The sequence below is a fragment of the Crinia signifera genome, chromosome 3, assembly GCF_055691185.1.
Source record: "Crinia signifera chromosome 3, ASM5569118v1, whole genome shotgun sequence".
Classification (NCBI taxonomy): Eukaryota; Metazoa; Chordata; class Amphibia; order Anura; family Myobatrachidae; genus Crinia; species Crinia signifera.
This window is the reverse complement of record NC_139219.1, coordinates 279,013,609-279,115,101: the sequence shown is the minus strand read 5'-3', so window position 1 is coordinate 279,115,101 and position 101,493 is coordinate 279,013,609. Positions and strand designations below refer to the sequence as shown.

General features: G+C 44.3%; 3 protein-coding genes across 9 annotated transcripts; 1 reads left to right on the top strand and 2 right to left on the bottom strand.

The window, feature by feature from the left end:
* Window positions 1-14,159: 14,159 nt before the first annotated feature.
* Window positions 14,160-48,553, bottom strand: SEPTIN2 (septin 2). Of its 3 annotated transcripts, none has more exons than XM_083178194.1 (13): window positions 48,534-48,553; window positions 35,457-35,485; window positions 34,020-34,134; window positions 26,531-26,617; window positions 25,676-25,799; window positions 23,849-23,983; window positions 22,730-22,847; window positions 20,651-20,752; window positions 20,071-20,216; window positions 18,980-19,066; window positions 18,588-18,645; window positions 18,401-18,480; window positions 14,160-18,309 (listed from the first exon to the last, which is right to left on the bottom strand). In XM_083178194.1, the coding sequence occupies exons 1-12, from the start codon at window positions 48,538-48,540 to the stop codon at window positions 18,403-18,405; spliced, it is 1,086 nt and encodes a 361-aa protein (XP_083034320.1). In that variant the 5' UTR covers window positions 48,541-48,553; the 3' UTR covers window positions 14,160-18,309; window positions 18,401-18,402. The 3 variants fall into 3 exon arrangements, with proteins under 3 accessions (XP_083034320.1, XP_083034321.1, XP_083034322.1); XM_083178195.1 differs by lacking the exon at window positions 48,534-48,553 and adding an exon at window positions 47,672-47,692; XM_083178196.1 differs by lacking the exon at window positions 48,534-48,553 and adding an exon at window positions 46,070-46,188.
* LOC146064557 (uncharacterized) lies at window positions 46,387-81,397 on the top strand. 5 transcript variants are annotated; one of them, XM_083178199.1, is made up of 4 exons: window positions 46,387-46,634; window positions 58,041-58,092; window positions 61,874-61,973; window positions 63,855-64,081. In XM_083178199.1, the coding sequence occupies exons 1-4, from the start codon at window positions 46,627-46,629 to the stop codon at window positions 63,947-63,949; spliced, it is 255 nt and encodes an 84-aa protein (XP_083034325.1). In that variant the 5' UTR covers window positions 46,387-46,626; the 3' UTR covers window positions 63,950-64,081. The 5 variants fall into 5 exon arrangements, 2 of the variants coding, with proteins under 2 accessions (XP_083034325.1, XP_083034324.1); XM_083178198.1 differs by lacking the exon at window positions 46,387-46,634 and adding an exon at window positions 47,609-47,861; XR_014471825.1 differs by lacking the exons at window positions 46,387-46,634; window positions 61,874-61,973; window positions 63,855-64,081 and adding exons at window positions 47,609-47,861; window positions 80,612-81,397.
* Window positions 74,804-90,023, bottom strand: LOC146064556 (EF-hand domain-containing protein D2-like). Its single transcript, XM_083178197.1, has 4 exons — window positions 89,561-90,023; window positions 80,806-80,953; window positions 78,251-78,385; window positions 74,804-76,230 (listed from the first exon to the last, which is right to left on the bottom strand). Exons 1-4 carry the CDS (start codon window positions 89,857-89,859, stop codon window positions 76,099-76,101), a joined length of 714 nt encoding a protein of 237 aa, XP_083034323.1. The 5' UTR covers window positions 89,860-90,023; the 3' UTR covers window positions 74,804-76,098.
* Between the last annotated feature and the right edge of the window lie 11,470 nt (window positions 90,024-101,493).

Genomic DNA, 101,493 nt, shown 5'->3' with positions numbered 1-101,493 from the left:
AAATATATGGATAAACAGAAGTGAATCCTGCCCCTCACCACAAAACTGGTTCTAAGGATGACGTATAGGCACAACCTATTTAAAAAAAAAAAATCTGACATTTTTGGTAACAAACTTTGCACCTGGGGTGCCGTGAAAAATATTTTGATACTCTAAGGTGCCGCGATTCAAAAAAGTTTGGAAAGCCCTGCCCTAGTAATCTATATGCTCCTATTGTGGTAAGGTTATGTATTACATTCCTTGTTCGTTCGTTTTATTCACCATACTTTTAACTCATAGAAAAACATTGCGTTAAAAGTATAATTACGCAACTAAGGATCTGTACATGCTCTATAACTGCGGCTGCCAATACTGGTGAGCCACCGAGGTTATGGCTTTGGCAAATGCATACACACAGCAATATATGGGGGGGGATTGCAGAACAGTCTTTGTTAACAATCCTTTGTCTGTACATGCAGAGGGAGTCATTAACAATGCACAGCAGTGCTCAGAGTCTATCGCTGGAGACATACACATTAGGCTATAATGAGCAATATCCCTTATTATATATCAGTGTGTACGGCGCTGTAGTAGGGTCTATTATTGGCAGATTTTTTGTTACTGATCTTTAGCAACTTAAAAAATATTTAAGTACCTGGAGATCTTAAGAGGACAGAATGACATGGGAGAACTCATGATTACAGTTCCCACTAAACAGTTGCAGAACAAGATCACATGGCTACCAAAAAGTCTGTCAGTATGTCTTTGCCAAGTGAAAGTAAGAAATCATTATCAACACCATGTCCCTGGAAGTTACAAGGAGCAGAATCATCAGTGTCTACTGTAGTGTGGAACTTGAATTATTTATTTGCGCACTTGCAATGTTGTCAGGCAGTTACTAGTTAGGCTATCGCCACTAAACTGCTCCTAACATTCTATTTGGTGAATGGTGCTGACCATTCACCAATCAGCATAGGCTAGTTCCAAACGATGAGTCCACTGAGTGCAACAGCATCCCACAGTAGCCAATCATATTCTCTGGTGTGCTAGGCAACAACATGGTGGCGCAGTAGTAGTAATTCAGGGGTCTATTTACTAAGCTTTGAAAAGGACTAAAGTATCAGCCAGACCTACACAAAAAAGATTATATAAAAAAAAAAAAAAAAAAAAAGTGTGAGTGCGCCGGGTGGGGGGCAGCAAAGACATGGAATGTGTTAAAGAGAGTAGTTCAACACGTCAGGATGGGCAAGTTCCGTTAATTTAATAAGGTACAGGAGAGAAGGCGTCTCTCCTGTATGAGACTTACTATACATATGAAGAAATTATACATTCATGTTGAATTTAGGGTCCTGAAATTATTTCCCTTTATAAAGAAGCTTACACTTAATTTTAGCACAACTTTGAATAAATGTTGTGGAAGGGCCACAAATGCCAATTTATGGTCCCAAACATCTCTTCTTAGCAGGAGGGTCTGAAAACCTCAATCTATTTACGCAAATGAAGATAGCCAGTAATCTCTAATACGTTCGCAGATATACCTGGTTGCGATTTGCCAGTTGTCACCCTAAACGCTGCCCAGGGTACTCACACATTGCATAGATCATATTTCATTCAAAACAGAAGTTTATAATTGGCAAGGCACCCACCTCTTATTGTTATAAACGTAGTTGGGTGGATGTAGATTGTGTATTAATCTTCAGAGCGATTTCTCCAGTTCTTTAACCCCTTCATGACAGAGCCAGTTTGTGCCTTCATGACAGAGCCCTTTTTTTCAAATCTGACATGTCTCACTTAAGTGGGGATAACTTTTTTTTGCTTTTACTTATCCCAGTGATTTTGAGATTGTTTTCTCGTGACACATTGTACTTCAAGTTAGTGGTAAATTTTGGTCGATACAGTCTGTGTTTTTTTGTGAAAAATACCAAAATATCGTGAAAAATGGAAAATTTAGCAATATGCAAAATGTCACATTTTCTGCTTGTGAGACAAATAATCATACCACTCAAAATAGTTAATAACTAACAAAGACCATATGTCTACTTTATGTTGCAATCATTATTTCAACCTCCTTTTCATTTTTTTGGACACTAGGAGGCTTCAAATATGACTAGCAAATTCTCAAATTTTCAAGAAAATTTCAAACACTGATTTTTTTAGGGTCCAGTTCAGTTCTGATGTGACTTTGAGGGACTTGTATGTGAGACACCCCCATAAATGATGCCATTTCAAAAACTGCACCCCTCACAGTATTCAAAACAGCATTTTGGAAGTTTGTTAACCCTTTAGGTGTTTCACAGGAATTAAAACAAAGTGTAGGTGAAATTTCAAAATTTCTTTTTTTTTGCAGAGTTTCAATTTTAATACATTTTTCTAACGAATACAGTAGATTTTACTAGAGAAATGTGACTAAAAATTGATTCCCCCAATTCTTTTGTTTTCAAAAATATCCTATATGTGGCCCTAGTGTGCACGTTGACCAAACCACAGGCTTCATAATAGAAGGAGCACCTACTTGATTTTGGAGCCTCCTTTTTATGAGATTTTTTTTTTAGGCACCATGTAGGTTTCTAGGCACCATAAGTGCTAAAAGTTAGGAACCTCCCCCACAAGTCACCCCATTTTGCAATCTACACCCCTCAGGGAATTCATCTAGGGGTATAGTGTACATTTCAAACCCCCAGGGGTTTCACCAATTTTGGTACAACTGGGATGTGAAAATGGAAAATTACATTTTTTTACACAAACATGCAGTTCTGGCTCAAAATTTTTCATTTTCACAAGGAATGAAGGAGACAAAGCACCCCAAATCTGTGCCCCAATTTCTCCCGAGTACGGCAATGCCTCACATGTGACCAAAAAATACCAGTTGGGTGCATGGCAGGACTCAGAAGGGAAGGAGTGATTTTTGGATTTGGCAGCACAGATTTTGGTGGAATGAATGGTGGGTGCCATGTTGCATTAGCAAGACTCCCAAAGCACCAATACAGTGGAACCCCCCCACAAGTCACCCCATTTTGCAAAGTACACCCCTCAGGGAATTCATCTAGGGGTATAGTGTACATTTCAAACCCCCAGGGGTTTCACCAATTTTGGTACAACTGGGCTGTGAAAATGAAAAATTACATTTTTTTACACAAAAATGTACTTCTGGCTCAAAATTTTTCATTTTCACAAGGAATGAAGGAGACAAAGCACCCCAAAATCTGTGCCCCCATTTCTCCAGAGTACGGCAATGCCTCACATGTGACCAAAAAATACCAGTTGGGTGCATGGCAGGACTCAGAAGGGAAGGAGTGATTTTTGGATTTTGCAGCACAGATTTTGGTGGAATGAATGGTGGGTGCTATGTTGCACCAATACAGTGGAACCCCCCCACAAGTCACCCCATTTTGCAAAGTACACCCCTCAGGGAATTCATCTAGGGGTATAGTGTACATTTCAAACCCCCAGGGGTTTCACCAATTTTGATACAACTGGGCAGTAAAAATGAAAAATTACATTTTTTTACACAAAAATGCAGTTTTGGCTCAAAATTTTGGTACTTATGTAGTAACTGGGCTGCCGATTTTTTGATTGTATGCCTTAAGTTAAGGCATACAATCAGATGCGATGCGATGCGATATCGCATCGCATCGCATCCGATATCGCATCCGATATCGGATGCGATGACCCGATTTTTCCATAGGAATCAATGTTAAAATGATTCCTATGGAAAAATGGGTCCTTTTCATACCCCTACTATCCAAGTGGGCATGGAGTTGGATATAAACCTGTGGCGAGCGTAGCGAGCCACCGAGCCCGAAGCGTGGCGAGCGAAGCGAGCCCCGCGAGGGGACGGTATTCGTCCCCTCGCGGGGCTCGCTTCGCTCGCCACGCTTCGGGCTCGGTGGCTCGCTACGCTCGCCACAGGTTTATATCCAACTCCATGCCCACTTGGATAGTAGGGGTATGAAAAGGACCCATTTTTCCCATTGAATTCCATGTTAAAATGGACTCAGTCCATTTTAACATTGATTCCTATGGAAAAATCGGGTCATCGCATCGCATCGCATCGCATCGAATCGCATGGTCGCATGCGATGCGATGCGATCTCCCGATCCGACCCGATTTAGAAATCGGCAGCCCAGTTACTACATAAGTACCAAAATTTTTCATTTTCACAAGGAATGAAGGAGACAAAGCACCCCAAAATCTGTGCCCCAATTTCTCCCGAGTACGGCAATGCCTCACATGTGACCAAAAAATACCAGTTGGGCGCATGGCAGGACTCAGAAGGGAAGGAGTGATTTTTGGATTTGGCAGCACAGATTTTGGTGGAATGAATGGTGGGTGCCATGTTGCATTAGCAAGACTCCCAAAGCACCAATACAGTGGAACCCCCCCACAAGTCACCCCATTTTGCAAAGTACACCCCTCAGGGAATTCATCTAGGGGTATAGTGTACATTTCAAACCCCCAGGGGTTTCACCAATTTTGATACAACTGGGCAGTGAAAATGAAAAATTACATTTTTTTACACAAAAATGCAGTTCTGGCTCAAAATTTTTCATTTTCACAAGGAATGAAGGAGACAAAGCACCCCAAAATCTATGCCCCAATTTCTCCCGAGTACGGCAATGCCTCACATGTGACCAAAAAATACCAGTTGGGTGCATGGCAGGACTCAGAAGGGAAGGAGTGATTTTTGGATTTGGCAGCACAGATTTTGGTGGAATGAATGGTGGGTGCCATGTTGCATTAGCAAGACTCCCAAAGCACCAATACAGTGGAACCCCCCCACAAGTCACCCCATTTTGCAAAGTACACCCCTCAGGGAATTCATCTAGGGGTATAGTGTACATTTCAAACCCCCAGGGGTTTCACCAATTTTGGTACAACTGGGCTGTGAAAATGAAAAATTACATTTTTTTACACAAAAATGTACTTTCTGGCTCAAAATTTTTCATTTTCACAAGGAATGAAGGAGACAAAGCACCCCAAAATCTGTGCCCCCATTTCTCCAGAGTACGGCAATGCCTCACATGTGACCAAAAAATACCAGTTGGGTGCATGGCAGGACTCAGAAGGGAAGGAGTGATTTTTGGATTTTGCAGCACAGATTTTGGTGGAATGAATGGTGGGTGCTATGTTGCACCAATACAGTGGAACCCCCCCACAAGTCACCCCATTTTGCAAAGTACACCCCTCAGGGAATTCATCTAGGGGTATAGTGTACATTTCAAACCCCCAGGGGTTTCACCAATTTTGATACAACTGGGCAGTAAAAATGAAAAATTACATTTTTTTACACAAAAATGCAGTTTTGGCTCAAAATTTTTCATTTTCACAAGGAATGAAGGAGACAAAGCACCCCAAAATCTGTGCCCCAATTTCTCCCGAGTACGGCAATGCCTCACATGTGACCAAAAAATACCAGTTGGGCGCATGGCAGGACTCAGAAGGGAAGGAGTGATTTTTGGATTTGGCAGCACAGATTTTGGTGGAATGAATGGTGGGTGCCATGTTGCATTAGCAAGACTCCCAAAGCACCAATACAGTGGAACCCCCCCACAAGTCACCCCATTTTGCAAAGTACACCCCTCAGGGAATTCATCTAGGGGTATAGTGTACATTTCAAACCCCCAGGGGTTTCACCAATTTTGATACAACTGGGCAGTGAAAATGAAAAATTACATTTTTTTACACAAAAATGCAGTTCTGGCTCAAAATTTTTCATTTTCACAAGGAATGAAGGAGACAAAGCACCCCAAAATCTATGCCCCAATTTCTCCCGAGTACGGCAATGCCTCACATGTGACCAAAAAATACCAGTTGGGTGCATGGCAGGACTCAGAAGGGAAGGAGTGATTTTTGGATTTGGCAGCACAGATTTTGGTGGAATGAATGGTGGGTGCCATGTTGCATTAGCAAGACTCCCAAAGCACCAATACAGTGGAACCCCCTCACAAGTCACCCCATTTTGCAAAGTACACCCCTCAGGGAATTCATCTAGGGGTATAGTGTACATTTCAAACCCCCAGGGGTTTCACCAATTTTGGTACAACTGGGCTGTGAAAATGAAAAATTACATTTTTTTACACAAAAATGTACTTTCTGGCTCAAAATTTTTCATTTTCACAAGGAATGAAGGAGACAAGACACCCCAAAATCTGTGCCCCCATTTCTCCAGAGTACGGCAATGCCTCACATGTGACCAAAAAATACCAGTTGGGTGCATGGCAGGACTCAGAAGGGAAGGAGTGATTTTTGGATTTTGCAGCACAGATTTTGGTGGAATGAATGGTGGGTGCCATGTTGCATTAGCAAGACTCCCAAAGCACCAATACAGTGGAACCCCCCCACAAGTCACCCCATTTTGCAAAGTACACCCCTCAGGGAATTCATCTAGGGGTATAGTGTACATTTCAAACCCCCAGGGGTTTCACCAATTTTGGTACAACTGGGCTGTGAAAATGAAAAATTACATTTTTTTTACACAAAAATGTACTTCTGGCTCAAAATTTTTCATTTTCACAAGGAATGAAGGAGACAAAGCACCCAAAAATCTGTGCCCCCATTTCTCCAGAGTACGGCAATGCCTCACATGTGACCAAAAAATACCAGTTGGGTGCATGGCAGGACTTAGAAGGGAAGGAGTGATTTTTGGATTTTGGAGCACAGATTTTGGTGGAATGAATGGTGGGTGCTATGTTGCATTACCAATACAGTGGAACCCCCCCACAAGTGACCCCATTTTGCAAACTACACCCCTCAGGGAATTCATCTAGGGGTATAGTGTACATTTCAAACCCCCAGGGGTTTCACCAATTTTGGTACAACTGGGCTGTGAAAATGAAAAATTAAATTTTTTTACACAAAAATGTACTTCTGGCTCAAAATTTTTCATTTTCACAAGGAATGAAGGAGACAAAGCACCCCAAAATCTGTGCCCCCATTTCTCCAGAGTACGGCAATGCCTCACATGTGACCAAAAAATACCAGTTGGGTGCATGGCAGGACTCAGAAGGGAAGGAGTGATTTTTGGATTTTGCAGCACAGATTTTGGTGGAATGAATGGTGGGTGCTATGTTGCACCAATACAGTGGAACCCCCCCACAAGTCACCCCATTTTGCAAAGTACACCCCTCAGGGAATTCATCTAGGGGTATAGTGTACATTTCAAACCCCCAGGGGTTTCACCAATTTTGATACAACTGGGCAGTAAAAATGAAAAATTACATTTTTTTACACAAAAATGCAGTTTTGGCTCAAAATTTTTCATTTTCACAAGGAATGAAGGAGACAAAGCACCCCAAAATCTGTGCCCCAATTTCTCCCGAGTACGGCAATGCCTCACATGTGACCAAAAAATACCAGTTGGGCGCATGGCAGGACTCAGAAGGGAAGGAGTGATTTTTGGATTTGGCAGCACAGATTTTGGTGGAATGAATGGTGGGTGCCATGTTGCATTAGCAAGACTCCCAAAGCACCAATACAGTGGAACCCCCCCACAAGTCACCCCATTTTGCAAAGTACACCCCTCAGGGAATTCATCTAGGGGTATAGTGTACATTTCAAACCCCCAGGGGTTTCACCAATTTTGATACAACTGGGCAGTGAAAATGAAAAATTACATTTTTTTACACAAAAATGCAGTTCTGGCTCAAAATTTTTCATTTTCACAAGGAATGAAGGAGACAAAGCACCCCAAAATCTATGCCCCAATTTCTCCCGAGTACGGCAATGCCTCACATGTGACCAAAAAATACCAGTTGGGTGCATGGCAGGACTCAGAAGGGAAGGAGTGATTTTTGGATTTGGCAGCACAGATTTTGGTGGAATGAATGGTGGGTGCCATGTTGCATTAGCAAGACTCCCAAAGCACCAATACAGTGGAACCCCCTCACAAGTCACCCCATTTTGCAAAGTACACCCCTCAGGGAATTCATCTAGGGGTATAGTGTACATTTCAAACCCCCAGGGGTTTCACCAATTTTGGTACAACTGGGCTGTGAAAATGAAAAATTACATTTTTTTACACAAAAATGTACTTTCTGGCTCAAAATTTTTCATTTTCACAAGGAATGAAGGAGACAAGACACCCCAAAATCTGTGCCCCCATTTCTCCAGAGTACGGCAATGCCTCACATGTGACCAAAAAATACCAGTTGGGTGCATGGCAGGACTCAGAAGGGAAGGAGTGATTTTTGGATTTTGCAGCACAGATTTTGGTGGAATGAATGGTGGGTGCCATGTTGCATTAGCAAGACTCCCAAAGCACCAATACAGTGGAACCCCCCCACAAGTCACCCCATTTTGCAAAGTACACCCCTCAGGGAATTCATCTAGGGGTATAGTGTACATTTCAAACCCCCAGGGGTTTCACCAATTTTGGTACAACTGGGCTGTGAAAATGAAAAATTACATTTTTTTTACACAAAAATGTACTTCTGGCTCAAAATTTTTCATTTTCACAAGGAATGAAGGAGACAAAGCACCCAAAAATCTGTGCCCCCATTTCTCCAGAGTACGGCAATGCCTCACATGTGACCAAAAAATACCAGTTGGGTGCATGGCAGGACTTAGAAGGGAAGGAGTGATTTTTGGATTTTGGAGCACAGATTTTGGTGGAATGAATGGTGGGTGCTATGTTGCATTACCAATACAGTGGAACCCCCCCACAAGTGACCCCATTTTGCAAACTACACCCCTCAGGGAATTCATCTAGGGGTATAGTGTACATTTCAAACCCCCAGGGGTTTCACCAATTTTGGTACAACTGGGCTGTGAAAATGAAAAATTAAATTTTTTTACACAAAAATGTACTTCTGGCTCAAAATTTTTCATTTTCACAAGGAATGAAGGAGACAAAGCACCCCAAAATCTGTGCCCCCATTTCTCCAGAGTACGGCAATGCCTCACATGTGACCAAAAAATACCAGTTGGGTGCATGGCAGGACTTAGAAGGGAAGGAGTGATTTTTGGATTTTGGAGCACAGATTTTGGTGGAATGAATGGTGGGTGCTATGTTGCATTACCAATACAGTGGAACCCCCCCACAAGTGACCCCATTTTGCAAACTACACCCCTCAGGGAATTCATCTAGGGGTATAGTGTACATTTCAAACCCCCAGGGGTTTCACCAATTTTGGTACAACTGGGCTGTGAAAATGAAAAATTACATTTTTTTACACAAAAATGTACTTCTGGCTCAAAATTTTTCATTTTCACAAGGAATGAAGGAGACAAAGCACCCCAAAATCTGTGCCCCCATTTCTCCAGAGTACGGCAATGCCTCACATGTGACCAAAAAATACCAGTTGGGTGCATGGCAGGACTCAGAAGGGAAGGAGTGATTTTTGGATTTTGCAGCTCAGATTCTGGTGGAATGAATGGTGGGTGCTATGTGGCATTAGCAAGACCCCCGAAGCACGGTGAAATGATGAACCTAATAATCCATAGATGTGTGGTATATTTTGAAACACTCCTTTATACATAGGCCGGGTTTGTCGGGGCAAGTTTCACAGTGGAAAATAGTTTCCTTTCTTATTCCCTTTTTATAGCAAACTTTGCACCTTTTTTGTGTCCTGCCCTTTCTTGCAGTGGAGGGGATTTCGTTGGGAAAATGCTGCCCTGGTACAATACGGGGGCCAGTACTAGAAGTACTGGGGCCCTCTGCCTGCTGGTTCCCAAATATTAGGCCCTTTATGACTTCCTCTTGAAAGTGCATAAATGTCCCCCTCTGGCCGGTAGAACGGAATAGCACGTAAGCGTTATACAGTGCCATCTGGATGATATACACGGCCAGCTTCTTGTACCAGATATTTGTTTTCCGCAGGGCACTGTACGGCTTCAGTACCTGATCTGAAAGATCCACTCCGCCCATGTACTTATTGTAATCTAGGATACAATTTGGTTTTGAGGTGTGGGTACTGGTACCTCGTACAGGGATGGAGGTGGTACTGTCTCCATGAATTGTTGTCAGTATAAGGACATCCCTCTTGTCCTTATATTTGACCAACAACATATTTTCGGTGCATATTCCCCTGCTTTCACCCCTTCTTAGTACTTGGGCAATGTGCGTTTTGGGGAGGCCTCTTTGGTTCTTGCGCACAGTACCGCAAGCTGCTGTACCTCTTGAACCAAGGGCCTTAAACAGGGGGATGCTGGTGTAAAAGTTATCCACATAGAGGTGATAACCCTTATCCAGGAAGGGGTGCATTAAATCCCAGACAAATTTTCCACTAACACCTACGAGGGAGGGGGGGCATTCTGGCGGTTCAATTCTTGAATCCTTCCCTTCATATACCCTAAACTTGTGGGTGTACCCTGTGGTGCTTTCACACAGCTTATACATTTTTATGCCATACCTTGCCCTCTTACTGGGAAGGTACTGGCGGAATTTAACCCTTCCTTTAAAATGTATAAGGGACTCGTCGATGCTAATACATTTATCAGGGATGTATAGCTCTGCAAATTTGGCACTGAAATGATCAATGACCGGCCTGACTTTGAATAGCCTGTCAAAGGTGGGATCATCTCTGGGTGGGCACTGTGCATTATCGGTGTAATGTATAAATTTATGGATTGCCTCAAAACGAGTCCGAGTCATGGCCATACGGTAAAATGGGGTGCTGTACAGAACATCTGTACTCCAATATTGCCTAATTTGTGGCTTTTTTACTATGCCCATATGAAACACCAGACCCCAAAACGTCATCATCTCTACTGCATCTACAGGGGTCCACCTAGCAAATGATGACGTGGGGTTTTGAGCAATAAACTGCTGGGCATATAAATTAGTTTGGTCCACCATTAAATTTATAAAATCATCAGAGAAAAATAATTTGAAAAAGTCAATTTCTCTGAGACCTGTGGAATCAAATTGGATTCCTGGCATGGCCAAAAACTCAGGAACCTGGGGCTCAAAATTGTCTGGTGGTGGGGTCCATACGAGATCAATTATTGGGGGGGGGGGTCTCAGCTGCTCTACGGGGGCGTCTTTGAGGGGGTCCCTCATCACCAGAGGAGGAAGAGGAGCTTAAGACGAATCCTTCAAATTCCCCGCTTGCCTCACTGGCTGTGTCAGAGTCAGAGGCAAGCATGGCATATGCCTCCTCCACTGAATACATTCTTCTGGATGACTGGGATGACATTTGGGATGACATTTGGGATGCCATTTTTATTTTTGTGTTACTGGTAGTGAAATGTTTCAACACGTGTATAGTGTAGGGGGGGGGGTACAAACTTTATTTCAACCCGGGGGGTATGTAGTGTGTAGTGTGTATGTAGTGCAGAAAAAAAAAATACTTTATACAAAAAAAAAAAAAAAATTGAAGGGGTTAAAAAAAAATAAAAAATTGAAGGGGTTTAAAAAAAAAAAAAAAAGGTCCTGCGCCAAAAATTGAGCACAGATGTTGGTCAGTAACGTCCGTCACTGAACAGCGCTCAAAGGCAACAGGAATTTGATCAAAAAAAAAATAAAAAATAGATCAACCCTGTGCCGAAAAAGCTGATCAGTGATGTACGTCACTGATCAGCGCACAGTGGCCACAGGACACCCACAAAATCACAGTGTGTGTAAAAAAAAAATTAAAAAAAGACCCCACAGCACCCACAAAAAAAAAAAAGGTGATCAGTGATGCGACACTGATTACCAGTGAGGGGCAGCAGGTGCACAACCTTTGGTGCAACTGACAGTGCAACTGGCAGCAACTGACAGGTATATATATATAAAAAAAAAAAACCTCTGCACCCCCAAAAAGTTGCTGATCACCTCAGATATAGTGATCAGCACAAAAGGCGGGGGCAGCAGACACAAAATTTAGCACTCTCTATAACTCTGTCACTATCTCTCTCTATCTCTCTATCTCTCACTATCTATCACTTTATGACACTGCAGCAGCAGCACTGACAGTTATATATATGAAAAATAACCCCTGCACCCCCAAAAAGTTGCTGGGGGTGCACAAAAGGGGGGCAGCAGACACAAAATATAGCAGTCTCTATCACTCTCTGTCACTATCTCTCTCTATCTCTCACTATCTATCACTCTATGACACTGCAGCAGCACTGACAGGTATATTATATATATATATATATATATATATATATATAAAAAAAAACCTGCGCCCCCAAAAAGTTGCTGATCAGTTAATTTATACTGATCAGCACAAAAGGGGGGGCAGCAGTCAGTTATATAAAAAATATATAGCACAATCTGTCACTATCTCTCTATCTCTCTCTCTCTATCTATAACTCTATTACACTGCAGCAGCACAAAATATAGCACTCTCAGTCACTAGGCCTCTCTATCTCTCTCTCTCTATCTCTCTCTCTCTAACTCGATGACACTGCAGCAGCACAACACAGCACAACACAGCACAGGATGAAGCAAGATCCCAAGCAGTGATCAGGTAAGTATTGAGCAAGGTTCTGGTCAGTATATGGCGGCAGCTGGGCACGGTGACCGCACTGCACGCTATTCCAGACCGGAATGGCGTCTGCAGTGTAGTCACCGTTAGTTTAAACCCCCCTCCATGGCTGTGATTGGTCCGTCGGTCCGACGAACCAATCACGGCCTTTGGGGGCGGGCGGGGTGACACCAGTGTCACCCTTACACCCCGCGGTGATTGGTGCTGTACTTTACAGCACCAATCACCTCCGATCCCGTGTCACCGGCGAACGTTATTCGCCGGTGACACAGAAAACGCTGTGAATGGCTGTTCACACTGAACAGCCAATCACAGCGATCGCCGACGGGGGGGCGGCATCGCAGCCCCCCCTGGGCATGCAGGGACATGTCTGCTGTCAGGGACAGCAGACATCGTCCCTCTGTCACTGCGTCTCTAGACGCAGTGACAGTTTGAAGTCATGACGTATATATACGTCATGTGTCGGGAAGTACTTCCCGGCCATGACGTATATATACGTCAAATGTCGTGAAGGGGTTAAAGATAAAATTTCAGTTTTAAAAAACGAGAGGGTTTTTTACGTGTGTATTCTAAAGACATGGGTAAATTATCGAATAGTAACCTTAAATTACTTCTTATATTAGCGGCAGCCACTAAGAAGACAATATTGTCACAATGGGTATTTCCTGACTATCCCACGGTCTTTAGTACATCCCAGAAATACCTTTTTATTTTCTATGAATTGGCCGAAGCCTCAATATGTAAAAAGAGAAAAGATCTGAAAATTTTCTTGACATCTGGCTTCCATACATACAAACCTTGTCTACAGTCATGAAAGAGGCAATAATAAACCGCTTCTGTGATACCTCTTGGTTGGATATTGGTGTAAATCACAGGGGACCCCCATTTTGATACCATTCCCATTGTATATAGGTGAAGTTTGTACAGATATTTTAGTGACTTTGTTTACAGACATTACTGAGCTCTCCATTTTTATAGTCTGCTGGAAAATATACATTAGTGAATTTTTTGTTACTTCAAAGGTCACTTTACACGTATGTATTTTTGATATGTACAGTTGTGCTTATAAGTTTACATAACATGCACACAAGGGTGTGCTAGGGTATCAGGCCAAAATCTCCAGGGTATGTAAACTTTTGATCACGGTCATTTGGGTAGTTTCTGTTATCATTATGATTTTAATAGAGTAAAACACAGTTGTTTGACAATAAATTGCTTCACCCAACCACTAACCATAAGTGAAAGAAAAGTTTGTAAGTTATCAGTTATTTTCGCTGACAAATGGCCAAAAAAATCACAAATTCTGCTAGAGTATGTAAACTTAGGAGCTTAACTGTATATACAGGTTGAGTATCCCTTATCCAAAATGCTTGGGGGACCATAAGCATTTTGGATAACTGTATTCTGTATTTTGGAAGAATTTTTATATTTCAATGGGGTATTTTGCATTTAAGTTGTAAAAGCACATGAAATTCACAAACAGATTGTATTTTTGTGTGAAACAAGGTCTCAAAACATTTTCTTGTACAAGTTTAGTGACAGTTATATATCATATACTCAGTAGTGCAAGTTACAGATGTCCCCAGTTGGTTTTTAGCAAAAAAGAAATAAGTACATTTTAGAGACTGGCTTTCAGAATAAATTTGGTCAACGGATATTTGGATAAGGGATATTCAACCTGAAATGTATTCTGTTGTCCCTTTGCAATGTGAATAGGTTTGATGGCTTTGTTTTATCTGGTCAATAAATTTAGGAGACACAAAAGTATTATAGAAGAGTTTATGCCAGATATATTTATTTAAAAACAAAATGAAAAAGTCAGAATAGAAAAACAGACACCCTTGTATAACATCATAAAAGGGTCAGCAGTTACATGCAGAATACAATCAAGGCTGGATAGTACATCTCCTCCGATACATGGCAGTAATTTATACAATAACGTAGCTAAATAGATATAGAATGGAGAACACATTAAAGCTGGATACAGGACACCTGGTTTAAATTTCCCAAGATGCAGTAAAATTCTGTGTTGTCTTGCAAGGCACTTTACATTTGAAGATCATCATAAAAAAAAAAATACACTTATTTAATGATGGAATCAGAAGACCGGTTATAACCCAATTATGAAACCAGAATAAGTCACAAGAAAGAATTCTGATTTCTCTTTAGGCCACCAAATGGTTACAACCCTTAACAGTTGCGGAAATCGTTTTTTCCATTGCAAGTATTCTGCTTTATGGCGATTCCCAGCACACACATAGGATATGGCAAAATCATTTGTTTTATAAATAGAACAGTTTTTGGCAGTCGAATGGACAGAAATCAAGGAATGGCCGTCTGGATATATAATGAAACCGCAACTTTCTTCATTGTGTGTTCACAAAAGCATGAACATTGGAAAGTGAGCAGGTAAACTGTATATTGCTTACAGTCGTGGTACTACAAATTTCAGCATAAACTAACTATCAGAAGAAACACGCGATTAGAATAGCGGCCATGGGACACAACATTTTCCTGACTCTTTCTAGAAGTAGCGGCCATAAGTAGTGGGGGTAGATATAGGGTTCCAACAGTCGGGATCTGGACAGTCATTAGCCCGACTGGCCGGACTCCGACAGCATGGCGAGCGCAACAAAGCCCCTTGCGGACTCGCTGCGCTCGCCACTCTGTGGGCACGGTGGCTCGCTACGCTCACCACCTACTCTATTCTCCCTCTGTGGGGGTTGTGGACCCCCACAAGGGAGAATAGCCGGTGGCCGTCGTGAACCCGTCTGTCAGTGTTTTAACAGTCGGGATCCCGACGTCGGGTAAAGGACTGTCGGGATCCTGTCCAGCACCCAAGCAGTGGCATCAGTAAAGAAGACTTCTTGACCTCAAAATTATTTGTGTGAATGATTGGGTGGAATGTAACGTTAGAGGAGTATGGTGGAAAAGCGGGCTACTGGTCTAACTAGAATGTTTTTTTTTAAAGGGGCAAAAGGTATTGTTTTGCCTTGTAAATGATAGCCCATTAAAAAAAAAAAAAAAGGTCCGAGTTCGGTAGACATCCAGCACTGCAGTCATATTCAGGCGGCATTACACTACATCCAGAAATGGAGTAACAGCAGTTAGGAGAAATCAACTCCTTGTCAATGATTATTCTACACACGGTCCTTCCTGACTAACTTCACTAGTAATCGATGACCTGAACTATCATTTCAAGACCACTTAAAATATACATGTATAGGGGTTGAGAGCTTCACAGAGCTAAAAACAATTGAGGGAAAAAGGTTTCCTACATAGAGCAGACTCTTTTTAGGGAGATGTACTATTTTGCATGTACTGATGAATGGTATTGAATGGATACATTGTCTGCAATAAACATGTATGGTCTCTAATCATTTGCGTTTCTGACAAGATATCCGGTTGATAAATCTACAGTGACTAGATAAGTCAATAGGTGGACACCAAAAGATTGACACAAAAAAATTGACATGATTTTTGTCTTCATTATTTTTTTGGTCTGACTTTCTCATGCTTTCGGAGCTGATCGGGCACCAGGCCGAAGAATGTCGAGCAAAGTGAGCCATACGAGGCTACACAAGACATTAATTGGTCCACATGCAAAGGTGATTAAATAAATAAAAAAAGTGTGACTTTGCTAAAGTCAACCTTTTTGTGTCTATCTAGACACTGTAGATCTTTTAATCTGGAACCAGAAAACAAGTCACACTAGAAAAAAAAAAAAATTATCAGATTTTTTCAGTATAAATCAGAATTGATCTGTTCTAAAAAGACAGTAAATGAATTCATAGATAGCAAGAAACCATTAGAACTTCACATATAGCATGAGCCCTCCCTTAAGGCAAAAAGACATTCTGAAAAAAGGAGTAACATTGTTATTCCAGCACGTGCGTAGTCAAGAGGCAAATCAAGTACACTTCCGGAAATATGTTCTATATAACAAAATACATACCTACCTAATATGATCACACAAAAATAACCTAAACTTTGGAGGAAAACCCCAGAAACCTTAAAACCGGATACAAAATTGAAAATATATATATAAAAAAAAAAAAAAAAAATCTAATTGTAACAGTGGAGCCCAAACTCCAGAGGCTAATTGCAGCGGAGTTTGGATAACGCAAGTTTAGGAAACATTGTAGCTGGGACTCTGGTAATACTATGAAGTCTGTAACCAGTATAGTAGCTGAAGTACCAGTGCAAGCATTAACCACATTAATCATTGAAATATGTATGTAACATGAGTGCATAGAACACTCCCAGACTACGGGTGAGTTAAGGGTCCAAAGCACAGGGCAGGTGATTTCAGTATATACCCGCACCAGCAGTGTAGCACTGGAAACCTCTCGTAGAACCACAGGTGGAAGACACTCCAAAATAAAGTGGCGGCTGTTTAAAAGACACCAGTGCAGCAAACATCACTTTGAGCCTCCATAAGCGAATTGGTACCCGGTTGACTGATTTACAATGTCTAGACGGACCATGTTGTGGTCGACCACGTTAGATGCCTAAAGATAGTCTACCACATCTAGATTGACAGTTACGGAAGCTAGATAGCCGTGTTAGAGCGACGAGAGTGTGGTTGACACAAGTTATTCCACTTTTTTTGGTGCGGAAGGTCACAGGTCGACTTGGTTCATTACTTTATTATCTCACTGTACATCAACTCTGATAACAGTGGCTCGAGCTCAGCGAGGCACCATGCCCAAAGTATAGCGAGCGCACATCTACAGTGTCCACTGTGACATTCAGCACCAAAAAAACGTGAAAAAGGATAGTCGACAATAAGACTGGCGATCTAAACCGCTTCGATCCACTATACCATAACCAACTTGAATTAGAGGTAGAGTCTTATTGTTAAATCTTAGGTTTAGGGAAGTTGCCCTTAAATGCTAAGAGCCATATGTAACAGTCTACAGAATGAAGTGTATTTTACAATACTGCGAGAGACCTTACAGTATGGATTCTGGGATTGAAGCTTTCGGAATACATGTAGGAAGGTTATATAGTGTTGATGGATTCCCAGACATGTCAGTGCTGAGTATGAAGTGTCAGCTTGGTTCTGAAATAAGTCTTCAATAATTAACACTATATGATGTCACATTTTATCAAGGATGCTTTACAGTCTAAAACCCATGCGTTGAATATCTTTAATATGTAACATTTCTGGACTAGTTCATTAAAAAAAAAAAAAAAAAGTTATAGTGGTACTTTCCTGAAGGACTTGAATGATTTTTAAGGCCCATTAGTTTACAAAAATGTTGTACAAACATTACAGGTTTTATAAAAGACAAAGCAACTGTAAAATATACAATTCACAGGGAAAATATTAAGTGTTAGTGGGGCCTGAGATCATATTTGAAGACAAATGGAATAATCCATCCAGTAACATTAATCGTAGCCCAGGTTCTCTACCGTCACTGCTGGGTGCACCGGGCAGGTCAGAGACAATGACAGATGTCCAGAAGTCAGAGTGCAATTCTTCCTTCTTCTCCCGATTTCTTATTGGGTGTCACAGAATGTTTCCGGTTCTAAATACTAAGTGACTAAATGTATCAAACTTCACCGGAGATGTCAAGTGAGTGATAAGTAAGGATAAAATCTATGAATTAAAAAGGTAAATAGGAGTATGCAAACCTAGTGCAGTGAACGGTGTACAAAGGCTTATAGTGAACGCTTATGTGACGGCCAATGAGCAATTGATGTAACAGACTATACTTTGTAAAAAGCCTTTTTATGTACAAGTTATAAAATAGATGTGCCACTACTCAAAATATATTGACCCCCCCCCATTCCCAAAAATATAAAAATGAAAAAAAAAAAACATAACCATGTGTAAAGCTGGTCAGTATGTATACTGCACGATAGGTCACTGCAGAGAACACAGCTCCTGCTTTGCACCGTGATCAGGAACCTGGGAGGAAGGATATATGACGTTACAGGAGTACTGTAGGAGGGTGAGAGAGGGGGGGGGATAGAGGGAGAGATAAGGGATGCAGCCTTACCACTACACGTCACCTTCTCCGTGTCTCTGGATCTGCATCTGCGCCTGCATTCTTGTAATCATCTCCTGCATGCGTCGAAGCTGTAAAGCAGGAGGAGAACAGTCAGGGACTATATTGCGGCTGGCTCCATGAGTATCAGAGGCTGCAAGGTAACACTTAGCTATAGTCATCCATTAGGAGGTCTTACCTCAGCTTCCTTCTCCTGCAGTATCTGGTCCTTTGACACTTCCACATTCTCCACTTTGCTGTAAGAAAATGACAACAAATACTTACAATGTAAAATATCATTTGGGTCCATCATATGCTGGTTGAGTAAAAGGGGAGTTTATTAAAGCTTGGAGAGAGATAAAGTACTAAACCTTGGAGAGAAATAAAAAATAAATAAAAAAAAGGTAGAGATAAACCAAACAACAACTGTCATGTTACAGACTGTTTGGAAAATGACAGGACCCGATTGGTTGGTACTCTCACTCTCTCCCAGGATGTGTACATCTGGTTTCATGTGCCCAACTGTAATATACAGCCAACAATGTAAACTACACCCCACACAAGACAGCGCCGAACATGTTGGCGTTGTACCTGGAGCCACCTCTTTTCAGACGCTCTGAGCGGAAGTTTTCGTAGTGTAGATCTTGAGTCACCTCCTGCAGGTCCTGCATGTGTGTGCTGGAGAGAAGAGGAGACAACACATTGTACTTACACGGGAATGGTAAAGACGGAAACGTGATCACAACCCAATAACTCACTATTGTACCGATTTCTACTCCTCAACAAAACATTTCAGCCTTTGTCCCGAGTCTTAACCTTATTTTATTATACAAGTGTATCAAACATAAAATAGGAAGATAGAGGTGCTGTATGCGGATTGCACGTCTGCTCTGTACACGCCTTACTCTGAAAACAGTGTTTCATATACCTACCCACTCATTTTCATAACAGGACTTTGTCTATAAGGACTGATTCACACTAAAGATGTGCAACACAGGCATGCTGGGTAAAATGGAACGCGTCATGCTGGGTAAAATGGAACGTGTCAGCTGGAGTGTTTATGCCACACTGAACAACAAACCAGACTGAAGAAATGCTCACACTTGTCTGCTGTATTTCCCTGTTCGCAGGGGCTACAGCAGAATGTGCTGTGAATGTGATCTGTACCTCGCATTACCATCTGAGGTATTAACAGATTTAGGTATTCACTCTGAGAATTCACAACAAATTATTTCAGGCAGCAGTTCAGATAAGCAGATGAATCAATTTGCATTCAATACCTCGGCAACTCTATGGCTAGATCAGTCACATTGCATAATCTGTATCGCATGTGATCCCATTCATTGTTGTGGGATACTATAAATCCTTTTTGCAGCAGTGACAGTCTCTGGATCAGATGCAATGCACACAGGATCGCATTAGAATTAAAAGATATGTGAATTGACAATTTTCACAGGAGTTATCATCCCAATGTATCACAATCGTGTGAGAAGGTCCAAAAATAAATTAAAAAAGGAAAAAAAACGCACTAGTGTACGATGGCAGATACATCCAGATAAGTCAGGCTCAGATAGCCCATTACATGGTTGGCCACTGTCCGTGATCACACATCTCCAACTGCTACATTCTGAACTTTCTGGTGGTGGTTTCAGTGAGGTATCAAAGTACACAGCTACACTTACATGAGCATTGTCCTCAGCTTCAGGAAGTCATTGTGTTCTGGGTTCTCTACTTCAACCACACCCCATGGATACAGACGACCTCGGACCTTTTTACCTTTGGCCTCTATCAGCTGATTTGATCCAACAACCGAGAAGGGGATACTGGCCTAAAAAGCATAAGACAGTGGAAACACATGGAACAGGTCTGTCGCACATGGAAATTGGACCAGATTTATTTTGATCACCTGATTAACAGATCTAGCATGCTACACCTACAGATCTGACCTGCTGCGCCAATTGTGCAAGTCGGTGAAGGAGCCCACACAGAAGCCCTGCACATGCGCATGCGCATATGAGAATATAATGTATTATAAACGGATAAAAAACAATAACAAGTTAATAGTAGATTGAAGCAGCATATTGAACAGGTTGTAAGAATAACAAATTATATGTTGGGAAGTATAATGTGGAGGCTGCAGTGGAATGATTGAAGTAACAAGCTGAATTAGTAGAATAAACTAGAGTAGACAGAGGCAGTGAGAGGAACAAAAATACAGATAGAGAACACCAATACATAGAACTGGATCTAGAACAAACTCACCTTTAAAAGCCTTGTTTGCTCCTTAAAGTCCTCATCTTCATCTGACTCAGCATCTGGGAGCTGATAAATTTTGATTCCATGTTCTTCAATTTCATCCAGCACCTGATAGAAAACCAAAACTGCAATTTTATCCCAGGAACTACAAACGTGCCTAAGGATACAAAGCATGGGAATCCATACACCAGCATTAAGTATATGGGCAATATGCAGAGATGGACAACTGGATGTACATGTATGTACTCCCACACAGTGTGCACAGGACAAAAAGCATACGTGTCAGCATGCATATCTCGTACGTATATAGCAGTGTGCCTTCCCGCCCTTCAGTACTATGGGTGGGCGATCATTACCAGCTTATACTAGATACAAAACACACAACTATAAATGGTGTATTTAGAGTTCTGCACAGATCGCCACTGCTCCTTTGTATTCCCGTAATGAAATGAGACAATGTGAAAATGCCCAATTGCTTCTCCTACTTTTGCAGAAGAGATTGTGTATAGTTCTGTATTGCATGTATCTATCTATCTAGTGTCCATGAGGCTCCAAAACACTGCCATCTGTTGGGATCGAGTCAAACTACAACTACTAGCTTTCAAAGCATTATCTTTCAGGGTATAGTTAGATATTTATATTTATTTCAGAGCGATCTTAATAAACTAGACGAGTGGGCAAAAGAGTGGTTCAATGTGGATAAATGCAAGGTTATGCATCTTGGGAGACATAACCAATGTGCTAGTTATAACCTAAGCGGGGAGGCAGTGGGTAACTCAGAACAGGAAAAGGATCTAGGAGTCCAAATTGATAAACTGGGGTGTAGTGCTCAATGTCATGTAGCAACAAATAAGGCCAACAGGTTACTAGCCTGTATAAAAAGGGGTTTGGAGCCTAAGGACTCAAATGTAATTATGCCACTGTACAAAGCATTGGTTAGACTGCATCTAGAATACGGAGTACAATTCTGGGCCCCGCACTATAAAAAGGATACCATGGAACTGGTAAAAGTCCAAAGAAGATCAAAAAAGCTAATAAAGGGAATAGTGAATTTAAACTATGAAGACAGACTGGAGAAATTGGGATTATTTAAGCTAGAGAAGAGACGTTTAAGGGGGGGCATGCTTTATTTTATAAGGGACTATCTGGTGCCCTTTTTTCCTGTAAGGAAGGACTCTAGGACACATGGGCATGAGTTTAGACTAGAGGACAGAAGATTTTGTTCCCTTAGAATGAAAACATGTTACGATCAGGGCAGATAAATTGTGGAATGCTCTTCCTGGCGTTACGAGGAGGTGTCGGCGGACACAATAAATATGTTTAAAATAAGGTTGGACAAACATCTATTTGGTAAAAACATCCAGGGGTACAAACAATCATAATCGGTCTTTAAATATATCAGAATACAATGCATATCATAAGGGATGTAGCTAATGGATCATACATGCTAACCAAGGTTTAGCTCGATGGACGCACATCTATATTCGGCCTTTACTACTATGTAAACATATACATACAGCCAAAAATCATCATCACGTTCACAGTTAGAACATGTTAAAATTCTGCGGGGGGGGGGGGGGGGGGGGGGGGGTGTATGATTTGTTTGGCATTACTCTCTATGGCGCCCTATGGATCAATTAAATACTTGCGCAAATAGCTGTTTGGGGGTGGCGGTTTAGTGTGTCAGGGACATTTCAGTTTGCAGTTTATTGAGATGGGAGCTAAAGTGTGTGAAAAGTGTCCCAAACCGAAGAACAAATAATATTTTTCTGATGGATGCCCATTACTTTTGTTACACCCCCCCCCCCCCCCCAAAAAAAAATATTAATTTAATCGTCCCATAAATGTCAAAACATACCGCAACCTATGGCAGAATATGATATGTGTACATTACTATGATCACAACTCATACAAATGGAAGTGCACCTCTTTCTAAAAAAAGAAAAACCAAAACGTTACTTAAAAAATGTATACTGAGAGACCAATAAGGCTATAGTTAAGAGGTATAAGCAATATGGTACAAGCATTATGCAATATTTTGGGCATGGCAAGAAGGTTGGTTCATAATCGCTGTACAATTCTTACTCTTCGCTTGAGTCTTTCACGCTCCTTCAGAGTTAAAGTATCTGCTTTGGCGATCACAGGAACAATATTCACGCGGTTGTGTAACGCTTTCATAAACTGCACATCAAGGGGCTTTAAACTGCAACAAACGACTGCATCATCAATATACTTGTACAGTATTCCATAGATTGAAAACATTTTTTTTGGTACTTATGTATTATCTGGACTCCCATGTTAAATGCACATCATTTTTTCATACCCCTACTATCCAACTACGCATGGAGTTGATTTTATATAGTGTGGCGAGCGCAGCGAGCCACCGCGCCCGAAGCGTGGTGAGCGCAGCGAGCCCCGCGAGGGGACGTGGTCTCATAAGAAAAACGGGAGTCCAGATATTACATAAGTACCTTTTTTTTAAATTAATATGATTTTTTCACTTAAGCAGGCTGTTTTGAATATTGGACCTCGAGATTGTAGGTTGGGTCTGGAGCTGGCACCGTAATTAAACTGTAGTTCAAAAATATGATGAGAATGTCGGTAGGGAGGAGTAAAATTACTGGGATTTCAATCCAGGGATTGGTGGACCAATTTGCTCATGTGCCAGGCAACATTGAGCACCAGCAGTGGATCAGATGCTGCAGAGCAAACAAGTACCTAGCCACACACCACTGCTTAAGGCCTGCTGCACAGCAGCTCCCAGCATGACAAGGAGTCTCAAAGCCAATCCAAGGTACCAGAGGATTGAGAGTTTCAATCCTGAGTTTCCACACCCTCACCTCCCGCTGCTACAGTGCACAGTACCTTGCTTAAATTTTTTTTTTATAAGGGCTGTCATGCATCGCTTCGAAAACATGCCGTACTCCACGGGCACCCACAGAGGAGCAAAATTCTGGGGTTGCAGTGGGGAGGAGCTTACAGTTAAATTCAGGTGCCAGATGCAGCCCCAACAGGCAGGCCCATGGTCCACTGTTCCCCAGCCTTGCTGCAAGAGCAAACATCAATTCTGTGTGTGAATATAGATGATATATTATGGTTATGTGTTAAACGTTGCCGATTACATTATAATGTGACTGGATAGCAGTTCAATAATACAGAAGTGACCTGATGTCAGAAATGGAGCAAGTCATGACCTTCACATACCCATGGCCAAAGGGGGAGATGAAATAAAAGCAGCAGTGAACGCGGTTATCCACGATGTGTCGTCGGTTCAAACCGCTCTCATCATGAAGATATCGCTCAAACTGGTCATCCACATAGCGAATGATGGGCTTGAAACTGCATTTAGTAGAAACAAAAAGAGGTTACAAAGATAATGTATCAATCATAACTAGCATCCTAAACATAAAGCTTTATTTACATTCTAATTTGTGTCCGCTGCTTTGATGTACCATTTTTATTTATGAAGGTGTAAAGTTATAAGCCAAAAAGTGTGGACATCACCAGCTGAAGACGTGGGTTGTACCCATCAGAAGTTAAATAAACTGTACGGTTTCTTTACAATGCCGAAATTATAATGAACACAGATATTTCATGTTTATAAGCATTTGGATTGAGTAATACCCCTTTTCCCACCTATAACTAGATATCTACACATTAACCTGGCAACATGTCGTCATCTTCTCCAGGAGAATTGGGGCTTATGTATGAAGAGTTGCGTGGTAGCACACACAATATGGAGATCACTTTTGGATGAAAATATTTGGCTGTAAGAACATCTGACACGATAGATCAATGGTTCTCAACCTCGGTCCTCAGGGACCCCCAACAGTGCACGTTTTGCAGGTCTCCTCACAATGGGGGAAATTTACTAAGATGTGTATTCTACTTCACATGTGCTGTTGCTATGGGCAACCAATCAGATCCTGTCTACTATCTTCTAGAAGGTGCTAAATAAATATGAAGTAGATTCTGATTGGTTGCCCATAGCAACATCTAGTGCACCCTAGAAAATAAGACAGAATCTGATTGGTTGCTATGGGCAACATCTTTAATTTTTAATCTTAAAGTTCTAGTAAACTCTCTCTATAGGAGGATTATAGGTTCAGACACCAGGGGTGAGATTTAATAGGATGAGAGATCTAGAAAGTGAGAGATTTTGTGAGAAATCTCCAGTTTTTTTAAAGCGGCAATCATTTACACTGCAAAACCAGTTTGATTTTGCAGTGTAAATGATTGCCGCTTTAAAAAAAACTGGAGATTTCTCTCAAAATCTCTCATCCCATTAAATCTCACCCCTCAACTCCTTTCAAATCATAGATACTAGAATTATTAGATCTCAACAGTGCAAGACTATCCACAATCCACCTTCCGTACATTTCCTCTCCTTCCTACATCACCACTCTTCCTTACATATTTGCAATAGGCTTGTTATTCAGGGACATCAGTATTATTAGCTGGTTGAAGACCTGGGATCTTATTGTTAATTTGCCGTCATTGGTTCTCACATTTTGAACTAATGAAGAGAACCTGCAGTATAAGACAGCATGACCATGAAACAGGGGGTGTGGTACAACACACCGACAGTCGGGCTAATAGCTGTTGGGATCCCGACTGCCGGGTCTTAGACAGCGCGGCGAGTGCAACAAAGCCCCTTGCGGGTTCACTGCGCTCGCCTCCTATATTCTCCCTCTATGGGGGTCGTGGACCCCCACGAGGGAGAATAGCCGCTGTCCATCTGTCTGGGTTTTAGCAGTTGGGACGTCTGTGTAATGACTGTCGGAATCCCAACCGGTTAGTCATCCGGCACACGAAACAGGAAGCCAGCGCTGGCAGGTACAGAACAATACTGAAGCTTATGAATGTTAGAAACTTTCCGATTGGTGATTACTGAAATAAATCAGCCCTGTAATGTCCCAATACAAAACACTTTAGGAGAGGGAAGATTGTGTGTGAAAGATTTTCCTACAGAGATTTCAAGATCACATTGAAAGTGCCATTGTTATGTGCTTCCAAGAAATAATCTCTCACCAGTCCTCGCAATTCATGGCATCACCATAGCCTGGAGTATCAACCACAGTGAGACGCAGCTTCACACCTCTTTCCTCTATTTCCACTGTGGATGCTTCAATTTCTACTGTGCGCTCAATCTTATCTAGAGAGATCACAGACAGCGCATGTGAGCAGCATAAACTGAACCAGATAAACTTCTGTTATAGATACTATATATAATAAGTGTGCCAGTCTATAAATAACACAGTCTGTTACATGGCAGGCAGGAGCTGATTGGTTGGTTGTTTATCACTCTCCATTTTATCACTTTTGAATCTTAGTGCATCTGGATCCATGTTTTTTTCAGGCAACCTGTGGGTCTATAGTAGGAATGAATGCAGCATGTTGACAGTTCGTAATGACTACAGCTGTGCACCAGCTAGGTGATTTGGAAAACGTGGACCGGTAGATCTCGAGGAACCGTTTGCCCAGCCCTGCTTTAGACCTAAATTGGAGACTGGGATCGGAGTACTCAGCCTGCCAACAACACTGCAATATAGAGTTATGGCAGCTTGTACATCCAATAAGCACAGGTATTAGTGAGATTTCTCCTCCCAATTCAGGGAATAGAGTGTTCTACTGGGCTTTGCAACTACTCTTCCCTTTAATCAGAACTAGCTAATGTGTCCCATCTATATTCAAAAACAAACTTCATCCGCATGCATAAATGAAAAAAGCTGTTAACACGAGTAAGCTTAAGGAGGATAAGTTACTGTCCGGTACTACACTAGTGCAACTAATCTGCCTCCAGTTACTGAATGTACCACCACAAAGCTTGCGTTTGTTGTTGCAGGAGGGCTAGAAAGGGGAAAATAAATAAGTAACATCTCTCACCTGCTGCCCCAGGCACCACACGTTCTGGATACAAATCAGTCAGGAAGAGGCTGTTGATCAGAGTAGATTTCCCCAAACCAGATTCTCCTGAAGGAGGAAGAAAAAACCCAACACATTATTTAAAAAAGGTACACCATCTATAGCAGTCCCTATGATCAGGATAACATTACATTAGAGATTAATTTAGAGATTAGAGATTACGTGCTAGCTGCTCAACCCTGCCTACACCCATGTTCAAGAAGTGTCCCCCAGATGAAGGAATCTGCTCATACCAGCAGGTGAGGGTCTGGGCCAGTGATGATGCCGGTAATAAATATCAGAGCTCACCACCAGGGGTGCCAAAAGGGCCTTCTGCTCTCCGACTCCAGGGCCTGCTGAGAGCCCGCCACGTGATTTGGGAGTTTACTCCTGGCAGAGCATGTAACCCCTGGCAGAGCATGTAACCCCTGGCAGAGCATGTAACCCCCCTGGCAGAGCATGTTGACCCATGGCAAAGAGCATGTTAATCCCATGGCAAAGAGCATGTTAATCCCATGGCATCAAGCATTTAGGTAAGTGGAACTTACAGTATGTGGAATAATATGTGCGGTATTATATATAATAGACATTACAGTGTGTGGCATAATATGCAATGAGCATTACGGTGTGTGGAATAATGTGTAATAGGCATTATGGCATGTGGTAAAATATGTAATAGGTATTACAGTGTATGGTATAATGTGTACTGGCCACTACGGTATGGCATAACATGTAATAAGCATTATGACATGTGTTATAATATGTAATGGGTGTGTGACATGTGTAATAGGCATTATGGTGTCAATTTTTGTCCCTGTATCCACCTTGGAAGCAGTGGCATAACAAGGGTCAACTGAGTGTGCGGGGAGCTCCGGCAGTGGGGGCCCCAGGAAGTTGTACCTGGGCCCAGGATTTCTCTTGGCGGCCCTGCTCACCACTCACTCATCGCTGCCCCGTATATACTGGGCAGCTTTGAGCTGAAAGCAGTTCAGGACGAGCAAACTGAGCTGCTCTCATCCCAATGTTGCCCAGTGTGTATGGGCCTTCACAGGTTCTCTATATGGAGCATCTCAATTAGGCTTGCCATTATAAAGACATAGGGAAGAGCAAATCTAAGTGGATGTATACCAATGCTTAATGTTACAATCATAGGTTATTACAAGCTATAGGTATCTAGCAAGGATGTAGCTTCTTCCCTAATATATGTACAACAATGTTCAGTATTAACGTGTGATGTTCCCTGTACCAGAGCCTCTACTACATAGTACATTATGCATAATAAATACCCCTTTGCGTTCATTTTTCCATACAATTTTGTTTTCCTCTTGTTTTATTTCTGTGTCCGGATAAGGGCCCTTATTCTGATCGGTGCGGCCGGAGCCGATTATGCGGCCAGGACCGTGCGTGCGAAACCCCGCCTTCCATACGGATCGCCAACTCCGTCCGTATGCGGTAAGAAGCTGTCCGAACGGACCGCACGTGTATTTTTCACGGAATACGCCTCCTCCATCTAAGGGAACCTCCCCCATCATTCGATGGTCGCAGACCATCGAATGCAGGACCGTGTGCTCCACCAGCACCCGCAACCTCAGACCACACGGACATTTTTCCGTGCAAAAGCAGGGATCTGGGCGGGCAGCTGACATCCGGCGATGTCATATGTCCGCCCCCTACACGTGCGTCACGACCGCATTACCATACGTACGCCCAGCGTTTTCATGGGAACTCCCATGAAACGCGGGGCGTATGCATATGGTAATGAGCCCAAATAGCCCTTCACGCCCCTCTCCACCCCCTGTTCGGAGTGTTCACATATCATACGGGATTTGGCCGTACGCCCCGCTCGCACATGCGCAGAGACGCCTCTGCACATGCGCAGACACAAAACATCGGCGGGCCGAACGCACGCGGATATATCCGCACCGATCAGAATAAGGGCCAAGGAGGCTGAGAGAGGGGTTAGGATTATATGGAGGCCTGCACATTTGCCCCTACAGTATAACCCACCCCTGTTCCTTCTCTGCTTGTATGTAGGCTTGTTTCTGTATCTCACTTTAGAAGATTCCTATAACTAGTGAGCATTCAGTAAATAACCATATGCTATTAGCGAGTACTCTTTGTGATAGGTGTGGTGATGAAAAATTAAAGATCGTATCCCTGTATATCCATAGGTAGAAAAAATAAAAAAATAATTTACATCATAAATTAAGGGGTGGGGGATTACTAATAGGTTTTCAGCTTTTTGTTCACAGCCCCTTTGCTAGTATTTACGTATCATTGTAACAGTAACTGGCCCAATCACATGCAGGGGTAAAAACTGAACTCCCCCCATAGCTTGATGTTGAAGCATTCAAGTTAATCTCGTAGAAGATTTTTTTTTTCAAAAGTCTTTCTAAAATAGGATTCTCCAGGTGGTTCTATTCCATTTAAGCTGACAGATAAAAGGAGATTGGAGAAGGGGTTATTTATCAGTGGCCAGATATCCAACATTACAAATAGCTGGGATAATCTTTACACCACAATCTTTGTAAAGATTCTGTCTACATTTTTTTTTTTTTTAATTCAATAGATTTTTATTGAGAATGACCAGGTATAACAACTTAACATTAGCAATATGCATAGTAAGTTAGAGTACATTATATACATTTGAGAGATTAGAGAGACCATAGAAAGACACTCAATATGGGTATAATGTCAGTTACTATTCCACGTGGCCATTAATTTTGTGTTTTATAGTCAATACAGTATTAATACAAAACCATGAAAGTTGGTTAAAGGGGATTGAGATGGGAGGGTGGGGAAAAAAAGGGGGGGGAGGGGGGTTGAGGGGAGGGGAAGAGAAAGACATGTATGCAAATGCATAAACACTTTCAGAGCTTTGTATACATGTACATACCTACACATGAACATTTATCTATTTAAATTTAAATGGGTCGAAAGAATCGCTAAGTAATTGCGGCAGAGTGAAGTGACAGGGAAACAGGTAAAGAGAAAAAAAAAAAATATATATATATATATATATATATATATATATGTATATAATAGGAAAGAGTCAAGGAAGAAGAAGAAGAAGTGCCCTCTCAACGGAGTCCGGGTAGTGGTAGAACACGAAAGAGATACCACGGGGACCATATTGTGTGGAACTTGGCTACAGAATTATTCCGGAGACTAGTGATATATTCCATTTCGGCTATGTAGTTAATCCTATTTATCAAAGCATTCAGGGAGGGTGCATTGGTATCTTTCCAGTGCTTAGCTATTAGAGATTTGGCTGCCATGCATATATGCATGGTAAGTTTGTCCTGATGTTTAGGGAGATCGGGGATAGGGGCATGAAGTAAGGCGATAGTAGGGGAGAGGTCGAGCCTTTGTCCCAAACATTGTCTAATCAGGGTTTCAACCAGGTTCCAGAATGGACGAAGAGAGGTGCATGTCCACCATGTGTGGAAAAAGGAACCTACTTGTCCACATAGCCTCCAGCATTGGTTCGATGTAGCAGGGAATATGGAGTGTAGCTTGGTGGGCACTAAGTACCATCGGGTGTAAACCTTGTAACACGTTTCTTTAATTGCTACGCTTAGGGAGGATTTGGCTATACGCAATCTAATTTCTTCCCATTGCTCGTCTTCCATTGGTTGGGAAAGATCTGCTTCCCAGGCTAGTTCATGTGGTTCGCGGGGTGGTGGGTCGGGGGCCAAAATTGAGTGGTAAATTGTAGAGATGTTCCCTTTGCTGCAACTAGAGGATAAGCATAGCCTTTCGAATGAAGAGGGTTGTCTCATTGTAGTAGATCTCGTTTGAGAATTGAGAAAGCTTTGTATTTGGATATATTGAAAGTTATGAGAGTGGGGTATTCCAAAGCGCTCTCTGCATTCCTCAAAGGAGGACGGGGCATTTTGGCCTCTGAGATGGATAAATCTGGTAATTCCGCGAGATCGCCATGTGTCTGCCATAGTGCGTTCGGTTCCCGGGATAAATGCCGGGTGGCCCCAGATTGGGGTCAGCGGAGATGGGTGAGAAGACAGGTTGTGGCTAGCTGACGCTCTGTCCCATAGGCGGATTGTAAAATTTACCGTGGGTATAAGGTATGCCGAGGGTGGTCTGCAGGATCTAGGGAGCCACAAGAAATAATCTAGTTGGCTTCCCTGAAGTAGGGCATTTTCTATATCCACCCATTTCTTAGTGCCTTGTGGTGAGTGCCAGGATATAATATGATTAAGTTGACATGCTACGTAGTATGCGTATAGATTAGGGTATCCCAGTCCCCCCAGAGCGGCCTGTTTGGTTAAAATCGAGCGCCGTATTCTTGGTTTACGATTGGCCCAGACGAATTTATGACACATTTTTTGGAGAGAGGTAAAGGTTGAGCGCGGTACCGAGATTGGAATTGTTTGGAATAAGTATAGAATGCGAGGGAGTAGGTTCATTTTGAGGGTGTTTATTCTGCCAATCCATGAAATGTATAGTCGGTTCCATTTAATCATGTCTTGTGTAAGTACCTTAATAATGGGGTCAAAGTTGGCCTTGTAGAGAGCGGAGTAAGTTTTGGTAATGTTTATTCCGAGATATTTAATGGATTGTGGTCTCCAGAGGAAGGGGAAGGATGAGGTGAGGGAAGCATATGTTTGGGGTGGGATGTTAAACGCCATCGCTTCAGATTTGGTGTGGTTAACTCTATAGCCTGAGAGGGAACCATATAGACTGAGTTCTGATTGGAGGTTGGGAAGAGATATCAGCGGGTTTGAAAGGGTTAAGAGGACGTCGTCCGCAAAAAGCGATATCTTGTACGAATTATGTCCGATAGTGATACCTCCTATGTCGGTGTTAGCACGGATACGAGCTGCAAGGGGCTCGATACACAGGGCGAAGATCAGGGGTGAAAGGGGGCAGCCTTGGCGTGTGCCATTTTTCAACTGAAACCGTGAGGAGTTTAGACCGTTAGTCGCTACTGTCGATGAGGGCTGTGAGTAGAGGGCTTTAATGGCCGTGAGAAAGTGACCTTGAAGGCCAAAGGTGGAGAGCGTCGCAAATAGAAAGGGCCAGGAGATACGGTCAAACGCCTTTTCGGCGTCGAGTGCTAAGGCGACTGCTGGAATTTTGGAAGAGGTGATGTGGTGTATCAGGTTGATAGTACGCCTAGTATTATCAGATGCCTGTCTACCCGGGATGAATCCTACTTGATCTGGGTCTATCAGTGAGGCCCTGTCTACATTTTATGGATGTCAGCTGGGAACTTTCTTATGTGGAGATTGTTTTTTATATTAGCCTAGATCCAGTATTAGCGTCATCTGGTGGTGAAGTCATCTGTACTTTATACATTATTGTAGGATGTGTCATCCGAGGGAAAGATTCCCACCATCCTAAACTGGTCACACTCTAAAATGATCTCTTTTTAAAGGAAACCTCACCAATTACAGATCTGGTGGATATTTCCCTTCTGAATGCTATGTTTTGACCAAGCTCGAGCCTTTATCAAGTTTCTGTTGTCACAAGGAATTAGAAGGCAACGGACAGCACAAGTAAGCCGTTTAATAGGGTTGATAAATTTAGGTTACGGTATAGTGGTGTCGACCAGGTCTACGTCGACAGTCACTAGATAGATGACTAATGGGCGACATGTGAAAATGGTAGACATTGCCATAAGGTCGACAGACACTTTTTAGACGGTGTCCATGTCGACGGACACCATAAAAAAAAACTAAAAATACAATATAATTGTACAGAGAAATGAAAAAACTGGAAAGGAAATACCCCTTTCACACCGCACTTGTTAAACGGTATATTGCCGTTTTTTTTTCCATTTGAAAACGTTTAAGGCTGCAGTGGGAAAGCACCAGAGTTCATTTACCGGTTAAAGATAACCGGTATTTCCAAACATTTAAAAAGCAGAGTCCTACACGCTTCAGAGCCGTTTTTTTATGCAGTGAGAATGGCTCTGAAACGGTATTTAGTAAAATCAACAGATTACAGACCTGTGATAGGCTGTCCCCTGCATTCTGCCTCGAAATGTGTTCAGGGGATTAAATGGGTTGACTGATGTGAATGGTACTTAAAAACGGTATTTAAAACGGTAATCTACTGCAATGTGCTGGCTCAGACCCGTTTTTGAAACGTTTTGGCAGTGTGAAAGCGGTGTAAAATTGCTTTATGCCCAGACTTCCAGAATAGAAGACAAAACCATTAATCCAGCACACATACAAATTACCCCTCTTGTTGAAATGGAATTACAGGTTTACATAGTTTTAGCCTATGGACCAATTGTATTTAGGGAAAAAAATAAAAAGGAAACCACACTAATATATTGACTTTGCAGAAAGGGAATGTACATATATCCATTAATTATCAGCTGTCCATAAATAAAAACAGCAGAACAGACGTAGTAATTAATATTTATAAGAATAAAGACTAGAATGGCTGCATTTATTTCTTTCCTATAAGGCAGGGGTCCTCAAACTTTTTTAATCGGGGGCCAGTTCACTGTCCCTGAGACTGTCGGAGGGCCGGACTTGGGTGTGTATGGCCATTTTTTTCAAACAGAAAGGCGAACGCAGGAGGGTTGTATCGAATCAAATTATATATATATATATATATATATATATATATATATATATATATATATATATATATATATATATATATATATATATATATATATATATATATATATATATATATATATATATATATATATATATATATATATATATATATATATATATATATATATACACATACACTGCGCTGCATGCACTGTACATCCCCCGCCCCTGTCTGTTGTGGTGGCTGCCATTGTACAATTGTACACAGTAACGGCAGCCACCAAAACAGACAGGGGCGGGGGATGTACAGTGCATGCTGCGCAGTGTACATTATATATATATATATATATATATATATATATATATATATATATATATATATATCATTTTAAATATGTTAGTATAAAAAAAAACGCACCTCTAACAATAAGAACACAGTCAAGAGTAGACTGTGTGTGGACTGGGACACAGTCAGTATCTGCTCAGTCAGTGCCACTGCTCCCTCCGTGCTGCCTTCTTGTCCGGCTCCTCTCTCCGGATTCTGTAAGCTACTCTCCTCTGTGCAGCCGCAGCGTGTGATGTTATGACGTCACACGCATAGGAGAAGCTTATGCAGGGAGACGGGACGGACCGGCAGACACTGTAGCTTCCCCTGACGTCCCAGGCCACTCCCCCACCCGTCCATTGGCCAGCCAGCCTGCCCATCCATCCTCCCGGCATGTGAGGCAAGTGAAAGTAATTGCCGCGCCAGCATTTGGGCAGTGGCACACCAGGCGGGCCGCATAAAAGTCCTCAGCGGGCCGCATCTGGCCCGCGGGCCGTAGTTTGAGGACCCCTGCTATAAGGAAACTAAATAATACCAATATACTCAGGATAACTGTTTCTGAAGTGTGTTGTATAGGGAAAGGTGATTCTGTAAAAATATTTCTTACCTACAACCATGAGGGTAAATTCAAATCCTTTCCTCACAGACTTGCGGTGAACTTGGTTGGGTAGATTGGCAAAGCCAACATATCCTGGCGTCTCTGGGTTTGAAAACTGAGCCTGCTGCACAAAAACAAAACAAAAAAAAAAAGGACTATTTAAATGGACATTACTCCAAAACTTTGGTTCTCAAGCTGTGGGGGCCAACCATCTCAACATGGGGTCACAACTCCATGTTGCTGCCCGTCAGGCTAAAAACTCCTCTGATCTCTCAGCCAGAGATCTAAAATTTAAAAAAATAATTTGAGTTGTATGTCAGACTCTTTGGATCACTGGATCTCAAAGGAGTCATCAGGCAGCTCAACTCCCACTCCAGTGCTCTGCCTCTCCTGTCCCACCCAGCAGCAGCTGCTGACACCACCACAAGAAGGTTGCACTCCTGGATCCCTCAGCTACAGTACATGCATATATCCCCAGGGGGCACATGGCTGGTAGGAAGGGTAGACCTGGTCCTGGTCCTTCGGAGTTGTAGGAAGACAACAGAAAAAGAAGAAGGGAAGACTGCAGTCAGACACAGAAGCCAGCTCCCAATAAGTAGGACTCTGATAAACCATTTGTAAGTAATTGCAGCATGGGGTGCATCCACCAGGAGGGGCAGTTATGTATATGGAAAGCAGCAGCAGGGGAGCATGAGACAGAAGGAGAGGTGTGTGTTTGTGAAGGGAGGAGTAGAAAACGCAACACATTACTACCCACTGTCTCCGTGTTGCAATAGCAGTCACCTCGCTTGTTTTGTGCCTCCATAAAGTTACCATGCATGCGTTCACTGCTGAACACACCTGTGGCTGCCATTCCGCGGTAACTAGCTGGGGTCCTGTCCCTGACCATGACAGGATGGGGATTTAGGGGTATTTACTCAGTCTTGGACAGAGGAGCTGGTTGGTATCTCTCTCTAAGGAGACTCGCAACGCTTCGTAAATAATCCCACTAGATTTTGGTAAACCGCTTAAACAGGTTTTTTTTTTTTTTTTTTTAAATGCAATTAGGAGATAACCAACCCCAAGGAAGATCACCATAGGAGACCACAGGTGCATGGAGACCCCCACCCAAAACAGAACAACCCATGGCATTATCTGTTCAACCACAGCATGAAAGTCCAAAGCACAATAGACAAAACCTTTGGCATGAAATACCGTGTGCCAAAAAAGTATTAGTAGGGTATACAATGTCTCGATTATCTGTCTCATCACTATGAGGCCTAATATTGTAAAGTTCCCCCCAGGAATTTGGGCATACCAGAAATGCCTTTCAGTCATCTGTACAAAGTCTACATTTCTAAATGTAGCAGTATAACTAGTGTTGCCAAAAAGCCTCAGAAATAGTCATACTTCTTTATGTTTCCATGTCTAGAGAAAAATAGTAACAAAGTTAATTTTTTTTTTTACCTTCGACATCTTGAGACTTGGAAAGAAACCTGTAAGGCACCAAAAGAAATGAAGAGTTAATACAGATCATAAACCCTAGTTATCATTTAGGATATGTAACTTCTTATTTTTGTTCGCTTTCAAAATGATTTGCTTTTGTTTTTTTCTATGACTCAGTGTGCATGCTTGATTATTCTTGGTAGGCTCTGCTGTTTCTGAAGTATGCGCATACATGCTTAGGACTGTCTTTGCAAATAGGGTGTCATTAAAGTGGAATTTCATGCCTCCTGTTTCCTCAGAATGTAATGCAAAGAATCCTTCAGCTAAATTGTACTGTACCTTCTGCTCATTGCCAGACACTCCCTGGCCCCTCCCACTGCAGAGATTTATGAAATACAAAACATTTGATCCTCAAATTGCATTTTGCTAGAATGTGGTTAAGGCATTGGTTCCAAAATGGTGAGCCAACCTGGGGTGTCTCAGGACATTTGCAGTGGTGCCCTGTGTAGTGGTCCAAAAGCAATGTAATAGACAAAACCAGAGCTAGTAAGAATATATAAACCAGAGCTAGTGGCTGCCTAATATAAAATACTTGGACAAACAGAAGAGAAGGCTGTATGCCACCACATAACGGACCCAAAGGATGACCTAGAAACTTAATTTACATAATTTAATATTTTCTTTCTAAATTTCTCAGTCAGAAACATTTGGCCAAAGCATGCCGTGAACAAAAACCCAGTTCGATACTCAACCAGTGAATTCAAGTATATTAGGCATCACCACACATGCAGTCTATCCAATCTTACAACATCTCCCATGTGGGTAGCACGAATAGTGTAATCTTTCTCATTACTGCCTCACAGCACTGAGGTCATGGGTTCAACCATGGGCCAAAATGTTTGGCGTTTGTATATCCTCCCCCCCCCCCCCCCCCATGCTTTCCTCTGGGTAATCCGGTTTCCTCCCATAATCCCAAAAATATACTAGTAGGTTAACTGACTCACAACAATATTACCTTAGCGCACGTGTGTGTATACACACACACACACATACAAACAACCGTGATAGGGAATATAGGGGGTGATTCTTGTTTGTTTGTTTGCTTGCAAAAGCAAACTCCTTCTTTAATGGACAAAACCATGTGCACTGCAGGTGGGGCTTATGTAACATGTGTTAACCAACCAGAATCAGGCTCATAGTGCGTAAGCTCCATTGGGGCAATGACTGACATAAATGGCCAAATATTCCCTATAATACGCTGCAGAATGTGTGTGTGCTATATAAATAAGGACTAATTTCACATGCCCAACACTGCCATTACCTTCTGTAAAGTTAGCCCAGCTCCTCACTGGAAGCGACATGTCAGCTCCCACTGAGTAGTATTATTCCATGTGGCTCATTTAGAGAAAATGAAAAAGTTTTGCGCTAACTAATTTCCCCTGAAAGGCAGGAGGGTCAGACGTTTTATCATCATGACAGGATATATTTAGTCATTGCCGTTTGTCAAAGTCGCTGATGAGCTACAACTTTGATTGATGGCTAACCTTGACACTCCAGCTGTTGTTGAACTACACATCCCAGCATACCCTGCATCAGTTTTGGCATGGCCAAATAGCAAAACTGTAGCAGGGCATGCTGGGATGTGTAGTTCAACAACAGCTGGAGTGTCAAGGTTAGCCATGACTGGTTTAAAGCAACAGAATTCACGGCTAGAACAGGCTGGTTTAGCATTGATTTCTGGTGCTCAGTGAAAGCCAATAACAAACCATGCAATACTAAAGCCAGCCGTAAGTTTCTCAATTTTTTAAGTCCAAATAATTCAAACATAATTCTGCTCCATCCTCCGATTTTCTACTTGAGGAATAGTCTTTAAATGAGAAGTCCTGAACAATGCCGCATTTTCATCACCAAATTGCAATTTCTTCATCCCTGGATTAGACTGCCCCTATGAACAGCACTACTGTTCCATCACAACTGTGATCAATGACACTAGTTTTTCCTCCCCGCCACTTCCTCCTTCCTGGGTTTATCCACCCTCCGGCCACCAGTGCATTACTCCCTATTTGTCTGTAATAGAGATGGATATTGGAAACAGATGGTTGGTAATCACTGATGTTCCAGATCCTGAATAAACTAATTCTCCATCAAATACTGGCTTTGTCACAGTTGCGAACAGTGGCGGCTCCAGAGGAGGGGCTGCAGCACAGTTCAAAGTTCTAACAGGGGAGCCACACCCACTGCCACCGAGTCAGTTGGAAATAGCAGTGGGTGTGGCACACCTGAATTTTGAACAGTAATGCAGCCCTGCCACTGGTTCTGAGACGGTGCACATCTGATGGCGGCGGTCTTGCATTCAGATGCGCACAAAAAAAAAACATGACAGCTGCACAGCTCACCCCGTCCTCTACTACACATGAGCACAGTTCAACACAACAACTGGTTACCGTGCAAAGGAAATATGTCTACACATGGCAAGTTTCAGAGATGTTTTTTGTGATGACCATCCTAAAACTGTTTAAAGATTGTGTAAAGCTGGGTACACATATGTACATATTTCCTTTTTCTTGCGACCGTTCGATCGACCGAATACACGTTCGGCCGTCCAAAACATACGACCGTTCTGCGCGTACACATATGTACAATTTTACTTGCGACGTCCGATGTACTCCCGTCCAAACAATCGCAAGAAGAAGTATATGAGAGACCCTGTAACCCTTTGCCTGCTGTTTTAACTAATGTGTGTTTAATTCCTCACTGCTCAACACTTTAGATGCATCACTTTAAGACATTAATTAATGTTGAAGTTTTAATAGTGTGTTATGGTGCCCTAAAAAGAGCTTCCAGCACACTCTATTAAAACTTCAACATTGATTAATGTCTTAAAGTGATGCCTCTAAAGTGTTGAGCAGTGAGGCATTAAACACACATTAGTTAAAACAGCAGGCAAAGGGTTACAGGGTCTCTCATAATGCAGCATACCACCGTGCTTTGTCAAACTGTCAAGCATATCGATCGAACGTGCGTACACACTTCACTTTTGTTCCGATATGGAGCCGTCCTGTCGGATGAAATATTAAGCAGCAAAGAACCTTCGACCGACCGACCAAGAGCGTTTTTGGCCGTTTATCGGTCGCACAGCAGCAATTGGGACAGCGTACACACCTATACAATCGAACGGCCGTTTGCCCCCAGATTGGAAGAACGGCCCGACGATTGTATATATGTGTACCCAGCTTAACTTGACTCGTGTACGTTACTCCTTTATAAAATGATACAACTAAATAAGGAACAGTCAGATGCAGTTTACAGAAAATAGCAAAGGTCAGATATGAAGCAGATGCTACTTTATATTTTTTTTGGCAAAAGAAGAAATGTCAGAATTTTTGTTTAAGGGACCCCATTTTCTACAGACTACAATATGCTAAACTATGCTCAGGAATTTCAGGCCAATGAAAGAAAAAAAAAACACACACACACACACACACACACACACACACACACACACACACACACACACACACGACTAGATGGGGCTAGGGAAGGCCATTTATCTTTCAGGCAGTATTATGCACTTGGGCTATGAAAGAACACATTTTAAAATTATTTTGTGCTGTAAAGACAATTGGATAAATTTACTAAAGCTTCTAAAAAGAGGTGATGTTGCCTATAGCAACAATGCAGATTCAACTTAAATTTCTTGTTAAACCTACCCATAATGCACAAATTCTCAATCTTAGACCTCAGGACCCCAAACAGTGCATGTTTTCCAGTTCTTCTTGCATAATTGAAAGGAAAAAATAGATAGCCCCACCAGTGAGTAAGGACTTAGGGCGGGATGTACTAAACGGAAAATGCGGTAAAAACCCATCAACGCATTGTAGGGTATCGCCACCCCTGGGTGGCGATACCGTATAGAAACCTATGGGCTTCTATCGCCGCCCGCACGCCCCCCCCCCCCCCGTCCTCCATTGTCTCCTCCTCCCCCAGCAGGTGTCACAGCCGGGAGGACATCCAGCAGCAGGGGGAAGGAGGAGACGCAGGGGGACACTGCCAGCCGCCAGGATGTGACGGAGACCCCATCACAGGTATCGCGGGGGTCTCCGTCACCGCAACCCGAGCCTAGCCGCATAGGTTAGTACATATGCGGCAGCATCGCTGCGGCTGGCAGGCGAAGGGTGGTGATGTATATTAATACATCCCGCCCTTAGGGTTCTGAGAAGTTACTTAAAAGCTTAATGTGCCTACACACTACAGAAATCGCGATCCGATGTGCACTCCTGCATACCTTTTGATCTTAAGGTGCCCATACACTGAGGCGATTTTGTCCGATTGCGATCAATCGGCCCGTCAAAATCGGACAAATCGCCTCTCCGTAACATGCAGTCGGGTCCGATGCGCATCGGACCCGACCAGTTGTTCGGACCAGCTGGCCGTCCGATCACCCATTCTGGGACCTCCCTCCAGGCAGCCGGGAAGCAGTCCCTGCAGTGTATGGGCATGCGATCCATCACAACGAATCGCATGCGTCCCTGCTGCCGTAAGGGCATCCGAACACGGCTGTGAGACGTCACAGCAGTGCATGGGCACCTTTACCTGCTGCAGGGAAGATCAGAAGATGCAGGTGTTCAGGTGCGTTTGTGCTCTCGGGCATTTGGTCAAGTGTGTGTGTGTGTTCTTTATCAAAATTTACTCTTTGCACAAAATCTTTTGGCCAGGACCAATGGGGAGTTCAAGGGAGATCTTAAGATCACAGATCTTTCTAGTGTGTGGTCGGGATGCAGTCAAAATCCCGACATATAATTTACAGGTGAAATAGTCAACATGACTTTCGGTCGACATGGGTTTTTTCACTGTTTTTTGACCCGACATGAGCTGACAGGAGGTATTTCATGCCCTACCATCCACTAGGGCATGGTGGGAGAATAAAATAGTGTGCCAAGCGCAGCAATGCACCATGCCCGAAGCATCGTGAGCGAAGCGAGCGATCCGAGGGTCTGCGGTTCACTTCCAACTGTGTCCATGTCGACATTCGGGTAAAAAAAAAAAACCATGTCGACCTCGCAACCTGTCGACTTTTTCACCTGTACATTCTATATGTCAGGATTTTGACCCTGTCGGGATTTCATACCGAATCCGTGTTAAGCCTTTAGGCTCTTAATAAGGCTGAAAAATCACCAAGAAGCTACCAACTGGCCAAGATAGAATTTAGAGGTCAATGAGGAACAGTGCCTGACTCTACCTTCCACAAAGTGTAATGCCTTGGGGCCCCGTGGCTGTAAGGAGTCCTGCAATATGCTGAACTCTGATATGGTAATTCAGCAATGTGCGCGCAGACTAAAGCCATGTACACACAGGGTGATTTTTACTGCATCGTCAAAATAGTGGGCAATACCGATGCACTGCATCTTTATTGCCGGGCCAAATAGACAGTGCAAGCAAGAATATTTTCACTAGACTTCACCTGCACTGAGTATTTGGCCAGGGCTGGGGAAGGCAGGATGTAGTTAGTCTAATCCGAGTGCCTGTGTACACCACTTAAAACAAGATCATTAAACAGGACTTGAGATAGTTTTAGTCACTTTACTAAACTTGTTCTATATGGGAAATCAGCATGGAAAAAACCCAGAATATCTCCCCATCAATTTAGAGTTGATCAAGCACGAGAAACCAAACTGAATCACCCCCACACTGTGTTGGGGGGTCACTGATCAATATCGTTCAGTGATGTCACCGGGACCTGCTGAACATGTGGGTCATTTGATTATATAGCCAAATTTACCTGCATGTTCAGCAGACATCAATGGTTGTTAATGATGTACACACTAGACAATATTATGAAAGATATAAGTCAGAAGGCTCTTTCTGAGCAATATTCTCTAGTGTGTACGGGGCTTTTTACTTCTTGGGTACAGCACTTTAGACCCATACACACTACTAGGTGATATTGTGGACAATATCATCGCCTAGTGCAGAGCTGGCCAAACCGGTCCTCGAGATCTACCAATGGTCCACGTTTTCTAAATCACCTAGCTGGCGCACAGCTATAGCAGTGTTCCCGACCCCGTTTAAGCATGTGCGGACAAGGAAGGTCATTGTGTCTGTCTGAAAAGTGATAAAGTGGAGAGTGATAAACCAATCCACCCGTCATTTTCAAACCACCTGTGATGTGACAATTAGGAGATGATTAGCTGGTACTTGATCACTTTTCTAGCTCTGTACATCTGGCCCACAAGGAGAAAAACGGTTACAATATGTGACGGTGTAAAAAGCCATATTGTATACAAAAGACCATTTCCTGGGATCTAGAGCAATGCTAGAGGCCCCTGAAATGTGATCGCTCTCACAAAGCTACACAGGAAGGAAGTCGGAATAGGAGAGAGATAGCTCACCTCACAGACACCAAATGCTGTTTCCTGTGTATCACAAACCTCAAGATCACTGACACAGACCTTCTGTTCCCAGACTACAACGGCTATACAAATCACAGACAGCAGATCTAGTTTGTTTAGTGTGGCAGAACATTGTAGGACTACCCAACATGAACATATGATCTGTATCAGAACTGGCACTTCCTGGTACATAGAAGACGCATGAAGGGTACAGAATTCATTTCCTGCAGCAAACAACAGGGATCTGGTATGACTAGACGTGGACTGAAACAAAGGGACATTATTTCACCCTGGTAATAAAATAGGTATATACAAGTCTGTGCTGCTTTTGAAACAATTTCCCATCAGGTAATCCTTTTCATTGTCCATTACACAAGGGTATACACAATGGTGTAGGCTCATAAACCAGTCGGGCAACTCTCACAGCCAGCAGGAACTTTTATGGTGCCAGAGAAGATGGACATCATTACCCAGACAGAAAATACTCAAAACAAAAAAACAAACAAACTTGGGCATAAGGAAATGTTGATAATGATTAACCCCATGATCCCCATTTAGGGGTGATGATTACTCAGCTAGGGATATGTACAGCTTTGCCAATACAAGTATAACCAAACTGCACAGACTGGTGCACAACGCGAAGGTGTATACATTCAGAATGCCAACATTCAATAGATCAACAATTACATATTGCAGACAGCTGGTGTTAGGATTAGCAATACTCACGGCCGCTGTGAACATTTACATGCTAGACATTCACAATGTTGACATGTAGACTTCCCATCCATGTCGGCAATCACCTTGCACATGAATGTAATTGACCACCACTTTTACTAATGCACCCCTTCCGGATGCCGGGTGACTGCCCGACAGTCGGGATTCCAAGGGTCAGTACACCGACAACAGAATGCAGACTGTTTAAATGCCCGACAGTCAGGATACCGACTAACAGGAGCTATTCTCCCTTGTGGGGGTCCACAACCCCCATAGAGGGAGAATAGAACCTGTGGTGAGCAAAGTGAGCCACCAGCGTGGCAAGCCCGCAGGGGGATTCTTTGAGCTGGGCCACCTGGCGGAACACCGGCAGTCGGGATTCCGATGTTGGGATACTGACCGCCGTTATCCCAATTGTCTGACCGCCATAACACACCCCCTCCTTCCCCCTAGCCAGGTTCTATGCCATGCACCGGCTTCCTCCTCGTGCTCATCATTGTCTCTCAACTTTATGCAAATCTTAAAAAGGTGGATTATGATTGGTCCTCATGCTCCCAGCGAGTATTTAAAGGCAGCTTAATTAAAACTATTTACATAGGTGGCAAAGACATGGGGCAGCTTTAGAAATTCATATTATTACATTTCATTTATAAGGTGCAAAAAGTGGTTCGCAGCGCCGTGCACAGAGCACATATTAGAATCACCCACAAGAACACACACACATTACGGGTATGTAATTGGATATCAGAGTGGTTTCCACGAATGACCTGACAACATTCAAAAGTCAACATTTTTGGGATACGGTCGTATTGTCGACCCGAATTAGATTTACAGTCATTATTACAGGACTTTCATCGGGCTGCTCCCATCCTATGGAATGCCCTTCCATGCACAATTAGACTCTCCGCTAGCCTCCAAACTTTCAAGTGTTCCCTGAAAACTCATCTCTTCAGGCAAGCCTATCATATTTAAGTTCCACACACATAACCCTCTGAGGCACTTATGTATTATATAGCTTCCCTTCTGGACTTGTAACTTGTTGGGACTGCTATGCTATTACTGATGCCTGTCCTTGTGTTTCCCTCCTATATACCTAATAGATTGTAAGCTTGCAGCAGGGCCCTCTAACTTCCAAGTCTGTCTGTTACCCAGTTTGTTTTATCACTGTCTACTATTGTAAAGCGCAACAGAATCTGCTGCGCTATATAAGAAACTGCAAAATAAAAATAAAATTAGGTCGACAGGCAACAAGGTCGACCATCTCTGGTCGCTGATAAAAAGGAGACACTGAGCAATATATTGCTCAGCAATATATCGCCCCTGTGTGTACACAGCTTAACACATTACCTCCTTGTCAACAAATCCAGCGATTACACATTACTCATATCATCTTTATATGTCTAGTGTCCGTGAGTCTCTGAACACTGCCATCTGCTGGCAGAGAGTGAAACTACATCTCTTTCTCACACATGCACAAACACAGAAGGTAGCAGACTAGCTTTCAAAGCTTTCGCTTTGAGCGGGCTTACTAGTTCATGGCTATTTACATGGGTAGAAGGGATTCAACAGTTTTTTTTGCCAGAAGCTGTCCGTGCTGGGCACCCAATTGAGTAATTCAATTGGTTCTCCATTCAGACACGAACAGCAGCTGGTTGCTGGCACTTTTGGACACCCATCAGTTCAGTCCCATTACACGGCTAAACCCAGTTTGTCTACATTCAACATGTGGAGAAAAAAAACAAAAACATTTCAATATTGCAGCCCAAACTACTGTCATTTTAGAAAATAGTTTGAATCGCCCCCAGTATTTTCATAATTTGCCTTGTTCCTGGTAAGTCCACAAAAGTAACAGTACATCTATAGATGATAAGGTAGTTAGTTTGGCAATACTCTGTGCCCTTTAGATGTATAACATAATGTCTCACACATGCACTGAATAAAAACTAGAATCAGGAACACAGATGGCAGGTTTGGAATGTTGTGCTAGGTTCCGTCTAATTATCTGCCACACAGATACTTTTCAATGTTCCATCTGTTGGAAGCAAATGCAATTACATTACAATATTTTGGACTATATACTGTTGCATAAAACATTACTGCTGGTAATTTAAGGGCACATTGCGCTACAAGGTACCAAGCAATGCCGAAAACAAGACATACAAATATTTCCACAAAACAAAAAGCAGAAATGGATACAAAGGCTAGGAAAGGGTTCTCCATCTTCTGGCCTCTTTAAAGGCTTCAGATTACTTTGTTAAATAACCAAGGTGCCATAACATACCCTGATAATTTGGTAATTAACCATAATAATCATAGATTTGTTTTTATAAGGGCATTGCCGGACTGGTTGAATCAGTTGAGACAAGTCTCAGAAACTAATGGGGCATACATACGGGGCGATTTCAGCCCCATGTCTAAGCAATCTGACTAGATTGCTTAGCAATGGAGCACTGATCACTCTATGTATGCCCTGCAGCGATCGCGATGTGCGGTCCCTGGCTTTCCTGCTAGTCGCAGGACTTTGCCTATTAAAAATAGGCAAAGCCCAGCAATATCGCTCAGCACACAGAATTTCGGGGTGCATCAGGATGTGAGCATCACGATCGTGCTTAGGCCTGTCACCCCGTGTATACACGGCTTAAGATTATTTTATGTTAGCGGACCTCTACCAAAGATATATTTATATATAAAGAGGTGCAGTGAGATCGGCACTCGCCCTAATAATTCAAAGTGCTCTGGTTCCTTCTGCAACAACATAAGCAGACATCAGCACAGAGACAGCTAGAAATCTCAAAAATGTGTAATACAGGTTGACATTTTGGTGGGGTCTGTCAAGGAGGAAAAAAACCTTTTCACCATGACTAAGGGGTCTGTGTACCCCCAAAACTTAGACCTGTATTGAATACATTTTTGAAGTTTCTGTAGTTCACAAACCACACCATTGCTATTACTATATTGAAGGAAGGCTTTACTATAAAAACTAGAAAGTGGCATGTGCTAAAAAGGGACACACTGTCATTCCTCAGGGCTTGGTATGTGGCTAGGGAGGGTCACCAAGCTGTATGTGCCCTGCATTCGCCGTCCATGGCTCTCATTCATACACAGGATGCCGGTCACTGGGAGCAATGCTAGGCTTGGCTCCAGGGAGATAGATTATATATATATATATATATATATATATATATATATAATCTATGTCCTCCAGAAGTGGTCCTCTAATTTAGCCTAAGTAGGTCTTGGCACACGCCCTTATCCCATACACTCACTGTACAGACCAACCCTAGATAATGTGCAACTACAAATCCCAGCAAGCACATCCAGGAATCCTAGTTCCATTACATATAGAGGGCAGCTAGCCTCCCGAGTGCATATAACCGGTACAGATGTATACATGTAACGGGGAATCACCGTTGGAACGATCACATTCATCCTACACACATGCGGAACACAGAGCACGTTGCTGGCGATCCAGTGACATTACACATACAATGACAAGGAGAGAACAGATGACAGCGTCGGTGCTTCCATTACCTCCCGGTGCCGCCGCTGATCAGTCTACAGCTGAGAACTCACACAGCAGCCCGGGGGAATTCTCTCCGGCACAGCCGCTACAGCACGAACCTGCCAAGCCAATCAGTGCAGCGGAAACATTCACATGTAGGACAGCCAGCCAATGACGTGGTCCGTTTCACAGCCGTGGCGCTGGAAATGTACATTGCAGCCAATAGGAAAGTTAGTCTCGGAATATTAGCACGAGCCTCTGTACAAGGCACGCCCAGGTGTAGGGGGAGGGGCGGTGTGAACTGGAGGACACGCCCCCTGTGTTACAGCCAGTGTGACATGACTGAGTGAGGGAGGGGAGAAGGAAATGGATGCTCGCAGGAATGTGTATTACTAGGGCAGTAGTACAGGCAGGGAGGGTATTCTGTATATTACTCTGGTTGCGCATGATGCCATGATCTAGTTTCTGTTTGTGTTATATACTAGTAAGGGTAGACTGGGACAATCATGAGTGAGACACCTGTGGCTGCTGACTTCAAGCCTGAATTTCCGCTGGTTTTAATCAGCCACTGAACCAGTTTAAATGAATGTTGTGGTAAGCCTAAAGATACACACTATACCATATTTTCTAATACAGGGATGGGGAACCTTCGGTCCTCCAGATGTTTTTAAACTACACATCCCAGAATGCCCTGCAACAGTTTTAGCATGACCAAATAGCAAAACAGTACCAGGGCATGCTGGGATGTGTAGTTCAATAACAGTTGGAGGGACAAAGGTTCCCCATCCCAGTGCTCTAATAGCTATATAAAATCCAAATCCAGCAGCGGCTCCTTCAGTGAAGGCAGCAGCACCCACTCAGTTTGTTATAATGGTTACACAAATGCTGTGTGCAGCTGCAGCCCTGCGTCTTCCTTCTCATATTTCCCTACATGTGCTGCACATACATCGGGCCTTACCTATAGGCTGCTGTATGTCCCGTACCAGTGTCACTGCATAAAAACCAATACAAAATGCTATGGAAAGTCGTCCACCCCCTGGAAAACCGCTCAGACAGATAGATGAAAGTCGCTCAGTGTGTTTGCACTGAGCAATTTTCAGCGCAACGATTTTCCCTACCGTCGCTGTGCATACACGCTGGGCAAAATTGCTTAGTGTGTATGCGCCTTTAATTTCACTCTGTATTCAGTAGCAGCCTGTGATAGCTTTGTGTGGTTTCTGTTCCTATTTATTTGAATCTGAGGATGTAAAACCAGGCAGAAAAAGGAAAGTACCAAAGCTAAAAAAGGGGAACGACCAAAAGCTCTGGTGCTTAGGGCCTTATTCTAGTTCACTCTTGCAGCTTACCAAGCAGCTGTAGTGACGCCCCGGTGATCCCCCCCCCCCCCACCATTACATATCCCCTTGCATGTGTTATGATAACAGACAGGGTGGGCAAAGACATGATGTCAGCCGTCTGCACCCGGCACACTTCGTCCCGTCCGCATTTGCATGGGAACGCCCAGTGTTTTCATTGGGACTCCCATCAAACACTTGGCGCTCCCATGCCCCATCGCTGCCACCTTCCGCCCCCCCCAGTGTGAAGGCACCCACACAGAAGCCCAACATATGTACATATGCGTAGAGACTTACCGTAGGTCCCCCATGCGTACATGCAGGGAACCAGCATCAGGCTGTCAGAGAAGATGACCAAGAGCACACAGAGGCCAATCTGGGAAATTGGAATGAAGCTTTATAACCTGGGTCCAGGCCCCGTTAAGCCTCTGGGCCCCATAGCAATAGCATCCATTGCACCCACTATAGTTACACCCATTGGTCTGAGGTAAGCAAACCAGAGCCACAAATGTTACTGGGAAACTTACAGTATTGCTGGTAAACAAATAAAAAAAACAGAGCTGTGAGCCGTCAGTGAGGCTCTGAGTGGCCAGTGAGCTATGAGCTGCGAGAGCTGTGCCGGGAGAGCAGAGTTATGAGCCGGTGGGAGTAGTCCTTGACCCGTGACTGAGCAGCGGTTCCTGGAGCAAGATGGTTCTTCCAATCACTGACAAGTCAGTGATTGGAAAAGAAGAAGTGTATAACTCCAGGAGCCGTCGCACAATTTTAACAGCTCACAGGTCAGTCGGCTCATTTGGAAGATCTGGCTTTTTGAACCAGCTCAGCCGTGAGCTACCTATCTCTAAATTGAAACAATTCACACAGGACTGATGCACAGGGAAGGCTAGCTTTTAGGAAGTCCTCCCTGAGGTAGAGCCCGCTGTTGTGCAGCTTGCGGCAGATGTCAATGTATTAGCAGCAGGGGCTGACCTCTCCATCAAGGCCCAGGACTCCAGTCCCAGCAGACCCCGATGGTGGCTCTGCCCAGATCTACAGCCTTCTGCCTTGGTGTGTAACAGGAGATTGCAATTGAAACACTGTCCCGTGATGGCTGTACCCGACAGCACTAAGTGGAATCTCACCAAGGAGCATGACATGATGGTTGTGCCTTCATACTCACCTCGCATGGTTCCTACCTGCAGCAGCCAGGTGTGGAGAAGATAAAGCTTGGAGTAAGCACCTGTCCTGGGTGTTGTGCCGCTGTCCGCCATCTGAAGAGCCCACCTGCTGCATCGTAGCTAGGGGTATGGGTCATAGGGTCAACAAAGGTCAACATACATTAGGACATGTTGACCTAAGCCTGACCTAAGCTCTGTCAACCGTTAGTGGTGGACCTGATGTATTTGACCTTCATAGTGTTGACCTAGTGACTATGTCCCGTAGCTAGGGATGGCTATCAGTGCGGTTGCTCCCTTGGCACTTCCATATTGACTTATTACTAATGTTGTCGCTATTCCCCCTTTATATTAGCCCTCAGCATTGCAGACTAAAGTCCAGCAACAAACTGCAGGTAAAAACCTCTGGGCTCTGTGTGGCCCTCTCTGAGCCTGGGCCCGGAACAGTAGTACTGGCAGTACTCCCGCAGACATGAGCTACCCCAGTGGTTCCCAAACTGTGTGCCGTGGCACCCTCCGGGACACTTGCAGGGGTGATCCAGGACCAATTCAATTTATTTTATGTTCAATTTAATAATCCAGAGATGGTGGCTGCCAATCCTGTCCCTCACCACACAACTGAATCTAAGGCTGACATAGAAACACAATTTAGTTCATTAAATATTTCTAAATAAGTAACATGTGGCCTTGGGGTGCCATGAAAACATTTCTGATACACTAGGGAGCTGTGATTACAAAAAGCTTGGGAACCACGAGCTACCCAATTCAGTAGTCATTACTATGGTAGAATGTACTTATTTGTGTACCTGCACTGCCACCTACTGTATCACATGTGTATTACATGGTAGCTAATACTTGGCATTACTCAAAGGTATAGGTTGACCATTGAATGTCGACATGGCTTAGGTCGACCCATGAAACAGGTCGACAGGGTTGGAAGGTCGTCACAAGCATTAGGTCAGCAATGGGAAGGTCGACAGTGAAGAGGTCGACATTTATTTATTAGCAGTTTCTTATATAGTGCAGCAGATTCCGTTGCGCTTTACAATGGTAGACTGATAAAACAAACTGGGTAACAACAGACAGATGGAGGTAGGAGAGCCCTGCTGCAAGCTTACAATCTATAGGGACATAGGAGGGAAACACAAGGACAGGCACCAGTAACAGCATAGCAGTCCCAACACGTTACAGGTCCAGAAGGGAAGCTATATAATACATAAGTGCCTCAGCTTGCCTGAAGAGATGAGTTTTCAGGGAACGCGGGAAAGTTTGGAGGCTAGTGGAGAGTCTTATTGTGCGTGGAAGGGCATTCCATAGGGTGGGAGCAGCTGCCTGTAATAGTGAATAGCAGCTAGTGATCCGTGCAGAAGAGAGACGCAGATCTGGTGCAGAGCGGAGTGGTTCGGATGGTAGATATTTTGTGATTAGTAGAGGGTACTTGTGTATTATCAGGGCGCCCGATTTAATGTAAATTGTATACGATATCGTATACAATTTATAGGCCGATTTGTGGCGATTCGATCCGCGGCCCCTTTTCGCCCATTTCCTGCCGATTTGCATGCTATTCCATCATTGCACACCCCCAGGTACTTGTTTCCTAGTACGGCGCCCATCGCATACCATGGCATAACATATGCGATGGTATGCGAAGTGATCTTCCGGAAAATGCCCCTGATTGTACAATTAAATATCGCATAGCATTGCATGCCAGCAAGTGGCATGCGATGCGATTTGATTTTTAATTGTACAAGCACCCTGATTGGTGCTTACAATGTTAAATGCACCCCCATTGTCAACGCCACCCCCACTATCAACACCAACCCGAAGCGTGGCGAGAGCAGCGAGCCCGCGAGGGGCAGCGGTACGCGTCCTCCGACCTTTTCATACCCCAACTATCCACGGCAGCGTGGAGTTGATTTTAGATAGTGTGGCGAGCCCCGCGAGGGGACGCGGATTACTTTACATGTATTCCGCGTCCCCTGCACTCGCCATGCTTCGGGCTGGTGGCTCGCTGCGCTCGCCACACTATCTACAATCAACTCCACGCCGGCGTGGATAGTGGGGATATGAAAAGGTCGGAGGACGCGTACCGCCGCCCCTCGCTGCCTCGCTGTGCTCGCCACGCTTCGGGTTGGCATTGATAGTGGGGGTGGCGTTCACAATGGGGGTCCATTTAACATTGTAAGCACCCATCAGGGTGCTTGTACAATTAAAACTCAAATCGCATCGCATGCATCACATAGCATTGCATGCCGCTATATTGCAGGCGATGCAATGCACTATGATGGAAATCGGGGGGGGGGGGGGGGGGGGTTGCAAGGTGTGCAATGATGGAATAGCATGCAAATCGGCCGGAAAATGCAAAAAAAGGCCGAAAATCAGCCAAAAATCGGCCGCAAAATCGCATCCGATTTTTGCATGCGATTTGCAGCCGATTTTCAGACGATTTCGCGGGCGCTCTGATAATACACAAGTACCATAAAGAATATGCTGGTGCAGAATGGTTAATAGCTTTCTCTGTGAGTAGAAGTGTTTTATATTGAATACGGTAAGATACAGGCAACCAATGGAGGGACTGGCAAAGCGGATCAGCACACGATGAGCGTCTTGCTAGGAAGATCAGCCTCGCAGCAGCATTTAAAATGGATTGCAGTGGCAAGAGTCTATTCTTGGGAAGACCAGTTAGGAAACCATTGCAATAGTCAATGCGTGATATAGTGAGTGCATGGATAAAAGATTTAGTAGTGTCTTGTGTGAGATAGGGTCGTATATGTTTTTTAGATGCATGGACACAGCAACACATGCTGACCATCAACACCCACTAAGTCTCCTCTGACCCCAGAAACAAAATCAAAACAAAAGGGCTTACCTGGGTTCAGTGTGAATGGAGTTGACCCAGCAATATCCCAGGAAGCGGTGCAGTGGAAATGCGTCTCAACCCATGTATACCCCGGGTCGGACCCGGGAACAAATTCATAAGTCCGACCCGGGTCTCTAGGGGAAAAGGGGCATAAGTGATATACTCTTTACTGGTACAACCTTACAACACACGGTAGCTCCTGTTCAGCATTATTCAGAATAGCAGGGCCTGATTAGTGGTTCCATGTGCCCTAGGCTAATACACAGCTAGCTCCCAATGTAATACTGTTAAACCCATGTGTATGGCTGCTCAGGGACTTGCCAGTCATACTGCCCATGTGCATGGGGCAGTATGGATGGTATAATGGTTAGCATTACTGCCTCACAGCACTGAGGTCATGGGTTCCATTCCCACCATGGCTCTAACTGTGCAGAGTTTGTATATTCTCCCCGTACTTGTGTGGGTTTCTTCCAGTTACTCCGGTTTCCTTCCACAGTCTAAAAATATACTGGTAGGTTAATTGGCTCCCAACAAATTAACCCTAGAATGAAGGTATGTGCATGTACATGTGGTAGGGAATATAGATTGTAAGCTCCACTGGGGCAGGGACTGATGTGAATGTTCGACTATTCTCTGTACAGCGCTGCAGAATATGTGTGTGCTATATAAGAAACTGTTAATAAATAAATATAATGTAAGGAAGGTTATACAAATAGCATGTCGTGATGGTGGTGGTGGAGGAATTTGGGAGTCCCCCTTGCTACGGTGAATAAATGCTGTACGCATGCACGCAGTGTCTATTCAGCTCCCGGAGTGCTGGCCATGATCCCCAGAGCAGAGAAAATGGGTGCGGCCTCACCGGAGTACCTTATACGTAGGCATCTTCTCCACGCCCCTATTTCCGGACCTGTGCCTTCTGTGCGCGCAAGTGCCCCTCCTCCACTTCTACCAATGCTGGGAGATATGGCTTGTGGTGTGGGAAGGAGACTGGCTTTAGGCTAACCAGCTGGCGCTGTAGCACAAAGTACATAAAGTAATGTTTCCATTAGTAAGTTATATTGGCACAGTCATCTGCCAGTCACCTTACAAACTTTCCCCCGACAGAACATCAGGACGGGTGATAGCTAACAAGCATGGAATAAATCATTAATTTTATTCCTCAGATGTCACCTGCACTGCGCCCCCCCCTCCCCCAGTCCTGGCATGCTAGGCATCAGCCTATTGGTTAATCATGCCCTGCTCTTTAGTCACTAGTGCAGTATAATTTACTTTGTAATATCTTGAGTGCCCACCATGCCACCTATTGGTACAAATTCATATTACATGGACCTGGAATGATCCCATTGTAATTGTTGTCAGTAGTTTGCCACATTGATATTTCTTTGGATTCATACTTACCATTGAATGTTTGTTACCTTGTGGAATACCACCCCTTTTGGGAGATGCAGAAGCATTACTAATTTAGTTGTGCTATTTTGTATTATTTTGCTGTTTATTTTATGCATAATGTCTTTTGATTTTCGTTTTCCTAGAATGATTCACTTATTGTTCCTGTATTTGGATCTTATTGGAAGGTTGTGATGTGCGACTTCCCTCCCTAAACTAGATTTCCCTGTAGGCTGGGGAAATTTCTCTTTCCTCGCTGACATCTTTTTGCACTGGTTACCTCCAGAGGGCAGTGGATGATGTCATCCACTCACTCACCTGCTCCGTCACCTCTTGGTTATAGCCCTGATCTCGACCTGGTCTCATGGAATGTGGGGGACCTTTTCACTTATTAGAGGAAGAGGGTCAACTCCTTTCTTAAACACAAATAGAGTTACTGCAGTGGACCCACTGTGGAGATGGAGACAACTGTATTTTAAGAGATACCGGATTGTATTTCTGCTCTTTTCTGACTAAACCAAGAGGAGTCGCTATTTTGTTAAACCGTACGTAAAAACATATTATAGGTTAATATTTGCCTAGTGGCAGCTTTATCCTTCTTAAGCTTAAGGCCCCTATACATTAGGCTGAATTGTACTAAGGTCAAGTCCGCCCCAACTTCCCCTGAGCTCCCCCGGCTGCTCCCCGTAAGATGCTATTTTTTTTACATGTGATAAATCTGATGGGATTTATCACATGTAACCTGGGGTGCTGCAGGCAGGGGGCGGGGTAGAAGCAGGAGGGCAGGATCCGGGGTAGCGTCAGGCAATGGGAGAATAGAAAAAACCTATTCCACTGATTAGATGAGCTCTCAGCCAATCAGCGACCACCCAGTCTTTTGAATAGTATTTTTTCTGTTCTCTCACCGCCTGGCTCTACCCCAGACCTCGCTTTCCAGTCTCCGCCCCCCACCTGTCTCTTCCCCGGACCCTGCTCTCTGGTTCCAGCCCACTGCACCAGGGCCCGCTCCCTGGACCTCCCTCCCTGCCACATTGACGGCTGCACATAAGATTTATCTTATGTGCAGACCGTCCGACCTCCGAGTCCGATCCGATGCGCACAGGACCGGGCATCGAATCAGATTCGATGTCATAAACTACGCAATTTGAGCCTATTTCACCCGATTTCTCGGCCCGATCTTCCGGAATCATGTGAAATCGTGCCCAAATCACGTAGTGTATGGGGGCCTTTACTATGCCAAATACGAGATACATGTTATTGAATTTATATGCCCCGAATAACCTGCCAAAATATTTGTCTGAACTATCTCACTTTTTAGCCCAACTGAATACCTCCGGGTGATTGTGGGTGGGGATTTAATACAGTTGCTGAACTTTGCTTGGATAAATCTCTCCTTTTAGCCTCACCCCACTCATTGCTACATTTTCATCCAGGAAGGGCTTTACTGATCTTGCATTTACCTAACCCCACTGTGTCCCGCTATGGGGGTGGGCAGTGGGTAGTTCCCCCGTCAGCAGGGTCGCCAATAGGGGGGTGCTGTGGGTACAGCTGTCCCGGGCCCCACACTCTGGCAAACCCCCCCCCCCCCCCCAACTTCCTCCGCTGTCTGCTGTGTACACTGTGCAGAACAAAGCAGGTCCCGGAGTGCAGGCTTCTTCAACCCAGGTTACCGGTGGCCAATTAAAATGCTGCACAGGCTTTTGAGCCTATCAGAGCTCGCATACTGGCAGACAATCAGAGCAGATGCCAGTACACGAGCTCTAATTGGCTCACCAGCCGGTGCTGCATTTTAATTGGCCGCCGGCATCCTGAGTTGAAGAAGTCTGCGCTCTGGGCTGCAGCTGAACGGAAGAGGAGATGGGGAAGCAGGTAAGCCAATTGAGGAGGGCGGGTCCCGGACTGGAAATGAGTCCCGGGTCCCAAAATTCCTGATGGCAGTCCTGCCCGTCAGTGCGGGGAATAGACGCTGTGCACATGCGCAGAGAATCTGTTCAGAAAGACAGTGGTGCTGGGGGCATGACTAGCAGCTCACATTAAAAACATTAAGATCAAAATGTAATTATGTGGCAAGGATATATAAAACCTCTAATTTGGTAGCTAGTGTCTACACCGGTAGGTTAATATGCTCCCAACAAATTAACCCTAGATTTTTTTTTTTTGTGTGTGTGCGCATGTACATGTGGAAGGGAATATAGATTGTAAGCTCCACTGGGTCAGGGACTGATGTAAATGTTCAAATATTCTCTGTACAGCGCTGCGGAATATGTGTGCGCTATATAACAAACTGTTAATAAATAATGATTGATCCAGAGGGGAAAAAAAAATATTATATCTAATAATCCCCCACAAACCTCCACTACCTGGATAATACTCCTCTGTGCTGCTGAAACTAAGGGGCCAATGATTCAGCCCTGCTCGGTGAGCACTGAATTCTCCCTGTTTTCAATGGTGGGGGAGTGCGCATGTGCATAGTCTCTCATGCGCATGTGCATAGTCTCTCATGCGCATGTGCACACCCCCAGAGCGAACGCCTTCAGTGAGTTTTACACTCGCCAGTGTTCGCAAAATGAGATACAGGCAGGTACACCCAGCATGCCCATGCAAACACTGGGCGGATACCTGCAAATGCAGGCGTGGCCCTACCTGTTTGGAGCAGGTGGATGATGTCACATGATTTCAGTGCCCACCCCCATTTTGGCCATCACTGTGTCTGATAAAAGTAAGTCTAGGCTTACTTTTATCTGTGAAGAGAGGAAAAGAATCATTCGATAGTGAGGGACCATCGAATGATTTTTCCTCTGTGCGGTCGCAAGAGAGCAGATGTGTAAGCATACACATTCGCTTGCATCATGCCATGGGGATTCGAGTGGCAGCGCGAGGGGGGGGGGGGGCGTGCGTACGGCAGGGCGGCATTTACCTGCTCGATAGGCTTCGAAGATACGCGGACTAGCGAGCAGGTCTGAATTTCCCTCTATGTGCTCTCCAAACTTTTACTACAATGAACTTGTCGCAAAAGGAAATCTGAGTGGACCAAATGACTCCTTTATGTGCTAGAGGATGTCATAACAGAAAGTGAAAGCAATTTTTGCAGAGACACTGATCTGTTGCAAACTTGCTGGGTATGGAGAGAGGGGGCTGTGAAGATTGTGTGAGACACCTGTATAATCCATGGGTTATACGGCTGACAATTGAGTAGTAGTGTATGCAAGTCAGTTGCAGGAGTGATAACCAATAAACGTAAAATGTTCCTTCAATGGTCGGGATCAGAACGTCGTATCTTATGTGTTGTCTATCGCTTGTCAGCCCAACCTGCCGATCCATAGAAGCCTATACACACATACAGAGCTATGTTTAACACAGTGTGTGTATGAGTTGTAGAGACAGTTTTTGTGATTCCGGTGAGCGCAATTCAATGAAAAAATGGTGCAGCTAGCTCTGGCAAAAATAGAAGGTACACCACCTTCAGTAGTACAATTGGGCAAAAATGGAAATATTGCCGGAGTTCAGCGCAACCCTTTTCATTAAGATGTTTGCACAACCGTGTTGACAAACTTTAGGTTTGACCAAAATTTATTGATATATACATTAAAACATAAATGAATCAAGGGACAACATGTACTTCTAATGAGGACTTCACCTAGGTACCATGTAATTCATACAATTTCACAAATGAGCATGGAGGTCTTGATCTCACCAAAGTCAGAGGTTGCGGTGGGCTATGCTTCTGATTTGAAGGTCTGCGGCACCACTGCAGATGGCTTGCCTGGATCAAGATCCTTGATGGTAAAGTGCTGGTGCGTTGTTTGTAAAGTGTCCTGTGCCTTCTGTAAAGTGCAAAGTGTCCTTATTGCACTGATGAAGGGAAAGTGTCCGTAAAGCTGCAACGCGTTTCGGAGAAACATACAGTCTCCTTTTTCAAGCTGGATATGACACTTGTAAACCTGAGTCCGTTTTTGTACCCAGTGCAGGATGTCAGCTGGTTGGCATCTTCCAATGGATTCTCCGCGATTTTCGCGGGCCGGAAGTGCCACACGGCACTTCCGCTTGCGTTCCACCTGAGTGACGGCGCCGCCGCTTCCTACTGATGTTTTCCTCGACTGGGGTGACTCTGGTTTCTTTCTTTATAGGACAGAAAACTTGAACAAGTGCTTGTGTCGACGTATAACCCTGTCGACCTAGTGGTGTCTATCCAATGATCCATACCAATCTGAGGGGAAATGTACAACTTTCTCCCGGGTGATCTATATAGTTCCATAGGGAGTGTTTCATAATAATATTCAACAAATATTTTACTAAACTGGTCCAGGACATCTCCAGGCACAAGTTACCAGGTTTCATGAGAATATTTTACGTCTGATTGCTAAATCCGGTATAAAGTACAAAGGTTCATTACTACATCAATATGGCTTATCTTACTAGTCTTTTATTCCAGCTAGGTAGATATTTCTAGATTACTCATTAACCTTTATATCAGATTCCTTCTAATTTGTAGAATTATGTACTAAGATGCAGCTATTATACACATTTAGGGCTAATGCACATTTAACCAACTTTAAGGGAATTTGGGAACTATGGTTACAATAATGCTGCTTTCAGACCGTATAACTGGCTTTGACCCTGTATTTGAAAACGTTTCCAAAAACGGGTCTGCCAGGAAAAACCCCTTTCACACTGCATCTCTTCAACAGTATATTACCGTTTAAATGCCGTTTTTTTTTTTACATAATCCCGTTTCAGTGTACCTGGCAGACCCGTTTTTGGAAACGTTTTCAAATACAGGGTCAAAGCAGATAAGCAACAGCAGCCACTCCCGGGTGTTGTAGTTCCGGGACTGCCAGAGATGCCATAGCACCCGCACATTGGCGTTGCCTAGGAACTACGACTCCCAGCATGCACCACGCCGTAGGAGCTTCCCTACTGCAAGCCACTGGACAGGAATTACTTGTGCTGAAATACCTTCTTGGTTGGGGAGGGGGGGGGGGGGGGGGGACGGACGACCGTGCATATCTAATGAAAGCAGTGGATATTTCATTAAATATTGACTGCACTGGATCCGCTCATTAGATATGCACAGCGCGGACCACTATTGGCTGGGTAGGACCCTGCTTATTACCGTTTCCAAACGGTTAAAAATCTGCAAAATACCGTTTTTTTAGTGCGGTCTGAAAGGGGCATTAATGGTTAAATAGGATAGGAAAGAATTTGTGTGGGTGTGGTTCACCAGAGAGACAATTAATATTAATATTTTTAATTTTTATTTGTATAGTGCCTCCACCAAAGCCTCTGATGTCTGCAGGTACCTGGGGACACTTCCACAGGTTAGTAAAATTATTTTCACTATCCTTTAAAATACCTTTTTTCATTAATTTATCTACTGTACCATTACCTTAGTATACCTGTCTTCCAACCGATCCCTGGTAGAGGGTTCCACACATTAATAAATAACACAATTTTTGGATTTCTTCTCCATCACAAGCTCAGGAAACAGGTTTACACAGAGATTGTATACAGATACAGTTGCACAATCATTAAAGGTGCCCATACACGGTACAATTATTGTATACAATTTGGAATAGATCGCATCGCATTGCATAGGTTTTGCAATGCAATGCAATGAGATGAGATCTAGTACAAATAGTATGTGCAGCACATACTTTTTGAGCTGTGTGACGGGAACGCGCATCTCATCGCACCCAGCAATTGTACGGTGCATGGGCACCTAAGTATCGCATTTTTATTATTTCAGACACAAATACTGCATATACTGTATGTGTTAATATTAACCTCAGGGCAACCATGTTAATAATCCTTTACCAAGTATAATTAGGGGGGTATGGATCATATGGTCGACCTAACGATGGTCGACAGTCATTAGGTCGACACACTGCAAGGTCGACAGGGGTCTAGGTGGACATGGGACAAGGTCGACAGGTCATTAGGTCGACACAAGCATTAGGTCGACATGATCTAGGTCGAGAGTCAAAAATTCAACATGGGGTTTTTCACAGTTTTTTTACCCGAATGTCAACACAGTCGACATGGACCCAGGATTAAGCGCACCGCGTCCCCTCGCATGGCTTGCTGCACTCGCCATGCTTTGGGCACGGTGTCTCGCTGCACTCGGGACACTATTTTATTCTCCCACTACACCCTAGTGGATGGTAGGGCATGAAATACTGCCATCTTTAGGTTGACCAACCGACCGTATCCCGTTCAGGGAACCCTGTATAAATCCTATAACCTAGGTTATCACTTTTCTCTCTCACCATTATCTACCTTATCTGTACCATGTAGGGAATATCCTCATAAACCAGATTACCTTAATTGGAAGACATTAACCTGTCACTTGCTTTTTGTATCAGATTACCTTAATGACTGCCAAACACTCAGGGGGAAATTTACTAAGAAGGATGATCCCATGTACGAACAGGTATGACGTGATCAGCCTGAAAATACAAACAGAGAATACAGCTAATTTACAAAGCTGCCCTATTCTCCGTATTCATATTTTCCAGATCGTTCTGAATTTATCGGCAGCCAAATACATATAACCTGCCCAGTGGCGTAACTACCTAATTTGCACCCAGCAAATTTTACGGCACCCCCTCCCACTCCCCTCGGCGCCCCCCCATGCCCGTACCTGCCCGGCCGCATCTGCGGTCACGGTCCCGTCTCTCCCGGTGCGCGGCTTCTGCTGCTTTAATGAAAAGTGACTGTTAGAAAATGGCTGCCCCCATACTGCAGACAGAAAACTGTCTGCAGTATGGGGGCAGCCATTTTCTAAGTGTCAGTTTTCATTATAGCAGCAGGAGCCAGCGCCGGGAGACACAGGACCGCGACGGCAAGCCAGGTACCGGCAGACAGCAGCGGGTAACTATAGCCCCGCAGACCCCCGGCGCCCACACTTTCTCTGCGCCTCCCTGCCACCGCGGGGGCTGAGGAGCTATAGTTACGCCACTGGACCTGCCAGCATCGCACAGATCAGCCAGATCCATGTGATGCTTCTCAGTGTAAACAATAGGAAAAATTAATCCATTTTAAAAAAGGGCGTGCGGTCCCTCCACCTGGATTTAACCAGCCCAGAGTTCTTAGAGCCGGTCCTGAGTTACAGAAATATAGGGGCAAAAAAGCTGGGGTCCCCCTGTATTTCTTAAACCAGCACCAGACTCTTGGCCCAACCCTGGTTCACAAAATATGAGGGACAAAAAGAAGTAGAGTCCATCGCATTTTGGAAACCAGCACTGGGCTCAAACAGCCAATGCGGGGGGACACTTTTATACAAGCTCCCCCGGCCAAAGCGCCAACCTGTGGCTGGTCATCCCTAGTCGGGACCTTGGGGGATTGGGGACCCCCCAATAAGGGTCCCCACCTCCAGGGCACCCCCGCCCCATGCTAATGCCAAAGGCTGTCCCCAGCCCCCCTGAACTGTGGGGGCTGGGCTGATGTGTAAGGTGTAAAAAAAAGAATAGAGTATTGGGTTTTGTTGTGGAACAACAAGTGGAAAAAACAACAAAGAAGGAGAGCAGTGCTATAAACCATTAAAACGATTGGATTATCTTCACATAATTTATTACAAAATAAAACTAAACACTGATTAAAACATGAAGTATTGCACATTCACATTTAACATGATCTAATGGAAATAATATGGGGGAAGTAGTCTGTTACCTCAGGGACCTAAAGGTAATGCTGTGTACACACGGGTCTATATGATTGCTGGGGATATATTGCTAGCAATATATCCCCAGCAATCCTATTGCTAGTGTCTCCTTTTCATCAGCGATGAAAAGGAGACACTGCAACGGGGCGGAGGCGGAGCGCAGCAGCAGGTGACGGGAGGAGGGAGGGAGCAGCGTCGCAGGGCATGGGAGAACATCGCTGATTTCTCCGGCGCTGACCTCCTGCCCGGCGATCGCTGGGGGAAGCCGCTGGTCGCAGGAGCATGCTCCTGCGACCATGAAGGGCTGGCCACGGGAGTGCGCTCCCAGCCATCTATCGCCGGCTGCACATAAAATCACTGGCAATATGGTCGCTGAGCGACCATTTTGCCAGCGATTTCATACATAATTGCACTCGTGTGTACGCACCTTTAGAGCAGTGGTCAGAGAACTCGGTCCTCATTACCCCATGCAGTGCATGTTTTGCAGGTCTCCTCACAGAATCGCAAGTGAAATAATTAACTCCACCTGCGGACCTTATAAAATGTGTCTGTGAATAATTAGTACACCTGTGCACCTGCTGGGTTACCAGCAAAACATGCACTGTGTGAGGTAATGAGGACCGAGCTCCCTGACCACTGCTTTAGAGCCAAATTGAGTGGAGATGATATTTTACCAGTACTTTGTAAAAGTGGTGATGACCAGCTGGCTGGGTCTCTGTAGTGTGGTTACTGCTCTGTAGCAAAGGGCTTGCCAATGTCCACTGGAGAAAAATGTGCTGAAGGCCACAGCGTTCCTGGTATTAGGCACAAACGTCCAATATTCTTGTTCCAAACTGGCAATGAGGACAGGTGTGAGGCTGGTTCAGGCTGAGATGAGTCGACAAAGGTTTCCAAAAGAGTGGGTGTGCAATAAGATGGGGCTCCACTTCTCTCTTTCTATGCTCTGTAACATCTCTCTACCCATCTTCTCCTTCAGCACTCCATTTTATCAGCTCAGCAGTCACCCCGTTATTTTCCTTGGTGGAGGACAGCTTTATTTTTCTTTTAACACTAACACTTTGATACTTTATCTTTTTATTTGTGTGGTGCCCAGAGGAGAACCCCCTATAATGTTAGGGACCTGTCAAACGAGATTACCTTGACGAGTGGTGGACATGCTTATATTATTGTCCAATACTATGCCAAAAACCCTTATATATTACATATAATAAATGAAAGTATTAATGGTTGTATACGGTATGGGCACCTTTAGACAGACAGTCTGACTGTGACTCTATTCAGTTGTTATATCATGCCTGATCCTCTGTCTAAAGTAATGGGCGATTGTGGGGCAGTATTCAATTAATCTTTTTAATGCACTCAGTACAGTTGTCAAAAAATGTATTGAATTCTGCCCACTGACCCCAGCTGGCTTTATTTCTTCCTCATGAGCCCTGCAGCTGAGCTCTGTCCCTGCCCAAACTCCCTCTCCAGGCAGCCATTTGTACTGTCCACCTGCGGCCAAAGTGCAGAGGAGGAGTTGTGTCACTGGAGAGCCAGGTAAGAGAGAGACATAGAGTCAAGTTGGCCATATACTTCTCCGGTTTGCCTACTTTTCCCTAAATTCCGAGGGATCAGGCCAAGAAATTGGGTTAAAAGTGACCAAATCAGATGTGTTTGACATCTGATCCAATCTTAAGCGTGGTCCAATGTGCATCAGATCAGTCAGAGATTGGACCTGCTTGAAGGTCCAATCTTCGCCACGGGCAGCGGGGAAGGAAGTCATATGCAATATATTGCATACAAAAGGACTGCATGCGATACATCGCATGAGATCCTGCCGCCCGGGAAGTGGTGGTGGTGGTTCAAGGGAATTATTACGAGACTTCTCCCTCCAAGAAGTCCCATAAGTGATAAGTGTATGGAGGCCTTAACAATAAGTAGAGGACCATCATCATCCTGCAACTTGATCAGTATGGCACCCGGAGACAGTATCATATTATTTAAATAGATGTCAATTCTAGCATTTCAGTTTGCTCCATCGCTGCCAGCCCTTCATGGGGGTCTTTTACAGGTGGTAATCCCCTAAAAATCCTGGCCACGTAGCATGTTGTACTGAGCCGGTTTTCTGCTGAATACTTAATTCTCTAAAAGTGTTGCATATGAAATGTGTGGATTACTTTATAAATAAGTAGTACTGCTAGATATGTGTATGAGTGTTGTAAATGCCGCTCTTTACACTGTAATAAACAAAATATGTACTATAACATATTTAATTACTTATGTTTATTGGTTAAGCACTGATAAGATACTATATACATTCATATATGCACAGATCCTAAAGTGTGAATCTCCATTATAAGCTAATTGTTAGAACCCTTGCCCCTGTAAATCCATTGTTTACCCCTGATGGCCTCCATACTTTTGAGTGGAATTTTAGCAGGGAAGTCAAGTAAGCCAAAGCCGTGTCTCTGGGCTGGCATGTAAGGGAATGAGAGGGCTCTTGGCTGGTGGGCATTAAGGGGATTCCGAGGAATACAAAGGGTAACATGCTTTTTTTTTTTTTTACCTGTGGGGCGTGCGTGCGTGTGTGTCTTTAAATTCTTGTCGACTTCCAGTCAGCCCTGCTTCTGAGGCTCAGCATTTGATCCCCCACCCACAAGAACCAGAAACCTAAACAGGGAGAACAGAATGCCCATGGTACAGATTATAAGGAAGTAACAGGGCTAGATTAGGGTGAGGAAGCTTCCCTGCCATAGTCGACCTATTCCCGCACTCACTCAGATTTTTCGGGGTACAGAAAATATTGACAAAGGTCTATAACATTATCACGAATGGTCCATCTCCTCGCTGGAATGAGGTGGTCAGCCCGCTCCTGGGTCCTCCTCCTGTACAGGACAAAGCACGGACCTCCATCTCCTTTCAGGCCTCAGAGCCATCTTCTGAGTAGTCCTTTAGTCAGACCTCAGTGTCCCTGGGTTGGCTTTGGGAGCATGCCTTTGCTGATAGCACTCAGCTGTTACTGCCCGGGACAAATTTGAAGATACTTGGCCCAAATTTACAGTATGGTAGCTTCACTCTCTTGGTCGCTGCTGATGCTTCTCAGCAGGTATGCCTTTGTCCTTCAGCTCAACTCAACCAGTATGAGCTTCTGGCAAGTCATAGAAGGCTGAAAGCAGTCTTTTAGTAACAGCAAAGGACACCCCAGAATAAGTCTACTATAAAACCGAACATATAGCATTGGGTAGTTTGATCAGTCAATTCGGCATGTGTGCAAATATCTACATGTAGGGCCTAATGGTTAGTGTACAAGTCTGATGGGTGGTGACACCTTGCATGCTCAGGACCCATTCAGTGCATGTGCTGAATGATTCCTCACACTTTATTTTTAAATTCAATACTTTTTATTAACATTTTGCTTTTCTTTTTACATACATACAGATATAAAATTGACAAAAAGACATACATTCACAAGTACGGCTGTAAGAAAAACAAGTGAAGATAAGTCGTTCAGGAACAAAAACAAGTTCCTGTGATTACCCAACTACCAAGCAAACAACATTCCTGCTATGGTATATTAACTGTTACATCAGCTGTTATGTTGGATTCGCTTCCTCACACTTAGTACCCCCTAAGCCCAAACTTGATTGATATGCTCAGTGCGTTTGAGGTGGGAAATGTAGTGACCGGGTCTGTTGTTCAAAATTGAGGCTTACCACCTTAATTTTGGGTGGGTATTGGTGGTAGTGTAGGGTTGGGGGGTGGGTCTTTTTTTTCCTAGAGTGGCGAGAAGCCTTACATTGGCCCTGATTAGGGACTAACTATACACCAATTTTCTACCCTGTACCGCTCTCACTGCAACCCCTCTACACACTGTGTCACCTCTACCCTACCCGTCTCTGCCATCTCTTGCCAGCACCCACCTATTTCGTCCCTTTGCCACCATTACTCTGCCCTTTCCATCTGCTGTGTTCCCCGCACACATAGGAGATCATACTTAGATGGAGAAATGTGCCTTTTACAAAGCAGTCGCATACACAGGGGGATTCTGAGTACCCATAACCAGAGCTGGATTTAGACATCTCGTGGCCCTAGGCCTCCTTGTTCAAACAACTCATAACACTACATTTTTCACTAGAGTACCCTGGCATGAGCAAAGTATACCATATATCATGATCGTGAGCAGATCGTGAGACGACCATACGATGGTCGCACAATCTGTTGGAGCACACAATCTGCTCACGATCTGCATAGGATCCGATCACGATCTGAAAGGATCATTTTAAAATCCTGACTGCAGCAGGTAGGATTTGCAAAACGACCAAACGACCAGCGAGGACGTGCATCGCATCGGTTCTAAAACATGTCCAATTTACATACATTCGGTCTAGATTGTATTGAAATTAAGGGAATTGAGGCCAAATCGTTCTGGTGTGTACCCAGTCTAAATAAATACAAATACAGCCAAGTATATTAGTTGAAGTTTAGGGCACGATGAATCACCTAGTTATTGATATTATTCTACTGTTTTAGTATCACAGTGATATTACAAATATGCTGTTGTTATATAACATGACTTACTTGTGTGGCGAAATCCAGCTTTGCCCCCTCATCAGACAGGAAAGCTAACCATGCCGCTTTATTTGATTAATACCGTAGGTCTTAAGCCCTTTAACAAGTGCTAAAGGGTTATGTCCCTTCTTAAATGGAGTCCTTCATGATGGAACATGCTATGTATTGCTTTTCCAGCTAAACCATCTAGGTCCACAGGGCTGGGCAATTGCGGCCCTCCAGATGTTAATGAACTACACATCCCACATCTGGAGGGCCACAATTGCCCAGCCCTGATCTAGGAGATGACCAAACAGAAATTTTCCCATAAAAACCAATTTAGTAAATTGCACTGTGTATTTTATATGAAAGGACTTTAGAGGCGGCTCATGTGGTTATGGAGCTCTTGTGAGGACCTGCTGTGAAAACCAACCATGGTTTTGTTTAAGTGCTCTTTCCCCCAAATGATCTGATAGAAGCCAAATATACAGATTTCTTCTTCACAGAGCAGCACAGGATGTGACCATGCTGTGTATCACATGACGATCTACCCCATTTCCAGGCCATGCCTCAATAGCAGTTGTCCTTTAACTAGAACTTTTTAAAATGAATGAAACTCCCAATATACTCAAACTGTTTTAAGATAAAACTACAAGAGACAAAATTATTTCACTGGGTAACAAAAATAATATCTTCTCAAGATGGTATCAGCAGATAAATAAAATAAATAAGTTTCTACTCTGTGCTGCACCATTGTGATATGGGTGCAGAGGCGGAACTACCATTGGTGCAGCAGGTGCATTGCACCGGGGCCCCTGAGGACTAAGGGGCCCACTACTGCCTAGACCAGCAGCTCGTACCTCTGTCACCCACTGTTGTGGGGCCCAAATTGTACTTTTGCACCTGGGCCCACCACTCACAAGTTCCGCCACTGTATGGGTGTGTTGCTGGGAGCTTAGGTGTCGAAACAAGGTAGAGAAGGCGGCTCACACTCTGCCCTCAAAACTATTTGAGAAGTGCCAGTTAATGTACTGGTTCACAGGGGGCAGTGTGGCCACCATCTGAGCATACCACGGGCAGTGTCAGGAATAAGATAATTCCATTTCCAGCAGCTCCACCTCCTCCCTTCCAACAGCCCTTCTCCACCAGCCCCCAGGGTCATACTTCACCCTGCACTCAGCTGCTACAGTGTGTGGTTAGTTACTGTGGGCTGGCTTCTCCTCTGGGACCAGCCCTATGCCCGTCCCACTTCATATGTACTTCCCCTCTCAACCCACAGCTCCCACTCTGTTTTTTTTTCTCCTCCCCTCCCAGCACCCCCACATCCTAGATACATGGAATGTATGTCTACCTCTGTCTAGAAAGTGGTGTGGTGAGAAAGTCCCGCATTCAGAAGTTTAGGCACTCCAAATTAAATTATTTCGCCCCCCCCCCCCCCCTCAACCTAAAAACATTGTGGATGCAGAAACAGTAGTTAAGATTGTACTATTGCAGCTAAGTCTCTCCCTATAGTGATGGCTCACCACAGCCCTGTGTACACCTATCCCCTGCTCATCCTTGTCCTCCATTCTACAGACACAACAGCAAGTCCTGACCCATCTCCTCCTCCATCAAAGGCACAAAAAGCTTTTATTGTTAGTAGCCTGGAGTGCAGTTACCATCCTGTCCCCTATACCTGCCCCGCCTGGACAATGTGCCTATTTTCATGGGGCCTGGAGCTGCAGATCCAACCTCAACTTTGTTAAGGTCCATACACACTGGGCGATTATGCCCAGCGATGATCGCTATCATCGCTGGGGGGGAAAGCCTCTCAGTGCATACACACTGAATGACGCCATCAGCGGGGGGAGGACGGCTTTGCATAGTGCAGCGCTATGCAAAGCCGTCCTCAAAGCCATGCATCTGCTGGTAATACAGCAGATGAATGGACTTCCCAGCGATGATGTGGGAGCGTGCAGTAGTGCTCACCGCTCATCGCCGGTCCATACACACTGGGCAGCTTTTAGCTGAAAGCCACTCAAACTTGCTGTTTTGAGCGGCTTTTATCTCAAAGTCACCCAGTGTGTATGGGCCTTAACTCTGGTGTTATCACTTCTAGGGCCCAGATTTAAGTTTCTCAATAAAGTTAGTGGAGTCTTTTAAAAAATAATCCATGTTTTGAACAGGCTGCAACCAAAATAAGATAAATTGTGAACCAGGTTGAAAAGGGCAATCACATGAGGAAATGATAGGCCTTCCAGGAGGGCTGTACGAAAGTTTGTGGGCTTTGGGAAGCACATAAATCAATAGCATTCTAGGATGTCTAGGTTTGTCAATCCACTAATTAAGAGATCTAGACCAATCACAGCATCAATCTCCCTTTTGTATATACTGTATGTATGTGGGATCATGAGAGAGTAATTTATAACATTGTGTGTTACCCAACTGCCTCTTTACCTCTGCAATGTAATCATATTTATTAAGTAACAGACTACCAAACCCTTTGTCAGAGGGGCGTATGACTATGGTAGTCTTGTCCTTGAGGAAGTTTGAGCCAAGTTTTCTTCCTTGTGGGGCCTACACACATAGCGATCCCCAGGCATTTTCTAAGCGATCTCACTAGATCGATTAGAAAAATGCATCTACGTCAATCCGTGTGTCGGAGCATAGCGATGCGCAGCCCCGCGTGTTGCTATTGCCCCGCGATCAATATCCAGCATGAGGGATAAATCTAGTTAATTGCTATAGTCATGGCCAATGTTCTCACAGAGACCACTGGCCCTGACAGATCGCTCAGTGGCACATCACTCTGCAGCGATCTATCATCGCTAAAAACTCTCATCACTAAGTTTGTGTGCTCAGCAGTGAGGATAGAATGAGGGATTCTCTGGGGTATATTCAATGCTTATTGTGAGCTGTGACAGCTAAAAGTGCTGACTGCTCGGTGTCACAGCTCGCATGGTCAGTATTCAACTGACCCCCTGCACACGTCGTTTCCACTGGGTTTTTGCAGTGTCAACGTCTACAGTGACAGTAAAGAGGCAACTCTGGGATGCTGGCCTTCTAGGCAGATTGGCAAAGAAAAAGACATCTTAGACAGGACAATAAAAGGAAAATATTGATATGGGCAAAAGAACACAGACACTGGATAGAGGAAGATTGGAAAGAAAGTCAAATCGAAGTTTGAGGTGTGTGGATCACACAGAAGAACAAAAAAACCGGGACGGTCCCACGAAAAACAGGACAGTAGGGAGGTATGCCAGCACAGTCACCAGATCTCAACCCCATTGAGTTGTTGTGGGAGCAGCTTGACCGTATGGTACGCAAGAAATGCCCATCAAGCTAATCCAACTTGTGGGAGGTGCTTCAGGAAGCAACTGGTGAAATTTATTCAGATTAATTTAACAAATTAACAGCTAGAATGCCAAAAGTCTGCAATGCTGCAATTGAGGGTACTCTTTACCTAGAAGGGCGCCAGCGATTGAAATCGCGGTCGTCGGGGGTAAAAATCGCGGTCATCGCGGGCATCGCGGGTAAATCGGGATGGCCGCGATGCCCGCGATTACCCCATAGGAAACAATGTTAAAAAGGCTGATTGACCGCGATTTTACTGTTAAATGCCTCAATGGACCCGATTTGGCCCTAGGAATCAATGTTAAATGGGCCACAGAGCCCAAATAAGCACAATTAACCCTTAAATGTCCCCCCCAATTTTTAACGCCACCCCACGATCCACGCGAACCCGAAGCGTGGCGAGCGCAGCGAGCCCGCGAGGGGCGGCGGTACGCGTCCTCCGACCTTTTCATGCCCTACTATCCACTAGGGCGTGGAGTGAGAATATAATAGTGTGGCGAGCGCAGCGAGCCACCGAGCCCGAAGCGTGGCGAGCGCAGCGAGCCCCGCGAGGGGACGCGGATACCTTCACAGGTAGACGCGTCCCCTCGCGGGCTTCACAGGTGTCGGCGTCGCCACGGACACCTGTGAAGCCCGCGAGGGGACGCGTATAACTGTGAAGGTATCCGCGTCCGCTCGCCACGCTTCGGGCTCGGTGGCTCGCTGCGCTCGCCACACTATTATATTCTCACTCCACGCCCTAGTGGATAGTAGGGCATGAAAAGGTCGGAGGACGCGGGCTCGCTGCGCTCGCCACGCTTCGGGTTCGCGTGGATCGTGGGGTGGCGTTAAAAATTGGGGGGGACATTTAAGGGTTAATGGGCTCTGTGGCCCATTTAACATTGATTTCTATGGCCAAATCGGGTCCATTGAGCCATTTAACAGTAAAATCGGGTCCATCGCGCCTTTCAACATTGATTCCTATGGGAAATCGGGAGCATCGCGTCGCGGGCATCGCGGGTACATTTATGGCCGGCCGCGACGCGACCGACACGATTTCCATGTTTAACATGGGTTTCAATGGGAAATCGCGGGCATCGCGTCGGTCGCGTCGCGGCCAGACATAAATGTACCCGCGATGCCCGCGACGGGCGCCCTTCTAGGTAAAGAGTACCCAATTGAGCATTCTTTGCCAAAAGGAAAGTTTTAAAGGACAAAATTATTACTTGCCAATGTCTTGACTATACAGGTATGTTCTATTCAATTTGCAACTCATTTGATAAATAAATGTCAGTTTTCATGTAAAACACAAAATTGTCTGGTGACCCCAAAACTTTTTAACTGTAATATATATATATATATATATATCGCACAACAGCTATCAGGTCTAAATAACCCCCATAGTATTAAACGCAGCAAATTCTAATTTTTATCTAGAACACCAGACGTTGAAAAATTGTAGGGGTCCCCCTGTATTTAAGAAACCAACACCGGGCTCTTGGACTGGTCCAGGTTCCAAAAATACGAGAGACAAAAACAGTAGGGGTCCCCCGTATTTTGGTACTAGCACTAGACTCAGTGTAACACCACAGACCGGGGACACTATCCGAGGTCCCTCAGCCAAAACATTATCATTATCAACATTGTGGTTGGACAGCTGTGGACGGGGTCCCTGGGGGAGTGTGGCCCCACAATAAAGCCCCCCCCCAGGCTTCACCCATCAACAGCTGAAGCCCAGGCCTGTCTCCGACAGTAAAAATAACATTGGGTTTGCTGTTGAACTACTAGTCTTAGCAAGCCTCCCCCACATGCAGGGACTTGGAGAACCACAAGTCCCAGCATGCTGGGCATTAAAGAGCTTCCTGGGACTTGTAAAATAAATACACACGTACACCCAGAACAGTACAACTTCAGTATCATACATTCATACACCACGCAAACATACATATACTCACCTTGCCATGCCAACCCCCCCTCCAGCTGATTTATTTATTAACAGTTTCTTATATAGCGCACACATATTCCGCAGCGCTTTACAGAGAATATTTGAACATTCACATCAGGCGCTGCCCCATGATACTTTCTCTCACAATTTTATTTCTCTTCATGCTTTGATAAATACCCCTCATAACCTGTATCACAATAGACAGGTACAGCAAATGTGCAGAGGCTTGAGTTACCTTGTAATAATAAATAACATAGAAAAGAACACAAGGATGAGATGAGGCTTGTGTTAACTTGTAATACCATAGACAGGAACATCAGGACATGTTGAGACTGGTATGAGTTGTAGCACAAACCAATAGACAGCCACTTGTTGGCCACAGTGATCATGTGCAGCTGGGCTGGTCCTCAACTGGATGGATTAAGGTCAGCTGACCTAGAGCAAGATGGTGGCGCCAACGCCTAATACAGAGTACTTTTAGACAACCTGTCCTGCAGGACAGTTGAACCGCAATGGGCCGGTGACTTTTAGTACATATGCAGGTTCTTTTGTGCCAATTTATACATTTGTATTACCAACATTGGGGCACTATTTAGTCATCATAGCTGACCTTCATATACATTTAAGTGGCACTATCCCTCGAAACTCATCACAAATGACACTGGTCACCCCTTCAATCAGACTTCCATTCCTCCTCTTACAACGCTTAAGATCAGTAGACAGATTTCCTGAGCACCGAGAGACATATAAAACAAATGAGTAGTAGACAAGATCTTGTGATATGTAATAAAAACATAATTGATGGTGTAAGCTGCCGTAACAATGCGTTTCTACAGGAAGTATTTGGCCGAGATCCCCGTTTCCTGTACTTTCCAAATAAAAAAGAAAACGCTGTAATGTACACAGAACAGCGGACTGCTTCTTTTGCTCATTGTTACACTTCCCTTCTGTTAGGTTCTTAGGACATTATTTAAAATAGAACAAAAAAGTATCCATATACCAGCAGCATAAGTCACTAACATAAACGGGTCAATCCTATTAACCACGAAGGGAAAGGCCTGTTGTTGCAGCATTTTTATTGGCCTGATCTCTTCATAGACTCATGGATTTTGGGTCTGGTGCTACTGCAAGTGCAGCATACAGTACAAATTACGTTAACTTGGATCCCACGGAGTGTAAAAGGAACCCTGATGTATATTTTGGTCCTGACCAGAGAAACACTACTGTAAAATCACGTTGACAGTAGTGAAAACAGCTGGCCACCTTCGCATTAGTAAACAATTGTCTTGTACAATGTTTCATACAGATTTCTGTTAATACATTACTTGCTAAATTCCATTCAAAGAGGTAATCCGGGTACATATATTATGCAACAGTCATTTCATTTTTGTTGTATAACCCAAAATTGCTCTCCAAACCCTCACATATCCGCATAGTTATAATGTATGCAGGACACTACAGGAAATGTATACCTCCAGTCAAGCACAGAAGGTAGACAATGTAAAGTGTATTTAGAAAGATAAGATTACAATTAAAAACAAAAATCTGCATATGAATAAACTAAACAAGGTAGGCAGATATATTACCAGTAACCTATACTTTTACACCGAGCAAGTGGGGTGTATTAGATTCCTTCTTTAATAGAATTATTCAGCTGCTAAAACCAGCCCTACTAGAAGTAACTCCTATTATGTATAGTAACAGATGGTGCATTTGTGTATTGCAATACCATTAACTGCTAGAGAGTGCAATGGTATACACTCACACCTGTGCCAACTTAATCAGACGGCCACTCCCAGCAAGTCATTTTTCGCAGTAAATTGTGGCATATTCACTTACATGCTCTTAGCCGTTTCCAACAGCAGGACAACTGAAACCACAGGAAGCAGCAACTTCGAGGCACTAAGGCAGGAAATCATGCAAAAAATACAACTTTTTTTTTATTTTTCTCAATAGCTTTTTTGAGCAATTCAATTAGTGCCCATTTTTTTCACCAGAAAAAATGGATTTGTTTTTAAGAGAAAACACATAGTGGGATATCTTATATCAATTGCGTGTAATAGGCTAATTCGGGACTATCTAGTTAGCCACAGCATGCACCAATTTATAAGGGATTATTTTTCCACCTGCCAAAGGAGGAAGCAAAAGTACCAAAAGCTGTACAGTTTTTCGCAAAAACGGAGCTGAAGCTGGGTCAAGACACACAGGTTTCACCGAACATGTGTGTTTTCGCATAGAAACGGTCTTTTATTTACAGTTAGCCTGAAAAAAGCCAGGAAAATAGCCTAAAAAAAAACCCTGACATTTTTTGCTCCCAATGTTTTGATAGGGACGGATACAACCAGGATGCAACCCATAGAATCCATGATAATTTTATGGACCTAGGTGTTTTCAGTGGAGCAATTGAGAAAATAAGCTATCAGGATTTTTTGTTTATATCAGCACCTACTGAAAAAATCCTCATAAAGGGGGGTTATTCATTAAGGATCTCAAAAGTAAAATCTTTCTCTAATGGACAAAACCATGTGCACTGCAGATGGGGTAGATGTAACGTGCAGAGAGCGTTACATTTGGGCGAGTTATTTTGTTTCTGTGCAGGGTAAAAACTGGTTGCTTTATTTTTACACTGACATTTAGATTTCAGTTTGAACACACCCCACCCAAATCTAACGGGGCCTACACACATAGCGATATGCAGGCATTTTCTGAGTGATTTTAAATAAAATATCTAAATCGCTCAGAAAATGCCCTTACATCGCTTTGTGTGTAGGGGCCATAGTGATGTAGATGCGCTGCCCCACACAGGTTATTAATCGGTCGGGGTAAGTGTTCTTACCTGAGATCAGTGCCCCTGACACATCAACTCAGCACACAGCGCTGAGCGACCTATCATTCTGAGAGAGCGACCACGGCTAATTGAAACCCCCCCCCCAAGGAGTAAATTTTCCAAGTGCTAATTTTGCACCCAGCGGATTAACTAAGGTAAAGAAAAAAAACTGTGTGGTATTGGGCCCCAACGGTAGGGATTCTTGGCCGGGACAAGTGCTATGAAGCCCCTTGGAGTGGTCGAGGGAGAAAAGCCCCTGTAAGTCGGGACCCTAACTGTCAGGCGGTATCCGACTGTCAGGAGGGCACCCAAAAAAACAAACACACAAAAAAACGCACACACATTAAAATAACAATAAACAACGAACACATGTATAATAAAGTCCTTGGCCGTTTCAGCAGGTTAACCCCAACATTGGGCCTAATTCAGACCTGCGATAAAAACCTGCTACTGATTTTATGGGCCGTTCACAAGGTGATTGACAGGAAGCTGGTGTTTTGGGGGGGTGGTAACCAGACGCAGGTGTGCCCAAGCATTTGGAGGGAGGGTGTGTGAAGTCGGCTCAGCCTGATTCTATCGCAGTTGGCGAGTAAGTCCCGGGCTAATCAGACACTGCACACAGTGGGGAAATGATTGTGATCAGCTTGTGAATGGATTTCCAGCTACTTTATTACAAGGTCTGCTAAACCATTCACAGGCTTGTACAGGGCAACATATACCTGATCACAAATTAATAGCTGTGCGATCAGATCTGAATTAAGCCCAAAGTCTCAAAATCACATCCTGTCTGGATGGCCACAGTTCACAAGAAGAAAAAAAAAGCTAACAAAGTTGGATGTGTTATGCCAATTTCACAGAGAGTTGTGACTGACATTACTTTCCCACATGAGTAATATTACAAGGTATCCGGACTATTTGTCTACAGCAAAAAGATAGACAACCATTAGGTCGACACCATTAGTTAGTCAACCAAATAGGTCGACATGCCAAATAGGTCGACATGCCAAAAGGTCGACATTGTATAGGTCGACAGTCAAAATGTCGACATGGGGTTTTCCACGTTTTTTTGAGCCGACAGGTGGTATTTCATGCCCTACCATCCACTAGAGCGAGGTGTGAGAATAAAAGTGTGCCAAGCGCAGCGAGGCACCGTGCCCGAAGCATAGCGAGCGACGCGAGGGGGCTGCGGTTCACTTCAAACTGTGTCCATGTCGACATTTGGGTAAAAAAACAGTGAAAACCCCCATGTCGACCTTTTGACTGTCGACCTAGACACTGTCGACCTTTTGGCATGTCTAACTAATGGTGTCGACCTAATGGTTGTCTATCTTTTAGCTGTAGACAAATGGTCCCACTTCCACATTACACACCGTCATCTCTACACAGTGCAAGAATGTGCTTCTTCCACTATCTATATGTGTGGCTTCACCTCCTGGCACTGCCCCAGTCACGTGTAATGCTGTCCTCACACAAGTGACTCATTACATCCGCACTCATCTCCTGGCCTGCAATGTCACAAGTATAACCACTCTGTATTTACAGTGCATGTACAACACAGCTAAACTTGCTTTAAAATATGACATTATGGTATAGATTTAAAACCAGGCTAGAAATCACACAAAAGGCCTATGGGACTTGTCTGGCCAACAGATTAAAAGTTGTATAACCTTACAAGAATGCCATCAGCTCAGTAACGCTGACAAAATACTGAGCCACATTGTAATTCCCTGAATAACAGTGTCAGAGACAGGAAGCTTTATTAGTAAAACATTTCTTTTATTTTTATATTAATATAAAATGTGTATATAACAGTTAGCCAGCAGCTGAAAATTTATAAAGCTTTCTCCAAGTATGCCCCATGCTGCCCCAGCCCAGGGGTTAGGCATAGAACACACCTGGGAAGGCAGCGCCAAGGTACAGTTACCAATTATTAACAGCTAAAGTACCCTGCGTGCCAGAATCATGGATAAGCCCCATTGCTGAGGACAGCTGTAGACTTTTGAATCAACAAATAGCTAAATTTTCACATTCAAACCATCCTCTCCTGTAAAAACAAAAAACAATCAGTAAGCAATACAAACCAGTGGAGAATAGACTAAATGTGTCTCGCACCGTTTACGGTCATTCTGGAAGGTGCCATAAAAGCAGTTTAGAAACTGAAGCCCATGATCCTTCAGCTGCCAGCACTGCAAGGAGCTGCTCATCTACAGTGGAGCCGGCCAACTTCAAAGCGCCTGCTCCAAGAACCCTTTCCCTTTACATATAGTAGTGGGCCATAGCCATGTCGTCTGATGGAGCAGGTCCTATCATATTACAATGGTGGATACAGTAGATTCCAAAAGTTTAATTGACAACTATATTTCGCTTCTCCAAAATAAAAATAAAGGAAGTTTTCCTGCAAAACGCAACCTCACCACATCCCGTTCGCCTACAAGAGCTGCATTTGTCTTGGACGCTTTGTGGAAAGAAGTTAATCAGACAGGGTCATTGTAGAGGACTTTCACTTGGAATGCTTATGGGGGCGCAGCCCTCATAAAGGGGTCAGTGTTGTGCTTGTCTGAGCTTATAGCTGGGCAGTGTTTCACCAGGCAAGTACTGGCTCTGATGTAGGAAGTGCTGCACATCACGGAGGGGTAAGGAATGATTATGGGATTATGTAGCTCTGACCTATTTATTTGGCCATTACTAAGGGGAATGGCATCAGGTGAGATTCAGACATAAATTCTGGAATTAGGCGATTGAAGAGGAATCAGAAAGTTGGCATCTGACCAGTTAAGTAGAGCACTTGCAGCAGCAACTAGAACAGGTTAGAAATGGTGTTTAGTATGTAAGAAATATATACTATAAATTAGGCGGCTGTGTTCGAGACGGAGACCTACGCAGGCTTCCTGTAGTCAATCGGAGTTGTGAGCATCTTTTAGCAAACTGTTATGAGCCACCATCTCACTAGGCCCTTCATTCACAAGAACCTGCAAGAAGCACTAGGCTGGGATTTGTTTGGGGCAAATGAAGTCCTGGCTGGATGTTAAGTGTCAGTGTAAGGAGAGTCACTAATTAAATGTAGACTTCAGCTCCTTGAAGGCAGCTCTGCGGTTTTTCTTCTCCTCTTCTTGTCGCTTCCTTTCATCCTGTTCGGCGCGAATCTCTGTTTCAAACTTGCTGGTTGATGACAGGGCCTGAACCTTTGAACAGAGGACAAGATAAACAGTGTGAATAGATCAATAAAGAAATGTAAGTGGGATGAGAGTGGCCTCCAACAGTGGCCCTAGGTGAGGGAGGCCTGGCAATAACTACTGCGTGATCTTGGGCAATGCTGTGGTCGGAGTATCGGCCATGCACTCTTCTGCCTGTAAATTTATGGCTGAAGTGTACAGTGTATAATGGTTTTTCCAGTCTACAGGGGCACTGGACTTACCATGGGAATATGGGGTCTCTGGGGCAGATGTATTAAGCCTTAACAAGAGATAAATGCAAGGGTGATAAAGAGAGATAAAGGTCCAGCCTTAAAAATATGAAGGTTAGGAGCTGGTTGGCGGGTACTTTCTCTCTGTTGACTTTTTCCTTCGCCAAGGCTTAGTACATAGAGCCCACAGTTATTTAATTTTAAGACCGTTTGCACCCGCAGTAAACCCACAGCTAATGAATGTTTACCAATAGGTTCCAGGTTAAGTGCCCAAAGCTATGGATTAAAGCACTACTTCCTGCTAATGTCTGTCCACTGCAGAAAGCCATAGGTATAATTGTGTGGTCAACCAGAAGATATCATTTGCAAACTCCAATGCATGTTAATGAAGGACGGAACGAGATGTCGCTCCATCCTTCTTTACATCATCTAATGCAGCGGTTCTCAAACTGTGGGTCCTGAACCCAAAGTGGGTTCTGAGCTTCTGAGCATGGGGTCGCGACTCCATGTTGCTGACCATCAGGCTGATGAGTTTTCTAATCTCAGTTAGTGATACAAGGAGTCTGAAAAGTCTGTTGGGTTGTCTGTTATTTTAGACTTCTCCCATGATTTTGTGCCTCCACAATGCTGCCATGTATGTGCTGTCTGCTGACTACACATGTGATGTGATGTGATGACCTTCTACAGTATCTTGCTGGGGTCCTGTAATTAATTTTATTGTCTAATGGGGCCCCAGAGCAAAATAGTTTGAGGACCCCTGATCTAATGTGTATGGACAATCTGGCATGCTCCAGGCTGAAGGGAATTTGACCAGAACATTGCCCCCGATTGCCTGTCATACAAGTGTGGACACACCCTTGGAGGATCTCCTGAGGAGATGAAGTGAAGGAGCAACCACTGCACAGGATTGCAGTGATGTGTAATCATTGATGATTTCTATGAAGAAGATTTAACACGTGACTTTACAACATGTGTGTAGCTAATGTCAGCAGAGTAACCAGGGACCAAGCTGAATAGGCAGAAATCACAATGAATCGCTAACCACACATTTCTGTGGACAGCTAGCTCGACAAAAATAACAGACAAGCTTTAAATAACGCTCTACGCTTGTACAAAATTCCAAATCCCTTATGTGCGGCGACAGACCAAGAGATTCAGTTTGTTATAGAGTTCCTCTGTGTACGCTCAATAACACAATCAGAGGATTCCATACAGTTTGTAGCATAGGCCAACCGACTCCTGATTGTTATTGCACCAGCTTGGATCCTCTGCTGCTTATGCAGACATCCGTCGGGCAACAAATAAAACAGAAACAGGATAGCAGGTGCACCACACCTAGATATATAATATGAGGTTTTCAACATCGTATTGGCCAATAGTAGGAGCCTGCCCACCACTCGTCAGGGGAACCTCATTGGACTGTACAGTTGTAAAAACAAACTACAGGTAAGTTATATAGTCAGATGTGGGGTGAACTTTTGGGGTATGGGGAGCACCCGGGATTGCTATGTCTGGGCCACCACAATATCCTCTATGCAAGGGACAGCCCAACTCTGTCCTTACAGACCCCTAACAGTCCATCCATTCCAGACCATCTGTGCATATTTTAATATGGGTCAACTAGCAAGGAATATCCCTGTGTATGTAACATTCTCTGGTGGTTACTTTCCTGCCACACAATCTATTGCGGTTCACATGGGCACATCCATAAATCCCGTACCAGCTGCATATCTTCTGGCAGAGCCCATCGCTTTGTTCCCGAAGCGACAACATTTCACATATTTATCTTCCCAGCTTACCTTGGCCTCGAAAAAGTTCTTGGCGCCCTTTACTCCCTCAGTGGACACATCAATTTCACAAAGTTTTGCCAGCGACATCAGCCCACTGTCCTCCTCCAGCTCCCCTGCTGCTGCCTTGCGGAAAATCAGTAGGAACTGAGAATGGAAAAAAAAGATATAACATTATTTATGTATAAAAATATATCTGCCTGGTCTAAAACGTCATAATGCATGGTCATATACATATCCCGGTGACCTACAGTTAAGCAACTACCCATGATACCCTGCAGGTCTGATCCAGTCAGAAAGATCTAGCCAGAGATACCAGAAAAAGGATGTACAGCAGCTACACAAAGCACTCAGATGTAAGCTATTCCAGGTTCTGGGGTATGTTGGCAACAGTGGCGCCATCCTACAACTGGGGGCCCTACGGTGGTGTGCAGACGGTAAACGGAACCCCAAGACAAATCTGTAAAAACCCCTCCAGATGAGTAATGGACATTTGGATATAGTCCATTTGGGTTTGGATCATAGGGTCTAGAACTGCTATATAGATATTGCTCAGGCTTGGGATGATTCCCCTAATAACATACACTAACACAGACTTCTGCTCGTCTTTGGCCAGTACCCGTGAAATAAGAATGTGATTGTCAAAGAAACACCAGACCTCCCCTTGGTCTCAAACCAAATGCTTAATTAGCACGCCACATCCTGTATAACAGGACACTTAAAAAATGTTTAAAAAGCTGTGGCCATCACACATGAGAAATAGATCAGTAGAGTCTAGATTTATATACACACGCCAATCTTCCCCAGCAATATAAATAAAACTATTCCCATACTCTGTGGGGGACACAGCCACAATACCCATCCTCCCAGTACAGCTGCATACTGGTGTATGGCTCATGTCAGCTGTCCCAGTGCTGGGCTGCAGATTACTGTAACATATTATTCTGGTAACAGATATCACACTCACTCAGTACCTCTCCATGCAGCAAACATTAGGTTAGCTGTCAATACTATTCAGCATCACAGTCACTGGATCCGATTGTGCTCCCCAATGCCATTTCATGACACAAATCACAGCAAATAAGGGCATGCACGGTGGACCATTATCAATAGGTACACATTGGTGGGTGCCACACAATGTGTGCCCATTGTGTGCACAGATCTTCCCACACGTCTCACCTTGCTGCATCAACCCCCATCTGACTCATTAGCGGGACACTGCCAAGGTTGAGGAACAGTCAGCCATTCTCCCTACTGAGAGGAGATTAAGGTGTGTCTGCCTTGTGGGAACACTCAGCCCTACCTCATTGTTTAAAGCCAACATTTCAGCGATACTTTGCTGACGATCAGGTGTATTTGGGAAGATTGCATGTGATATTGCCGAGATGGGCCTTTGTGTACTGCAGTCCCCACTGTGAAAGTGTCTGCTGTACATGTTTGTATTTTAAAACAGTGGTTGGTAATGGGTATTAAACTATAACCCACATGAATATGGGTGTGAAAGGGACATTAACCATCAGAAATAATGAATAGTGCTCTGCACTTGTAAAATACTGAAAAAATAGCTACTGTCCCTGACAAGAGAGAGCACTCTATTGTGACAGTGTTATTATATATTATGTAATTATATCAGAACATACACTTTGCTCTGATATGGGGATATTTTTACCAGCGCAATATGTTTATATGTTCAAGTCTATTACTAATGAAAGGAAAATTTATTTATTGACCCTAGGCAATGACCGGATATATGGGACTTTGAATGTGTACACAACTGTGAATGAGTTTGCAAGTGTTCAGATCGTCGGCTCTTTTTATTCCTGGGTGGCAGCTCTGTAGCACTTGCATGTATTCAGCCCAATGGGCACATACATCAACTTTATCTTGCATAGCAAGTAGTAGAACCCTTAATAGGTTTAAATGAGGGTATGAAATCCATGCCCTGTCCCTCTTAATTTTGGTAGTGCATACAGAATTTGCACTGTTACCTAATGCTATATAAAGATTAATCATCCCTAATAAAGCTTAGCATCTGATGGCAGAAAATGCCATTTTTCTAGGGTGCAATTGAGAAATAATAGGCATTATGAGTGGTTGCCAAAGGCAACAATCTTTTCATTTTAAGAAGCTGTAGTAAATTTACCCATAGTGAGCATTCACTTAAATGACTTATTACTCGTGTTCAGTAACTAAGGGTGGGTACACATCTAAACCATGGGAAAACTGGCCAATGGTCGGGTAGAATTCCCTTTGGCCTGGAGCATGGCCGGAGGTCCGTACACACCAGTAAGGTTTAATGAAAGATGTATCACCCTTCCATCCTTCATTAAAATGCACCAGTTCTCATTGGATATCTTCTGCTTTGACATTCAGCGCAGCAGACCAGAAGAGAATATATGGAGAATATCTGGAGCGCACAACCACGGGTAGGCAATCTGGAAGATATGCCGTTCCGATTCGGCTGAAAATTATATATCGTGCCTGCATCGTTCAGGTGTGTACCTGCCCTAAATTCATTTCTTTTGTGTTCTAGATTATCTGCAAATAACAAGGAGCAGTTACTGTACCTCCCGGAAGTTCAGCTTCCCATCAATGTCCTCATCTACTTCTTTTATCATGTTTTTCAGCCCAAGATGAGTCTGCGGAGCGCCCAGCTTCTCCATCATCAGTTTTAACTCCATCAAGTCTATGAAATTGTCTCGCCCAGTATCATACCTGCACAGCGAGGAAATAGCAAAAGTGAATAAACAAATAAAAAGACGCAAATATTATATGTGCAGAGGTGGTAGAGGCCAGAAAAATCTAAGCATGCTTGGGATAGGAATATGAATATCCTGACAAAACACGAAGGATCAAAAATGGTCAAGATTCCCTTAAGGATAAATAAAGGGACAGACTAGATGGGCCAAGTGGTTCTGATGTGCCATCAAATTCCGTGCTTTTATGTTCTTTATTGCAAGACAAATATGCAATATAATATATAGAAATGCCTACCTAGATATACAAAATTGTTGGTACTTGTTTCCTAGCACGGCGCCCATCGCATACCGTATTTAGTGGTGTGCGATGCGTGCAATGCGATCTTCCCGTTAAATTAACAGGAGTGCCCCGTTAAATTAACAGGAGTGCTTGTACAGTGAAATATCGCATAGCATCGCATGCCAGCAAATGGCATTCGATGCGATTTTTAATTGTACAAGCACCCTGATGGGTGCTTACAATGTTAAATGTACCCCCATTGTCAACGCCACCCCCACTATCAACGCCAACCCAAAGCGTGGCGAGCGAGGGGCGGCGGTACACGTCCTCCGACCTTTTGATACCCCCACTATCCACGTTGGCGTGGAGTTGATTTCAGATAGTGGGGCGAGCGCAGCGAGCCACCGAGCCCGAAGCGTGGCGAGCCCCGCGAGGGTACGCGGCATAAGAGCCCAAAGCGCGGCGAGCCCCGTGTGGGGACGCGGAATACATGTAAAGTAATCCGTATCCCCTCACTGCGCTCGCCACACTATCTAAAATCAACTCCACGCCGACGTGGATAGTGGGGGTATGAAACGGTCGGAGGACGCGTACCACTGCGCTCGCCACGCTTCGGGTTGGCGTTGATAGTGGGGGTGGCATTGACAATGGGGGTGCATTTAACATTGTAAGCACCCATCAGGGTGCCCATCAGGGTGCTTGTACAATTAAAAATCGCATCGCATGCCGCTATATTGCATGCGATGCGATAAGATGCACTTCCATCAAAATCGGGGGCGCCGTGCTAGGAAACAAGTACCAAATTGTTATTTATCATGTAAAACACAACAGCTTAATACTCTATTTTGATATGTGGGAGCACTAACTGCAGTGTATCAAACATTGGCCAATATGCAATTACCCCCCCCCGGTAATTGTCTCACCGTGGGGCTATTCTATTAGTATATCCTGCAGTATCTCTCTCTCCAAGGCATAGTACATAGAACCCTGTGGGGCAGATTTATTAAGCTCGGTGAAGTGATAAATTGTCTGGTTTTTATCACCAGCCAATCAGCTCCTAACTATGAAGTTACAGGCTCGGTTTGAAAAATGACAGGTAGGAGCTGATTGGCTGGTGATAAAAACCCAGACCCTTTATCACTTCACCTAGCTTAATAAATCTACCCCTGAATTTGAAAAATGACAAGAGCTAAATGGTGGCATTTGATCATTATGATGTTTTTTTTCGCCAGTAGCGCTATAGAATATGTGGCTTGTGGCCCAGATACATCCGGTCCACAGCCTTCTATTGGACTACAGTTGTAGCATGGTGAATGCATATACTGGTCTGTATGAATTATTACAGTTACAAGATGCACAGAGCTGATATTTAAGTACTATGGAAAATATTTGTTTTAAAAACATCTTCTGGAGAAAAAAAATCCCAGATAAATAAAAAACAAACCTGTCAAACACCACAAGGTGTGTATGTAATGCTGGGTACACACTATGCGCTGTTTTCCCCAGCGCAGAGAGACAGCTGCGGCAAGTGAATACACAATGCCGGAGCGCCCACTTGTGATGTTCTCCTGCGTACTACATGTACCGACGATGTGCGTGAGCAAGCATCGCCAGCAACATCGAGCATACGCACTAGACTAGATATTGAGATTTTGTTCCAACCTGTATGAATTGGCAAATTCCTTGAAAATATCATCTAGTGCATACCCAGCATAAGAGAGGGGTGGTGAGATCAAAGGTAAAAAATATTTTCTAATATTTGGATATCTTGCTGGAAAAAATCACAGTATGGGAAAATACTAAGGGCATACTTATTAAGTTAAATATTAGGGTCTATATTTGCAGAGTACAGAGGCAGATGTCAAATATCTACTGCGATGCCTGTGTTTTTTATCACAAAACAGACCGCATGTGAAAATATAAGGTGTGTCCAAATTAAAAGGAGACCATGGCTGTCCAAAAAGGTGACTACTGTTCTGGTTAAGGTTTCCTTTTTTTTTTGGACGAGGGGATGCCGCCACTCCATGCACTTTCCCAACGCACAAAGCAGACCCCGCTCTGTGCATGGGTAGGGACAGGACTCTGTATGTGCAGGGAGGGGACGGGTTCTGTGATCGCATCACTGTGTTCACAAGGCGGTATGGGGGGTAGAGATGGCTGGCTTTCTTCAAAACGGGGATGTGTTAGCCCCCTTTCATGGGTGTGGTGAGTCCAAGTACTGCCTCACAAGGCATCCTGCGACAAAATGTTAGCAATCAAAAATGCAGTAAGAAGGTGGTATACATCTGCTTCTGCATTTGCATTGCTAAGGATCGCATATGCTAACCTGCTGCGAGCAGTTTAGCATATACAATCCAACCAGAAGGAGGGGCTCTGTTCACAAGGCACCAGGTATGAAGGATATCCAAGATAAATACCATCTTGTTACCAGAGATTGTATCATCAAGCCAACTGAGGTAAAAATTAAGTCATATGTGCTAACGCAAGAAACCACGTTTTACTCTTAGGGCAGTATTCAATGAGAATAATTCTCCGTGCATGGCGAGAGATTTTTTCTCTCGCCATGCACTCGCCCTGTTTCGGAGGGCTCGCTGCCACTCCTGCTCCCACTATTCAATGTGGTTAAGACTCGCCGCCACTCGCGGCGAGTCTTAACCCCTGCAGCTTGGGAGCTGGCAGGGAGCCGGGGGACGGTGGCAGCCAGGGAGATTAAAGTCTCCCTGGCTGACCCAGAACATATGTGGAGGGGAGGAGGGCTCCCCGGGACCCTAGGCAGCACAAGCTGCCCCCCCCTATAGCCAGCAGGGGACCCAGTATTCACTGCACCCGATCGTGCATATGTAATGATCGGATGCAGTGAATATATGAATATCTAATGAGCGGCTCGAGAGCTCCGGCCCCCTGCTGGCTGCTCTGTGTAAAAAAATATATAAAAATAAATAAATAAAATAAATATTTTTTTTTTTTTATTAAATATATATTCATGTGCTATAAGCACATGAATAAAAATAACATGCCCCTTCACAGAAAACAAATCCTGATTTTTTGACACCAAAATTAAAAAAAAAAAAACTTTTAGTTTAAAAGTTCACATTCCAGTTCTCCATGAAAAGATGGAGAATTGCTACACGGAGAGACACGGCGAAAATCACTTAAAAAGACGGCGAAAATATCACATTGAATAGGGTGGTTCACTTTTGGAGAGCAAACTGCTCCTTCCAACGCGAAAATAGCACAAACTCGCCATAAAACAAGGCAAATTTTTCTCATTGAATACTGGCCTTAGTCATTACATGGTTGAAGCCACTATCCCAGCAAGAAAACTTTAATGAATGGGGCCAGCAATAATTTTCTACTGCTGCTATTTGAAATGACAGATGAGCTGCGAAAATGGGGTGTGTTTAATACAGTTGGCAATGTCTAGGAATGGGGTGTGTTTAATCAGGTTGGCAAGGTCTAGGAATGGGCTTGTCCAACCTGCGGCCCTCCAGATGTGCTAAAACTACACATCCCAGCATGCCTTGCCACAATTTGGCTATTAGGGAATGCTAGAATGATGGCAATGCATGCTGGGATGTGTAGTTTTAGCACATCTGGAGGGCCGCAGGTTGGACATGCCTGGTCTAGGTCAATACAAGCAAAAGGTCAACGTGAATTTTTCACTTTTTGTGGTGTCAATTTGTACATTTTGGCACGTGGATAATAAAGTATGAAAAAGTTCATGAAAAAAATCCCCCCAAAAACTCAGGTCAACATTTTGATGTGTCAACCATAGCCATGTTGACATTTTGTTTGTGGCTATGCTAACCATATGCTTGTCTACCGAATGACTGTCTACGCTGTCTACCAGCCATCCAGATAAGAAAATGTGCAAACCCTCATAAATCAGCACCTTATTAGCTGCTGATAATGAGCAAGTTTAAATAATGTCATTCAGTAACTGTTCAGAACGGCGTATCTGCAGGGGTTGGGATCATTTGGTCTATAGCAAGTTGATCAACAATCATTAGGTCGACATGGGGATAGGTTGACATGATTCTAGATAGTCATGGCTTTAGATTGACAGGTCATTAGGCCTACACGGTCTAGGTCGACAGTCAAAAGGTCGACGTGGGGCTTTTGACTGTTTATTTTACCCAAATGTCGACACAGTCGACATGGACACTGATTAAACTCATGTTGACCTTTTGACCTAATGCATATCAACCTTTTTCATGTGTGGACCGATAGCCGGTCAAACCATTCACTGTCAACCTAATGGCCACATACCGGTGTAGGGACACTGTATGACTTGTACAATCTATTGCTGACCAGGGCTGGATATAATCATATATTGCAGTTAAGGTCCCCATACACGGTCCGTTCTTCAGATCTGTTCGGTTCTTAATTAGTACGCATCGCATGCTTTTTGCATGCATTGTGATGCGATGAAAAACTAGTACAAAAAGTATGTGCAGCACTTTTTGTACCGTACATCTCATAGTACAGAACGGACGGCGCAGAACGGACCGTCTATGGGTTCCTTTCGAATGCCATATATTTCGCCCCTATTTCCAATCTTTCCAGCAGGTTTATTTACACAATATCTTACGGACATCCTTATTTATGTGCCGCAGTCCTAGTGCACGTGTGCAGCCCTCGCCCGGCACATATGCCAGCCAAGTGTTTTAGATTGATGACATCACTATCCCCTAGGAAAAGCCACAAGTTATATGATATGTCAGTGGCGAATTGTCCGTGACACACGTGCCTAGGGGAGACACTTGTTAATGTGTGAGTGACACGCGGATACTTGTCTTATTTCCGTCAGTCTTCCTAGTAACTACTAAATATTTCCACCATACTGTACCCTATGCCATCGTCATTGGGTTGACATGGGGTTTTCCACTGTTTTTCAACCGACATGTGTCGACAGGTGGTATTTCATGCCCTACCATCCACTAGGGTGTGGTGGGAGAAAAAAAATAGTGTGCCCGAAGCATGGCGAGAGCAGCGGTGCACTTTAACCTGTGTCCATGTCGACTGTGTCGGCATTCGAGTAAAAAAAAAAAAATTTAAAGCCTAATGTCGACCTTTTGCCTGTCGACCTAACCCATGTCAACCTAATGACCCTGTCGACCTATACACATGTCGACCAACTTGCTGGTGATCCACCATCTTAGGTAGAGTGCGGACTGGTAGGACATGCACAGATTGCCCCTACAGCATACCTTACTTAGTAAATATGTACACATATAATGGCAATGTATTATTATAAATATGTATCACAAATAATGTTCATTTTTACCCCGCTGTTTACCTTATGTGCAAGGCTGCGGACCACTTATGGCACTATATAAAGGGGCTTATTCTGGTTGACACGCAGCGCTGCTTCGTTCACATCGCTACATGTCATTTTTTTGTCCGCCTGCCGTTCCCCATTCGCAGTGCGATTTCCCCCGCACAGCTGCAAAGTGATATTTAGCATAAACATCCATTCACATCCTATGGGGAAACACCCACATCATTCAATAGTCAGTGACCATCGAATGATGTGGAAGGTGAACGCATATCTAAGTGACCCTCAGGTCACATTCAACAAGAACTGGGCAGGCAGCTGACATCCGGTGATATTAGCTGCCCACCCCACTGCATCCTCGTCACAGGGTAATTTCCATGGAAACGCGCCTGGCGAAAAATGACTCAGATATGAACAAACCAGAATAACCCCCAAAGTGTAATAATAATAAATAATAATAATACCCTTTGTAATGTGTCATGTAAAGCTCACTGATGTTAGATAAATAGTGCAGGGTAACGTGACTTGACCAAACAGGTTCCACCCACAGCCAGTAGAACTATAAATGTGTGGGGTTTTGTTATTAGTCCCAGAACTAGGACAAAGCGGAGAGGCTGAAGGCCACAGAGGAATGTGTCACAGACACTGGCAGTAACAGGCCCTTCCCCCCTGCTACAGTATGTGTGGCTGTTGGAACTTGTCAAAAAAATTTCGATCAAGATAACGAGATTGCAGAGAAAGGATGAACCTAGTGTAAGAAGCTACGCACATACTGTTTAAGAAGCGAAGAACACACCGTAAGACACTATGCACATACTGTATAAGAAGCTATGCACATACTGTAAGACACTATGCACATACTGTATAAGAAGCTATGCACATACTGTATAAGAAGCTATGCACATACTGTAAGACACTATGCACATACTGTATAAGAAGCTATGCACATACTGTAAGACACTATGCACATACTGTATAAGAAGCTACGCACATACTGTATAAGAAGCTATGCACATACTGTAAGACACTATGCACATACTGTATAAGAAGCTATGCACATACTGTAAGACACTATGCACATACTGTATAAGAAGCTATGCACATACTGTATAAGAAGCTATGCACATACTGTAAGACACTATGCACATACTGTATAAGAAGCTATGCACATACTGTAAGACACTATGCACATACTGTATAAGAAGCTATGCACATACTGTATAAGAAGCTATGCACATACTGTAAGACACTATGCACATACTGTATAAGAAGCTATGCACATACTGTAAGACACTATGCACATACTGTATAAGAAGCTACGCACATACTGTATAAGAAGCTATGCACATACTGTAAGACACTATGCACATACTGTATAAGAAGCTATGCACATACTGTAAGACACTATGCACATACTGTATAAGAAGCTATGCACATACTGTAAGACACTATGCACATACTGTATAAGAAGCTATGCACATACTGTAAGACACTATGCACATACTGTATAAGAAGCTATGCACATACTGTATAAGAAGCTATGCACCTACTGCATACGAAGAGATAATGCAGAATAAAGACATGATAAAAATCAACTGTGTCCATTGATACAATTATTTTAAAATCCTTAAATGGCAGAGAATGGACTTTAAACCAAAAACTATGGACATCTCATACTATCCCAGCTGATCAGGATTTGATACTGTCAGACCATTATTTGCCAATGCATTTGGAGTCAGTTTACAGGAACTTTTCAAAACACAACCAACCGGGGGCACTTGCGAGGGTTAGGAAACAAGGATGTACAGTGCTCAGAGTCAGACCTTCCATACTTTTTTTGGTAACGAACATGATGACTGGGAGGGGATGTGAAGAGGCAGACACTGGGGTAAGCAGCTGTTCCCAGGACCTCAGTGGCCGCACTTCAGCTGCATAAAGCTGCAATTGTCAGGGATACCAGCACAGCTGCATAACAAGCTCCCCATGGGCTCCCTCACCCCAGAAAGCAGCACTATTGGGCGGAGGTCACATGCAAGATTACTGAAGGAACACACTGACATCCATTACATACCTACTGAGTAACTACAGTATGTAATGTAATGGTATGTAGCTGTACTCTAGAGAGACTGTCTGGCAGCTTTAAAGGGACACACCCACCGCCCAAACACAGTCACAGAGTCTGCTCCAAAGTCACATACATGTGCAGAAACAGGCGTGAGCCACACTATGTAGTGCAACTGACAGCAAATAGTGTAGGCCAGAGCACAAGATGAGGAGGACATTACAGTGTGTGTGTGATGTCTCCTGCTACACACATTGGTGACACATAATTACCAGACAGCAAACACTGATTCATCATAAGGAGAAGTTATACAGATAGGGGTGGGTGGTATGAATCAGCCGGAGGGGACTATGGTGTAACACTGATGCACTTACCCCATATAAGGGAAGAGGGGAAACCGGAATAATCTCACTAAACAGACACAAAAGTCACAGTATGGAAGTAAAAGAAGGAACAAACATTAGAAACGCACAGATATCTAACTTGAAAGAAAAGGGAAGCGCCCAGTGGGTGAGCAGCTGTTCCACCTAACTAGTGGCAGCAGCAGGGCCCAGGGGCTGCCAACAACTGCTGGGGGGTCAGAGCATACATACACCTATACATGAGTGCAGGTCAGGAGAGGAATGCAGACAAGTGCTGGCCTGTAGCTGGTAACATGCAAGCTGTGGTGGATGTGTCAACCAGAAACAACATGGCACACTGCATGTCAGCCCTGGGAAGGACAAACACTGTGTGGAGCTATACAGGTGTCACCACTACCTGTGGGACATGGCATGTCCATGTCAGGAACAGCAGATCATACAGATCCCATGCACACATATACAACAGATCGTACAGGTCCCATGCAACAGATCCCATGCATGCATACAGCAGATCGTACGATAAATCCCAGACAAACATACGAATGAAACAGATCGTGCAGATCCCATGCATACATACAGCAGATCGTACGATAAATCACAGACACACACATATTCAGATCATTCGATAAGCCCCCACTCACTGGCGGAACATGGCTTCCATCGCCTTGATCTGCTTGCGGGAGAATTCGTGGAACTCTGTGTAGGGGCTGAGGCCGTGGATACGGCTGGGTTGCACCGCGTTGCCCGCATTGATGTCATTCCTCCGGTGCAGCTTGGCAGTCAGCTCGGAGTCGGCGCTGCTAGAGACCGGCTTCCCCTCCTCCTCCTCTTCCCCGTTCTCCGTCGCCTCGGCTGGCAGCGGCGGGCTGTCCTCGGGCGGCTCGGCATCCTCCAGCACCAAGCGGCGCTGCAGCTTCTGGGCCAGCTCGTTCTCTGCCATGGGAAGCTGCCGGGAGAGGGCGGTGAGCGAGCGGGAGGCGCACAGCAACGAATGCTCTCTGACTTCCCGGGAGCCGGGGATAGGGCAGCGGGGAGGAGCCGCCCGGAGGGAGGGGGAGAGCTTCTCCAAACTCCGCCGAGTAACTTTCTCCCCAGCAGCGAGTAGTAGTAGTCCTCCGCCCCGGCTGCAGCAGGTGCACCCTCCTCCTGTCACTCTCCGGCGGCAGTGTGAGTGAGTGTGTAACTACAAGTCCCAGCAGGTGCACTCTCCTCCTGTCAATCTGCAGCGGCAGTGTGAGTGTGTGTAACTACAAGTCCCAGCTGGATGGGCCATTGAGCCAGCTGGGATGGGGTACAATGGACAGGGTATACAGATCAGCATACACTAGTTTGCAGGAATCTATGATCTGCAAACTCTCTTTGTTCTAGGGAATAGGATTGCCACCTAGCAACAGCTGGTGGGTTATGGTGTAAGCCTACCGACATACGCTGGAATGGTATAGTGAAATAAAATTTTCACTTACCTTACCACAGCCAGGGGAGTAGAGAGCTTAGCTGCTGATGCATGACATGTGCACAGGCAGTGCACATATACTGCAGGTCATGCAGGTGCACTCTAGTCACATGCACCTGCTGTATATAAGGCTAAGCTCCGCCCCCTGAGGTCAGATTTTACAGAAGCTTACAGATGGCAATCCTAAAGTGGAACAAGAGAGAAATACCATTGTATGCAAAGACCATTGTATGCAAAAATAAATGTTAACTAGAACATTCATAACGAACATAGATCAGATCTGAGAAACTCTACTGGAAGGAGTAAGAATGAAACTGGGTTGGATTAGGAACCAACAACTGAAATAACTGCCATGCTGTATTGTAGCCAGGCATGTTATAAACTGAGGCAAACTTGTGAGTATAGCAGAGAAGAGGAAATAATTAATTTCTGATCTTTAGGTGACTGCACTTGTTGCTTCTTCTAGGCCTTTGGAGTGCCTTGAATCAAAGGATAAGTTAGGTATATAACCGAACCTTAGAGAGAACAAGCAGCAGACCTAGCAAGGTACTGGGTGGGAAGGGTGGGAGCTGTTGCTAGGTGGCAATCCTATTCCCTAGAACAAAGAGAGTTTGCAGATCATAGATTCCTGCAAACTAGTGTTTGTTCGTCGGGAGGCTTGCCACCTAGCAACAGCTGGTGGGTAGACTACCACACACCTGGTGGTTGCTCTAAGGAACGCAATTCTTTGAGAACCAGAAGGCCTCCAGCAATGTCTAAAGAAAGTCCAAGCGAATGAACAATGTGCAGCTTGCAATACAGGCTGAAATGGTATGCCTCTAGCAGCCATTGAATTAACTGCGTCACAGTGAAGGGGATGGCCTCTGAAGTGGAGTGTCTATTCCAGAACTCTGTATGGTGGAAACTATACACTCCCTGGTCATAAAAAGGTCTGGCAGGATGAAAAATATTCTGGCATGTGAGAGAGAAGTTTGTTTGATGTCTCTCCTTACAGGTACTGTGAGGGGTAAGTAAGTGGATTGCCAATCAACTATACAAAGATCTGGATCTGACTGGTCTCTGACCAGATCACATTCCACCAGAGGTGTGTGCATGGAACTTGTTTTTGTGGGTTCCCTGTAGAATAATAAGGAAACCCATTGGCGTAGGGGTCATCCAGGTTCAGATATGTGGTTTGACGAAAACTCAGCCCCTCTGGCTGCAAAGGCAGGGGCTAACAGTGAAGCTAACTTCTTTGAAAGGCCAAAGATATCTGCAGATGGTGGTATAGTGGCCAAGAAGTACAAAAAGGGATTAATGTCCCACCAGGTAGAATGCCATAGCATGGTGGGCTAGCTAGAAAGAATCCTTTAAGTATTCTTATTCTCTGAGGCCTGGGATAAGGAGAGCTAGAGTCAAGCCATATGAGCATATCTTGGCATAAGCCAAACCTGTTTCGAATGTGGTGGCAAGGAAGTCCAGAGTTATGCTAGGCTCGGAAAAGGGGGCCTGAAGAAGGAAGGTTAGAGGACTGTAAGGCTAGAAATTCAATTATGGATTGATATCTGGATCTTATTCTAGGCCTAAAACAGGCAAGGCGTGGAAAAGGCAGAGAGGTTGGGAATGGTCTGCAACCTAGTAATGTTGCAATCCACATACAATGTGGAAGATGTTTCAGTAGGTCTGTGCTGCCCTGGAAGCAGTCTGTAGATGAACCTAGAGGAAGCCCGGAACCTTGTGAAAAAGGTTGATAAAGGGAACAAAACTCTGGAGGGCCAGACAGAGTATGCCAGAAATATTTGGGTATTTTGGACACGTCTGTTTTGATTTTGTGGATGACCCACAACCGCAGAGCCAGAGGGAAAAAGGCATATGAAAGTGGAATGTCAGCCCGCGAAAAAGGACATAGCATATGAATGTCAGAACTTGTACGTTTGATGGTGTTGCAAGCGTATCCACTTGTGGGTGACCCAAGGTCTTTGCAATTCTGAGAAAGATCTCTGGTGTGTTATGGCAGCAGTGGGATCTAAATCTACACCTCCGAAGGAACTGGAGAGTCGCTCAATCTACAGTATGACTGGTTATGTATAAGGAAAAGGCTATCTTGTTTAACTCTTCTTGTATGCATGTAGCAAACAGGAGAATGGACCGCTGTACTGCCCACTTCCAGGCATTTATTGCCTGCTGACAGAGAATGCAAGATCAAGTGCCTCTTATTCTTTTGAGGTAGATAAACAGTGGTTTTGTTGTCCAGACAGAGCTGAACTGAATTATCCCGTGGGTCTGAGGGAAATACAGAGGATACAGCCAATCTGGCAGCTCTTAGCTCTGAGATTGATATGAGCTTTAGAATCTCAAGCGGTCCACTTCCCTCCTACTGTATTGCACTGGGTGAATGCCCCCCAGCCCATGAGGGATGCATCTGATGTGATGACTATGTCTGGAGTAGGAGGTAGGGGAGATCTGGAATAGGAAATGTTTTCCAACTGTGAATCTCCCTGTGGACTATGGGAGATAGTATCATTTTGTCTGTCCCAATCCTGTCAAATAAGGGATGATAGGAGGTTCTGGAATTGTCTGCATATGAGAGGTAAGTGGAGAAAACCCAGGATCTGAGGCTCTCATTTTCCTTATCAGCCTAGCCAAGTCTCTAAGTGAAAACTGAGCACCTAAAAAAACAGACTTGTATGGCGTTCCACTTGTCTGAGAGAACCGCTATTGATAAAGAAGAGGAATCTATCAAAGACCCCAGAAAGACAACAGATTGGGAAGGTATTAATACAAATTTCTCAAGGTTCTTATGAAAACCTAGATGCCAGAGGAGCGACAGGATAAGATACCTGTGAGAAAAGGGGGGCAATTGTTCTGCATGCACTACCAGGAGATTACCTAGGTAGATAATAACAGTGAACCTTTTACTGTCTGAGGTGTGTAATTGCTGCCTTCATGATGCATATGAGTATGTAAGGGGCATTGGACAGTCCGAAATCCATTACAGTCCAGTTGCATGGAACGTCTCTCCACAGGGAACTTAGCAGCCTCCTATGATTTGGATGTTCCAGTATCATGTTCAATGCCTCCTTCGGGTCTGTTTAGCTACAATGTTTAGCTTGGACCAGCCTAAAGGGTATATCTGCTAAACCCTCCATATGGAAAGACCAAGGTTTCATATATATTCAGTACTGGCCTATATGAAAGGTCCTGTTTCCTTACAGGGAAATGGTAGCTGACCCAACCTATTTTCAATTGTCTGCCGACTCGATCTAGCCCTGTTAAAGGGCCAGGGACATTATTTATCCAGCATCCAGAACTAGTGTTCCCTGGATGGGAGCATATCTGGTTAGGAAAAGGAACAAGGGGAATATGCCCCTCTTCCCACCTGTACATGGTAGTCCGCCTACAGGAGGCCAATGCTCTGGAAAGACAGGGAGGAATCCTCTGTCTTTATTAGGATGATATTCACTTCACCTCTCGTGACCTGTGTCTCGGAGAAGCCTCCTCTGAGCACTCTGTGGCTGTCACATTGCTCTAGGTTCAAACTGCTGACTCTAACAGAATGACCCTCCTAGCAAACAGGCCCCTTGAAGGGCTGGGGACTTTTAACAGAACTTAACCTTGTGTATGAAGTCAGGACTGAAAGATCAGAATTAGGTTTGGGACATCCACTGATGCAGGAGCTACATTACTGAGATCTGCACTTGCTTGCTGGCAGTTCTGCAGGCATTTGAAATAGAATTAAAGGCCTGGCCAATCATCAGGGTAGCTCTATTAACAGCTTTCAATAGGGCCATTTGGAAGCAGGGAATCTAGGGAGTTCGCTGGAACCCTTTTTACTCTGCCTTATCCAGGGCAAATAATACTGGCCCACAGTGTCAGTTACTATGAACTTTATTTATTTTTATTTATTTATATTTTGCAGCACTTTTCCCCCCACTTGTGCTGAGAAAGCAGAGTCAATCTCTAGGGTAAAAAGGGCAGGGATTTCAGGAATGCCCAGGTGTTACAGAGAACAATCTGTCCTCCTTAATGAGGGGCTGCAAAAGCCAGCTGGGTGAATTACTACACCTCAAGCACTTGTTCAGGGCAGAGTGTGCTGTGTATAGCATAAATGGGGCATTTCACTTGCCAATGCCACTCAGGTCATTTGCAAATCACTATATTCACCCCTGTGAGAGGATTCACTGGATCTTGTTACCTCCTCCAACTCCCAAGCCACTCCCTGTGAGTTAGCTGGGGACTGTGTACTGTGGTGACTAGTCCCTTTTCTGAGCACTAGTCCCTATTATGAGCTTGTTGTTGAGCATACTGCCAGTGACAGGCAGGAAAATGTGCCGGCCATGGGCAAGAGAGGGTGGTCTGTTACAGACCTCTCAGGTATTCCTACTGCAGGCAATACCTGGTAAAGAGATGTTATTGCCTGAACAGGCATCTCTTGAAGAAAACATGAACTGTTGTTTGTTTATTTTTGTGCCTTTCCACAACACTGTGAGAATAGGCAAGGGGAGGAGGAGACTCTGCCTGTCTGGGCTCTCCTTTCTCCTTTTACAGACATCTCAGGTATTCCTACTGCAGGCAATACCTGGTAAAGAGATGTTATTGCCTGAACAGGCATCTCTTGAAGAAACTCTGCCTGACTGGGCTCTCCTTTCTCCACAGAAACTTCCCTGCTGTCTTCCGACCTGACAGGGTTAAATAACTTTCTCCTCTTAAATAATACTTTATTCTGTGAGGAAGAGGAGGTATAAGCAGCCACAGCCATGTAATGTTTGGAGGGCCGTTTGTTTTGCTGAAGGATGGGGATTTTATTAGTCTGTCTATAGCAGACACAGACAAAGCTTCCTCCTTCCTTCAGCGCTGAGGTAAAATCTGACCTCAGGGGGCGGAGCTTAGCCTTATATACAGCAGGTGCATGTGACTAGAGTGCACCTGCATGACCTGCAGTATATGTGCACTGCCTGTGCACATGTCATGCATCAGCAGCTAAGCTCTCTACTCCCCTGGCTGTGGTAAGGTAAGTGAAAATTTTATTTCACTATACCATTCCAGCGTATGTCGGGAGGCTTACACCATAACCCACCAGCTGTTGCTAGGTGGCAAGCCTCCCGACGAACAAACAATAGGGTTACTGCAACTGCGGTCACCCCACTGAAGGTCAACGCCTGAAATAGGTCGACATGGGTAAGGTCAACAGGGTTGGAAATTCAACACAATCATTAGGTCAAAAGGTCGACATAATGTTGACTATGCCGACATTTGGTTACAAAAAAACACGGAAAACTCATGTTGAGCTTTTGACTCTCGACCTTGCCATTGTCGACCTAATGCTTGTATCGAAATTCCAACCCTGTCAACCTATCAACCTAAGGCCTGTCGACCTTCAGTGGTCGACCCAATGCGTGTCAACCTAAATTGGGTTGACCCAATGACCCACACCCTTCTTTACATATTGATTTTAAGGGTGCCGGATGATGCTCCGACAGGGGGATCCCGACAGTCAGTATCCCAACGTCAGGATCCCGACTGCCGGTGCCCCGACAGGGGAGATCCGACTCACAGGGGCTATTCTCCCTTGTGGGGGTCCACGACCCCCATAGAGGGAGAATAGAACCTGTAACGAGCCACTGAGCCCGCAAGGGGCTACTTTGCACTCGCTCCCATGTCGGAGCACCAGCAGTCGGGATACTGACCGTCGGGATCCCCCTGTCAGAGCGCCATACCACACCCGATTTTAAAGGGGCCAATGAAAATGGGAGCCCTCCACACACCTGAGCTACCAGGCACAGGCCAGCACCTCATGGCACCACTCCCTGTGCACACAGCAGGTGAGGGAGGAGAGAGCAGGTCAGCAGTTTCCTACTTTGGGTTCCCTATAACAGTGCAGAACATTCCGGGCGGGATGCAGCAAGCACGGCATTTGGCTAGCATTGCCTCTCTCCATTCTTCACAGCCATAACCGCACTTATTAATGCCTATGCTTGAAATAAATCCAAAGGACATATCTTGCATTATGAGCCGGCCTTTGCGATAATTGGACGTCTGGAGTCTGAACCTATCATCCTATCTGCTCATGCGTCTAATTACAAACGCACCACAGGAGGTCCTGGGTGAGATCTAATTGGATCCCTCTCAGCAGGGAAATACAGTATGAAGGGAACTTTTTATTGGGCAACACCATCCAAAGATGACAGGGCCCACCACATCCAAGCCCCGAAAGCTTTCACATTCTGGGACTTGATGCATATGTGGTAAGCTGACAAATCTACAGGAAACGGTATTTTCTGAGTTTTTCCTGCATTGTAATGCTTGGTACATCCCACCCAATCAGTTTGTCCAGGGGATGGCCAATCTGCGGTCACATATGCACAGTTGGGTAGTTAGGGAAAGGTGACGGTCACATATGCACAGTTGGGGAGCTAGAGCGAGGTCGCTCATTTGCAGTAGGAGAGATCACACATGTATAAGTAGGGACAAGTCACATACCTGTATGCACAGTTGGGGAGTTAGGGAAAGGTCACAAATGCAGTTGAGGAGTTAGGTAGGTGTCAGGCATGCTCAGTTTGTTAGGGTAGGGTTGCAGATGCTCCGTTTGAGAGTTATGGTGCCCATACACATGAGATATGGCATGCGATCCATGCAATTTCTATAAATCGCCACAACAAATCGCATTGCATGTGTCACACAATACGCAGGCCTGCCGGCCGAATCTCGCATTGATACATATTATTAGCTGCACATAATCTCCAGGGGTGAAAGTGAGGGGGAACAGGCTGGAACTGAGTTACACCACCTCTAATACTGCTTTCACATTTCAAAAACCAGCTTTCAACCCGTTTTTCTAAACGTGTCTTAAAACTGGTCAAAAGCCAGTTAAACCCCTTTCATATTGCATGATGTAAAGGTATATTGCAGTTTAAATACCGTTTTGTACCTTTCAGATTCAACCCGTTTCACCCATAGAAAGCCATACAATGTCATTTTAAATGTTTTTTTCCTGCTTGTGGGCGGGTATCAAGTGTGGTTATCATTTGTAGCAAATACCGTTTCTGAGCTGTTCAGACTGCAGGAGAAACGGCTCAGAAACGTGTAGGATCCTGCTTTTAACACGTGTCAAAATACCGGTTTTCTGTAACCGGTAAATTGACAATGTAGCTTTCACATTGCAGCTGGAACCGTTTTAAAGCACTAAAAAAACGGCAATATACCGTGTTACAGCTGCAATGTGAAAGGGGTATAATAGTGAGGTGGAACATTTTAACCTCCACATGGGCCCAGCACAGTCATTCTCACAGAAAAGCATTCTAGTTTGCAGGGGGATGCCAAAAACCCTAAAACCCTACCACTGGCTCTGTCTCTCCTAATGGGGGGAGGGGGGTAAATAGGTGGCATAGAGAAATGAGTTCCCCCACCTCTGCATGACCACTTTAAGCCCTGATAATATCTACAGTATCTATCGCATTGCATGTATTTAACCACATGCAATCGCTTGCAATGCGATCTGCGGTGGTGTATAAAAAAAAAACATGTAAATAATATTTAGGAGTAACAATGTGTAATGTGACACACCCCCTACCATACAATCATGCAACATTGAACACGTTTCAGGAGCTGTGGCATCCCAGCCTATGCCCCCCCCTGCATAACGCTACTGATAAGCATTATGGGATATGTAGCCAGCCTTATTATCTCGTTGTGTTAAATGGATTAAACATCAGGCTTGTGTCGAGCATTCCAGATGGCCAAGGTGGTTTTAAAATTATCGTAAGATCATTTTTAACCTCATTACACAGAACATGCAAATATCTTTCTTAACTACATGGACAGCTACTGCAGGACAGCCAGAATTACATCATTATATACTTATAATGAATACGTTTATATTAAATATTATATAGAAGAACACATTTTATTAGACATTCTTAATAGTTAATAAAAACATAAATGAATAGCTAGTGCATTATGTATGTTAGGTTTCTGTCTATATAAATATGATTCTTCTTTCCCTTTACCCTTAGTTATACAGTGAGTTTACAAGACAAAATTAGATATTCTTATCAGCTGGGAACCACATTTTCAAGGGTTCATTCACAGCTAAACAAGTTTTATGTATCTTTTCATTAGAAGGAGCAGAGGCTAATGCAAAGCACTGTCCTCATAAACAGCAATTGGCAAGACTTGGCTGTTGTCAATGTTCCTTCCATGCCTCCCCCTTGGCACCGTGTGGGGATGTTTAAATTACAAAATAACTGCAACATGGGACTCAGCGGGGAATTCAATTAGCTGCAAAAATTTACGGGTGTGAAAAATCGAAGGTAACCTCAAGCTTTCTCGCACAATTGAGCTATTCAATTAGAGCTCTTTTTGCACCCGTTAAATGTTCTTGGAGGAAACGTTTGAAGACAAGACAGAGGGGAAATTTACTAAGCTAAATTCATAAAAAAATAGGTGTATTTCGTATTTTCGGGATTTACTATCACGAAAATACGTACATTTTTATGCATATTCATGGCACATTTGTATTTGTATTTACACATACAAATGTATATGCCATCGACAGAATACAAATAGGAATACAGAATACAAATAGGAATCACCATTCAAAAGAATGGTGATTCCTAAGAATAAAAAATACAAAGCTATAACAGTCCTATGCATTCGTATTAAGAAAACAAATACAAAAAAATTGTATTCTTAGTAAATTTCCCCTGAGTATGTGTTTTCACTGCTGATTTTTTTCTCAGAGCCAGCAGAGATCCCCAAGAGATCCCCAAAAATATGATTGATTAATGCAGTGTCACTTACTTTACTTTAAGGGTAAGAACGAGTGTCTAGTTACCTGGATTGTGCCATTTCCTTTTCATGGATGCTTGCCTCGTCTCTGGTGTCACATATCGCAGTGCCGTCTTTCCCATTGGGCACGATGGGCAGTTGCCCTGGGGCCCTAGGACCTAGGGGCCCCCGGCCCAGCCCAATGGGAAAGATGGTGGCCGGGGTCCGGGAATCCGCTCACCCTCGCTGGGGGATCCGGGCAGGGGGATCAGGGCGGTGGCGGCAGAGGCGTAGCGAGGGCGGTGCCGGTGGAGCACCAGCTCCGGGCGATGGAAGCTATCCTGGAGCCGTCCCAGCACCGCCAGCTCGCCCGCTCCATCTCCCCCGCTAGCTCCCACCGCGGCTCGCTGTGTGCGGGAGACGTGATGCTATTTAAAATTCACGTCTCCCTCTGGACCGCCAGCCAATAGGCGCTTGCGGTCCAGCAGCCAATCAACTGGTGGCTGCTGGACCGCGAGCGCCTATTGGCTAGCGCGGTCCAGCGGGATATGTGAATCTTAAATAGCAGGCGCAGCAGCACACACTAGTGCACTGTTACAGCGGGGACTGGGAGCGCCTGGGCAGCGGACAGCTGGGGGGTCCCCACTGTCAGATGTCGCGCGCAGGGGCGATCCGCGGCACTGCTTCCCTCTCGTGACAGCCATCACAGCCGCCGCAGCTAACATCATCATCCCGCCCACCCCGGCTCCCAATGTGCTGGTAAGTTGTGGCCATCAGAAGGGGGACCATGCTCGAGCTCCAGTATAACAAACCTAAAAGAGGTCCAGACTCACCACCCTGGTGTTGGATGGTATGGGTATGTTGGGGACAGTGAAAGAGTAGGGTGTGTAATTGGGAGTGGTGTAGAGGAATAGGGAGTGAATGTGGCACAAACAGGGGGACTAGGGTGTATATGTGAGTAAAGCTTTATAGGAGGTCTGTGGGTGGAACAGGGTGTTTGTGGTGGGGATAGAGGGTTATGGGGTGTATGTTGGGGGACAGGGTGTTTGTGGTGGGGATAGAGGGACGTGGCAATGAGGTCTCTCCTCTTATATGGAATCAGTATGGGAATTCTGTAAGGGGCAGTAATATGGGCAATGTTTAAGGGGCACTACGAGGGGAATTATGTGTAAGGGACATTACGCCGGAAGCTGACTGGCTGCCGCACGGAGCCAGAGAGGTGAGGGTTGGGGAGGTGACTGTGGGCTCCTGGGCAAACTAATTTGGGGGGGGGGGGGGGGGGTCCAGTGAACTAGGTTGCCCAGGGGCCCTTCCTAATGTTAAGATGGCCCTGACATATCGGCGTTATTCTGGTTCACTCGTAAAGGAAAATTCACTGCAGGTGGGGCTGATGTAACATGTGCAGAGATAGTTATATGTTTAGGTGTAATTCAAACTGTTATCTATATTGCAGTGTAAAAATAAAGCCGCCAGTTACCCTGCACAGAAACAAAATAACACTCAAATCTAATGGCCCATACACACTGGGCGACTTTGAGCTGAAAGACACTAAAAACAGGAGGTTTGAGCGGCTTTCAGCTCAAAGCCGCCCAGTGTGTATGGCCCGGCGATGAGCGCTGCTGCGCACTCCCGCAACATCGCTGGGATAGCCGTTCATCTGCTGTTATAACAGCAGATGAGCGGCTTTCAGGATGCCCGTCGGCGCTGGGCAGGGGGAAAGCCGCTTATTGTTTATGCACTGAGCGGCTTTCCCCGCAGCGATGAATGCGATAATGCCATGGTTTTGTCCATTAGAGAGTGAGTTTGCCTTTGCGTGTGAACCAGAATAATCCCCATTGTATGTGAACCAGAATAAACCCCATTGTACCCACATTTCATGGTCAGTAACAATGGGCCTTATTTTAGTTCACTCTTTCTGACAAAATCCTTCTTAGATGGACAAAACCATGTGCACTGCAGGGGGGGGGGGGGGGCAGATGGAACATGTGCATACAGAATTAGATTTGGGTGAGTTATTTTGTTTCTGTGCAGGGTAAATACTGGCTGCTTTATTTTTACACTGCAATATAGATCTCACTTTGAAGTAAAACCATACCCAAATCTAATTCTCTCTGCACAAGTAACATCTGCCCCACCTGCAGTGCACATGGTTTTGTCCATCTAAGGAGGATTTTGTCAGAAAGAGTGAACTAGAATAAGGCCCAATACCCCACAGGTACTCCACAATATCAGGGAAGGCATGCAGCATACAACGCCACTGTTTTCATACAAATTTCTTCTGACAATCATTGCAATAACTGACCATCATGCAACATTTCCACTGCAAAATTGGATTCTAGGGCCTTCAGTAATATGAACACTACAATGTTCTCTTCA

Excerpts from the sequence above, each read along its gene's own strand:
- LOC146064556 (XM_083178197.1), bottom strand. The coding sequence starts at position 89,859 with ATGGCAGAGAACGAGCTGGCCCAGAAGCTGCAGCGCCGCTTGGTGCTG. Across the intron at positions 80,954-89,560 it reads ATGGAAGCCATGTTCCGCCA|GTATGATACTGGGCGAGACA; the intron begins GTGAGTGGGGGC and ends CTCGCTGTGCAG. Across the intron at positions 78,386-80,805 it reads GGAAGCTGAACTTCCGGGAG|TTCCTACTGATTTTCCGCAA; the intron begins GTACAGTAACTG and ends TTCCATTCTCAG.
- SEPTIN2 (XM_083178194.1), bottom strand. Across the intron at positions 25,800-26,530 it reads TGTGGTGCCTGGGGCAGCAG|ATAAGATTGAGCGCACAGTA; the intron begins GTGAGAGATGTT and ends TGATCTCTCTAG. Across the intron at positions 19,067-20,070 it reads AAGCTGAGGACAATGCTCAT|CACACACATGCAGGACCTGC; the intron begins GTAAGTGTAGCT and ends TCTTCTCTCCAG.
- LOC146064557 (XM_083178198.1), top strand. The coding sequence starts at position 47,692 with ATGCAGGGAACCAGCATCAGGCTGTCAGAGAAGATGACCAAGAGCACA. Across the intron at positions 47,862-58,040 it reads GTTACACCCATTGGTCTGAG|TGCCTCCACCAAAGCCTCTG; the intron begins GTAAGCAAACCA and ends TTATTTGTATAG. Across the intron at positions 58,093-61,873 it reads ACCTGGGGACACTTCCACAG|CTGAGCTCTGTCCCTGCCCA; the intron begins GTTAGTAAAATT and ends TGAGCCCTGCAG.